The 117,365-nt window shown below is 40.7% G+C and overlaps 1 protein-coding gene across 1 annotated transcript; it reads left to right on the top strand.

Moving 5' to 3' along the window:
* Positions 1-29,488: 29,488 nt before the first annotated feature.
* Positions 29,489-90,638, top strand: usp12a (ubiquitin specific peptidase 12a). Its single transcript, XM_043691997.2, has 9 exons — positions 29,489-29,619; positions 62,102-62,182; positions 64,408-64,621; positions 67,276-67,511; positions 67,987-68,063; positions 68,263-68,346; positions 74,308-74,505; positions 80,958-81,036; positions 87,687-90,638. The coding sequence occupies exons 1-9, from the start codon at positions 29,551-29,553 to the stop codon at positions 87,786-87,788; spliced, it is 1,140 nt and encodes a 379-aa protein (XP_043547932.1). The 5' UTR covers positions 29,489-29,550; the 3' UTR covers positions 87,789-90,638.
* Positions 90,639-117,365: the final 26,727 nt, after the last annotated feature.

Here is a 117,365-nt window from a genome sequence, read left to right as displayed (position 1 = left end):
TCAAAAGCTGATTGGAGGCAGATGTTCACAGGTAAAGGGACAGATGGAAAATAGTAAGCCTTCAGAAATGAGATAACAAGAATCCAGAGAAAGTAAATTCCTGTCAGGGTGAAAGGGAAAGCTGGTAGATATAGGGAATGCTGGACGACTAAAGAAATTGAGGGATTGGTTTAAGAAAAAGAAGGAAGCATAGACAGGATAGATCAAGTGAATCCTTAGAAGAGTGTAAAGAAAGTAGGAGTATACTTAAGAGGGAAATCAGGAGAGCAAAACTGGGACACGAGGTAATGTTGGCAAATACAATTAAGGAGAATCCAAAGGGTTTTTACAAATATATTAAGGACAAAATGGTAACTAGGGAGAGAATAGGGCCCCGCAAAGATCAGCAAGGCGGCCTTTGTGTGGAGCCACAGAAAATGGGGGAGATACTAAATGAATATTTTGCATCAGTATTTACTGTGGAAAAGGATATGGAAGATATAAACTGTAGGGAAATAGAAGGTTACATCTTGCAAAATGTCCAGATTGCAGAGGAGGAAGTGCTGAATGCCTTGAAACGGTTAAAAGTGGATAAATCTCCAGGACCTGATCAGGTGTACCCGAGAACTCTGTGGGAAGGTAGAGAAGTGATTGCTGGGCCTCTTGCTGTGATATTTGTATCATCGATAGTCACAGGTGAGGTGCCGGAAGACTGGAGGTTGGCTAACCATAAGACCATAAGACCATAAGACATAGGAGTGGAAGTAAGGCCATTCGGCCCATCGAGTCCACTCCGCCATTCAATCATGGCTGATGCGCATTTCAGCTCCACTTACCAGCGTTCTCCCCGTAGCCCTTAATTCCTCTAGACAACAAGAATCTATCAATCTCGGCCTTGAAGACATTTAGCGTCCCGGCTTCCACTGCACTCCGTGGCAATGAATTCCACAGGCCCACCACTCTCTGGCTGAAGAGATGTCTCCGCATTTCTGTTCTGAAATGACCCCCTCTAATTCTAAGGCTGTGTCCACGGGTCCTATTCTCCTCGTCTAACGGAAACAATTTCCTAGCATCCACCTTTTCCAAGCCATGTATTATTTTGTACGTCTCTATTAAGTCTCCCCTTAATCTTCTAAACTCCAACGAATACAATCCCAGTATCCTCAGCCGTTCCTCATATGTTAGACCTGTCATTCCAGGGATCATCCGTGTGAATCTCCACTGGACACGTTCCAGTGCCAGTATGTCCTTCCTGAGGTGTGGGGACCAAAACTGGACACAGTACTCCAAATGGGGCCTAACCAGAGCTTTATAAAGTCTGAGTAGTACATCTCTGCTTTTATATTCCAACCCTCTTGAGATAAGAGACAACATTGCATTTGTTTTCTTAATCACGGACTCAACCTGCATGTTTACCTTTAGAGAATCCTCGACTAGCACTCCCAGATCCCTTTGTGCTTTGGCTTTATTAATTTTCTCACCATTTAGAAAGTAGTCTATGCTTTTATTCTTTTTGCCAAAGTGCAAGACCTCGCACTTGCTCACGTTAAATTCCATCAGCCATTTCCTGGACCACTCTCCCAACCTGTCTAGATCCTTCTGTAGCCTCCCCACTTCCTCAGTACTACCTGCCTGTCCACCTAACTTCGTATCATCGGCAAACTTCGCTAGAATGCCCCCGGTTCCCTCATCCAAATCATTAATATATAATGCGAACAGCTGTGGCCCCAGCACCGAACCCTGCGGGACACCGCTCGTCACCGGCTGCCATTCTGAAAAAGAACCTTTTATCCCAACTCTCTGCCTTCTGTTAGACAGCCAATCCTCAATCCATCCCAGCAGCTCACCTCGAACACCATGGGCCCTCACCTTGCTCAGCAGCCTCCCGTGTGGCACCTTATCAAAGGCCTTTTGAAAGTCTAGATAGACCACATCCACTGGGTTTCCCTGGTCTAACCTACTTGTTACCTCTTCAAAAAATTCCAACAGGTTTGTCAGGCATGACCTCCCTTTACTAAATCCATGTTGACTTGTTCTAATCAGACTCTGCTCTTCCAAGAATTTAGAAACCTCATCCTTAATGATGGATTCTAGAATTTTACCAACAACCGAGGTTAAGCTGATTGGCCTATAATTTTCCATCTTTTGCCTTGATCCTTTCTTGAACAAGGGGGTTACAACAGCCATCTTCCAATCATCCGGGACCTTTCCTGACTCCAGTGACTCTTGAAAGATCTCAACCAATGCCTCTGCTATTTCCTCAGCCACCTGTCTCAGAACTCTAGGGTGTATCCCATCGGGGCCAGGAGATTTATCAATATTAAGACTTTTTAACTTTTCTAGCACTATCTCTTTCGTAATGGCAACCATACTCAACTCAGCCCCGTGACACCCTTTAATTTTTGGGATATTACTCATGTCTTCCACTGTGAAAACTGACGCAAAGTACTTGTTAAGTTCTCCTGCTATTTCCTTATCTCCCATCACTAGGCTTCCTGCATCAGTTTGAAGTGGCCCAATGTCTACTTTTGCCTGTCGTTTGTTTCTTATGTACTGAAAGAAACTTTTACTATTATTTCTAATATTACTGGCTAGCCTACCTTCATATTTGATCCTCTCATTTCTTATTACACTCTTTGTTATCCTCTGTTTGCTTTTGTATCCTTCCCAATCTCTGATTTCCCACTGTTCTTAGCCACTTTATAGGATCTCTCTTTTTCTTTAATACATTTCCTGACTTCCTTTGTCAGCCAAGGTTGTCTAATCCCTCCCCTAACGTGATGCTACTGATTAAGAAGGGCGGTAAAGACAAGCCAGGGAACTATAGACCGGTGAGCCTGACCTCGGTGGTGGGCAAGTTGTTGGAGGGAATCCTGAGGGACAGGCAAGGACTGATTCGGGATAGTCAACATGGCTTTGTGCGTGGGAAATCATGTCTCACAAACTTGATTGAGTTTTTTGAAGAAGTAACAAAGAAGATTAATGAGGGCAAAGCAATAGATGTGATCTATATGGACTTCAGTAAGGCGTTCGACAAGGTTCCCCATGGGAGACTGATTAGCAAGGTGAGATATCATGGAATACAGGGAGAACTAGCCATTTGGATACAGAACTGGCTCAAAGGTAGAAGACAGAGGGTGGTGGTGGAGGGTTGTTTTTCAGACTGGAGGCCTGTGACCAGTGGAGTGCCACAAGGATCGGTGCTGGGCCCTCTACTTTTTGTCATTTACATAAATGATTTGGATGCAAGCATAAGAGGTACAGTTAGTAAGTTTGCAGATGACACCAAAATTGGAGGTGTAGTGGACAGCGAAGAGGGTTACCTCAGATTACAACAGGATTTAGACCAGATGGGCCAATGGGCTGAGAAATGGCAGATGGAATTTAATTCAGATAAATGCGAGGTGCTGCATTTTGGGAAAGCAAATCTTAGCAGGACTTATACACTTAATGGTAAGGTCCTATGGATTGTTGCTGAACAAAGAGACCTTGGAGTGCAGGTTCATAGCTCCTTGAAAGTGGAGTCGCAGGTAGATAGGATAGTGAAGAAGGCGTTTGGTATGCTTTCCTTTATTGTTCAGAGTATTGAGTACAGGAGCTGGGAGGTCATGTTGCGGCTGTACAGGACATTGATTAGGCTACTGTTGGTATATTACTTGCATTTCTAGTCTCCTTCCTATCAAAAAGATGTTGTGAAACTTGAAAGGGTTCAGAAAAGATTTGAGGAGAAAGTGAGGTCTGCAGATGCTGGAGATCAGAGCTGAAAATGTGTTGTTGGAAAAGCGCAGCAGGTCAGGCAGCATCCAGGGAACAGGAGAATCGACATTTCGGGCATAAGCCCTTCTTCAGGAATGAGGAAAGTTTGTCCAGCAGGCTAAGATAAAAGGTAGGGAGGAGGGACTTGGGGGAGGGGCGTCGGAAATGTGATAGGTGGAAAGAGGTCAAGGTGAGGGTGATAGGTCAGACTGGGGTGGGGGCGGAGAGGTCAGGAAGAAGATTGCAGGTTAGGAAGGCGGTGCTGAAGGCGGAACCCTCCAACCATAAGGGATGAACTCGGAATTCACCAGTTTCCTCATTTCCCCTCCCCCCACCTTGTCTCAGTCAAATCCATCGAATTCAGCACCGCCTTCCTAACCTGCAATCTTCTTCCTGACCTCTCCGCCCCCACCCCAGTCTGACCTATCACCCTCACCTTGACCTCCTTCCACCTATCACATTTCCGACGCCCCTCCCCCAAGTCCCTCCTCCCTACCTTTTATCTTAGCCTGCTGGACAAACTTTCCTCATTCCTGAAGAAGGGCTTATGCCCGAAACGTCGATTCTCCTGTTCCCTGGATGCTGCCTGACCTGCTGCGCTTTTCCAGCAACACATTTTCAGCTCAGAAAAGATTTACAAGGATGTTGCCAGGGTTGGAGGATCTGAGCTATAGGGAGAGGCTGAACAGGCTGGTGCTGTTTTCCCTGGAGCGCAGAGGTTGAGGGGTGACCTTATAGAGGTTTACAAAATTATGAGGGGCATAGATAGGATAAATAGACAAAGTCTTTTCCCTGGGTTCAGGGAGTCCAGAACTAGAGGGCGTAGATTTAGGGTGAGAGGGGAAAGATATAAAAGAGACCTAAGGGGCAACGTTTTCACGCAGAGGGTGGTACGGGTCTGGAATGAGCTGCTAGAGGATGTCGTGGAGGCTGGTACAATTGCAACACTTAAGAGGCATTTGGATGTATATATGAATAGGAAGAGTTTGGAGGGATGTGGGCCGGGTGCTGGCAGGTGGGACTAGATTGGGTTGAGATATCTGGTTGGCATGGACGGGTTGGACCGAAGGGTCTGTTTCTGTGCTGTACATCTCTATGACTCTATGACTCTATGATTGAATTTGGGAAATACTTCTGCACACAAAGCATGTTAGAAGTTTGGAATCTTTCTGCCAAGAGCAGTTGATGTTCGGTGAATTATCAGATTTAAACCATGAAGCTGATAGATGGACCAGGAATATCAAGTAATATGGCGCAAAGAGGTTAGGTTGCAGATCAGCCATGATCTCATTTAATGCCAGAACAGATTTCAGGTGCTAAATTGTTTACACCTGTTCCTATGTTTACTGGCAACACAGAGACTGTAGCAATGCATTATGTCTGTTTTGCATGGATTATCTTTGTCTTTTTCTCCATCAACGCCTCTGCCCCAAAATTGAATTAAGTCATGCTTGATGACAAGAACTGACTGTTTTCAATTAACAATATCTGCAGTTTCACAGATTGGAGAATAGTTGAATTCAATTACTCCGACAACCAGCAATTTTATTGAAAATTATTTCCAGGACAGCAGACTCATAAACACCTCCCTCATAAGATGTGAATTATATTACTTTCTCAGCCTCTCCAAAGGCTTAAAAAAGGTATGATTATTTTTTTAAAATACTTGGTAGAGTAGGATTGAGGAGCTGAATGGCCTACCCCTGTGCCTATATTGTATGTCTGCATTGGTAGCATCTCCAATTATTCAGTATCAGTTCTACTTAGGATCAGATCTGTAAATTGAGGACAATTGGATCTTGTTTGTGCAATTTTGCATTGTTGAGATTTTAATAAGTCTGGTTCTTCCAAGAATCCTGTCACTTTGCAATCCATGCAAGATATCAATTCTAGAAATAATATTTTAACTCATTATGGGTTGGATTAATTACACTTTAAGTATTTTGCTGCACCTTTTATCTTCTTTGTACTGTATTCCCATGACACAGAAATGTGATTGTAAGTTTTTGTCTCAGTTATGTTTGATTGTAGGGCCTTTTCCCAATTTGATGAGTAAGAAGAGAAACATTCTGTATGATCTCTGCTGGCTGCTACATCAAAGAGTAATTGTTAATTCTGGGCATGCTATTTCAGGTATATCACGCATAAGACTTAGGAAACTATCCTTTTGCTGTGCTTGCCAGATATAAAAGTGGGAAGAGAGAATATCCAAGCTTTAATAAAACATCTGTCACACCTCGGTATTATATTTGAAAATTTTGTATGTGCAAAATTGCTGCTATATTTATATCTAATGAATATGAAATTAGAGCTGAACAGTAACAATACACAGCTGAACAAAGAGCCTATGAATAAATAAGATGCATATTTTAATAAGAAATCCTTGTACAGCCAACTAATAGTTCCAGATTTGTCCATTTGATGTGCCTCCCTGAAGAAATATTGTTTGGAATTCAAAGCTGTTACCCATGGTGAGTTTGGTGGGGCGGGGTGGATTTAATCAGCAGAACTAATGACAGGTAGGACTCGATTGTCCTTCCACCTCCACCCTGAGTACATCTATGGTGGAGAGGCCACTTATTTATAGCAATGCCATTAGTATTAACACAGCAATGGGTGGGTACGTGCAATGCAGAGAGTACAACAACCCCATGCGAGTTTGTTTTGCATGCTGCAGGAGGCATGATTAAGAGAACTAGCACTGGAAGGAGCACTGCAAGCTGCCCTGCCCTTGCTACAAACACTCCCTACCCCAGCAATCATGCCACTGTGGCCTGGGATCCAGTGCTACTTAATCTCAGTTCTGTGCAGGACCAGCAGCATTTATCCCCTCCTCAATAGCTTCTCAATGGCTGCAGCTCTTAGGTGGGAGGAATCTCACTTGGGGTCTTTGACCCGGGCGAAGGTGTACTGCTGTCCAGTTAAGTACTGAAGTGGCATCTAATTCTGCAGGCCTAACTTAAACTAAGTGATTTAGAACTCTCGTCTGCTCTCCAGCTGACAGACAGGACTCCATTATCCCCATGAAATACCACCTTAAGATACAGAAAATTTGATTCTAATGTGATCTCCAAAATAAAGAGAATTAAGTGTCTTTTAACTGAGAAGGTTTGCTATTGCCCTGCTAATTTGTGCTACTACCCCAAATAAGTTTCACTCTTTTGAGATCTTCATTACTAGCTGCAGTTTGGAACAGCCTCCAGGGGCAGCTGATTCTTCTCCTTACTCATCAAAATTGAGGGGTGGGTAACTCACCATGGGTAACAGCTTTGAATTCCAAACAATATTTCTTCAGGGAGGCACATCAAATGGACAAATCTGGAACTATTAGTTGGCTGGACAAGGATTTCTTATTAAAATATGCATCTTATTTATTCATAGGCTCTTTGTTCAGCTGTGTATTGTTACTGTTCAGCTCTAATTTCATATTCATTAGATATAAATATAGCAGCAATGAAATTGAAGTTACTGTTTCTTCTTTATTTCCCATTGTTATGTATGTACTAGGGTTTCTGTTGCTCTCTTGAAGAGGTGACCTAGAGGTGGGAGCTAAACGGGAGTTTAGGACCAGTTGTGGAGCTGATAGGAATCTACAATAAATTATTCCCTGCTCAAGCTTATCCTCTGTCTACCTCATATTCTATTTATGGTTCCAGTGAATCACCAACAGAATAACTGGAGATGAGGATGGGATCCAGCCTGCAAACTGTATGCGAACACCGGCTGTTTTTTTGCCAGGAGGATGGACGTTGACCGGACTTTGAAGATAGTGCTTAATTGTGGAGGGAACATTGAGGGAAGCTTAAGTGAGGGACTCAGGCTGCAGTTGACGTCAGGGAAGAATGGTATACGCCTGGATGCAGATCAGGTCTGGTGGTCATGAGGGGTCTCAGGCTGTGAGAGTGGCAGTGGGTTCACATTGATTTCATGGGACCAGTAGAGGGACGGATGCTACTAGCGGTTGTGGATGCCCACTCCAAGTGGCCCAAAGTGGTGGCCAAAAGGTCAGTAAAAGCCGAAGCAATGAAAGACTGATTGGATGAAATACTTGCCAGGTTCAGGAACCCTGACCAAGTTATGAGTGACAATTATCCACAGTTTGAGGTGCAAGAATTCAAGAAATACCTGGAAACTCACGGAGTCAGCATTTGAGATCAGCTCTAAGCATTTCTGTGATGAACAGCCTGATGGAGAGATTTGTACAAACCTGAAGTGGCCCTTAAAAGTCTTACAAGTGGAGGTTAGCACGAATAGAGACTCAGCAAGTTATTCAGCATGTACGGTACATGCCACATGTCAGCAGTGAGTCATAGAGTCATAGAGATGTACAGCATGGAAACAGACTCTTCGGTCCAACCCTTCCATGCCGACCAGATATCCCAACCCAATCTAGTCCCACCTGCCAGCACCCAGCTCGTATCCCTCCAAACCCTTCCTATTCATATACCCATCCAAATGCCTCTTAAATGTTGCAATTGTACCAGTCTCCACCACATCCTCTGGCAGCTCATTCCATACACTTACCACCCTCTGAAAAAGTTGCCCCTTAGGTCTCTTTTATTTCTTTCCCCTCTCACCCTAAACCTATGCCCTCTCGTTCTGGATTCCCCCACACCAGGGAAAAGACTTTGCCTATTTATCCTATCCATGCCCCTCATAATTTTGTAAACCTCTATAAGGTCACCCCTCAGCCTCTGACGCTCCAGGGAAAACAGCCCCAGCCTGTTCAGCCTCTCCCTTTAGCTCAGATCCTCCAACCCTGGCAACATCCTTGTAAATCTTTTCTGAACCCTTTCACGTTTCACAACATCTTTCCGATAGGAAGGAGACCAGAATTGCACGCAATATTCCAACAGTGGCCTAACCAATGTCCTGTACAGCCGCAACATGACCTCCCAACTCCTGTACTCAATACTCTGAACAATAAAAGGAAAGCATACCAAACGCCTTCTTCACTATCTTGTCTACCTGCGACTCCACTTTCAAGGAGCTATGAACCTGCACTCCAAGGTCTCTTTGTTCAGCAACACTCCCTAGGACCTTACCATTAAGTGTATGAGTCCTGCTAAGATTTGCTTTCCCAAAATGCAGTACTTCGCATTTATCTGAATTAAACTCCATTTGCCACTTCTTAGCCTATTGGCCCATCTGGTCAAGATCCTGTGTAATCTGAGGTAACCCTCTTCGCTGTCCACTACACCTCCAATTTTGGTGTCATTTGCAAACTTACTAACTGTACCTCTTATGCTCGCATCCAAATCATTTATGTAAATGACAAAAAGTAGAGGGCCCAGTACCGATTCTTGTGGCACTCCATTGGTCACAGGCCTCCAGTCTGAAAAACAACCCTCCACCACCACCCTCTGTCTTCTACCTTTGAGCCAGTTCTGTATCCAAATGGCAAGTTCGCCCTGTATTCCATGAGATCTAACCTTGCTAACCAGTCTCCCATGGGGAAAACCTTGTCGAACGCCTTACTGAAATCCATATAGATCACATCTACTGCTCTGCCCTCATTAATCTTCTTTGTTACTTCTTCAAAAAACTCAATCAAGTTTGTGAGACATGATTTCCCATGCACAAAGCTATGTTGACTATCCCTAATCAGTCCTTGCTTTTCCAAATACCTGTACATTCTGTCCCTCAGGATTCCCTCCAACTACTTGCCCACCACCGAGGTCAGGCTCACTTGTCCTTACCACCCTTCTTAAACAGTGGCACCACTTTGCCAACCTCCAGTCTTCCGGCACCTCACCTGTGACTATCAATGATACAAATATCTCAGCAAGAGGCCCAGCAATCACTTCTCTAGCTTCCCATAGAGTTCTCGGGTACACCTGATCAGGTCCTGGGGATTTATTCACCTTTAACCATTTCAAGACATCCAGCACTTCCTCCTCTGTAATCTGGACATTTTGCAAGATGTCACCATCTATTTCCCTACAGTCTATATCTTCCATATCCTTTCCCACAGTTAATACTGATGCAAAATATTCATTTAGTATCCCCCCCATTTTCTGTGGCTCCACACAAAGGCCGCCTTGCTGATCTTTGCGGGGCCCTATTCTCTCCCTAGTTACCCTTTTGTCCTTAATATATTTGTAAAAACCCTTTGGATTCTCCTTAATTGTATTTGCCAAAGCTATGTCATGTCCCCGTTTTGCCCTCCTGATTTCCCTCTTAAGTATACTCCTACTTTCTTTATACTCTTCTAAGGATTCATTCGTTCTATCCTGTCTGTACCTGACATATGCTTCCTTCTTTTTCTTAACCAAACCCTCAATTTCTTTAGTCATCCAGCATTCCCTATAGTTACCAGCCTTCTCTTTCACCCTGACAGGAATATACTTTCTCTGGATTCTTGTTATCTCATTTCTGAAGGCTTCCCATTTTCCAACCATCCCTTTACCTGCGAACATTTGCCTCCAATCAGCTTTTGAAAGTTCTTGCCTAATACCGTTAAATTGTTGGAGAGAATTCTGTGGGACAGGATTTACATGCATTTGGAAAAGCAAGGACTGATTGGGGTAGTCAGCAAGACTTTGTGGGAAATTGTGTCTCACAAACTTTAATGAGTTTTTTGAAGAGGTGATAAAGAAAATTGATGAAGGCAGAGCAGTAGACATTGTCTATATGGAGTTCAGAAAACCGTTCAAGAAGGTTCCACATGGTTGACTGTTTAGTAAGGTTAGATATCAGGAGATCCAGGGGAGTTAGCCAATTGACTACAAAATTGGCTTGAAGGTAGGAGACAGAGGGTGGTAGTGGAGGGTTGTTTTTCAGACTGGAGGCCTGTAACCAGTGTTGTTCTGCAGGGATCAGTGCGGGTCCACTGTTGTTTGTCAGTTATAAAAATGATTTTGATACTAATTTAGGAGGCCCAGTCAGTAAGTTTACAGATGACACCAAAATAGGTGGTGTAGTGGACAGTGAAGAACATTTTCTCCGAGTTCAACGGGATCTTGATCAGATGGACCAATGAGCCGAGGAGTTGCAGATGGAGTTTAATTTAGATAAATGCGAGGTGCTACATTTTGGAAAGGTAGGACTTACACACTTAATGGTCAGGCCCTAGGAAGTGTTAATAGACCGAGGTGTGCAGGTACATAGATAATTGAAAGTGGAGTCAGAGGCAGTTACGGTGGTGAAGAAGGTACTTGGCATGCCTTCATTGGTCAGAACATTGAGTATAAGAGGTGGGATGTCATGTTGTGGCTGTACAGGAGATTGATTAAGCCACTTTTAGAATACTGCGTTCAATTCTGGTCTCCCTGCTGTAGGAAAGATGTTGTTAAACTTGAAAGGGCTCAGAAAACATTTACAAGACTGTTGCTGGGATTGAAGAGTTTGAGCTATAGGGAGAGACTGAATAGACAGGAGCTTTTCTCCCTGGAGCATTGGAGGCATTGGATGTACAACCTCCCAGACTTTGTGTCGGTTAAGAATCAAATCTATGCTTCGCAAGGCAGCCTGTTGGAATTTTTCCATCTATTGTTGTGTATACCTGGACTGGACAACCTCATCTCATATAGTGAAAATTATAACAGACTGAGACTTCCATATTTAAGGATCCTTCCAAACCACCCAATGGGACAGTTTCAACATTTGGCAGTCTGTACATTTATCAAGAGCTTGACGAAAATTATGCTGGCAGAGCATTACAGCTTCATAACAATTTGTGTGCAAAGAAGACATGAGTTGGACACCCATGGAGCTTGACTGGTATCTGGTGCAAAATATCAAAGGTAGCAAACAAGGCTATTTACATTAACCTGTAACAAAGGATTTCTAGTCAGTTGATGGTCAGGTGGGGTCTGAGCATAGATAAATCATACTGTATGTATTACTCACAGTTATCCAACAAATATTTACTATGTTACAATTAATCTTTTCTGCAATTACCTGAGGAAGAAAGACAAAACGAGTGATAGTTATAGAGTCATAGAGTCATAGAGATGTGCATGTCCTGAAGAAGGGCTTATGCCCAAAACATCAATTCTCCTGCTACTTGGATGCTGCCTGATCTGCTGCCCTTTTCCAGCAACACATTTTTCAGCTCATAGAGATGTGCAGCATGGAAACAGACTCTTTGATCCAACCTGTCCATGCCGAGCAGATATCCCAACCCAATCTAGTCCCACCTGCCCGCACCCGGCCCTTATCCCTCCAAACCTTTCCTATTCATATACCCATCCAAATGCCTCTTAAATGTTGCAAGTGTACCAGCCTCCACCACATCCTCTGGCAGCTCATTCTATACACTTGCCACCCTCTGTGTGAAAACATTGCCCTTTAGGTCTTTTATATCTTTCCCCTCTCACCCGAAACCTATGCCCTCCAGTTCTGGACTTCCCGACCCCAGGGAAAAGACTTTGTCTAGTTATCCTATCCATGTCCCTCATAATTTTGTAAACCTCTATAAGGTCATCCCTCATCCTCCAACACTCCAGGGAAAACATCCCCAGCCTGTTCAGCCTCTCCCTTTAGCTCAAATCATCCAACCCTGGCAACATCCTTGTAAATCTTTTCTGAACCCTTTCAAGTTTCACAACATCTTTTCGATAGGAAGGAGACCAGAATTGCACACAATATTCCAACAGTGGCCAAACCAATGTCCTGTACAGCCGCAACATGACCTCTCAACCCCTGTACTCAATACTCTGACCAATAAAAGAAAGCATGCCAAATGCCTTCTTCACTATCCTATCTATCTGCGACTCCACTTTCAAGGAGCTATGAACCTGCACTCCAAGGTCTCTTTGTTCAGCAACACTCCCTAGGACCTTACCATTAAGTGTATAAGTCCTGCTAAGATTTGCTTTCCCAAATTGCAGCACCTCACATTTATCTGAATTAAACTCCATCGGCCACTTCCCAGCCCATTGGTCCATCTGATCAAGATCTTGTTGTAATCTGAGGTAACCCTCTTCGCTGTCCACTATGGTGGTGTCATCTGCAAACTTATTAACTGTACCTCTTCAGCTCGCATCCAAATCACTTATGTAAATGACAAAAAGTAGAGGACCCAGCACCGATCCTTGTGACACTCCACTGGTCACAGGCCTCCAGTCTGAAAAACAACCCTCCACCACCACCCTCTGTCTTCTACCTTTGAGCCAGTTCTGCATCCAAATGGCTAGTTCTCCCTGTATTCCATGAGATCTAACCTTGCTAACCAGTCTCCCATGGGGAACCTTGTTGAACGCCTTACTGAAGTCCATATAGATCACATCGACCTCTCTGCCCTCATCAATCCTCTTTGTTACTTTTTCAAGAACTCAATCAAGTTTGTGAGACATGATTTCCCATGCACAAAGCCAAGCCCTAAGCAGTCCTTGCCTTTCCAAATACATGTACATCCTGTCCCTCAGGATTCCCTCCAACAACTTGACCACCACCAACATCAGGCTCACTGGTCTATAGTTCCCTGGCTTGTCCTTACCACCCTTCTTAAACAGTGGCACCACATTAGGCAAACTCCAGTCTTCTGGCACCTCACCTGTGACTATTGATGATACAAATATCGCAGCAAGAGGCCCAGCCATCACATCTCTAGCTTCCCATAGAGTTCTAGGGTATGCCTGATCAGTTCCTGGGGATTTATCCACCTTTATGCGTTTCAAGACATCCAGCACTTCCTCCTCTGTAATCTGGACATTTTGCAAGATGTCACCATCTATTTCCCTACAGTCTATATCTTCCATATCCTTTTCCACAGTAAACACCGATGCAAAATACTTGTTTAGTATCTCCCCCATTTTCTGTGGCTCCATACAAAGGCTGCTTTGTTGATCTTTGAGGGGCCCTATTCTCTCCCTAGTTACCCTTTTGTCCTTAATGTATTTGTAAATTGCCAAAGCTATGTCATGTCCCCGTTTGGCCCTCCTGATTTGCCTCTTCAGTATACTCCTACTGCCTTTATACTCTTCTAAGGATTCACACGATCTATCCTGTCTATACCTTACATATGCTTCCTTCTTTTTCTTAACCAAACCCTCAATTTCTTTAGTCATCCAGCATTCCCTATAGTTACCAGCCTTTCCTTTCACCTAACAGGAATATACCTTCTCTGGATTCTCGTTATCTCATTTCTGAAGGCTTACCATTTTCTAGCTGTCCTTTTACCTGCGAACATCCTACACCCAATCAACTTTTGAATGTTCTTGCCTAATATCGTCAAAATTGGCCTTTCTCCAATTTAGAACTTCAACTTTTCCATCACTATTTTAAATCTAATAGAATTATGGTCGCTGGCCCCAAAGTGCTTCCCCACTGACACCTCAGTCACCTGCCCTGCCTTATTTCCCAAGAGTAGGTCAAGTTTTGCACCTTCTCTAGTAGGTACATCCACATACTGAATCAGAAAATTTTCTTCTGCACACTTAACAAATTCCTCTCCATCTAAACCTTTAATACTATGGCGGTCCCAGTCTACTTTTGGAAAGTTAAAATCCCCTACCATAACCACCCTATTCTTCTTATAGATGGCTGAGATCTCCTTACAAGTTTGTTTCTCAATTTTCCTCTGACTATTAGGGGGTCTATAATACAATCCCAATAAGTTGATCATCCGTTTCTTATTTCTCAGTTTCACCCAAATAACTCAAGGTAGCAGGGTTAATTGCATTAGGTTGGGGCTGTTTTCCCAGGAGAGTCAGAGGTTGAGGGGTGACCTTATAGAGGTTTAAAAATGATGGGGGCATGGTCAGGGTGAATAGCCAAGGTCTTTTTCAGGTTAGAGGAGTCCAAAACTAGACGGCATAGGTTTAAGGTAGATTTAAAAGGGACATAAGGGGCAACTTTTTCATGCAGACAGTGGTATATGTATGGAATGAATTACCAGAGGAAGCAGTGAAGGCGGGTACAATGACAACATTTAAAAGACACCTGATTGGGTATATGAATAGGAAGGGTTTAAAGTAATCTGGGCCGAATGCTGGTAATTGGGACTAATCAGATTGGGATGTCTGATTGGCACGGATGAGTTGGACCAAAAGGTTTGTTTCTGAGCTGTATGATTCTATGTTTCTATGTGTATCTTCCTGTTTTTGTAAAATTTGGATAGGCAGATGGCACGGGATAGAATACAAGAATCTAATTCTCACTTATTGACTTTTCTTTGCAAAAACACTCATTACGTGTTGTAGATCACCAACAAAAACCATCGCATACCCCTTTCCACATTCAGCTGCTCCTAGTATTCATAAGTTGTGCACATAAGTTTCAATTGATACCTACTATCTGAATAAAACTACTTTTCCACTTCTATGCAATGAACATTCTTGGTGATCTTTAAAAGTTGATATTATGTATTATTTAACTTGAGCTAACATTTAATTGATTGACAAAAAAGAAGAATGTGTATAAATATGAGCCTTAAAACATTTGTTTCCAGTTCACAACAAAATTAACTGATGTTGCCATAGTCAAACGGCTGTTGCTTTGAACTTTCTCCATAATCACGTGATTGTTTTTAAGTTTCAGCAGAGAATTCAACAATGGATTTAAGATTCCAACTGATCGCTCACAGTTAAATTCTCTGCTGAAGCATGAAGACAGTCACACTGAAAGAACAAGGCATACGAATGGCACATACCATTAATAATTGAAACAGGACCTGCAACTTCTGGCAAGTAAAAAACAGACTATGAATTGTGAATCGCCACAAACTGCTAGCCTATTTGTATCATTATCGTTGTATAAACAGCATCTTGTACATTAACTACCCTCTGATGTTTGTGAAATTGCTGCATTTATACATTAAGTATCCACTGAACACAAATTAAAAGTTAAGTCCAGAAATTAATGAGTAAGTACCCTTTCCATAATACCACAATAGCAGGTAATTTGGCCCCTCAAGCCTGCTATGATATTCACTGGGATCGTGGCTAATCTAACACTCCTCATGTCCAGTTTCCTATTCTTTCCCGGTAACCCTTGATTTACCTACTGATCAAGAATCTATCTAGTTCAGCTTTAAATATCAATATAAACTTCATCTATATGTCTCCTCTTATACCATTGGTATCTTCTTTGCCTTTTGGTTTGAGCAGCCTCACCATCTGCCTCAATTGCTTCTCCCTGCATCCTCCATTTGTCAACATCAGTATTCGGTGACACTGTAACTATGGATGAACCGCACATGTGCTCACTCTGAAACATGCATGGACCGGACTAGGGTGAGGGTGGAGAATGGATGGAACTGAGGGCTTTGATTCCTCTTACTCCCCTGCCCCCATTGCCCCCTGTTCCCCAACTCCATCGTCATCTCTGTTATAGAGTCATAGAGTCATAGAGATGTACAGCATGGAAACAGACTCTTCGGTCCAACCCTTCCATGCCGACCAGATATCCCAACCCAATCTAGTCCCACCTGCAAGCATCCAGCCCATATCCCCCCAAACCCTTCCTATTCATATACCCATTCAAACGCCTCTTAAATGTTGCAATTGTACCAGTCTCCACCACATCCTCTGGCAGCTCATTCCATACATGTACCACCCTCTGTGTGAAAAAGTTGCCCCTTAGGTCTCTTTTATATCTTTCTGCTCTCACCCTAAACCTATGCCCTCCAGTTCTGGACTCCCCAACCCCAGGGAAAAGACTTGTTCTATTTATCCTATCCATGCCCCTCATAATTTTGTAAACCTCTATAAGGTCACCTCTCAACCTCCGACGCTCCAGGGAAAACAGCCCCAGCCTGTTCAGCCTCTCCCTGTAGCTCAAATCCTCCAAACCTGGCAACATCCTTGCAAATATTTTCTGAACCCTTTCATGTTTCACAACATCTTTGGAGACCAGAATTGCACGCAAAATTCCAACAATGGCCTAACCAATATCCTGTACAGCCACAACGTGACCTCCCAACTCCTGTACTCAATACTCTGAACAATAAAGGAAAGCATACCAAACGCCTTCTTCACTATCCTATCTACCTGCGACTCCACTTTCAAGGAGCTATGAACCTGCACTCTAAGGTCTCTTTGTTCAGCAACACTTCCTAGGACCTTACCATTAAGTGTATAAGTCCTGCTAAGATTTGCTTTCCCAAAATGCAGCACCTCGCACTTATCTGAATTAAATTCCATCTGCTACTTCTCAGCCCACTGGCCCATCTGGTCCAGATCCTGTTGTAATCTGAGGTAACCCTCTTCGCTGTCCATTACACTTCCAATTTTGGTGTCATCTGCAAACTTACTAACTGTACCTCTTATGCTCGCATCCAAATCATTTATGTAAATGACAAAAAGTAGAGGGCCCAGCACCGATCCTTGTGGCACTCCACTGGTCACAGGCCTCCAGTCTGAAAAACAACCCTCCACCACCACCCTCTGTCTTCTACCTTTGAGCCAGTTCTGTATCCAAATGGCAAGTTCTCCCTGTATTCCATGATATCTAACCTTGCTAACCAGTCTCCCATGGGGTACCTTGTCGAATGCCTTACTGTTGATCCCAGTCTTTTCTGAACCCCATGATTGTTCCCAGTCTCTTCTGAACCCCATGATTGTTTGCGTTTTCCGTGCACCTCTGATTGTTCCTGTCTCCCCACCACACTCCCTGATTTCCCCCACCCATCCCCCATTGTTCTCCATTTTTCCCACCCCCATTTATAGCCTCATCCATTAATGCACATGTGCGTATTTGCTGGCATATCATGATTCCTGATGAAGAGCTTTTGCCCAAAACGTTGATTCTCCTGCTCCTCAGATTCTGCCTGACCTGCTGTGCTTTTCCAGCACCACACTCTCGCTAGCATTTGCAGTCCTCACTTTTGTCATAGCATGGTGCTACCAAACATAGCTTGTCAAAAGCTTGAAAACCATAATTTTTCAGGCCCCTCAGTTGCATAGTAGGATCTGTTTCTGCCTCCAAAGATGTTGCTGGATATGCCAGGTTTTACCAGCACTTTCTGTTTTTAGTTGGGATCTCAAACATCCACAGTACTTTGCTTTTTATCTCCTATTCTATCCTTCATTGCTTGCAATAGAGTTGTAACATCAATCCTGTGAATTTTTTTAAAAAAAATTGAATAAAGTGCTTCAAAGTTCCAAGTCTATAACACTTCTGTGAAGCACTTTGTTCTTCCCTCACTATAATGTTATCAGCTCAGACTATGAGCAATTTGTAAATCTAAATATGCAATTAACATCCTGTGAGAAAGTGAACATTAGTTTCAGAAAACCCTGTCAAAATATGCCCTTGCAGTTCCTCAACAGATATGCACTTTTTAGAAGTAATTTTTCACATTCGTCACATGGGTAGCATTTTGATCACTCCCTGTTCTAGTTGAGAAGGATGTGGTGAGTCACTTGCTTGAACCATGGAAATGTGTGATGAACAAATAGCAATACATGTCAAAGTCACGATGTTAAGACTTAGAGGGGAACTGTCAGGTCATTGTTTTCCATCAACTGATTCACTGCCAGCCTGAATCCAAAAATTAATTCTTTCAGAGTGATATTACTTAGTTTTTAAAAAAGTACAGTCTTGGGATGTGGGCTTCACTGGCTAGGCCAAAATTTATTGCCAATCCTTAGATGTCCTTGTGAAGGTGGTGATATCTACCCTCTTGAACCACTGCAGGTGTAGGTACACCTCAGATGCCAGTAGGAAGAAAGCTCCAGGATTTTGACCCAGTGACATTGAAGAAATTGTGATATATTTCCAATACAGGATGCTGAGTAGCTTGGAAGGGGACTTGCAGGTGGTTGTGTTCCCATATAGCTGCTGTCCTTGTCCATCCAGATAGTAGCGGTCTTGGTTTTGGAAGGTGATGTATTAGGAACCTTGGTGAATTTTTGTAGTTCATCTTGTAGATGGTGAACACTGCTCTTACTGAGCAGCAATGGTGGAGGGACTGAAAGTTTGTGGTTGTGGTGCCAATCAAGTGAGAATTTTTGTTCTGGATGGTGTCAAGTTTCTTGAGTGTTGTTGGAGCTGCACCCACCAAGGCAAGTTATATTCCTGCTTTGTGCTTTTTAGAACATAGAACATAGAACATAGAACAATACAGCACAGAACAGGCCCTTCGGCCCACGATGTTGTGCCGAACTTCTAACCTAGATTAAGTACCCATCCATGTACCTATCCAAATGCCGCTTAAAGGTCGCCAATGATTCCGACTCTACCACTCCCACGGGCAGCGCATTCCATGCCCCCACCACTCTCTGGGTAAAGAACCCACCCCTGACATCTCCCCTATACCTTCCACCCTTCACCTTAAATGGTGGACAGGCTTTGGAGACTCATGAGGTGAGTTACTCACTGTAAGATGCCTGACATTTGAGCTATTTTGGTTGTCACAGTACTTATATGGCATGTCCAGATCAGTTTCTGGTCAAGATAACGCCAGGATGTTGATTGTGGAGGATTCATTAATGGTGAAACCATTGAATCTCAAGGGACAAAGGTTAGATTCTCTCCTTTTGGAAATGGTTATTACCAGGCATTTGTATAGTGAAAATGTTACTTGCCACTTGGTAGCCCAAGCCTGGATTTTGTCTGGATCTTGTCACATGTGGGAATGAACAGCTTCAATAACTGAAGAAATTGCAAATGGAGCTGAACATTGTGTAGTCACTAGCAAACATCTCCATGTTATGATGAAAGGTAGGTCATTGATTAAATAGGCCTCGGACATTAGAACTCCTCTAGTGATGTCCTGGAGCTGAGAAGACTGACCTCCAACCATAACAACTGTCTTCCTTTGTGCCAGATATAATTCCAAATAATGAAGAGTTTTGCTCCAATTCCAGGTGACTTCAGTTTTGCTCGAGCTCCCTGATGCCACACTCATTAAAATGCAGCCTTGATGTCAAGGGCGCACAATCTTACCTCACCTCTGAAATACAACTCTTTTCTTCCATGTTTGGATCAAAGCTGTCATGGGATCATGGGCTAAATGGCCCTTGAGGAACCTGAACTGAGCAAGTTATTGTTAAGAAAGTGCTGCTTGATAGCACTATTAATGACACTTTCCATCAGTTTACTGATGGGGCAGTAATACATTGGGTTGATTTGTTCTGCTTTTCATGTACAGGACATAACTGGGTAATTTTCCACACAGTTGCATAGATGCCAGTGTTGTTGCTGTACTGGATCAGCTTGGTTAGGGGCATAGCAAGTACTGTTGTCAGAATGCTTTCAGTATCCTTTGCAGTATCCAATGTCTCCAAACATTTCTTGATATCATTCAGAGTGAATAGAATTGGCTGAAGACTGGCATTTGCGCTGAGGACTACTGGAGAGGGCTAAGTTGGACATCCACCTGGCACTTCTGGCTGAAGATTGTTGTAAATGTTTCAGCCTTCATTTTTGCACTAATGGAAATGATTGTGGAGCCTCTTCCTCCAGTGCGTTGTTTAATTGTCCGCCACCTATCACTAAGAGATGTGGTAGCCTTACAGACCTTAGATCTGAACTGTTGGTTGTGGAATTGCTTGGTTCTGTCTATTGCTTGCTGCTTATGATGTTTGGCATGCAATTTTTCATGTTTTGTAACTTCATCTCATTGATATCTCATTTTTATGGTTATCTACTGCTGCCCCTTACATTATCTCCTTCACTCTCCATTGAACCAGGGTTGTTCAACTAGCTTGACAGTAAAGGTGGTCTGGAGATGTGCCAGACTATGAGGTTGCAGATTATTGCAGGGTACAATTCTGCAGCTGCTTATGGCCCATAGCACCTCATGGATGTCCAGTCTTGAGCTGCTCACTCTATTCAACGTCTATCCTACTTAGCATAATGATGGTGCCACAGAACATGATGAAGGGTATTCTCAATGTGGAGACAATATTTCATCTCCACAAGACATTTTTAGTTGACATTCTTACTGATTTTGTCATGTACAGATGCGTTGTGGCAGGCAGATTGTGAGGATAATGTCAAATATGTTTTTCTTTTGTTGGTTTCTTCACCACTGGTCGCAGGCCCAGTCTAGTCTTTTAAGACTAATGTCCTTTAAGACTCAACCAGCTTGGTCAGTGTTGTTTCCAAGGCTTTTTTGATGGTAGACATTGAAATACATTCTGCAATCTTGCCATCTTCAATGTTTCTTCCACATGCTGTTCAGCATAGTGGAGGAATTTATTCAGCAGCTGAGAGGAGAGAGTGCATGGGGGGACCTCAGTATTTATTAACTCAAGCAGAAAATGCTTGAAACAAATCGAGGCTGCAAGACTGGAGAGTGAGGACAAGGGCAACCTCTTTTGGCTTTAGGGGGAGAGGGATCAGAGTGTGAGTGTGGGAACTGAGGTGGATATAGTTAAGGGGATTATCAATCCAATGGAGGGGAATTCCCAATTGAGGAAAAAGAATGTATTGGAAGCAATACAGTAGGATGGAATCTGGCATCATCGGTAGGTTCCAGGTTCAGCAGATTATCTGTTGCCATTTCTGATTTCTCCAGCATGGTGCAACCACCACCCAATCCCTTTTCACGACTCTGAAGGCAACCTTTCCTCTGCAACACTGGTCTGTTCCTCAATTGCTGTCTAAGACTCCTTACAGGTGAAGCAGTAATTTACCGTATTGCTTTCAATTTGGAATATATATTTATTGATCATATATTTTTCACACTAGAGAATCAAAATGTAGATTGTGTGATTACTTTGCACAACACATCCATTCAGAGTGTGGGCTTGATCCCAAGCTTCCATAGCTTGTCACTTCAATCAAATGTATATCACATTCTACCATTAGCCAGCTACATTGTTCAAATGAGAAACTCATGAAAAAACTCCTCATTTTGGAATTAGGTACTTAGGTCTTCCAGATTCAACTTTGAGTTCAGCAAGTTCAGAAATAACAACTGGCCCAATTTCTTTGGACTGTAGTAATTGGTAATGAATCTACTGTTATAACTGTTTTGAAAACAGGCTGAGTAGGGTGGGCTTGTAATTAGCTGAAAATGTGTTGCTGGAAAAGCGCAGCAGGTCAGGCAGCATCCAAGGAACAGGAGAATCGACGTTCGGGCATAAGCCCTTCTTCAGGAAGAAGGGCTTTCCTGAAGAAGGGCTTATGCCCGAAACGTCGATTCTCCTGTTCCTTGGATACTGCCCGACCTGCTGTGCTTTTCCAGCAACACATTTTCAGCTCTGATCTCCAGCATCTGCAGTCTTCACTTTCTCCTGGGCTTGTAATTATTAGAGTTTGGAAGAATAGGAGGAGACATTATTGAAACATATAAGATTATTAAGTGGCTTGACAAGATAGGCATGAAAAGGCTTTTTTCCCTTTATAGGATCAAAGGATGTAATCTTAAAATAAGAAATTGACCATTTAAGACAGAGGAGGAGGATATATTTTTCTCTCAGAAGATAGTCCATCTATGGAATTCTTTACCACATAAGACTGTCAAGGTTGGATTGTTAAATATTTTCAAGGCTGAGATAGACAGTTTTTTTTTCAATCAGTAATGGAATCAAGGGTTATGGGGATAAGGGAAGGAAGTGGAATTGAGGATCATCATATCAGCCACGATCTCATCAAATAGCAGAACAGGTTTGATGGACCTGTTCATCAATGGACTACTTCTGCTCTTATTATGTCCTCTAGACTGATCAATTACTTACTTGTTCTACTATGATCTGTTTTTGCTTTGCAACAGCATCCCTTTTTGTAATTTATTTTCTCCTGCTCATCACACTTGTTTTTTTCATTCTCTTTATTCCTTTCTTTTTAGTGTCTATGCATTTCCTTGAAGCATGATATGTTCTAATTGCTTCCACTTCTGAGGAAAGGTTATCAACCTAGAACATTAGGTTTTCTCTTCACAGATGCTGCCTGACCTGTTGAGTACACTCCATTTTAAAAAAAATTCAGACATTTTGCATTCACAGTATTTGCTTTAGTATCAGCTTATTATAAGCTGTGTCATGCCAGATAATTGAGTTTAATAAGTTCTTTTGACATCCATTTTTTCAGCTTTTCCTTTTGAGTTGTTTCTCTTTCTGTGCTATACACCTTGAGCATATGTTGACACGTATATTCAAATATGTGCTTAAAGATCATGTTGATATCTATCTTTGAACTAATGTGTCACTAGTCCCTTTAAGTATTTAAAAATGCATATGTAAGCCTTATGTTTGAAAATATATTTGTACAATTTAAACATATGTACAAATTCTAGTCTATATATATGCTCCTGCTTGCAGTTACTCTTACCAGAAAATCTGTTACCATGATTTGCCATGCTTGTCTGTCTTCTCTATTCTCACATACCCAACAAAACTCATTGACAATTGTGACATCTGTCATCCAGCAATGTCTGAGTATATCCGTCTCTCCGCTGTCCTTTGTCTTGCCCTCAAGAAATGATATCTGTAGCTTTTCAGTTCTGATTAAAAAGCCGAATTACTGACATTTTCTTTCCTGGGTTTCACTTTTTAGTGCTCTTTTTGCCTTTGCAATTTCTATACATTTAATTTGTCACATGGTCTGTGTATGGAACATTTTAGTATACAATTAGCATCTACATTTCAAACGCCTCAATTTTCTTCCAGAAAACTTTTGTCCAGGCTTCCAGATCATACAGTAAAGTTAAAAGTCACACAACACCAGGTTATCGTCCAACAAGTTTATTTGGAAGTACTAGCTACCTGACGAAGGAGCAGCGCTCCAAAAGCTAGTGCTTCCAAATAAACCTGTTGGACTGTAACCTGGTGTTGTGTGATTTTTAACTTTGTCCACCCAGTTTAACACTGGCACCTCCTCATACAGTCAAATAGATAGAAAATAGCAGCTTATGAGATTTTCCCTTACTACATGCTCGTGTTTCTTCTTGTTAACAGTACCTTTCACAAATGACATCTATCTCAAACCATATTCTAACATCTGCATCACATCTGCCTTATTATCATTTGTTTGAAGTAGACAAATTTGCACAAGTATAGCACAATGCACTTCAATCATCACTATCGTTTCTTCTAATGTATTTGTGTTGACTATCATTGCTTTCTTATCTTGGTGTTCATACTCCATCCATATTCTAAACTTCCAGATTTTGCACAACTACAATTTTTTTGGGATCTCTTCTGATTCTACAAGTAGTGCTGTGTTGTTAAAATATCGTGCGATTAGGTTTGTGTCTCTAATTTTTATATCTGGAAGTGAATTCAATTCTCTGAAGTTTTAATCTGTGTACAGATTGAATAGGTTTGGTGACAGTACACAGCTATTCTGTGCTCCTCTTTATTCACTTGAAACATGTCTGACTGATGGTAACTCTTTGGTATAGACACTGGATAAATCCCACATGTATAGTGTCAATGTCATATTTCAGCAATATTTATCATCTTTTTTTGTGATAAACATGATCATATGCTGTTCTGTTTAAAGTTAATTTTATGGGATGTGGGCATCACTGGCTAGCTAGCATTTATTGCCTATACCTAATTGCCCTTGAGAAGGTGGTGGTGAGCTGCCTTCTTGAACTGCTGCAGTCCACCCACAATGCCATTAGTGAAGAAATTGCAGGAATTTGACTCAGTGATAGTGAAGGAATGGCAATATATTTCAGGGTGAGTGGCTTGGAGGGAAACACTAAAGTGGTGGTGTTCCCACATTTCTGCTGCCCTTGTTCTTCTAGATGGAAGTAGTCGTGGGTTTGGAAGGTGCTGTCTGAGGATCTTTGATGAATTGCTGCAGTGCATCTTGTAGATAGTACACGCTATTGCTACAGAATATCAGTGGTGAAGTGAGTGGATGTTTGTGGATACAATGCCAATCAAGTGGGCTGCTTTGTCCTGGATGGTGTCAAACTTCTTGAATGTTGTTGAAGCTGCACTCATCCAGGCAAGTGAGGAGTATTCCATCACAGTCCTGACATATGCCTTGTTTGGTGGATAGGCTTTGGGGAATCAGGAGGTGAGTTACTCACCGCAGTATTCCTAGCGTCTGACCAGCTCTTCTCGCTATTGCATTTATGTGGTGAGTTCAGTTGAGTTTCTGATCATTGATAACACCCAGGATGCTGATAGTGGGGAATTCAGATGGTAAAACCATTGAATATCAAGTGATGGTGGTTAGATTGTTTCCTGTTGATGATGGTCATAGCCTGGCATTTGTGTGGCGCGAAAGTAACTTGACACTTGTCAGCCCAAGCTTGGATATTGTCCAGATCTTGTTGCATTTGAACACACTTCAGTGTCTGAGGAGTTGTGAATACTGCTGAACATTGTGCAATCATTGGCAAACATCCCCACTTCTGACCTTATGATTGAGGGAAGGTCATTGATGAAGCAGCTGAAGATGGTTGGGCCTAGAAAAGTACCCTGAGGAACTCCTGCAGAGGTGTCTTGGAGCTGAGATGACTGACCTCCAAAAAGAATGACCGTCTTCCTATGTGTCGGATATAAGTCTAACCACCAAAGAGTTTCCCACCGATACGCGTTGATGCAGGTTTTGCTAGAGCTTTTTGATGCCACATTCAGTCAAATGCAGCCTTGATGTCAAGGAAGTCTTTGGAATTCAGCTGTTTTGTTCATGTTTGAACCAAGACTGTAATGAGATCAGGAGCTGAGTGGCCCTGGCACAACATTCATTGCTGAGCAAGTGCTGCTTGATAGCACCGTTGATGACACTTTCCATCAATTTACTGATGATTGACAGTAAATGATGGGGTGGTGATGGCCAGGTTGGATTTATCCTGCTTTTTATGTACAGAATATACTTGGGCAATTTTCCACATTGTCAGATAGATGCCAGTATTGTAACAGTACTGGAGGAGCTTGGCTAGGGGAGCATTAAGTTCTGGAGCACAAGTTTTTAGTACAATTGCCGAAATGTTATCAGGGCCTGTAGCCTTTGCAGTATCCAGTTCTTCCAACCATTTCTTGATACTATGTGGAGTGATTCGAATTGGCTGAAGACTGAATTTGTAATGCTGGGGACCACTGGAGGAGGCCGAGATGAATAATCTATTCTGCATTTCTGGCGGAAGATCGCTGCGAATGTTTCAGCCTTATCTTTTGCACTGATGTGTTGGGCTCTTCCATCATTGAGGATGGGGATAAATGTGGCACTTCCTCCTCCAGTGAGTTGTTTAGTTGTCCACCATCATTCATGACTGGATGTGACAGAACTGCAGATCTTAGATCTGATCTGTTGCTTGTGGGTTCACTTAGCTCTGTCTTTCACTTGCTGCTTATGTTGTTTGGAATGCTAATCCTGTTTGGCAGCTTTACCAGATTGACATCTCATCTTCAGGTATGAAGCTCCTGGCATACCCTCCTGCACTCTCCATTGAACCAGGGTTGATCCCCTGGATTGATGGTAATGGTTGAGTGGGGGATATGTCAAGCCATGAGGTTACAGGTTGTGCTGGAATACAATTCTGCTGCTGTTGATGGCCCACATCACCTCATGGATGCCCAGTCTTGAGTTGCTAGATCAGTTCAAAGTCAGTCCCATTTTGGACAGTGATAGCGCCACTAAACATGATCAAGGTTATTCTCAATGTGAAGGCAGGACTTCATCTCCCCAAGGACTGTGCAGTGGTCACTCTTACCAGTACTGTCATGGACAGATGCATCTGCAGCTGGCAGATTGATAAGGATGAAGTCAAGTATGTTTTTCTCCTCTTGTTTTTCTCCTGCTGCAGACCCAGTCTAGCAGATATGTCTTTTAGGACCTAACCAGCTCAATCTGTAGTACTGCTGCAGAGCCACTCATTGTGGTGGACATTGAAATCCTCCACCCTGAGTACATTTTGTGCCCTTGCCATCCTCAGTGCGTCCTCCAAGTGTTGTTTAACATGGAGGAGTACCGATTGATCAGCTGAGGGACAGTGGTACATGGTAATTAGCAGGAGGTTTCCTTGCCCAGGTTTAATCTGAGGACTCCCAGAGAAACTCTCTCCCGACTATATACCACTGTGCCGCCACCTCTGCTTGGTCTGTTCTTCCAGTGCGACAGGACATATCCAGGGATGGTGATGGTGGTGTCTGCAACATTGTGTATAAGTTATGATTCTGTGAGTATGATTATGTCAGGCTGTTGCTTAGCTAGTCTGTGAGGCAGCTCTCCCAGTCTTGTCACAGTTGTTAGTAAGGACAACTTTGCAGATATGACAGGGCTGTTACTGCCATTGTCTTTTCCAGTGCCTGGTTATCTGTCCGATTTCATTTCTTTGAGTCTTTGTAGCAACTGGTACAATTTAATGGCTTGCTAGTCCATTTAGAGGGCAATTGAGAGTCATAGAGTCATAGAGATGTACAGCATGGAAACAGACCCTTCGATCCAACCCGTCCATGCCGATCAGATATCCCAACGCAATCTAGTCCCACCTGCCAGCACCCGGCCCATATCCCTCCAAACCCTTCCTATTCATATACCCATTCAAATGCCTCTTAAATGTTGCAATTGTACCAGCCTCCACCACATCCTCTGGCAGCTCATTCCATACACGTACCACCCTCTGCGTGAAAAAGTTGCCCCTTAGGTCTCTTTTATATCTTTCCCCTCTCAGCCTAAACATATGCCCTCTAGTTCTGGACTCCCCAACCCCAGAGAAAAGACTTTGCCTATTTATCCTATCCATGGGTCTGGAGTCACATGTAGGCCAGACCAGGTGAGGATGGCAGATTTCCCTCCCAGAAGAGCATTAGTGAACCAGATGGGCTTTTCCGGCAATCAACAATGGTTTCATGACTCATCAGTAGATTTTTAATTCCAGATTTTAAAAAATTGAATTCAAATTCCACCATCTGCTGTGGTGAGATTTTAACCTGGGTTCCCAAAACATTATCTGGGTCTCGGATTAATAGTCCAGCAATGATACCACTAGACCTTCGCCTTCCCATTGTCAATGTAAGCATATGTTCTTGATTACTTCTGGATATTTATTGATTTTTCCTACTTTGAGTCCAAAACCAAACAAAAAACAAAGAACTCCAGATCCTGGAAATCTGAAGCAATAACAGAAATTGCTGAGAAAAGCAGCAGGTCTATCAGCATCATTTGAGAGAAAGCACTAATCTCTGCTTCAAATGTATTGTTGTTTCTTAACATTGTGATTTTCAAGGTCACTTTAATGAGATGACTCATCCAAGCCTATCTTCTATAAATAATGTCCTTCTATTGCGTTACATTCCTTAGATAAGAGCAAATAATGAATGTCTCAATTTATTTAGAATGTACCTTTTGTTATATTTTATCACAAATTTATGACAAATTCTGTTTTTCTCTTGTTACTTCATCAATAACTAGAGCTTTTCCTGTAGTCATCAAAATCAAAGTATTCTTTTCCTCAGATTTCAGAATGCTTGGTCCATTATTTGTATCTATATCTTGAGGACTTCCTTAATTTGGATTGCCATACAATTCACTTCTATATTGTCTGTCTTTTTACTACTGCATTCTCTTAAACAATGTTTTACCATTTTTGGCTTTTAAGTATCTATTACTCCTTTTTTAAAATCTGTATAACACTTTGTATTTTGCTGCATAACTCTCATTTTGTGATTTATTTCCGGATTCAATACTCTACCTCATTATACCATTCTCATTTACCTGCCTACCCACATTCTTTATTTAATTTCAATCTCATCATCCTCTGGTCTGTTCCTTTACTTTCCCCTTTCTATTGTCATTGCTGATATGTCATCTGCCATCTTTCATTTTTTCATTAAGAGTAACAGGCTTAGACTCTGATCTGTCTTGTGAGTTAGGCTAATTTCATTAGAGATTTATGTAATTGGGCAAGGTCTTCTCCTCCCTGTCACTACTTACACAGAACGAGTTACAGGAGCCCAAACTCTTCTATACTTCAACAATGACACTCCCTGACTGACAATGACGTGAATAAAGTGTGAAGATCCAGTTTTTTGTTCACAGGTGACTGGCCTCATTGACTTCATGACTGTGTACTTGGATCTGTCACATGCCTTGAAGGTTGGTCTCTAACTGCTGAACCATTGTACCACTGACTTATGCCCGTATGCCTCTTCTGCTGTTCCTAGATTTAGTGCAGGTTAAAAGGGCTGACATCCCCAAATCATAGCAACGGAAGCTAATGGGCTTTCATTTATTTTTGCATGATTGCTGTGTTGAGATTCGATGTTATCCAGTTATTTGGAGTCATAAATCAGTTATGTAACATAAGCCTTCTCTACCCACATCCTTTATGGCATGGCTTGGCAATGGTTTTATGGTACCAGGATATTAGTCTTCACAAATGTCCCCCTTTTAATTATTGTAAATATTAAGTATACATACATAAATACACATCTGATTTGTTACTTTATGTTGATTCATTACAGTCTATTTGAAAATGTACATCTGTACATAATATTAGTAAGTATATATATCTCATACATATTTGTCCACATGACGTATTTCAATACCGATTATATAGAATTGTTAAAAATCATCTTAGCGGAGACTAGCCAACTCATTATACTTGAATTGCTTTTCTCCAGAGTGAAGATATGCAGTTTTTGTTTACTTTCCTCACACGTCTTAATACTTTTAATATGTGTCCATACCTTTTGTTCGCATTCTGATAATAAAACTAAAAATCACACAACACCAGGTTATAGTCCAACAGGTTTAATTGGAAGCACACTAGCTTTCGGAGCGACGCTCCTTCATCAGGTGATTGTCATGATAATAAAACAGTCGCCGTTTACAGATGGCAATAATCGTGTTCTGATGTTTACTTAAAAAGACATGTTCTCCTTTCCTCTGTATACAGTAATTACGTGTGTGAATGTACGTATAGGAGTGACTCGCTCACGATAGCCATCGCCGGGCGCTAGGACCCCACGGCCTGCGTGTCCTACACTCCGCCCCCGGTCGGTGCTGAATGAGCGGATGAAACATGGCGGTGGACGGATGGAAATACTAATGACAGTCGGGAAACTCGCTTCCATTTGTACCATGGTATGTGACCGGGGAGAGAGGGTGTGTGTGGTCTCCGCAGTGCCGCTAGTCACTCGCTTCGCCTTTCCCAGCCCTGCCCGGAGTGTAGAGGGGTGGGAGGAGGAGGAGGAGGAGGAGGAGGAGGCTCCTGGTCTGCCCCTCGCTCGCTGGGCCACGGTTTTACTCCCAGTTCCGGGCTTCCCCTCCGGCCTCCTCCTCCTGCTGCTGCTGCTACTAACCGGCCCGGGGGCTGGGGAAACCAGCTGAAATAATCTATTCACATTGAGGAAGGAGCTGGGCTCCTCCTGCCCACTCGGTGCCGTACCGCTGGCCGAGCGGGACCTTCCTGGTGTGGGGCGGCGGCTGCAGCGTTTCCCGAGTCCGGGAGCCCGGTGAAGGGGAAAGGGGTGTGGAGAGCTCAGTGGCGCGCTGTAACCAGCCGTGACTCGCTTTCTCTTCTGGTGACTCCACTGTGCAGTGATTAGCCTTAGTTCATTCAAGAGATCTTTAAAAGGACATTTTAAAAACCGCACGGTATTCCTCTCCGGGATTAATAAGCGCACTGTGTGTCACTTTGATCGAGCATCAACAACAGTCAAGCCCCACCTGAAGTCCTGATTTGCATTGAGTCTAATAAATCCCTGAAATTTAATTGGAAATCTGTTGTGTTAGTTTTTGTTTTCACATTAGATGAAACTATCGTAGCATGATATTCCTTGGGAATTGAATTCAATGTTTACTTTGGCAGATGACCTAAAGATCATCGGAATAGAAGCAGTCATTCGGTCCACTAATGTTAATAATATCATTTTGGCAAGATTGGTTTTCATCTGTGATGGTGCTCCTCTAATCAAATTTTGATGTGAAAATTCACTGTGACAAATGTTTATAAAACAGAATAGCTTCATTTGTGTTTTTAATCAATCGCAAGAGCAAGTTATTTGATTTATTATTGTCATATGTACTGAGGTACAGTGAAAAGTGTTGTTTTGCATGCTGTACAGGCAGATCGTACCATACAAAGTGCATCAGATAGCAGAACAGAGTGCAGAATAGTGTTACAGCTGCAGAAAGGGAGGGATCAAGAGTAACATTTGAGAGGTCTGTTCAAAAGTCTGATAAGTGTGGAAGAAGGTTTTCTTTAAACTGATCGTATGTGTATTCAAACTTTTATATCTGCCCAGTGGAAGAGAGTGTAACTGGGAAGGATGGGTCTCTGATTATGCTGATTGGTTTCCTGAGCTAGCGTGAAGTATAAATGGAGTCAGTGGATGGAAGGCTGGTTTGTATGATGGACTGGGCTGTGTTCATGACTGACTATAGTTTCTTACAGTCTGCGGAAAAGCAGTTCCCACGCTATGATGCATCCAGATAGGATGCTTTCTGTGGTGCATCCTGAAAAATCGGTAAGTGTCTTTGGCCATGCTGAATTTCCTTAGCCTCCTGAGGAAGGAGAGACATTGTTCTGATTTCTTGACCATGGAACTGCTTCATTTGTCAGCGTCAAGGTTGTATGTTCAATGATATAAGTGGGATGTTTTACCAATGTATTATCATGAGTAGGACAAATGAATTGCTGTCGCTTGACATTCAGGAAGCATCCTGAGAATTTCCCACTACAGTGTTGCTTTATAAAATTAATTTTTCTATTCACTGACACTTTAGTTTTAATCAACTGTGTGTTTCAAAGTATCAACTCATCTGAAAGTAAAGCCATTTTCAGTTGGTTACTATTTTAGCAGCTTGTATACCTGGCACATGCTTCTCACACTGGCACTATAATTCAAACTTTGATATTTAAAGAATTTGTGAGCTGGGTCCAAAAAACTGAACAAGGAGCTCTTAAAACAACCAGCTAGAAACCTGCTGCTCTGAGAGCAATAGAAAATCTATGCTTTCAGTTGTGATGCTGATTAAAATACAATACAAAGGGGAAGAGGTGAAATTGCAAAAACAGTATTGGATACTGATTTTAATTGGCAACTTTTAAAAAATGTGATGCTTTTATATTTTGTCAAAATCTCTTCCTTGGCTACATATGAGGATCTTGTGATTGGTTTCCTACTTGGTTTTAATTCTTTCATGTGATCTGAATGTCTCTGGCAAGGCTAACATTTGCCTGCTAACCATATTTACTCTTGGGGGAAAAAACTGCAGCCAAGTTTGTGGATGACCCTAAACTAGGTGAAAAGGCAGATTGTGAGGTGGATGCAACCGTTTAGAAAGTTATTGATGGGTTAAATAATTAAGCAAAAAAGTTGGCAAATGGAATATAATGTAGGAACATATGAAGTTCATTTTGGGAGGGAGAATAAAATTTCAGAATCTTATTTAAATGAAGAGAAACTGTGGAAAGCTGCAACATAAGGGGACTTGAGGGTACTTGCGCACAAAATGCAAAGCGAGCACACATGCACCAGGTAAGCACGAAGGCTAATGGAATATTGGCCTTTATTTCAAGGGGTATGGAGTATACGATTAGGAAATCTTAGTTCACTAAGTGCAAGGTGCTGGGGAGATTGTATCTGGAGTACTATGAGCAGTTTTGGTCCCCTTATTTAAGAAAAGATGTTATTTCATTGGAGGCAGTTCAGAGTAGGCTCACTAGGATGATCCCCAATATGGACGGATTGTCTTATGAGTAAAGATTAAACAGGTTGGGACTCTACTCATTGGAGTTCAGAAGCATAAGAGGTGATCTCATTGAAACATATTGGATTGTTAAGGGGCTTAATACGGTACATTCAGAGGATGTTCCCCCTCAAGGGAGAGTCTAGGACCACAGGGCTTAGTCTCAGAATAAAGGGATGCCAGTTTAAGTCTGTGATGAGGAGGAATTTCTTCTCTGAGCTGAGTCTTTGCAACATCTTGCCACAGAGATCTATGGGGGCACAGTCCTTTTGTATAGATTCTTGATTAGAAGGGGAGTTAAAGGTTCTGGGGAAAGGGCAGGAAAGCAGATGTGAGGAATGTCAGATCAGTCAGGACCCTGTTGAATGGTGGAGAAAGCTTGAGCTGAACAAACTACTACAAATTACTCCTGTTCTGGTTTTTTTTAATAGTATTGTGGGAAGTTGGTGGTGCGATGCCTTTTAACTATTGCAGTCCATCTGGTGTAGGACACTCTGTGCTGTTTGTGTTTTAGATGTTTGGCCCAACACTAAACAATCATACCAGTTGTCACCATCTGATGTTTACATTTCCTAGTAGATGAGTATGAATTGGTTAAAAAGTTAGTAACTACTTGGTTTTAACTCATTTAGCCATAAAAAAATTTGAAATCTAATTATAGACTCAGACAGTTACAATGCAGAAGACAGCTTGTACCTGCACTGATCAACAAAGATCTGACTACATCAATTTAAATTTCAGCTTTTGGCTCATATCCCTTCAGACTATGGGAAAATGTCATAATTGGTAATATAGGGATGGTTAGTGTTGGTTTGGGAAAATGGAAGATAAATTTGATCAAGTTGTTACTCCTAAAGTCACATCAATTATTTTTAAAGCACTTTTATATGTTTTCAATTCAGTACTCTTTTATATCTGTATATTACTGAAGAACAAATTTCTATTTATGTACCACTTTTACCTATAATTTGTAATCCTGAGGCATCTTGAGCAGGTAGATGTGCAGAAGATGTGCGTGTCCTGCAATAGGAATCTCAAGAATTAGGGGTGACTGTTCTTAAACCAGGAGTCCTCCATTTAAAACCGATGAGGCAATTTTTTTTCCCCCTTTTGAGACTTTGGAACTTTCTTCCTGAAAATATGGTGAAAGTAAAGTCCTTGAAGCAGAGATAGGTAGATTCTTGTGAAGCAAGGGGTTGAAAGGTTATTTGAGATAAATAGGACTGCAGACTTTAGGTGATGATTGGGTCAGTCATAATCTCTTTGGCTGAGCTAGCTCAAGGGGCTGATTGGTCCACTCCAGCTCCTTGATTATATAAAACAGTATTTACTCTTCAGAGCAAGGCACTTGTTTTCATAATTGCAAGATCCTACAGAAAGCAAATAAAATAAAAATCCAGTGAATTCATTCTAATTATATTGGTTGAGAAATAAATAATCGCCAGGACACATTGAGAACTCCCTGTTCTGTATGAATTCTCTTTCACATTAACTTGAACTGACCTAAGGTATTGGGTTAAATGTTTTGACAGGCAGTACCTCTGAAAATGTAATACATAATACTATACTAAAGTACTATCACCCTAGATTGCCTGACCCTTATAGGTGATGCGACCACACCAAATTGACATTTGTATTTAACTTTTTTTTTGCAGTTATTGGGTTTTCTGCTGTTTATCCCTGTCACACTTGTCAACCTTTACTATCCTGATTAAACTCACCTATTTATTTTACTTGTCTTTTAATCTTCAGGTGACATTGTTGCTTGGCTTGTGAAGTTCCTGTTTGTGTGTCCAAGTTAATTAGTATTGCTTTTATAGGCCAGCGTTCTGACAATATCCCTCTTGTTTTTTTTTGGCCTTGTTTCCTCTTTCATACTCCCACTTTCCATGAAGCCCATCTGCCCAGTTGGGCCCACAACTCCATCCATCCTAAAGCTGCTTTCCGGTCGTTATTGGAACTAGTTTGAAGTTTTTGAACCACATCAACGTATGTATGTGTGTATGCACCATTTTATAGTATGTGTTGAGGAAACTCTTCGAAAACTGGCTTCTGAAATTTTGGGGACACACTTTTTGTTACTGCTTGTGGAATTTGAATGAGAGCATAGTGACGGCAGTAAGAGGAGGCATTGTTAAGGTCAAGGGTGTGAAATTTGAGGATACTTACGTTGCATTTAAAATAATTAAGAATTGCTCAAATTCAAATTATACAGCTTTTATTAGGTCATTTGAAGAGTGGTTAAGAATGTTCACCAGCACAGTGCTCAAACCACACCTGTCTGTCACTTCCTATCTATCCTACCCCTATGCAGATGACCAATTTTTTTTCCCTGCTGCCCATATGCTCTTATTAATAATCCCCTGCAGGTCCCTTTTCAGTATTCACATGTCCTGCTATTTCCCCTTATTGTGATCCTACAAAGTCTTATTATCATTTCAGTTCTGCACCATATCCAAGCCCCTTTCCACTGTTACATCCAGCATTCTCTGATCTTTTCTTTCTTCTAATGGAACCTTTTTTTTCCACTGTTGTTTCAAAATTCCACTATTACCTTGAGAATATTTTTGTACTTTGCAAATTCTTCACGTCCTATTTTATCACATGTATTTGAACATCTTGTAATCTTAAATCTTAGCCCGCTTCCTATGTTATGGGCCCACATAGCTGTAGTTGTTGCCATTCAAGCACGGGCAAATAAACAAAAATACAATGAATTGCAATAAAACTATTGCAATTTTAAATGAATAAAGAACATTTACATTGTAATGCAGTTGACTGTTAAAAACACAACTTTTATGATGTAATTTCTTTATAATAATACTTTCCAAGCAGAATTGTCAAGCAAAAATAACTTTTTTAGGTAATGTCTTCTGTAAGAAATGGAGCTGTTTTATCATTGCATTGGTTCCTAGTTTTGAAAATAATTTACATTTTAATGAACTTAAAATTTTAAATCTTTTCAGTAACTTGGCAGATATGGTAGTACCAGACTAATTGTGTGATTAAAATACATGCAGTATCTGCAGTGCAAATATTTGTTGATGCTCAGTTGCATTTTACTTTGCAATTATATTGTTATCAGTGGCTTTGTTTTGCTTATAGATATTTCTACAATATTTCATTGCAGTAGTTGTATTGCTGTATGGCTCAAGGTTGGTGTTGTCATTTCTATAGTAAGTGAATATCTTGGGTATATTGTGAAAGAATAGCAATGTATTTATACTGATTAACGGAAAGGGAAATCTGGACAGCACATGAGCTGTTACACTTCCAGTTTATTTGTGGCAAAGTTGAATGTTCTTTAGTTTTTCATGTATTACGTTCACAGAAACAGGAATATAGGAAGAGGAGTAGGCATTCAGCCTATTGAGCAGAGAGTACCCGCTGTATAACAGAATGGCCACTTGCTCTGTTGAGTGAATGTGATCCAAGGATGGAATCAATTTCATCTAGGAACAGAGTGGATGGAGCTACAGCTTGAGCTTGCTGAAAAGCCTGAGCCAAAGTCTTTTCAGGATCACCTACAGATGGTGAGAAGAGATGTGCCCCACTGGTTAGTAGGAAAGAACACCGACAGCTGGAGGCTGCAGCCTTCACCAGTGTGGCCTTTGCACATATCGGGGTTCCATACAGTAGAGGGTCATCACCATCCCCTCAAACGCCTGTGTGTACAACATTGGCCACTCAGTACTCTCAGTTTCAATTTGACTTGATCCAAACCACCAGTTTGATCCCAATGATCAGGTTTGAAGTAAGTCAGTCAGATGCTGCTTCTCAGACGGGAAAGCTGCAGAGTCTTCATTGCTTCACAGAAGTCTGAAAAGGTGAAGTCTTTCTTCACTGTTCTCCCATTGAGCCTTCCCAGCCATCAATGTGATCATGGCTGTTTGAACATTTCAATGTATTTTACCTATCCCATCCGTATAAACATGTTTGCCAATGGTAATCAAACCTGTCAATTGCTACCTTAATCATACTCAAAGTCAGAGCTTCCACAATTCCCTGTAGTAGAAAATTCCAAGAGTTCACATCCCTCGAATAAGAAAATAAATCTTAATCTAGGACCTAAATGGCATCTGCCTTCCTTTTTAAATTTTGCCGTCTGGTTCCAGATTCCCCAGTGAATCGTGCCTGCATCTATCATACCTATACCCTTAAGTATTTTGTAAATGTCAATGAGAGCACTTCTTGTTTTTTCAAAACTATACAGAATACAGGCCCAGTTTGCCAATTTCCCTTTTCCATAGGACAGTTCTGCCATTTCATGATAAAGCCTGGTGAACCTCCAGTTCAATCCCTGTATGGCAATAATATCTTTCCTGAGATAAGGAAACCAAAATTGTACACAGTACTCCAGGTGTGATCTAACCAAGCTCCTACACAACTGAAGCAAGACCTTTTTAGTACTCTTGTACTCGAATCCTCTTTCAACAAAGATTAACCATCCTAATAGATTGCTGCACCTGCATTGTTCGCCTTCAGTGACTTATTGATTAGAATGCCTAGGTCCCTTTGTACTTCTACATTGTCCAACTTCCTACTATTTTCAAAAACAAACATTGCACACCTTTTTCTCCTACAAAAGTGGATGACTTCACATTTTTTCCATTTTCTATTCCATCTGCCATATTCTAGTCCGTTTACCGAATCTGTCTAAATCCTCTTGAAGTTGCTTTACATGTTGATGATAATCAAGGTTTGTGTAAAGATTTGTAGCTTGGGTGCTGGTTACAGTTGTTGTGGGTATATTCGCTGAGCTGTGAATTTGGTTTGCAGACGTTTCGTCCCCTTTCTTGGTGACATCCTCAGTGCTGTGGAGCCTCATGTGAAGTGCTGCTGTACTGTTGGTTGGAATTTATTTGGCTTCATTCCGCTGTTCCCTGTTCCGGTTGTTTGTTGCGGTGGTCGGTATATTGAGTCTAGGTTGATGTGTTTCTTGATGGAATCTGTGGATGAGTGCCAAGCTTCTAGGAATTCTCTGGCTGTCCTCTGTTTGGCTTGTCCTATTATTGTTCTTGTCCCAGTCAATTTTTGGTCCTTATTGTCTGTGTGTATAGATATTAAGGATATCTGGTTGTAGCATTTAGTGGCTAGTTGATGTTCATGGATGCGGATCGCCACGACCAACTGTCCTTAGTATCTATACAAACAGATGACAAGGACCACAAATTTGTCTGGGACAATGCAACAATAATAGGACAAGACAAACACAGGACAGTCAGAATTCCTAGAGGCTTGGCAGTTATGCATGGATTCCATCAAACACACATTGACCTCGACCCAATATACTGACCACTCCAATGAAGAACCGGAAACAAGTGGGAATGAAACCAAATAAATTCCAACCTACACAGTACAGCAGCGCTTTACAGGAGGCTCCACAGTACTGAGGATGTCACTTAGAAAGGGTGTGAAATGTCTGCAAACCAAATTCCCAGCTTGGTGAACCATACTCCACAATATTTTCATTTATTTAGCTCTGTATCATCTGCAGAGTGACTATAGATAAATCATTGATATTCTAAAAGAAGGGGTCCAACAACTGATCCCCCTAATACCCCACTAGTCACAGCCTGCCAATGTGAGAATGACCAATTTATTCCTACTCTCTAGCTAACACACACAAAACCAGTATGTTACCTCCTGTCTCTCATGCTTCAATTTTTATAACTGGACATTAGATTAGATTAGATTAGATTACAGTGTGGAAACAGGCCCTTCGGCCCAACAAGTCCACACCGACCCGCCGAAGCGAAACCCACCCATACCCCTACATTTACCCCTTACCTAACACTACGGGCAATTTAGTATGGCCAATTCACCTGACCCTGCACATCTTTGGACTGTGGGAGGAAACCGGAGCACCCGGAGGAAACCCACGCAGACACGGGGAGAATGTGCAAACTCCACACAGTCAGTCGCCTGAGGCGGGAATTGAACCCGGGTCTCTGGCGCTGTGATGCAGCAGTGCTAACCACTGTGCCACCGTGCCGCCGTAAAGGACTTGTGAGGAACTTCATCAAAAGCCTTCTGAAAATTCAAGCATATTGCAACAATTGGTGTTCCTTTAATCAATTTTATTAATAACATCTTCAAATAATTCAATTTAACTTTCCATGTGCGAGTCCATGCTGACTGTGCAAAATCAGTTCTAAGAAGGGTTACACTCGAAACATTGACTTCTCCTCCTCCTGAGGCTGCCTGGCATGCTGTGTTCTTCCAGCCTCCTAAGAAACTGCAACTGGCAGCAGACATTGGTTTGAGTTATTTATAGGCCAAATGTTAGTGTAGGGCATGGCATTAATCAGGAGATGAGCAAAGCATGTAGCATGGACACTACAGTTATCACGAGTGACTTCAATCTGCATATCAATCGGGTACACAAATCAAGAGTAAAGCTGTGGAGAATTAAGTCTCAGGAGTATATTAGAGATGGTTTTCTGGAGCAGTATGTTGAAAGGCGATGAGGACATGATATTTTCGGTCTACTATATAATCTGATTAACAATCTTTTGAGTTTTTACATCATGGAGGGATGTATAATTAGTATAAGTATTGTAGAAGGAAATGGATAGTTCTTTAAAAAAATAACTAATAACAGTTAATGCATTTATAGATTTTCTTCATCTGCCTCAGCCAATGTGTGTCTCATGCATTATGATTTCTCTTATTAGAGTCATAGAGATGTACATCATGGAAACAGACCCTTTGATCCAACCCGTCCATGCCAGCCAGACATCCCAACCCGCCTGCCAGCACCCGGCCCATATCCCTCCAAACCCTTCCTATTCCTATACCCATCCAAATGCCTCTTAATTGTTGCAATTGTACCAGCCTCCACCACTTTCTCTGGCAGCTCATTTCATACACTCTGTGTGAAAAGGTTGCCCCTTAGGTCTCTTTTATATCTTTCCCCTCTCACCCTAAACCTATGCCCTCTAGTTCTGGACTCCCTAACCCCAGGGAAAAGTCTTTGTCTATTTATCCTATCTATGCCCCTCATAATTTTGTAAACCTCTGTAAGGTCACCCCTCAGCCTCCGACGCTCCAGGGAAAACAGCACCAGCCTGTACACCTCTTGCTGTAGCTCAGATCCTCCAACCCTGGCAACATCCTTGTAAATCTTTTCTGAACCGTTTCACGTTTCACAACATCTTTCCGATAGGAAGGAGAGCAGAATTGCACGCAGTATTCCAACAGTAGCCTAACCAATATCCTGTACAGCCGCAACATGACCTCCCAACTCCTGTACTCAATACTCTGAACAATAAAGGAAAGCATACCAAAACGCCGCCTTCACTATCCTATCTACCTGCGACTCCACTTTCAAGGAGCTATGAACATGCACTCCAAGGTCTCTTGTTCAGCAACACTCCCTAGGACCTTACCATTAAGTGTATAAGTCCTGCTAAAATTTGCTTTCCCAAAATGCAGCACCTCGCATTTATCTGAATTAAACTCCATCTGCCACTTCTCAGCCCATCTGGTCCAGATCCTGTTGTAATCTGAGGTAACCCTCTTCGCTGTCTCCAATATTCAAGTTTAAGAATTAATTACTTCATTTTCAAACATCATTTTCAAACTTCATGTCAAATTCTATCATATTGTGGTCAACAAGATTGTTAATCAGATTATATAGTAGACCGAAAATATCATGTCCTCATCGCCTTTCAACATACTGCTCCAGAAAACCATCTCTAATATACTCCTGAGACTTAATTCTCCACAGCTTTACTCTTGATTTGTGTACCCGATTGATATGCAGATTGAAGTCACTTGTGATAACTGTAGTGTCCATGCTACATATTTTGCTCATCTCCTGATTAATGCCATGCCCTACACTAACATTTGGCCTATAAATAACTCCAACCAATGTCTGTTGCCACTTGCAGTTTCTTAGTTCAGTCCTAACCGATTGCACGTTGTTCTTCTAATATGAGATCCTCTCTTACAAATGTACTGATCCCACCTCTTATTACCAACTCAATTCTGTCTTTTTCTTCCTTGTCTGTCCTTCCTAAACATCAAATATCCTTGAATATTCAGCTCCTAGTCCTGGTTACCAAGCAACCATGTTTATATAATGGCAATTAGATCATACCTGTCTCTATACATATCTCTATTAGTGCCTTTAGATAGTCTACCTTGTTACAAATGCTTTGTGCATTCAGAGACCTTCCCCCTAACTTTGGCTTCATTACATCAGTTGGTTTTCAAAGCATATGCAATGCCTGGCTTTGTTTCTCCTGTCTCCATAGAGTCTTTTAGACCTCCTGTTACTAACCTTACTTTCCAATTTGGGTTAACCTTGGGTTCTTATCCCCTTCATAAACTAGCTTAAACCTAAACCAACAGCACTAGCAAATATTCCTTTGAGGATGTCAATTTCAGTCCAATTAAGGTGTAACCCATCCTGCATCAAAACCTACCCCAATTCCTCAACTCTGTTGCCCCTTCTACACAGTTCTCCAGTCTTTTATTTAATTCTCTTGGTTTTATGCATATTAGCATGTAGCACTGGAAGTAATTCTGAGATTTCTGCTCAAGGTCCTGCTTTCTCATTTCCTTTCTAACTCCCTGAAATCTACCTTCCTACCTATGACATATCACCAATGTCGATCATGACATCAGGCTAATCCCCCTCCCCAGAACAATGTCCAGTAGGGCTCCCATACATCCTTGATCCAGGCATCAACAGACCATCCTGAAGTCATGTTTGCTTCCACAAACCCCTGTCTTATACTTTGACCAAGGAATCTCTTACAACTATTGCATTTCTATTCCTCCTCCTCCCTTGAAAAGCTGAGTTTCCTGTGATGTCATAGTCTGGCAGTTGCTGCATTTCCCTGAAGAACTATTTGCCTTCACGAGTTTCCAAGCATGATCGACTGAGACTCAGGAATTGCAAAACCTGTGCCCGCACCTCCATTCAAGGCCCCAAAGGAGCCTTCCACATCCATCAAAGTTTCAACTGAACTTCCACAAATGTTATTTATTGCATCCATTGCTCCCGATGCGGTCGTCTTTAATTGGGGAGACTGGATGCCTTCTCGCAGAGCGCTTCTGGGAGTATCTCCGGGACACCCGCACCAATCAACCCCACCGCCCTGTGGCCAAACATTTCAACTCTCTCTCCCCACTCTGCCGAGGACATGCAAGTCCTGGGCCTCCTCCATTGCCACTCCCTCACCACCTGACTCCTGGAGGAAGAATGCCTCATCTTCTGCCTCAGAACCCTCCAACCCCAGGGCATCAATGTTGACTTCAGCAGTTTCCTCATTTCCCCTGCCTCCACCTTATCCCAGTACCAAACTTCCAACTCAGCACAGTCCTCATGACCTGTCCCACCTGTCAATCTTCCTTTCCACCTATCTGCTCCACCCTCCTCTCCAACCTATCACCTTTACTCCTTCCTCCATCCACCTATTGCACTCCCAGCTACCTTCTCCCCAGCCCACCCCCTCCCATTTATCTTTCCACTCCTGGAGCTTCCAGCCTCCTCCCTGATGAAGGGCTCTTGCCCGAAACATTGATTTTCCTGCTCCTTGGATGCTGCCTGACCTGCTGTGCTTTTCCAGCACCAGTCTAATCTTGACTGTAATCTCCAGCATCTGCAGTCTTCACTTTCACCTAATTGAGACTCAGAGGACTCCAGCATTTCAACTGAATTCTTCATTTCAGTTTTCAAGGAGGGAATCAGAATTGCTGAATCAACAACGAGAGTTAAGAGTTCTGCATGACTTTTAAACAAAAGTCAAAATGAAATTTAATCCCTACTGACTTGCAAAGCTAATATCTTGGACTTTAAAACTTATATTTTAATAGATTCTGGACATTCTATGAACTCAGATGGAAGTATTTTTTGCTTTCTATAAATTGATTATTATGTGGCAGGAAGTTGAGGTAGGTGATGTTCTGGCTGAAATTATATTTTTCGCATATGAAGAAAAGGGGTAAAAATATGTTACAGAGTGACACTGTTCGAGCTGCACCATATGTCAACCCTGTATGGGCATCTCACACGCCTTTATTTTGTGCTAAAGCAACAATAAAATTGATTGCTTCTGTATCATCTGTGTATTGGGTACAGCCAATAAAGTGATGGAGGTCCATTTATACTGTTTAAGCAAAATAGTATGTTACGTTACTATTTTACAAAATAACTCCCAACAGTTTCCTTTTATATAATGCACTGTTTTTGAAATTATTATTTAAAATACCAAAATTTGCAGCTGTATCCTTACCTCCAAGTTAAGATGACATTTGTCACAGGCTAAGTCTTCACATTTGCAGTTTAAGTTTTTCTTTCCTCCTTTGGGGTTACTGTAGTTACTTCCTTACTGTAGTTTTGCATGATTGGGTCTAAAAATGCAACACTGAGTGCTGCATATAGAAGTTAAAATTGTAATCCCTTGATTTTATATACTCCCTGTATCTATTTTAATGCAAGTATAGATAGCATCAACCATGCCCACATCATTATCTTTGCCCTATTTGACTTTAAAAATGATCATTAATACTGTGAAAATTATACATGGAATGCTTAAAATATATAAACATTGTATTTCTGAAGAATATGTTCACTAATGTTAGGAAATCTTAACTTGCTTCTATATTGGCTAATCATGAAACTGATTAAGTAGTTTGGGGATTTTTGGTTTTGCATAAATTCAGACTTTTTTTCCAGTAAGTACTACTGTTTGATGTGACTTTGAGCCTTGAACTGAATGCCTTCAGTTTCTTTGATAAGATAGGAATTGTTCACTTTTAGGCTGACTTGACCTACTAAAGTGCAGGCTGATTATTGTTTTGCAATGTTTTATTAGCTCATAGTCTTTGTCTATTTACTTTGGAATAAAAATTGATTGGAATTATTTCTATTAGATAAAAGGTGTGTGCTAAGATTCTGTGTGGCAAAATAGCAAAATTTGCCTTTGGAATTCTATGTACATTATATTTTTCCTCCCCAGTTGTTAATTAAAATAATTGTCTTGTAAAAGGTTCCATTTTATTTTGAAAGATGGATTGCATCAGTACATGTAATTGGCATCTAAACTGTTCATTGCATAAACTGCAAAAATAGCTCAGCTGTTGTTCTAAACTAAGGTGCGGATACAATGAGCTTTTGTTATTTTAAAAATAAACAATATTTCTAAAACTGCAACATTCACAATGCATCTACTACTGATTGTGAGGCATACAAGATGTCATTTCTGAGTATATTATAAACTCTACATATTTAATACTGGTAATCATATTTCCTTTATGTACAGTTAGAATGTTACTACTTCCTATGGGTTCCTTACCTAGTTAAATGGCGCACTGTGCCATTCGTATCTCGGTATGAGACAGGTAACGTTTCAACTTTTTAAAATGAAACCTATTTTGTTATCCTCTCCGCTTCATGCTATTTAATGAACAGAGCTCTTTGCATTCATTGATATAAACTTTGATTGCTGGCTGATGTGAATTTGCTAATTACCTTGCCTAATGCTCAAGAAGACTTGTGTATATAAGTACCATATGGAGCATATTTAATATATCTGTACAGAATCATTGAATGGTTACAGCAAAGGATGAAGCCTCTCAGAACGTTGAGCCTTTTTTGGCACTCTAAGAGCTATTTAGTTAATGCAATTACTAATTCGCCTTACCCTATAGGCTTGTAATTTTTATTCCTTCAGGTGCTTATCAAATTCCCTTTGCAAAGTTGAACTTGTGTCCACTATTTTTTCAGGCATTGCATTCTACTTTGCAGTCATTTGCTTCGTTTAAAAAGATACTTTTTTTAATTTCACTTTTTTTGGTTCCTTTTGCTTTGTCCTCTAGCTGTCAACATTTCCATAAATGAGAACACTTTTTTTTTTCTGTGGATTCCTACCTTCTAGTGTTTTGATAGTACAAACCTTGAGTGTTGCTCATAAGATCTATTTTGTTGAAGCTTTTCATCTTGTATTCTTCAGGACAATTTGTAAGGATACAATTACATAAGAGGAGAGTGCTGATTGGTTAGCTAATGAAGTCTGATTGGTAGAGGCATTGCCATGTTCCCCCAAAAATTCCTCACTGGGCAATGTCCCAGAAAATTAGAGCCAACCTGCCTAGTTTAAAATTTAAAGCCTGGCAGCAAGGCAATGCCTCTACTAAGACACATATGATCCTTGCTCAGCATTTTCTCCCCTTTGTAATCATCAGAAAATCTGATACTTGTAATCAAAGTTTCACAGAAGGACAGAAAAGTTCTTCAGTTCAGCATCTGTATTGAACAAACAGAAACAAGATGTCAGAGTAGCACTTTTCACTTAGTCTGACTAAGTAATATTACATTGTTTTTGAGGAGATAGGTAAGTGTAAATCCAAATCTGGAAGTAAAAGTTAGTACCTGTAAAAGTGACTATTTAAACTATTGCCATTTTTTAAAAAAAACTGATTTTCTAATCAGTTTTAGGGAAACCTACAGCCTTTACCTGATCTGCCCTAACGGAGGCTTTAATTCCACGCCAACACATGCCACTACAGTGTAGTTGTTCAAGAAGACAAACATCACTTCAAAAATGGAGAAAGTGAGGACTGCAGATGCTGGAGATCAGAGCTGAAAAATGTGTTGCTGGAAAAGCGCAGCAGGTCAGGCAGCAATTTCCCCTCAGACGTGATCGACTTTGCTCGCCACTGCATGTCCTCCACTTCCTGCTCCTCCGCCCTTGAACCCCGCCCCTCCAATCGCTACCAGGACAGAACCCCACTGGTCCTCACCTACCACCCCACCAACCTCCAGATACATCGTATCATCCTACGTCATTTCCGCCACCTCCAAACAGACCCCACCACCAAGGATATATTTCCCTTCCCTCCCCTATCAGCGTTCTGGAAAGACCACTTCCTCCGCGACTCCCTCGTCAGGTCCACACCCCCCAAAACCCAACCTCCACTCCCAGCACCTTCCCCTGCAACCGCAAGAAATGCAAAACTTGCACCCACACCTCCCCCCTCACTTCCCTCCAAGGCCCCAAAGGATCCTTCCATAAACGCCACAAATTCACCTGCACCTCCACACACATCATTTACTGCATCCGCTGCACCCAATGTGGCCTCCTGTACATTGGGGAGACAGGCTGCCTACTTGCGGAACGTTTCAGAGAACACCTCTGGGACACCTGCACCAACCAACCAACCCAACCGCCCTGTGGCTGAACACTTGAACTCCCCCTCCCACTCCGCCAAGGACATGCAGGTCCTTGGCCTCCTCCATCGCCAGACCATGGCAACACGACGTCTGGAGGAAGAGCACCTCATCTTCCGCCTAGGAACCCTCCAACCACAAGGGATGAATGCAGATTTCTCCAGCTTCCTCATTTCCCCTCCCCCCCCCCCCACCTTATCTCAGTCCCAATCCTCGGACTCAGCACCGCCTTCTTGACCTCTCCGCCCCCACCCCCACTCCGGCCTATCACCCTCGCCTTAACCTCCTTCTACTTATCGCATTCCCAACACCCCTCCCCCAAGTCCCTCCTCCTTACCTTTTATCTTAACCTGCTTGGCACACCCTCCTCATTCCTGAAGAAGGGCTTATGTCCGAAACGTCGATTCTCCTGCTCCTTGGATGCTGCCTGACCTGCTGCGGTTTTCCAGCGACACATTTTTAACCACTTCAAAAATGCTCATATCCTAAGCATGAACGAAAACAATTGTAATTAGAATAAATTGAAATGATTTATTTCCACATGTGCTGCTCTAATGTTGTGAAATAGTGAGGTAGCTCTTCACCAGATGAGAGGAAACACAGTTGTGGTGTGGCAGTATCATGATTAATAATCTGGGGACACTGGTTCAGATCTTAACATGGCAATTGGTGGAATCCAAAATTCAATTAATGAAACCTAGAATTAAACCTGGATTTTACGTTAAAAAATCTGGTTCACAGATAGCCCTTGGGGAAAGTAGTCACCTGGCCGAGATGTGATTCCACATCCACAGCAATGTAGTTGACTCCTAACTCCTGAAGATGGGTTACACCCGAAATGTTGACTTCTCCATCTCCTGATGCTGCCTGGCTTACTGTGTTCTTCTAGCCTCCTGCTTGTCTACCTCAAATGACCTAGCAAGTTACTCATTTCAAAGGCAGGTATGGATGGAAATAACTAATGCCAGTGACACCCACTCTCCATGAAAGAATAAAAAACCCAATAAAATTGTGAAAATACTGTGAAGAAAAGAGATGTTGACATTTTGAGACAGCCTTTCTCAGAACTGGAAACAAAATTGAATAATTTACAATGAAACGCAACAAAGAAAGGAAGTGAATGGAAATCTGAGCAAAGCAAACAAATGAACTCTAAAGTGATTAGCTGGAGAACATGGGATGGTTAACTGAGAGAACTGAAAGATGAGAGAAATTTGAGAAATAAGAAACCTATGAGATCCAGAGAATGTGAATAGTTAAAGTTGGAAACAAAACCTGGTGCAAAGGAGAAGGCTAGGGAGAAGAGTGGAAAAGCAAGTTAAATTGAAACATGGATGTGTCAATTACAACAATGGGATTTCTCATCCCAAGCATCAAATTGTTCCCACCTCCAACCTCTCAGCAGAAGAGCACCCACCCCATGTTAGCAGGTCCTATTATCAAAACAAATTGGAGCTTTGGTTTGGAGTTGTTGAAGTCAATTTTAAGACCCGATGACTGTAAACTGTCTGAGAAGTGAGGTTGTATTCCGCTCAGGGAAGATTTGAATGAATTATGTCCTTGTCATGCACCTGTTAATAACAGGTTAAAGTAGTATTGTCGTAAACCAAATGGAAAGTGAACTGTCCGTTGTGGAATGATATGTGCAGCACGTGTCCTGAAGGAGCATGAATAAATAAGTGCGGTAAGCCTATTTACTACTTCACACCAAACATCATGATGAAGGATCACGACAATATCCTACCTCTGGTGGTAACTACTTCTGGTGCACGTTGAGAATGTTTTGTGTTTCTTATGCATAACAATATTTCTGTGTACGGTCAGGATCAATGTTCTTGTTTCTCTGTGTTGTAATTAACTCCTTATTTGAGTTTAAACTTTCACCTGTTTTATTAATGGAGCAGCTGGCTTAAAGGCAATTCTACTGTCGCTGAGCAATTCAAATATCAGCAGATTGCTTTGTCAGTTGACTGCATTGTTCAGTTTATTCTATTGATTCAAATTTTCCAGAGCTTGTGCTATAAATATCCAAAGTAGATGTTGGGTATGAAGGCATAAGTTGTTTAAAAACAGACTTTAATTCTGTGCAAATTAAATTGCTGGAACAAAGAATTCAAAATGGATGAAGAATCTTGCTTGAGATCATGGGGAAACAGTAGTGAATTTATTTTTACTTAGTATTTATTTATTTACATATCTGCTACTTAACTATGTGCTCTGCCTGTATTGCTCGCGAGACAAAGCTTTTCACTGTGTCTTGGTATACGTGGCAATGAATTCAATTCAGTTCAAAACAGGAAGACCATTTGTAATATTCTGGTGAGGGATGTGGCTGACTGGCTGGCCAGTATTTATTGATCATCCATAGTTACCCCTGAGAAGGTGGTAGTGAGCTGTTGCCTTGAACCACTGCAGTCCATGTGCTGTAGGTAGACCCAAAATGCCATTAAGGACAGGATTCCAGGATTTTGACACAGCCACAGTAAAACACCAGTGATATATTTCCAAGCCAGAATGGTTTGAGCTGAACTTGCAAGTGGCGGTGTTCTGACATAACTGCTGTCCTTGTCCTTTTAGATGGAAATGGTTGTGGGTTTGGAAAGTGCTTTCTAAGGATTTCTGGGGAATTTCTGAAATGCATCTTGTAAATTGTACACACTGCTGCAACTATCAAGTTTCTTAAGTGTTGTTGAAGCTGCACCCTTCTAGACAAGTGGAGAGTATTCCATCACACTCATGATTTGTGCCTTTAAGATGGTGGACAGGCTTTGGGGAGTCAGACAGTGAATTACCCATTGCAGAATTCCAGCTTCTGACCTGCTTTTGTAGCTACTTTATTCACATGGTGAGTCCGTTTCAGATTCTGGTCAATGACAACCTCCAGGATTTTGATAGCGGGGGATTTAGTGATGGCAATACCATTGAATGTCAAGACATGAGGGCTAAATTGTCTCTTATGAGGTGATCATTGCTGGGTGTTCGTGTGGTTCAAATATTACTTACTACTTGTCAGGCAGATCTTGTTGCATTTAAATATGGACTGCTTCAGTATGTGAGGAGTCGCAAATGGTGCTGAACATTGTGCAGTCATTGGCGAACATCCCTATTTCTGACCATATGATGGGGGAGGATCATAGATGAAGATGGTTGGCGTTAGGACACTACCCTGAGGAAGTCTTGCAAAGATGTCCTGGCGCTGAGATGACTGACCTTCAACAACCACAGCTAGGTATGGCTCCAACCAGCAGAGTATGTCCCCTGATCTTCATTGATTCGGGTTTTGCGAGCACTCCTTGATGTGAAATTCTGTCAAATGCAATTTTGATGTTAAGGGCAGTAATTGTCACCACAGATCTTTTATCCATGCTTGAACGAAGGCTATAATGAGGTCAAGAGTTAAGTGGCCCACGTGGAACTCAAACTGGGCATCGCTGTGCAGGTGCTGCTTGATAGAACTATCCATCACATCACTGATGATCAAGAATATACTGGTGGGGCATTAATTGGACAAGTTGGATTTGTCCTGCTTTTTTGTAAAGGACAGATGTGGGCAGTTTTCCGTATTGTTGGGTAGATGCCAATTTTATAGCTGCACTGGAAGAGCTTGGTTAGGGGAGCAGCAAGTTCTAAAGCACAAATCTTTAGTATTATTGCCAGAATGTCAGGGCCCCCATAGCCTTTGTAGTTTGCAGTGCCCTCAACAGTTTCTTGATATCATATGGAGTAAATCAAATTTGCTGAAGACTAGCATCTGACATTGAGGAGATCATTAGAGGAGGCCAAGAGGGATGATCCACTGGGCACTTCTGGTTGCAGGTTTCTGTGAATGATTCAGCCTCATATGTTTTGTTTTGCACAATGGTGCAATGGTTCCTAGAGAGTTTCAGATACCCACCACCACATTGGTGCAAACAATTCTTCATTAAATCCCCTCTAAATCACATGCCCTTTAGCTTAAATCTATGCACCCTGATTGTTTGATCTCTCCACTAAGGAGAAAAAAATTCTTTCTATCTAACCTATCTGGTTCCCTCATAATTATGATCCCTTTGACCTTCTCTGCTTGAAGAAAAGCCACCCCTGCCTATCTGGTCTCTCTTCATAACTGAAATGCTTTAGCTCAGGCTATTATCCTGGTGAATCTACCCTCTCTCGTGCAATCACATCCTTCCTATACTGTGGTCACCGGAACTGGACACTGTACTGTACCTAACTAATGAATTATGCATCTCTATCATAACTTCCCTGTTCTTGTATTTGGTGCCACGACTAATAAATGCAAGTATCCTATATGCCTTAACTGCCTTATCCGCCTGTGCTATTTCTTTCAAAGATATGTGGACTGTGTGGAGTTTGCACGTTCTCCCCGTGTCTGCGTGGGTTTCCTCCGGGTGCTCCGGTTTCCTCCCACAGTCCAAAAGATGTGCAGGGTCAGGTGAATTGGCCATGCTAAATTGCCCGTAGTGTTAGGTAAGGGGTAAATGTAGGGGTATGGGTGGGTTTCGCTTCGGCGGGTCGGTGTGGACTTGTTGGGCCGAAGGGCCTGTTTCCACACTGTAATGTAATGTAATCTAATCTAATCTACGTAACATCTTAGTTTTAGGGATTAAATCCATTTGCTATTGTTCTGATCATCGGAGCAGCCTATCTATATCATCTTGGAAGGCTTTCCTCATTGCTATTTACCACACCACAAATTTTCCTTGATATCTATGAACCCTTTGAAACCTTCTATGTTCATGTCTAGATCAATAATGTACACTACCAATAGCAAGGTAACCAGCACTAAACCCTGAGAAATAATGCTGAGCATAGGCTGTAAATGTGACTGGATGCCTTTGGCCATCACACATTTGTCACTAAGTGAATTTGGATCCAGTTTGCCAAATTTTGCTGTATCCCATGGTTTCTTACCTTGTTGACCAGTCTCCCATGCACGACTTTGTCAAAAGCCTTACTGAAGTCCACATAGACTTCATTCGCTGTGTACCCTCATCCACATCCTCATGGCCTTCTCATAAAAGTCAATCTGTCAGACATGACCACCCCTAGCAAAGCCATCTTTGCCTCTCCAAGTGGAGATTAACTCATCCCCTCTGAACGTTTTCCAATAGTTTCACCACAAGTAATGTTAGACTAAATGGCTTCCCTACCACCTTTTTTGAATAATGGTGCCATATTAGCTGTCCTCTCGCTGTGTGTGGCCCGAGTGGATATGAAATGACATAGCACTGTGCAGCCACTATCTCTAATAGCACCTCTAAGGGAGGCATCTGTGAATTCTGGGGCTTTCCTTCTCTGCTTGGCTTGCTGCTGGCTCTCTCCTTCGTTCCTAAGTAATCACTGGTCACAGTTACCTTTGCTCCAGCCCCATTCATTGCATTCTCTGTCCTTAATTGGTTGATGAACTTGCCATCAGACCACATAATTGTTTTGAAAATGGCTTCTCCTGATGAATGAAAATTGAAGTACACCTGGAAATGGTCCCAGGATTGGTGTTTTGACCTGATAGGCAAATTCAGCCCATTGAATGCTAAAGCACAAACGTGATGCTTAATTTATATACATAATTAGAATATTATGTCTAATTTTGGGTCTCCTACTTTACAACAAAGGCTAGAAGGGTCTTCCAACAGGTACAAAAGAGATTCATTACAGTCCTGCCAAAATAAGAATTTCAGTTGAGGTGAATTTATATAAACTGAAGCAGTTTTTATTAGAACAAAACAATTGATTTTTATCAGGTTCGTCATGTTCAAAATTTGAGTTTTAAGAAGCTAAATGCTTTAGTCTAAAATGATTTCCAGTGGTCAGTGACTTGTGAACTGGGGAACTAATAAATGTAATATTATTACCAATAAGTAGAATGAACATTTTAGAATTTTGTTTTGCAGAAGGCTAGTAGATCAAGGGATGCCCCATCTGAACCAGTGGTTGAAGCAAATATCCAGGAATTTTGTGGGAGATGAAAATGAATTGGCTGAGGAATTCTTGATTCTATGTGATGACAGAAAATTGCATCAATAAAAGAGGAGACAGAAAGGGATGTCATTTGAACAAGAGGGATCTCTGAACAGATAAAGTACTGTAGTAATTTAAAAATGGTTAATAATTGAACACGTGCAAGTTAGAACCAGTCATATGAGATTAAGGAATTTGGACAGCATTGCAAGATAGAAGGATCAAAAACCTATGTAGAGCAGATCATGTGCCTTGACTGCTGTTTGTTTATTATGAATATACAAATATGGAATAGTAGTGAACCACTCGGCCCTTCGAGCCTGCTCTGCCATTCAATAAGATCTGGCTGAAATTGTTAATTTCCAAGTCACTCAACCCTCAGAATTTTTTTCACATCTTTAAAAAGATGGGACACTCATTTATAACAAACAGTGGGCCCTCATTCTAGATTCAGGAAGAAACATCCTTTCAATATTCACCTGGTCAAGTCTCCTCGGGATCTTGTATGCTTCAATTAAGTCACCCTGATTCTTCTAAGCTTCAGAAGAAACAGTTCTAACCTTTCCTCATAAGACAATCTACTCATTCCAGGTAATAGTCCAGTAAACCTTTTCTGAGTGGCTTCCAATGCACTAGTATCCTTCCATAAGAATGGTGATCAGTACTGTATATAGTACTCCAGGCGCAGTCTCACCAATGCCCTGTATAACCAAACCACAACCTCCCTGCTTTTACATTCAATTCCTCTTGCAATAAACCATATCGTTTTATGAGCTTATCTGATTTACTTGCTGTACCTGCATACTAGTCTTTTATGGGAAGAAAGTGAGGACTGGAGATGCTGAAGCTCAGAGTAGAAGAGTGTGGTGCTGGAAAAGCACAACCGGTCAGGCAGCATCCGAGGAGCAGGAGAGTCCACATTTTGAGCATAAGCCCTTCAGCAGGCATCCTGATGAAGGGCTTATGCTCGAAACATTGACTGTCCTGCTCCTCGGATGCTGCCTGACCGACTGTGCTTTTCCAGCACCACACTCATCAACAACTAATATTTTGATTCACGCACTAGTGCACACATCACTCTCTGCAGCTCAGAACTCTTCAACCTCTCACCATGTCATAAATTCCTACATTATACTCCATTTGCCAGATCTTTGTCCATTCATTTAACCTATTTATATTTCTTTGTAGGCTTCTTATGTATTTTTAACGTCCCACCTTCCAACTTATCTTTGTCAGCAAATTTAGCTACTATACCTTCATCCAAGTTATTTGTATAAGTTAGAGTTGAGGCCCCAGCATTAACCCTGTGGCACATCACTTGTGACATCCTGTGAGCCTGTAAAACACCCACTTATTCTTACTCTACACTTCCTGTTAGCCAGTCATTTACTGCCCAGACAATATGTTACTTCCTACACCATGAGCTTTTATTTCCCACAGTAACCTTGATATGGCACCTTATCAGATGCCTTTTGGAAATCTAACTACATTATGTCCACGGGTTCCCATTTATCTAGAGCATAAGCTCCCTGTTCAGAGAAATCCATAAATTATTTCAACGTAATTTTCATTTGACAAAATCATATTGGTTCCTCCTGAACACCTGAACTTATCCAACTTCCAAGTTATAACATCTTCAATAATAGTTTCTAACATTTTCCCTATGACAGATGTTAAACGAGCTGGCCTGTAGAGTCCGACAGATGTACAGCACGGAAATACACCCTTTGGTCCAACCTGTCCAACTATCCCAACCCAATCTAGTCCCACTTGTCAGCACCTGCCCCATATCCCTCCAAACCCTTCCTATTCATATACCCATCCAGATGCCTTTGAAATGTTGCAATTGTACTAGCGTCCACCACTTCCTCTGGCAGCTCATTCCACACATGTACCACCCTCTGCCTGAAAAGGTTGCCCCTTAGGTCTGACTTATATTGTTCCCCTCTCACCTAAACCTATGCCCTCTAGTTCTTGACTTGCCCACCCCTGGCAAGAGACTTTGTCTATTTATCCTATCCATGCCCCTCATGATTTTATAAACCTCTATAAGGTCACCCCTCAGCCTCCAACGCTCCACGGAAAACAGCCTCAGCCTATTCAATCTCTCCCTATACCTCAAATCCTCCAACCTTAGCAACATCCTGGTAAATCTTTTCTGAACCCTTTCAAGTTTCGTAACGTTTTTCGGATAGGAAGGAAACCAGAATTGCAAGTAATATTCCAAAAGTGGCCTAACCAATTTCCTGTACAGCCGCAACATGACCTCCCGACTCCTGTATTCAATACTTGGACCAATAAAGGAAAGCATACCAAACGCCGCCTTCACTATCCTATCTACCTGCAACTCCACTTTCATGGAGCTATGAACCTGCACTCCAAGGTCTCTTTGTTCAGCAACACATCCTAGGCCCTTACCATTAAGTGTATGCGTCCTGCTAAGATTTGCTTTTCCCAAAATTCAGCACCTTGCATTTATCTGAATTAAACTCCATCTGCCACTTCTCAGCCATTAGCCCATCTGATCAAGATCCTGTTGTAATCTGAGGTAACCTTTTTCACTGCCCACTACACCTCCAATTTTGGTGTCATCTGCAAACTTACTAACTATTCCTTTTATACTCTCATTCAAATAATTTATATAAATGACGAAACGTAGTGGACCCAGCACCGATCTTTGTGGCACTCCACTGGTCACAGGCCTCCAGTCTGAAAAACAACCCTCCACCACCACCCTCTGTCTTCTACCTTTGAGCCAGTTCTGTATCCAAATGGCTAGTTCTCCCTATATTCCATGAGATCTAACCTTGTTAACCAGTCTCCCATGGGGAACCTTGTCGAACGCCTTACTGGAGGCCGTAGAGATCACATCTATCGCTCTGCCCTCATCAATCCCCTTTGTTACTTCTTCAAGAACTCGATCAAGTTCGTGAGATATGATTTCCCATGTACAAAGCCATGCAGACTATCCCTAATCAGTCGTTTCCTTTCCAAAGATGGAAATGTGTTGCTGGAAAAGCGCAGCAGGTCAGGCAGCATCTAATGCACAGGAGAATCGACGTTTCGGGCATTAGCCCTTCTTCAGCCCTTTTCCAGCAACACATTTCCATCTCTGATCTCCAGCATCTGCAGACCTCACTTTCTCCTCAAAGGTTTCCTTTCCAAATACATGTACATTCTGTTAATTGAATAACTTTTGGAAGGATATGCAGAAAATAATGGGAGGATTCCAGAACATGAGGCAGAGAACTCAGCATAGTGTCATGAGTAGCATCAATAGAAATACTAAATGTATAATTTATGGTAGGCTTTTGAAGAAAACGTAAGTAAGGAAGAATGATCGTAAAATTTGGAAACTAACTCAAAAACTGCTGACAGTACTTGTATCTTTACTCCCTTTTGGGAAATAAGTATTGCTTCATTTTAAATAACATATTGTTTTGAACAGTTAGTGTTGAACAAAATTTATGCAGCTGGTAGTATAATCCCCAAAGAAAGGATTTTCACTGAAAATTTCTTCCAGAATAGTTTGCATGAAAAGTGGTTGAAAACAGATCAGTAACTTATATTTATGCTTTCCATTCATATAGCAGCCACTGTAGGAGTTTTATCAAGCTGAATTTGACACCAGGAGGTCCACATGAGCAGATAATGAAAACTTTAAGCACTGAAGGAGAATTTATGGAATCTCTTAAAGGAAGAGAGAAAGGTGGAGAGGCTTTTGGAAGGGAATTCCAGATCCAAGGATCCAGGCAGTTAAAGTCGCTGACATTGTCAGAGAGATAAAATTGGGATTTTGCAGGAGGCCAAAGGTGGAATGCTGAGTTCTCGGTGGGTTGGAGAAAGTTGTTACATTAAGTGTGGTCAAGGGCCTGAAAGGGTTTGAAAATGAGAATGAAAATTTAAATTTGAAGTATTGCTGGACTCCAGTGGAAGCCACTGGAGTCAGTGAACACAGGGGATGTGTGAATGAGATTCCATAGGTTGTGAACTCATACATATTGAGTGCAAGATGGTTGGTCAGCCAGGAGATCCTTCTAATTGTCAGTTTAAGAGGTAACAAACACATGGATGAAGTATTCTGTATTTGAAAATGTAATTAATGGTATTAGAGAGAATGTACAAATTTGACAATATATTCTATTTAGATTTGTCCCAACTATAAAGTCCATGTTGGCTATTGTTTTGGCAGATACTACTTAGTAGTAGTTTGATTATTCATTTGAAGTCTTTCCAAGACTGAGTTTGGTGTTTTATGTAAATAACTAGCTTGTTTATTGTCCTTGTTAACTCTACGTAGCTCCATCACACACTTCGGTCTTAGTAAAGTCTGTGCAGTAATGACTTTTTTTAATGTTCACAAGAACATGTACCTGTTAGCAGTTTGATAAATGAACATGAACAGTACAGCAGGAACCTAAAGATTCTACTCCAATTTAATACTTAATTAGTGGAGGGCATCAGCAAGCTCAGAGGAACAGAACGAGAGGTGTGCAACACAGAAGCAGACCCTTAGGTCCAACTTGTCCTTACCAACCAGATATCCTAAATTTAATCTAGTCCCATTTGCCAGCATGTGTCCCATATCCCTCTAAACCCTTCCTATTCATATACCCATCCAGATGGCTTTTAAATGTTGTAACTGTACCAGCCGCCTCCACCTCTGGCAGCTCATTCCATACATGCACCGTCCTCCGTCAAAAAGTTAGCCCTTAAGTCTCTTTTGAATCTTTCCCTTCTCACCTTCAACCTATAGACTTTAATTTTGGGCACCTGTACACTAGGGGAAAAAAAAAGACCTTGGCTATTCACTCTATCCATGCCCTTCATGATTTTATAAACCTCTATAAGATCACCCTTCAGCCTCCAACCTCCAGTGAAAATAGCCCCAGCCTATTCAGCCTCTCCCTATAGCTCAAACCCTCCAACCCTGGAAACGTCCTTCTAAATCTTTTCTGAACCCTTTCAAGTATCACATCATCTTTCCTGTGGTAGGGTGACCTGAACTGAATGCAGTATTCCAAAGGTGGCCTAACCAATGTCCTGTACGGCTGCAACATGACCTCCCAACTCCTATACCCACTACACTAACCAGAAAAGGCAAGCGTACCAAATGCTGCCTTCACTGTCCTGTCTACCTGCGACTCCAATTACAAGGAACTATGAACCTGCACCCCAAGGTCTCTAGTTTAGCAATGCTCCTCAGGACCTTGTCATTAAGAGTACAAGCCCTGCCCTGATTTGCCTTCTGAAAATGCAGCACCTCACATTTATCGAAGTTAAACCCCATCTGCCATTTCTTGGGGTGTTTGACCATAGATCCCTGAAGGTGACAGGGCAGGTTAATTGGGAGGTTAAGAAGGCATATCGGACATTTGGCCTTATTAGTCCAGGTATAGATTACAAGCGCAGGAAGATTATGTTGGAGCTGTACAGGACTTTGTTTAGGCCACAGCTGGAGTACTGTGTGCAGTTCTGGTCACTATTATAGGAAGGATATGATTGTATTGGAGGGGATGCAGAGGAGATTCACTAGAATATTGCCTTGAATGGTGTAGCTTTGCTACGAAAAGAGGCTGGATAAGCTTGGGCAGTTTTCTTTCGAGCAGGGAAACTCGAGGGGAGACCAGATAGAGGTTTATAAGATTATGAAGGGCATGGGCATTGTTATAGGGGACTGTTCTGTCAGGAGCACAGATAGGAGATTCTGTGGCCATGACCATGAATCCATGATAGTATGCTGAACTTCCTGGTGCCAGGGTAAAGGATACCTCAAAACAGTTGAAGCATGTTGTCAAAGGGGAGAATGAGAAGCCAGAAATTGTTATACACGTGTAAGAATGACACAGTTAAGGAAATGGATAAGGCTTTGCAGACGGAATATAGGAAGTTAGGTAGAACGCTTAAAAAAACAGAAGACCAAAAGTACTAATCTCTGGTTTAATCCCAGTGCAATGTTTTAATGACAGTAGAAATAAAAATGTAGGGAAGATAAGCCTGAATAGATGGCTGAATAGATGGTGTACTGAAGGATTCAGTTTCTTGTATCATTGAGATCTGTTCTGGGACAAAAGACCTGTTCAGAAGGGATGGGTTTTATCTTTACTAGAAAGAAACCAGTATTCTGTTGGGGAGACTTGCTAGTTCTGTTTTGGGAGTCTGAAAACTAGTGGGATGGGAGTTCCTAAGTAGCAGTGAAAATGGCAAGACAGACAAGAGCAAGTCAAAGAACAAAGTAACTCTGAAGAATTAAACTGCATTTATTTCAATACAAGGTGCCTTACAGGCAAGTCTGATTAAGTCGGCATGTTTGGGAATATTGGCCTGCGATGAGATAGCTATTACAGAAACTTGGCTGAGGAAGGACGAGGCTGGCAGCTCAGTGTATCGGCTTTTCTTTGCTACAAGAAGGATAGAAAGGGAGGCAAGAGGGAAGAGGTGTTTTTGACTAAGGAAAGCATTACAACAGTACTTGGGATATATCTAAAGGATCATCCAGTGAAGCTTTATAAGTAGAACTCAGAAATAAGAAAGGGATGATCACCTTGATGGAATTGTACTATAAGCCCCCCCAGAGTGAGTGTGAAATTGAGTGGCAATTATGTAGAGAGATCTCAGTTGTATGTAAGAATAATAGGGTTGTAATAGGGGATTTTAATTTTCCAAACATTGACTGGCACTGCCATAATATTATGAACTTTGGATGGTGAGCACTTTGTGACGTGTTCAAGGAAATATTCTTTATTAATATGTAAATGTACCTATTCAGAGAGCAAAACTTGACCTTCTCTTGGGAAATAAGGTGAGGCAAGTGACTGTGTTAGTAGGGAAACACTTGGGGTGAGTGATCTTAAAACTAATAAAATTATGGGAAAGGATAGGTCTTCCATACATTAAAGTTCTTAGTTGGGGTAAGGCAAATGTTAATGGTATGAGACTTCCAGAAGTTGATTGGAGTAGACTGTTCGCAGGTAAAAGTACGACTGACAAGTGGGAGGCTTTCAAAAGTGTGATAACGAGGGTTCAGAGATATTGTTGCTGTTAGAGTGAAGGATAAGGCTGGTAGTGAACAATGGATGGATAAAGATATTGAGGTTCCGGTCAAGAATAAGGAATATATTTGATATAGACAACAGGGATCAAATGAATATCCTGAAGTTTATAAAGGGTGTAGGGGCATTCTTAAAACGGTAATCAGAAGGACAAAAAGGAGATATGAGAGAGCCTTGGCAGATAAGGTTAATGATAATCCAAGGAGATTTTATAAGTAAATTAAGAGCAACTAGACAGAGAATTGGGACTCTGAAAGATCAATGAGGCTATCTAGAAGGCATGGTTAGTAAGTGTGCGGACAACACCAAAATTGGTTACATTAGTTACAGTGAAGAAGGTTTTCTGACATTATGAAAGAATCAAATGGGTCAATGGATTGAAAAATGGCAAATAGAATTCAATCGGGATAAATACGAGATATTGCATTTTGCTACATCAAGTAAGGGTACGGCTCTCACAATTAATGGTTGGGCCTTGAAGGACAGTGCAGAACAGTGTTGTAGATCAGAGGAACCTAGGGATACAGGTACAAAATTCTTCAAAGTTTACATTGCATATAGACAGGGTGGTTAAAATGAGTTTGGCATGCTTGCCTTCATTTCTTGGTCTTTTGAGCATAGGAATTAGGAAGTCATGTTCTGGTTGCACAGGACATTGGTGAGGTCTCTTCTAGAATACTGTGTCCAGTTCAGGTCGCCCAGTTGAAGGATATTATCAAGGTGGAGAGAGTTCAGAAGAGATTTAATAGGTTGTTACCAGGTATGGAAGGGTTGAGTTATAAAGTAAGGCTGGGCTGTTTTTCACTGGAACGTAGGAGATCGAAAGGCGATCTGGTAGAAGTTTATAAAATAACGAGAGATATAGATGTAATTAATGGTAGTTGCCTTTTCCCTCAAATGGGCGATTTCAACACTAAGGGACACATTTTTAAGGTGAGAGGAGACAAATTTTAAAAAAGACATGAAGCAGACTTTTTATATAGAAGGTGGTTCGTGTGTGGAATGAACTTCCTGAGAAAGTGGTGGATGTGGATACAGTTACAATGTTTAAAAGACATTTGGATAGATACATGAATAGGAAAGATTTGGATGGATGTGGGCCAGGAGCAGGCAAGTGGGACTAGTTTAGTTTTGGACTGGTTTGACCAAAGGTTCTGTTTCCGTGCTGTATGACTCTGATTTGAGCCCCAGGAGATGGGAGAGATGCTAAATGAATATTTTACGTCAGTTTTTTACTGTGGAGAAAGAAGTGGAGGCTAGAGAACTCAGGGAAATAAATATTGATGTTTTGAAACAGTTGCCATTACAGAAGAGGAGGTGCTGGACATCTAAGAAAACATAAAGGTGAATAAATCTCTGGGACCTGATCAAGTATGTCCTGGATGTTGTGGGAAGTTAGGGAAAAAATTAGAGGGCCCCTAGCGGAGAGATTTGTATCAGCTATAACCACAAATGAGGTGCCTGAGGACTGGAGGGTGGCTAATGTTTTGCTTTTATTTAAGAAAGACTATAAGGAAAAGTCTGGGAACTGTAGACCTGAGACTCTAACATCAGTGGTGGGTAAGTTATTGGAGGTGATTCTGAAAGATAGGATTTACGTGCATTTGCAGAGGCAAGGACTGATTAAGGATAGTCAGCATGGCAATGGTGTCTCATAAACTTGGTTGAGTTGTTTGAGGAAGTAATCAAAAAGATTGAGAGCAGAGCCGTAGACATTCTTGACATGAACTTTTAGTAAAACCTTTGATACGGTTCTGCCTGGTAGACTAATTAGTAAAGTTAGCTCACATGGGATTCAGGGAGAACTTGCCAATTGGATACAAAATTGGCCTTAGGGTGGTGGTGGAGTGTTGTGTTTTTGGACTGGGGGCCTGTGACCAGTGGTGTTCCACAGAGATCGGTTCCGGGTCCACTTTTATATCAACAATTTGGATGAGAATTTAGGAGGCATGGTTAGTAAGTTTGACGCCAAAATCTGTGGTATAGATGACCTTTTTCAATGGGCACTAAGATTACAAAGAGATCTTGATCAATTGACTCAATGGGCTGAGGAATGATAGATGGCGTTTGTAGAAGAGAATAGAATCCCTACAGCGTGAAAACAGGCGCTTCGGCCCAGCAGCTCCACACCAACCCTCTCAAGAGCAACCTACCCAGACCCATTTCCCCGACCCTATTATTTGACATTTTACTGCTGACTAATGCACCTCATCTACACACCCCTGATTACTGTGGGCAATTTAACATGGCCAGTTCACCTCACCTGCACATCTTTGTGATTGTGGAAGGAAACCAGAGGACATGGAGGAAACCGACACAGATATAGGGAGAATTGTGCAAACTCCACATAGTCAGTGGCCCAAGAACCTGGGTCCCTGGCTCTGTGAGGCAGCAGTGCTAACCAATGAGCCATCTTGCCGCCCTAATTTAATTTGGATAAATGCGAGGTATTGTATTTTGGTAAAACAAACAAGGGCAAGACTTTTAGAATTAACGGTAGTGTCCTGGGTAGTGTTGTAGAACAGAGAGACGTGAGAGTTCAGGTCCATAATTCTTTGAAATTTACATCACAAGAAGACAGGGTGGTTAAGAAGGCATTTAGCACACTTGCCTTCATTGCTCACTCCTTTTTAGTGTAGGGGTTGGGATCATGTTGAGGTTGTACAGATGTTGGTGAGGCTTATTCTAGAGTACTGTGTGCAGGTCTGGTCACAGTACTAGATGAAGGATATGATTAAATCGGAGAGGATTCTGAAAAGATTTACTGGGATGTTGCCGGGAATGGAGGGTTTGAGCTATAAAGATAGGCAGGATGCGCTGGAACATTTTTCACTAGAGCATAGAATGTTGAGTGGTGACCTTTTATAGAGGTTTATAAAATCATGAGGGGCATAGATACAGTAAAAAAACAAAAGTCTTTTCCCTAGGGTGGGGTAGTTATATTTTTAAGGTGAGAGGGGAAAGATTTTTAAAAGGACATGAAGGGCAACATTTTTAAAAAAATGGTTTGTATGTGGAATAAACTGCCAAAGAAAATGACGGATGGAGGTACCGTTGCAACATTTAGCAGATATTTGGATAAGAACGTGAATATGAAAGGTTTGGAGGGATATGGGCCACACATTGGCAAGTGGAGTTAGTCTGGTATGGGAACATGGTTGGCGTGAACTAATTAGGTCAAAGGGTCTGTTTTCATGCTGTATGACTCTATGGACAGGCTAGATTCTCCTTAATTGAAAGGTCAGTAACAAGGGAGCATAATTTAGAAGGTTTAGGGGAACTTGAGGAAACATTTTCTCACCCAGTGGGCAGTAGGAGTCTGGTGTGCACTGCTTGGGACGATAGTTGAGGTGAGTAACCTCACAACCTTCAAAAAGTACTTGGAATGTCATAGCATTCAAAGCTCTGGGCCAAATGCTAGAAAGTGTGATTAGTACCACTTTAATGTAGTTGTGGCAGTACAAATTTGATAAGTTGAGTGGCTTCTATACTGTATGAGTCTGTGACCCCTGGACTTCAGATACAATAATGTTACCAACAGAGATTTATGAATTGTGTTTAATTATTCAACTTCGTATGTGAAAGATATTTTGTCCACTCTTTTTGTTCAGCTTCACTGTTGATGAGTACAGATGAGTATGAGTCATTTAATGGTTTTCCCTGTTCTTTCCACTAGGGCATCAATGCCTCTGCTTTGGAGAAAGAAATTGGACCAGAACAGTTTCCAGTCAATGAGCATTATTTTGGCTTAGTCAATGTAAGTGGAGAGTGATTTTATAAATATCCCTAAAAGTTATTGACCTATTAAAGAATTTTGTTGTGTATTTGTATATTTAGTTCTGAGAGTTAATGGTGTTGGGATGAAGTGTTAACTATAGAGGAACTTCGATTATCTGGCATTTAATTATCCAAATATCGGATTATCCGGCAAGATTGCAAGATCCCGATGCTCGACTAAACTGTTACGACATTCAATTATCCTGAATTTGATTAACCGAGCGAAATACTTCTTGCCCATATCCTTCATGTATTTGCCTCTTGTCAAACTGTGACAATATTTAGTGTATTCAGGTTATTTGAAATACAAAAAACGTAGAACTCCATTAGCTTTTGACCATTTTTTCTGAACAAAAGTATGGCTATTTCCTGGAACAAAAAAGTATCAATGCAACTAATATATTTCTTATCTTTTCCATCATTGTAGTTCGAGTATCATAGCCCTATTAATATAATTATCTATTTTCATGCACTCTTTTAGTGCAATGAACTGACTTGAGTCTTAGATGTTCAAATATAAGAGCCTCCAAGGCCACCTAAAAGATTTTCACCAGCTATTTTTGGTGGGTGAATCAATGCTTTTGACTGTTCCTTTCTCTGATTCTAAGGCTGTTGTCTTTCTGGATTTTTAAAAAATTGCAGTCATTGTTTGTTTGTTTGTTTGTTCGTTAACATAATGCAATATTATGGACTCTAGGAAGAGTGTAAATGGAAAGATAGAATATAATTGTCAGTGTCTAAATTAATTAGTTTAATTGATCAATGCTGAGAAATGATAAGACCTTAAGAAATAGAAATGGAAGTAGGCTGCTGGGTCCCTTGAGCCTCTTCTGCCATTCAGCAAAATCATGGCTAATTCAACATTCCTCATATTGACCTTCCTGTATTTCCCCTTAAACCCTTGATGCCCCAATACATCTCTCCATCTCTGTCAATCACACAAAGGTGCTGTCCACAGCTGTCTGTGGTAAGAAGTTTCAAAGACATTCAACCCTTTGAGAGAAAATTCCTCCTCATCTCAGTCTTAATTTGGTGCCTCTTTACTCAGAGACAATGTCCTCTGGTCCTAGGCTCTCCCATGAGAAAAAATATCCGCTCAGCATTTATCCTGTCAAGCCCCTTAAGAATCCTATGTGTTTCAATGACATCACCTCTCATTCTTCTTAACTTCAGTGAGTAGAGTCCCAACCTATTTAGCCTTTCATGATAACACAATCCCTCTACACCAGGGATCATTGCAAGTAACACTAGAAAAGGTTGTCATTGGTTTAGGTTACTGATGTAATTCCATAATGCAATCAAATAAATGGAAATTAATTGAGCATTCAAGATCATATTTTTCCAAAAACCTACCACGTAGTTTATAATTTTTAATACTTCCCTGTAGAATTAATTTTAATTGGTTAAAATTGAAAAAGTGATGGTTGCATACATTGAGCAGGAAATTCTCTATAACTATGGTGAGTGAAGTTGTGCTATTTGTTAGGACATTTGCATATAATTGACTTACATCAGTTTAATGCTGAAATAAACTATGTGCAAATGTCTACAATCATTTATGCTGTCTCCAAGATCCAACAAACGAAAGCCTCTGCTTCCATTTACATGGCTGCACTCCCATGTGAAGCATAACTTGTGCAAGGTTCCTGGTTTTACACAAATTGTGTTGGTATAGACTTCCATGCAAGTATTTGGGTACAGAGTGGCTTGAGGTCACATGATGTCAGCATTATTGTGATTGCTTGAGTTTTATAGCAACTTTCTGTGCAGTTTTTATTTTTTTTAAATGGTTTCAACTGAGTCATGCACTATAATTGATTTTGGTATGTCTATTCAAAAACAAAAGTATGGCCCAGTCTCTTAGTATTTGAAAATCATTCTGAAGCTTCCAGAGTTGAAGAACAATTGGATTTATTTTTGCATGAATTCATGTAATTACTTTTTTTCCTCCCCCACAATATTTATAAAATAAAAACAACTTTTGTCTCGTAATGCTACCTGAGTTGGAAAATACAAATAAAGCTGCAAGGTAACATTTTGGTTGCCAAAAGATAAAAGGAAATCTTAAAATTGGCATCACCTCAATGAATAGGAGGTTTTTAAATCATTTATTCTTACAACTATATCATGAGCTTTACTTTTTTTGAACTGTTCTTACTTTACTTTGGCTTATTTCAGCTTGTTTGTTCTTTTCTGTGCTATTAGTTTGGGAACACCTGCTACTGTAACTCAGTCCTTCAGGCACTTTATTTTTGCCGTCCATTTCGAGAAAAAGTTCTAGCCTACAAAAATCAGCCCAGGAGAAAGGAAAATCTACTCACGTGCTTGGCAGATCTCTTCCACAATATAGCTACACAGAAGAAAAAAGTCGGTGTAATACCTCCTAAAAAGTTTATAACAAGATTACGGAAAGAAAATGGTAAGATTTTTATTCAAGGGAGGTAAGATGGTCTTATCGTGTGAACAAATGTCAAGGATAATCGCACTGAGCGAAATACTCATTTGGAGAACTCGTGTAGATACGATAGGCCAAATGCTCCTCTTCTACGCTATAAGAATGTGGGCGGCACGGTGGCACAGTGGTTAGCACTGCTGCCTCGCAGCGCCAGAGACCCGGGTTCAATTCCCGCCTCAGGCGACTGACTGTGTGGAGTTTGCACGTTCTCCCCGTGTCTGCGTGGGTTTCCTCCGGGTGCTCCGGTTTCCTCCCACAATCCAAAAGATGTGCAGGTCAGGTGAATTGGCCATGCTAAATTGCCTGTAGTGTTAGGTAAGGGGTGAATGGGTGGGTTGCGCTTCGGCGGGTCGGTGTGGACCTGTTGGGCCGAAGGGCCTGTTTCCACACTGTAATGTAATCAAAAGAATTCTTTGCATCTGTGATACGGTTCATCTGACAACACCACCTTGATTTTAAATTCTTGAAGTTATTCACCAAATAAAAGGTGATGATTGGTCAGTGTTAGATAGGTAAATCATCATAGTGAAAGCCAACAATTTAAGTATTTCTGTTTTACTCTAGTACCCTAGCCAGATTTTATTATTTTAATGACACTGTAAATGGAAAATTGACCACAATATGTTGAGAGTATCTAAATATTGAAAAATACTAGTGCTCCATTGGGAAAACATTTCGACTATCTTTGTATGATGCTGGCACCAGGAGGTGCAGAGGAGGTAAGGCTACTGAAAGAGGGAGTGGGGAGGAACACTTTCTACAGGAAATCATATTTGTGCAGGGCGTTGAGGAGCCTTTCTCCAAATAGCTTTCTCCAAGTTGGAGCAGGTAATTCTTGAGGATTTGTCACAGTGTGTCACATGAGAGGTCACTGAAACTCTAAAAGAACGACAGAAGTTTCATTCTCTCTTACCTGAGAGAGATGGTTAGGTGAGCATGTGGTTTAATAAAGATTTCAGACTAACCCAGAGTGCATGTAAATTAATGTAACCAATATTCCTTCGGAATGTCAGGGTGATTTGCATAAGTGTGAATCCCCTATGTTTTTTGATTTCTCAAAGATGATGGCTTCTTGTGGGCATCAGAAAGGAGAAAAACATAAAGGGCTTGGGTTTGGGAGCAGACACTGAGATGCATACTTACAAGCTAACAACTTACAGATCAGAAATTATTTTAGGATAATGGGAATTGGGATGAGAGAAGAAGGATTAGGCATGAGCAAAATACCATCCTTGATATTATAAACCCTGCTATTGTCTGTGGCATCAGTAATGGTTCCAAAGATGGAGTGCATTGTTTAACACGAGGAAAGAATGTTTCACAGTGCCTACCCCTTGCTGATAGACAGCTGCTGCCTTCAGTCATGTGTGAGCATGTCCTGCAAGAGAGTGAAGTGCATTATTGAATGTGCATACTTGCATGGGTAATGTGTCTGTTATGTTTGAATAGATACACATGCTGTGGTTGTCAAGCATGTAAGGGTAAGGTGAAGCTCCCAATTGGAAGGTGAGAGTCATGGTTGATAGACATTATTGATAGTTTAGTGAGCATTGAAACACTAGCTTCACATAGTTATGAGGATATGGTATTTGAAGATACGTTACTGACTTTGACTACTTATGTGAGACCATTCTTAGGGCGCTGCACTGAGGTCCTTGGAGCTATGCTGTTTGCATTAACCGCAGTGACTTCTGTTTCAGTTGCCTTCTCTGAGCTTGTCAAAACATTTCTTCTCCCACAGCTAAGCATCTGAAATCTTTGGAATGCGCTTTCTTCCCTGTTGTTATATCTGTCTTTTCACAGATCAGATTGTTTTTCACTTCCAGCAGCTGCTCTAAACCAGAGTTAAAACATATTTCAAGCAATAGTTGTGTGATTGACAGTGAAGAGGAAAGCATCAGATAGTCGGAAGATTGTCTAATCAGTTTGGTAGAAAACAGGAAAATGGGATTCAGTCAAAGAACTGTGATATAAGTTGATAGAACACACAAATTAGAGGTTGAGTATTGTGGAGAAACAGGGTACTCTGAGCATATGCCCCTAGATTCTTAAATAAGTCAGGTTGATGAGGTGGCGAAGAAAACATATGGCTTCCTATGTTAGGCAAATCATAGAAAGTAAGAACCAAGGGTTTACGCTGGAACTGTGAACGACACTAGTTCATCACATCTGAACCCATTCCACACATTCCCAGATCATCGTTTGTTGTTTTCATCCCTGGAACTGATGGGTATCTTGGATACGTAAGCTAAGTTTTGATTGTTACTAGGGTTAAGATCACAATTAAGGTCATAAATTGAGAAAAATAAAACAAAAGACTGTGAATGCTGGAAATCGAAACAAAGACAGAAAGTACTGGAGAAACTCAACAGATCCGGCAGTATCTGTGGAGACAAAAACAGTAAACATTTCAAGTCAAGTCAGATCACTGGACCGAAAACATTAACCCTGTTTTTTTTTCTCCATAAATACTGCCAGACTTGCTAAGTTTCTCTGGCACTTCCCATTTTTAACTTAAATTCAATACTACTTCAATTAGAAATATGTTGCATCACTTATTTTGCTCCCTACCGATACAGACAGAATTATTCACCTCTCAACTGATATTTTTTTTTCAGAACTTTTTGATAATTACATGCAACAAGATGCTCATGAGTTTCTGAATTACCTGCTAAACACCATTGCTGATATCCTGCAGGAAGAGAAAAAGCAGGAAAAACAGAATGGGCAGCTACATAATGGCTGTATCAATGATGACAATGGCAATGGTAATGACGTACCAGAACCAACTTGGGTGCATGAAATGTTTCAAGGAACTTTGACTAATGAAACCCGATGTCTTAACTGTGAAACTGTAAGTTTAGCATTTGTTAAACTTCATGAATCAAAATTTGTCTGTTATTATTTGTAAGTCTTATGTTTTGAGAAAGCTCATAATTACAACACAGGATGAGATGTCAACAATATGTTACAGCTAATTTGCTGGATAGCGGTAATCTTTTACTTTCCACTCCTTTTCATTGTCTGTGGTGGCTGGACCTGCAGTGGGTATGTGCAGTTCCAAAGCAGGACATCTACTTTAATTCTGTTTATCCTCTCTTTCTCCGCATACTTTTAATTTTTGAAGTTTGTTGGTAAATGTGCAGTTGACTCAAATTGAATGGTCACTTTCAGGTTTTGATTTTTGCTTTAAAAGTACAACTGTTTCCAATCATTAAACTATCCACCGCAGCCCCGGAAAGAATGTTGTATTTCAGGAAAAAATGCTTTCAGAGTATTGTGTTACTGCTTCCTGCTGTTAGTAATTTTAAATTGCCCCTACTTCACAGGTAAGTAGCAAAGATGAAGACTTTTTGGACCTTTCTGTTGATGTGGAGCAGAACACTTCAATTACACATTGTTTGAGGTATGCTAAGTAAAATGTTTTAAATAAAATTAGCTTTTAGTTTTAGAGCTCAATGTAGTGAAAAAATTCTAACGTATCATGTTAAATAATTGGACTCATAGGTGTCCTGTTTAAAATATGTAGCCAATTATCATCACTTTAAAATTCAATTTGTTGATAAGTATTGGGGATTAATGCAAAATCTGTCTTTTTTGCACAGGGGCTTTAGTAATACAGAGACACTATGTAGTGAATATAAATATTACTGTGAAGTATGCTGCAGTAAACAAGAAGCTCAGAAAAGGTAAGAATTTATAATAACCAATTTTGATTAAAAAAGATTTTTTAATCCATTATATAATGGATGCAATAACTATTGGAGTTCATAAGTTCAGAATTCTCTGAAAAACAATAGCTTGAAATTGCCGGTCCCTTTCCTCATCAAGAAAGGAAATATATAGTTATGGTATTGGCAACTTTCTGAGAATATTTTATATTAATCATTACCTGATTTTTTTTTACTAATTTGGAGTAATGTGAAAGCAAAGATGGGTGTTTTCTGCAGTGGAATGACTCTAAAGGGAATTGTGCTTTACATTTAATCATGGAACACTATTATTAAGCTCATTTTAGACTGTGTTGTGGATTGTTTTCCTTAACTAGTGAGGCAACGGTTTATCTAATTGGATGCTTAACTTGAATATGTGTTGTATATCCTCTGCTTGTGGTACTCAAACATTTTGCTTTATCTTTCTTGGTGAGATCAATGTTCTGTTTGACGGGGTCGTCGGACAAAACCACTGTTAGTTTTGCCTGCCAGAAATAACCCCAAATTTTACTGTCTCATAGATAAGTGCTTCCCATCTTTATCCTAATGTGACCCATCTCAAGGTTTGAAAATTGTTATGGCCCCCTTAGTGACAACGTATGAGAATGGAGTAGGGGGGTGGTGAAGGAGTAGCTCATAGGGTTGTAATGCCACTTTGGGAAGTCTTGTCTTAGTAACTCAAATCTGTAAAATGTTGGTGAGGAATTGTGACTGCTTAATGGTGCAGCAGGTTTTCATTCCATTAATTGCTAATGTTTGGTTTTGTGCATTTGCTATTAAGTACTTTCACTCCTCCATTTAACCATTTGTTTCTATAATGATTGTGTTGACCACTGCAGACTATTTGTCCTTTGTCATCAGATATTGGTGATGAGGAATAGATATTCTGCAAACTGTGACAGACAAAGCTGCTGAATTGTATTAAATATTCATAAATTCTGACATTGGAAGCAAGTAATGTAGTAGTTCTATTGTAAGATGTTTCTGGAAATGCTGCAAGAATAATAGTGATTTATCTGGTTGCAATTTTGGTCATTTTATGTTGCTTTAAAAGAGCTAACAATACTACAGTAATTCATTTATTTTGTCCACCTTCAGTTATTGAAACATATGTTGCATTTTCCTCTTAATACAAAGTGACTTCAGGAATCTAATTTAAAATGACTGAATTATCAGGAACAAACCATACATGAAATACTGTATTAGACTGTTCAAAGGATATTGCAGTCTTCTGTATGGGTTACTTTTGTTAATTTGTCTTCACTGACATTAACCATATATCATTTAAATATTTTGTGAGAAACCTTTAAACGGTCTTTCCCTTTTAGCCACGTTACCAATTTTCTCTATTTTTATTGATTTGGCCTTTCTATCCATTTATCTTATCTGGTCAGATCTATTTCATAACTTTTTTAAAAATTCTAAGTATGAATTACACATCAACTTCTCACCACTTATCAATACACAGTTTGAGAACTGCTGTAAAAGATAAGCTTTTTGCAAAAATACTTATTCAAATTGAAAACACATGATTATGCTGCTGGAGAATAAATGCACCAGTTGATGATGATTGACAATTAACTGGCAGGTTTTGTTTAAATTTCAAACCAAATAGGTTCATTCTGATTGCTAAGGACATTACCTTGTGAAATGACCCAACAAAAGGTTTTCATCTATTTTTTGAGTTGAAGCTGCACAATATGTGAATATATCTTTTCTGTCTGTGGAGAATGGAACCCAGTATATTAATATGTGTACATTCCAGTACACGTAAGTGTACAACACCATGAGCAATCAGTCACAGTTCTTTTACGCAGTGTAAATATTCAAGATTTCCTCTTGAATTGGTACTTATGCGAATTATGTTGATAAATAAGTAACAAAGTTCAGCCCAAATTTTATTTTTATTAGTTCTGCTGTCCTTTTGCTATTCAAGACTGAACTGTGATAAAAATTGACAGACAAAAAGCTCATTCTGAACCATTTCAAAGTTGTTTTTCTGTGATCATACCTCTTTGAACTCCAGGGATCATGTTCGTGTTAACCTTCAGATGTATTTTTCCGAGCTACCATCAGTTCTGAGGAAAGGTCACGACCTGAAATATTAATTTGATTGCTCTTCACAGATGCTGCCAGACCTGCTGAGCTTTTCTAGCAACTTCTGTTTTTGTTTCAGATTCACAGCATCCACAGTTCTTTTGGTTTTTATTCAGACATATTTTGTTTGATTGAGTTATCTCTTATTACCAATTCCTTCTCCTCTGTCTCCGCCGCATCTGCTCCCAGGAGGACCATAGAGTCGTAGAGATGTACAGCATGGAAACCTGTGTCCGTTGCTCCAGATGTAGTCTCCTATACATTGGGGAGACAGGATGCCAACTTGCAGAACATTTCTGAGAACATCTCTGGGACACCCACATTAAACAACCCCACCGCCCTGTGGCTGAACACTTTAACACCCCCTTCCACTCTGCCAAGGATATGCAAGTCCTGGGCCGCCTCCACCGCCAAACTTGAGCCACCTGATGCCTGGAGGAAGAGTGCCTCATCTTCTGCCTTGGGACCCTTCAATCACATTGAATCGATGTGGATTTCACCAGTTTCCCCATTTCCCCTCTCCCCACCTTTATCCCAGATCCAACCTTCCTACTTGGCACCTCTTGAACTATCCTACCATCTTCCTTCCCACCTATCCGCTGCACCCTCCTCTCTGTCTTATCACCTTCACCCCCATTTCCCCCATCAGGAACAGGGGGGTTCCTGATGAAGAGCCTATGCTCGAAATGTCGACTCTCCTGTTCCTCAGATGCTGCCTGACTGGCTGTGCTTTTCCAGCACCACACTCTTCAGCTCTGATCTCCAGCATCTGCAGTCCTCACTTTCTCCTGATTGAGTTATCTTGTCTGCCTTGAGTGTTCTTATCATCAGAATTAGTTTTCCCTTTTAAGGTGCACTATAACAACCTGTGCATAATTAGGCATGTTAACAATAGAAATTGCTAGAAAAAACCCAGGTCTGGTAGCATCTGTAGAGAGAAAGCAGAATCAATGTTTCAGTTCCAGTGACCCTTCTTCAGAACTGATTATAGCTATATGCAAATGATGGCATGGGGGAGGGGGAAGAAATAAACAATAGGTGAAAATGGAGCCCAGAGAGAGAGAGAGAAACATTTGAGCAGAAGAAGTGGATAAAGGTCAGCCTTGGAGAATGAATAGCTGCTAATGGGGACCATTGTGACTGACAATGAGTTGTTTGTGGTAGCAGCCTGTGTGATAGTGGAATTTAAATTCAATTTTAAAAATCTGGAACTACGAGTCTAATAATTACTATGAAGCTATTGTCAGTTGTTGGGAAAAACCCATTTGGTTCACTAATGTACTTTAGGGGAGGAAACTGCCATCCTTGCCTACATGAGACTCCAGACCTACAGCAATGTGTTGCATCTTAACTCTCTTCTGGGCAATGAGGGCTAATAAATGCCCATGTCCCATGAATAAACTAAAAAAAATTTTTGTTTCTGATTTTCAACATCTGCAGTTTTTTTATTATTTATGTTAAAATTTAATGCCGTTTGGAAAAATAGATTGATTGAAGAATTATTTCACCTCTACTTTACCTTTTTAGTGTAATATTTTGCTCTATGTTAACTGTCCTCCTCAATGGACATTTCAAAGCTGGAGGCTCTTTCAGCTAGCGACATATGCTGAAGGAGCTAAGCAGCTAAGGGCAGGTGCTGCAAATTCAGATATTAGGAAGTTCGCATTATTTTCTCTGAATCCTCTGAGGTTCATTGATTGCAAGAAGTAGTTACCTGAAGATTTGCATGTCTGACCCCCCCCCCCCCCCCCCCAAGGAAGGTACAACGAATCTCTATTATCCGGCATTCGATTAACCTAACTTTGGATCATCAGAGCGAGATCGTTAGGTCCCGATGCATGGCTACCCATGTTATCCGTTATCGATTAACCGAACGAAATACTCCCCACCGTGTCCTCTGGATAATCGAGGTTCCTCTGTAGTTACTCATAGTTGCAGAGATGAGATCATGGACTTCAAAGTGAAGGATGAAGTGAAATCTTCCCTGTTAGAGCATAAGATAGAGGAGCAGAATTTGGCAATCAAGTCTGCTCCACAGTTTGTTCACTGCTGATATGTTTCTCAAATCTACTCTCCTGTCTTATCCTTGCAATCTCTTGATCACCTTATAAATCCAGAAGGAGATCATTCTGGCTGAAGAAATTCCTCATCATCTCTCCATTCTAAAGGGCTGTCTTTTCACTCAGGGGATCTTGTGTCCTAGTCTCCTCCTCCTAGTGGAGTCGTCTTCTCCACGTCCACTCTCTCCAGGCCTCTCCATATTCTAAGTTTCAATCCGATCCCCTTCATCCTTAAATTCCATCAAGTACAGACCCAGAGTCTTCAGCTGACAGGACAAGCCCTTCCATCCCTGAATCATTCCTGTAAACCTCCTCTGGCCCTCATCAGATGCCAGCACATCCATCCTTGGATACGGTGCCCAAAACTGCTCACAATATTCCAAATGCGGTCTGACCAGGACCTTCTACAGCCTTTGCAGTATATCCCTGTTCATGTATTCTAGCCCACTCAAAATAAATGCATTGTATTAGCCTTGCTGACTGCTAACTGAACCTGTATTTTGACCTTAAGACAATCCTGAAGTAGGACTCCTAAGTCCCTTTGTGCTTCAGATTTCTGAAGCCTTTTCCCATGTAGAAAATTGTCTATGCCTCTATCCTTCCTACCAAGGTGCATAACCTCACACTTTATCATATTGTTGTAATAATAATAATACAATTCAGCACAGCTACAGGTCCTTCAGCCCACCAAGCCTGTGCTGATTCCTCGTCCTTATTTAGGCCTGCTACACTGTTTCTATCCCTCCGTTTGTCTCCCATTCAAGTCCCTGTTAAGATATGATTTAACCATTGCTAACATGCCTCCTTTTCCACTCTCCTCACCTGTCCAAGTCCTTCTGCAGCTCCCCCACTTCCTCAACACTATCTGTCCCTCCACCTTTATTTATGTCATCTGCAAACTGAGCAACACTGCCTCAGTTCCATTGTCCAGACCATTAATGTATAACATGAATATTTGGTGGTCCCAACACGAACCCCTGCAGAACTCCACTAGTCACTGGCTGCCGTCCTGGAACACAGCCTTTTATCCATACTGTCTGCCAGTGAGCAAATCCTCTATCCATGCCAATACCTTGCCCCTAACGCCACAGGCTCTTATCTTAGCCTCCTGTGCGGCACCTTGTCAAAGGTCTTCTGAAAATTATCCTGTTGTGTTCCTAACGCTGTCAACGTGGATAAGTTGACTTGTTCTTTCTCTTTTCTGCCCAGTGCAAATACAATGCTTATTTTTCAGAGCTCTAAGTGTTTCTGATTGAAGCTGCATCACAATTTACACTTTTATCAAAAAGATTTTATGCTGCAGTAGATGTTATGCAGTATTATGCACAAGAAACGTAAGTCATTGTTAAGAAATTATTTACTTTAAAGTCCAATGTACAAAACTGTTCTTAAGCCAGAAGTAGCTCTCCTGGCTCAAGGTTAATTGATTCCAAAAATGTTTATCTGATAGATGTGGAAAGTAGTATATGAGAATAGTTTTCATTTGTTCAAAAGGAGGTTTGCAGCCACAGACGTAGATTAGTAGCATACGGACTTGAACAAACACATTAAGCGAACAGATGTCACCTCAATGAATTAAGATTTGGAGAGGATGAGGGTGGGGACTTTGGGGAAAAATTTAAATGCATTAATTTCGTCATATAATCAAGAGGTGAAAGACTTAACTTCTATAAATAAAATAAAGAAATGATAAACTCTAATCTGAAAGTTCTAAACCATATTGTCAAAATGGAGTTGTATTATAACATTTGTTTCATGTCCTTTTGGTATAATTTTGCAGGATGAAAGTAAAGAAACTGCCTATGATTTTAGCTCTTCACCTGAAGAGATTCAAATATATGGATCAATTGCATCGATACACAAAGTTATCCTACAGAGTAGTCTTTCCACTAGAACTCCGCCTATTCAACACATCAGGAGATGCCACCAATCCAGATAGAATGTATGACCTGGTTGCTGTGGTGGTACACTGTGGAAGGTAAGCAATAACCATTCCACTTGTACTTAAGACTTACCCAATTGTCCTTTTGAAGGCTGTGATTGAATCCACATCCATTAAGCACTCTGAAGTGTATTCCAGATCCTAACCACTTGCTATGTAAAATTTATTTTACTGCATGCTCCATTAATGTGATTTCTGCCCAGTTTTCCTCTATGGATTCCATCAAGGCACTTGAGTATGTAGGATCATATGAGGATTATTGCTGGTTGCTCTTCACCAAGAGAGTTAAGATGAGCATTCATATACTTGCCTTATTGCACTACGTTGCAGATATATTTATATCTGGAATAATATTGGTGAATAATTGTGAATGAACACAAGATGCAAGCATTTGGTCAGTCTCCTATCATAGGTTGAAAGACCAAGAGTAAGTGGAATGGTCAGATCAAGTAGAGTTCAAGAACAATTAGGCAGAATTTAGAAAATTCCTTCTGGAGGAAACCCACACACCTGGCAGAAACCTACACAGACACGGGGCGAATGTACAAACTCCACATAGACAGTCACTGACACAGTCACGCACCTAGCACAGTGACTCCATGTCTGGCACTGCTGCCTAATGGTGCCAGGAGCTTGGGTTTGACTCCAGCCTTGGATAACTGTCAATGTGGAGTTTGCATGTTCTCCCATTTGCTAGAAATCCGCTGGGTGCTGCGGTTTCCTCCCACAATCCAAAGATGTGCAGATTAGGTGGACTGGCCATGCTAAATTGCCCTGTAGTGTGCATGGATGTGCAGGCTAGCTGGATTAATGGCCTCTTTCTGCACTGTAGAGAATCTATGAATACAATCCTAACCGACTCAATCTCTCTTCTTATGTCAGTGCTGCTGACCCAGGAGTCACTACACTGCCTCCAATGCAACAACATCCTTCTGCAAATAAGATGATCAAAACTGTACACAATATTCCAAGTTTGGCCTCACCAGTGCCCTGTATAACTGTTGCAATCCTGTACTCAAAGCCTCTCGCTGTAAAGACCAACATGCAGTTTGCCTTCTTTACTGTCTATTGCAACTGCATTTTTACTTTCAGCAGGTGCATGAAAATACCCAAGTTTTGTTGAACATTCCCCACTCAAGTTACAGCTATTTGAGTAATCTGATGTTGTTTCTGTTATCAAAGTAGATAACTTCACATTTATCCACCTTGTACAGCATCTGCCATGCATTGTTTCTTCACTCAGCCTGTCCAAATCACGCTGCAACATCTCTGCATCCTCCTCAGTCACCCTTTCCCCAGCTTTGGGTTAGCTGCAAATTTTAAGGTGTTACATTTAATTTCCTCATTTAAATTATTTAACACAAAGCATGAATAGCTGTGGTACCCAACTAGTCGCTGCCTGCCATTCAGAAAAAATACGCATTTATTTCTATTTTGTTTCCTAACAAATTTTCTATCCATTCCAACATACTACACCAATCTCCTATGTGGGACTCTGTGAAAGACCATCTGGAAGTCCAAATGAACCACTTGCGTTAATTCCCCTGATCAACTTTACTAGTTACATCCTCGCACAAATCCAGTAGTTTTGTCAAGCATGATTTCCCTTTTGTAAATTCATGCTGTCTGTGTCTGATTCTACCATTGTTTTCTAAGTGGATCACTATAAAATCTCTTCATAATAGAGTCTCGCATTTTTCCCCACTACCAATGCCAGACTGTTTTTTTTATCTATCTCCCTTTTTAAATAGTATGACTACATTAGCTACCCTCCATTCTGTAAAAAAAAAAACTGTTTGAGTCTAAAAATCTTGGGAAAAAAACCCACTAATGCATCCATTAATGCGAGAAATACAAAACTATTGGTACAATCAAGATACCAGAGGGTTGGAGGTCTGCAAACCATAAAATGTAGTTATAGAAGTAGATCATTCAGCCCATTGAGTTTGCTACACCATTCAATCAGCTCATGGCTTATCTGAACTGTCAACTTCACTTTCTTGACTTTTCTCTATGACCCTTGATTCCTTTACTGATTAAAAATTTGTCTGTCTCAACCCTGAATATACCTGATGACCCAGTCTTGACAACATTCTGCCATAAATGTTTCCACAGATTCACTACCCTCTGCGAGAAGAAATTTCTCCTTCTCTCTATCTTAAATATGTGATCTCTTATTCTCAGATTATTTCCTCTGGTGTTAGAATCTCCAACAAGATAGCTTTTTGCATCTATTGTGTCAATCTTCTAAACACCTTGTATGTTTCAATAAGGTAATTCTCATTCTTCTAAATTTCAACAAGTACAGACTTGACCACCTCAACCCCTCACAAGACACTGCACCCAGTTCAGCCTGGGGACCCTTCTCTGGACTGTCTCTAATGCCTGTTTATCTTTCCTCAAATAAGGGGCCCAAAACTGTTCAGTGTTTCAGCTGTGGTCTGACTAGTGTCCTGTGTAGTTTTTGTAAAACCTCTTTACTTTTGTACTCGACTCCCTTTGAAACAAAGGCCAACATTCCATTTGCCTTTATTATTACTTGCTGAACTTAGATTTAAGCTCTTTGTGATTCACAAGGACTACCAAATCCCTCTTCTGGAGTTTTCTGCAGTCTTCCTCCATGTAAATAATATTCAATTTGTCGATACTTTCTGCCAAAGTGCATAACTTCTATTTTCCTGCCTTATATCTGCCCACTTGCTTAATGTGTCTATATCCCTCTGCAGACTTTTTGCATCATCCTCACTACTTACCTTACCATCTATTTTTGTGTTACCCACAACTTGGCTACAGTACATTCACTTCCCTCATTCAAGTTAGTAATTCAAATTGTAAGTAATTGTGGCCCCAGAAGTGATGTCTGTGACACTCCACTAATTATACATCGCCATCCTGAAGATATGCCACCCCCTTGCCCAACCAATCATATTCCAAATCTCTATTTCCTGTATCCTCTAACCATATTAATATATTACCTCTAACACCATGGGTTGTCATATTACGAAGTAACCCTAATGTGTGCTATCTTACGAAATGCCTTCTAAAAATCCTATTATATTGCATCCTCAGATTCCTTTTTATTTATTCTGCTTGTTATCACTTCAAGGTATTTCAGTAATTTTGCCAGGCATGATTTACCCCTTCATGAAACTGTTGGCTGTGTTTGATCAAATTATTTATTTCTAAATGCTTAGCTGTTATGACCTTTATCGTACATTGTAACATTTTCCCAATGATCGGCGTTAAGCTTACCAACCTATAGTTACCTGTGTTTTTATCTCTTTTTTGTTTTAAATAAAAGTGTTAGATTGGCAGTTTTCCAATCCTCTTGGACATTTCCAGAATCTAGGGATTTCTGGAAAATTACTTAAAACAATTTTGTAGTGCATCCTTTAATATCCTAAGGTGCATTCTATCAGGTCCTGTGGTCTTATTGATCTTTAGTCCAATTTTCCTAGCATTTTTTTTCTCTAGTGACAATGATTAGATTAGATTAGAGTACTTACAGTGTGGAAACAGGCCCTTTGGCCCAACAAGTCCACTGCGACCCTCCGAAGAGCAACCCACCCAGACCCCTTCCCCTACATTTACGCCTTCACCTAACATGGCCTGCACATTTTTGGATTGTGGGAGGAAACCAGAGCACCTGGAGGAAACCCACGCAGACATGGGGAGAATGTGCAAACTCCACACAGAGTTTGTGTGTGGAGGCGGGAATTGAACCCGGGTCTCTGGCGCTGTGAGGCAGCAGTGCTAACCACTGTGCCCCCAAAATATTTATTTCTCTCCTGTTGTCTCTTGATTATTTAGAATTTTTGGACTCTGATTAGTGTCTTCTGCAGTGAAGACTGTTGTAAAATATTTATTCAACTCCCTACCGTTTCCTGGTTCCCATTATTTCCCCAACTGTGTTCTTTAAGGAGCCAGTGTTCACTTTGGCGTTTCTTTCCTTTCTATATAATTGAGGTGTCCAAAATAATGAGAGGCTTGGATGTGTGGACAGGGAAGGCCCTTTTCCCTGAATGGTGGTGTCAGTTACTAGGGGACACAAATCTAAAGTGATTGTTGTAAGGATGAAAGGGGACATGAGGAAAACCGTTTTGATTGAGTGTAACTAGAAATTGTGGCCTAATTTTGTGGTGAAGGCAAAAGCCTCACTTGTACTCCTTTAAAAGGAAAAAAAAATACCTAAAATGCTATAAGCAAGCCTGTGGACTTGGTGCTGATAATGGGGTTGAAAATTGAAGAACTATAGAATTGGGAAAAAATTATCAATTTTGCTTCCATTTTCCATCCTTCTTTCACCTTCACATGGTCCATCTGACTCCTCTCTTCCCTCCTTGACATCTTGTTTCCATTTCTGGAGATAAGCTGGCCACTGATATCCATTATAAATCCACCAACCCCTATTGTTACCTCAGCCCCTTCTTCCTGTAAGGACTTCATTCCATTCTCCCAGTTTCTCCATCACATTTGTTCTGATGATTGGGGGGGAGGAGATTCAGACATGTACACCTTTATCCTCAGCTGAGGATTCCCTGCTGCCATGTTGATAGGGCTCTCAACCATGTCTGACCAATTTCCTCATTTCTCTCCTTGCCATTTCCCTTCCCTTCCACAACACGATAGGGTTCTCCTTGTCTTCACTTTGCACCCATTGGCCTCCACAACCAAAGGGTCGGGAATGGTCATTTCTGCCATGTTTAGTGAGAGGCTACCACCAGATACGCATTCCCCTCCCCCTCCTTGATGGCACTCTACGGCGATCATTCTTTCATGAGCAGCCTGATCTACTCCACTTTTATTCCCAACACACTTCCATGGCATCTTCCCATACAATCACAGAAGATGCAACACCTGCCTGTTTTCTTCCACCCTCCTCACTATCCAAGGCCCCTGACATTTTCCTGGTGAAGTATTGCTTTACCTGCATTTCACTCAATTTAATCTACTGTATTCAGTATTCACCTTGGTCTTCTCTACACTGGGGAAATAAAATGCAAATTGGGTGACCACTTTGTAGATCACCTTGACTATGTCTGTAAAAATGACCCTTTGCTTTCAGTTGACTGCACTTTGATGCTACCTTGTGCTCATGACAACATGCATCTTGGGCCTGCTTCAGTGCTCCAGCAAATTTCAACGTGAGCTGGAGGAATAACTTACTTTCCACCTTGGTGCCTTACAGCCCTCAGGGCTCAACATTGAGTTTAACAATTTCAGTGGCCCTGTTTGTTATCTTCCCTCTTCCCAACCCCTTCATATAGGTTCAACAATTTGCACTTCCTGATAGCACCCATTCAGCATTTATCTCTATCCCAGATTGTCATTTGCAATCCTCTTGTCTTTTTTTTACATTCTCTCACATCCTCTCCATCTACTTGACTCACTCATTCTCTTCCTTCCTCATCATCAGCATAAATAGCACCATTTCTCAGCTGTTTTCAATTCTGACAATGTGTCACAGGACTCAATGTTGGCTCTGTTTTTCTGTCCATAGATGGTACTAAATCTACAGCAATTGTTTTTGTGAAGCTTATTCAAAAGAAAATTAAGTGAATCCATATCACTTGTCAATTTCTTTCTCAATAAAAAAAACGAAAAGACATTATTAAAAACTGAAATTAACAACTGTTCTAGATCAGTTTAGTGGGTCTATTTTAAAAGAATAGTATTTGGGAAAGCATGTAAGGTCTTTTATTAAGTACTCAGTTAGAAGAACATGTATTGTTCTTAGGATTTCAGTGAATTTTTTTCTGTGGTATTACTGTAGATGAATCCTTGTACAACCTGCCACACTGCATGCCACTAATATGTTTGTGAGGTGCAATGATGGATGAGAAGTGTTTGTATGATAGTCATTTGATGATTGAAAAATAGTCAATAGTAGAGTTTTGGATAATATCCTTCCAGACCTGAGAGAGGTCTCAAGGAAACATTTTCAGCTACATAACACATAGTCAGTGAATCTTGTAGTGGTTCGAGTTCTTTTAACTGAATTAAGAATATTTCAAAGCATTTCAAACCACTTTAAATAGCTTGTGTTTTACAGAATGTTGGTACTGGTTTCCAAAATAAGTTTAGCAGTAATTTTGCTTTCTTAGTTCTTTATTATCTGAAAACTGAATAAAAACCTATTGGAACCTTCCTTTATCACTAACTCCAATCTAATATTTTCTTAAATTCACTGCATGTTGTCTAGTATAATACATAGTCAGAAGAGTCCTTTGAGAATTAAAACTTTCCTTCATTGCAATTTTTTTTGGTGCAGAACTGATTAAATCTTTAAAATATGGATTAGGCATCTGCCAGATTTTTTGGCAAAACGTAACATGAGCTGTGAAGAGAAAATGATAGGCAATATCATCTGCAATGGCTAAAATTGTACAGCAATTCTTTTTAATTTAATAGCATAAAATTTATATGATGTTGCAAAAACGTTGAACAAAGCTCTTCTGCTAATAATGCTAACCTTTTCTTTTATTTAGTGGCCCTAACCGAGGGCACTACATTGCAATAGTGAAAAGCCATGACTTCTGGTTGTTGTTTGATGATGATATAGTAGAGGTATGTTTATATGATATTACTAAATTTAAGATATTTATTACAAGTAGTATTTTAAAAAGAAATTTTTAAATCTAATTGTGTTAACACTATTTGATTTAAGACGAGTGTGTCAAATATTGCAGCTATTTAAATACATAGATGACTATGTTTAAATTTTGGTTGAGGAATATGGAGGCTTGTTTGATTCTCTAATACCATATCAGTGAGCATATTACCACATATTGCTATTGTTAACCAACATTATCTGGGATTATAACAAGTGACCTATAGCAGACCAGGTAACTTTTTTCCAGCTGTTGTGTGATCCATGAAAACCTGTCAAAATGGATTAGAAATATTTGGAAGTATGTACCTTCACAGAGGTGTTAAGTAGAGTTTCAAGGCACTAGATTAAAACAAAAATACTTAACTTAAAACTTCTCTGAACACAGACCATTTTACAGTTTCTGTTTCAGTTCAATTTAAAAAATAAAGACACTCAAAATTATTCTTGTAATGGAATTTCAATATTCAGCATAGGAAGATGTGTGATTATTCAGCACTGAGTTATGGAGTTGGGAATTTTGAATTTTTAGAATATCAGTGTTTTAATTTGAAAAATATACAAAGAATGTTGTGAAATTGAGCGGAGCTGTATTAACTCAATTAAAAGCAAAATACTGCCAATACTGGAAATCTGCAATAAAAAGGAGGTGCTGGAAAAACTCAGCAGATCTGATAGCATTTGTGGGAGAGAAAAACAGTTTTGAATTGGAAATGATTCCTCTTGGTGAGCAGCCATATCAGACTTGAAATATTAACTCTGTTATTATGTCAGGTACTGTCACGCTTGCTGACTTGACCCAGCATTTTGTTTTCTTGCTTTTGAGCACATTATTTTCAGAATGGTAATGCAATTGCTGTACAACTGAAAAATGTACACGTGTTGTTACCTTTGTTCTAGGAGGTCATTGTTTCATGAAGACTGAAATATTCAAAAGGATGGTGAAAGTAGATTTTATCGTAACATTTAAATTATTAAGAAGTCCAATGTTCAATACATATTGCTTTTACTATTGTCAATATACTTATCTTGAGTCTTAAAGAGTCACAGTATCTTGTAGTACAGAAGAGGCCTTTCGGCTGATTGAATCTGTACTGACAAAAACTTATCTACATTTACACAAGTCCCACTTCAAGCACTAGGGGCATAGCCTTAAGTGTTATGACATTTCAAGTGGTCATCCATATACTTTTAAAGGTTGTGAACGTTCCTGCCTCAACTACCTTCTCAGGCAGTGCATTTCGGATTCCTACTACCCCCTCGGTGAATTTTCTTTCCTCAAATTCCATCTAAACCTCTTTCCTTTCACCTTTTAAAATTATGCCATCTTGTTATTGACCTTTTAACTAAGGGGACCAGCTGCTTTCAGTCTACCTTGTCCATATCTCTCATGATCTTACACATCTCTATCAGGTTCCCTCTCATCTTTTCCTGCTTTGAAGAAAACAGCTTGTTCTTAACCAGCCTCTCCTCATAGCTGAACTCCTCCAATCCTAACAACGTCCTAGTAGATCTCCTCTGCACCCCCTTAAGGGCAATCACATCCTGTCTATGGTGTGGTGACCAGAACTGGACATAGTACTCTGTGGCTGAGTCAAAGTTTTGTATTCCAAAGCTCTGACGTAACCTCCCTACTCTTATAATCTATGCCATGATTAACAATGGCAAGTGTTTGATATGTTTTCTTAACTACCCTACTAACCCTGTCCTACTGAAAGTGAGGACTGCAGATGCTGGAGATCAGAGCTGAAAATGTGTTGCTGGAAAAGCGCAGCAGGTCAGGCAGCATCCAAGGAATAGGAGAATCGACGTTTCGGTCATAAGCCCGAAGAAGGGCTTATGCCCGAAACGTCGATTCTCCTGTTCCTTGGATGCTGCCTGACCTGCTGCGCTTTTCCAGCAACACATTTTCAGTTCAGGGATCTGTGGACAAAACACCTCAAGATCGCTGTGTTCTTCTGACTTTCCTGGTGTCCTGCCATTCATTGACACCTCCTTGTCTTGTTACTTCTTCCAAAGTGTAATACCCCTCACTGAAAAGAGTTAAATTCCATCTGCCACTCATTTGCCCATCTGACCAATCTATGTTCTCCTGTTAGCTTAAAAACTTCTACTTCTCTGTCAGCTACCTGGTTAATTTTCATGTCATCCACAAATGTATTTATCTCCATCCCCACTCATTTTCCTCTAATGTTTAGGTTTATCACAAACAATAAAGAACACACCACTGATCCATCACTGGACACATTGCCCCCAGCCAAACGAACAGAATCCTACCACTAAGCCAATTTTGGATTTGACTTGTCAAGTTACTCTGGATCCCATGTGCTTTTGCCATCATCTTCAGCCTTTCATGTGGGACCTTGTCAAAGAACTTGCTGAAATCCATATAAACTATACCAACTGCACTACCCTTGTCTACTTTATCTGGTCACATTGAAAGAATTCAAACAAATTTGTTTGCCATGACCTACCTCTGACAGAGCCATGCTGACCATTCCTGATCTTGCTTTGCCTCTCTGTGTGGAGGTTTAATTCTCTCTTTTAGAATTTTCTCTAACTGTTTACTTGCCACTGGTTTGAGACCCATTGGTCTGTGTAATTCCCTGGTTTGTCTCTATCACTCTTCTTAAGAAGTGGGACCACACTAGCATTTCCTCTGTGGTTCTCCCAGCCTTCAGCCAATAGTTCAGTGGAACTGTAAAGAAATATCTATAGTGTAGCTATCATACCCATGGGTGTACACTGTTGCAAAGTTTTGGTGAGTTAACACTCAAAGCCCCTAAACACAACAGCTAATTTGCTAACATTTGAAGAGTTTATTCAACAATACTAGAATTAAAAACGGCATAGCAAAATACTGTGCTCAATTTAAATGTAGCCGAGAAACATTTGGTATTAAATTCCTCTAGGGCAGTAAGGCAAATAGATGGTTTGTTTTACATTCTATTCAATCAATGTAAAATAGCTGCTGAAATGCTTTCACACTTGTGTTACTATTGAAGACAAATGTAACCTTCATTAACTTAAGTAGAGAGATGTCCACCTGACACTGCAGGTTAAAATTCATCTGGAGTGAGGGATTTTACATTAAACAGGACATATAAACAGGTAGTTCTTTGTTTACAAGCTCACAAGGAGCAAGAGTAAGCATTTGGCCCTTTGAGCCTGCTCCGCCACTTAGTAAGGTTGTGGTTGATTGGATTTCAAACTCATGCACATTCCTGGCTATTCTGATAACCTCTTACCCCCTTTAGCAGTGTCTACCCATCTCTGCCTTAAAGGTATTCAAGGACTTTGCTTTCACCACCTATTCAGGAGGCTTCTGAAGATGTTTGCCCCCCAGAGAAAAGGTTTCACCCTATTTTTGTTTTAAGTAAGAGACCCATTATTCTTGAGCAGTTCTTGATTCACCCATAGGAAGGTAGATCCTGTGAACAGCCCATCTTCCAGATCTTGTGAAAGATCTTATCCCCTCTTATCTTTCAAATTTTCAGCAGAGACAAGCCTCGCCTCGCTTGTCTATCTTTTCTTAATGCACCCATTTCCATGTATTTGTCTGGTAAACGTCTTTAGCACTTTCACCACCTTTTTAATCCTTGCTTAAATAGGGTGACCAGTGCTATACAAAACACTCCAGACATGGTCTCGTTTGTGCCCTGTATAAGTGAAACATAGCCTCCCTTCTTTTGTAGTCAACACTTCTCACAGTAATTGATAATATTCTATTAGCTTACCTAATTACTTGCTGTGTCTGCATAGTAACCTTTTGCAATTCATGCACCAGCTCTGTGTCTCAGAGCTCTAAATCTTTTTTCCATTCCATAACATACTTTAGTGTTCTTCCCTCTGAAATGCACAATTTTACATTTTCCCACATTATACTTCATTTGTCAGATCTTTGTCCACTGATTTAACCCACCTTTACCTTAATGTCGCTTCCTCCTGTCCTCTACATAACACAATAGGTTGGTAATTATGCTATCATTAAATTTAGCAACCATAATTGCCATCCCTTCATCAAAGTTAGTTATTACAAATTGTAAGCAGGTGAGGTCCCCGCACTGATCCCTTTGGTGTGCCACTCTTTGCCGCTTGTCAACCTGAAAATGACCCATTGTGCCTTCTCTTTACTTAGTGCTAGCCAGTTAATCTTTTGTCCATTTTCTACCTTTTCACCGTGAGCCTATATATAGGTTATTCTGCAGTAACCTTTGATGTGACACTTAAGCAAATGCTTCCTGCAGATGCACGTACAGTACATTCACTGGTTTCCCTTTATCTACAGCACAAGTAACTACTTCAGAGAGATTGGTTAAACAGTATTTTCCTTTCACAAAACCATGTTGACTCTTTCTATTTATCTTGAACCTATCCAACTGCCCTGCTATAACTTTCAAGATATTGGAACATTTTCCCCATGACAGATATTAAGCTAACTGATGTGTAGTTTTCTGTTTTCAGTCTCTCCCCTCTTTTGAATGTACTGTAATAAATTTGTAATAAATAACTTTGAAGGCATGGCAGTTATGGTTGCCAAATTTAACAATGACACAACAGGTAGGCGATAGAAAAAGCCTACAGGAAGGCACAAGTGGGTTAAATCAGTGGGAAAAGAGCTGACAAAGTATAATGTGATAAAATGTGAAATTGTGCATTTCAGAAGGAAGAATTTTTTAAAAATTATTTAATGATGAGAAACTTTGAATAAATGAACCACAATGTTATTTTCCAACCTAATAGAAACTTTCCTTAATCAAGAAAGCTTTGGAAAAATGAAACAAATGTATCCACTATCTCATCAGCCACTCCTTTTAAGATGCTAGAATGAAGTCAGTCAGGAACTAGGCCCCTTGTCAGCATCAAAGAGAAACAATTTATGTAGCACCATTTTCTCTGGGGATTGTAATTTTTGAGTTCTTACCTGTCTTCTATTTCTTGATTTACTTCTCCTTTGGGGATGTTATTTACATCCTCTGTGTTGAAGGTTGGTGCAAAATTCCTGTTCAATTTGTCTGGCATCTTCATATTTTCCTGTTTGGCCCAAAGAATAGCATGGCAGTCTCAATGAGATGATGGCAAATCTGATAATCCTCAACTCCATGTTCCTGCCTTTTCTCCATAACCCCCTTACTGATTTGGAAAAAAAAATCTGTATCTCAGCCATGAATATTCTTAATGATCCAGCCTTGACAGCTTTCTGCAATAAATAATTCCACAGAATCACTACCCTCTGAGGGAAGCACTTCCTCTTCATCCCTGCCTTAAATTGGCGACCCCTTACTTTGGGGTACAGGTGGCCCCTGCTATCCGAAACTTGAGCGTTCCCAGGAAACCTTTCACAAACCAAAAATGGCGTAAAGCGAAGGTGCATGATTTATATGGGAAAAAGTATTACCGCCTTTCATAAAAGTGAAAATTCTCTTTGGATTGATGAAAACAGGTTCTAATGTAGCTCTTTTGTAAAAGCGGAATTGCATAAAGTGAATGTTCAAAAAGCAGAAGCCTATAATGGCTTCTGGTCCTGGACTCTCCCACAAGGGGAAATAATCTCCTTGCAAGTACCCCATCAAGTCCCTCAAGTCATTTATATTCCAGTAAGGTAACCTGTCATTTTTCTATACTCCAATGAGTACAGGCCCATACTTCTCAATCTCACCTCAAAAGAAAGTCCCTCTAGATCCAAGATCAACCTAGTGAACCTTCTCTGCACTAAGCTCAATGTCAGTATATCTTCCCTTAGAAAAGTGGACCAAAACTGTTCACAGTATCCTAGGTGAGTTCTAATTAATGCCTTGTGCCGTTTTAGCAAAATTTCCCTATTTTCATACTCCGTTCTATTTTTTAAAAAAAGCATTATTTGCTTTCCAAATCATTGCTGAATTTGTTTGCTAGCTTTTTGTGATTCATGCAGGAGGACTCCCAAATACCTCTGTACTGCAGCTTTCTGCTGTCCTTTGCTTCTTTAAAAAAATACAATTTGTCCATTCTTCCTGCCTCACATTTTCCCACAGTATATTCCAGTTGCTAGGTTTTTAGCCTGTCCGTATCTTTCAGTTGCCTCTTTGAGTCATCCTCACTATATACATTCCCATGTATTTCTGTCATCTGAAAATTTGATGGTATTCACTTTTTTTCATCCAAGTCATTAATATATTGTAAGAAATTGTGATCCCTGTGGAACTTCAGAAGTTACAGGTTGTCATCCTGAAAATGCACCCCCTTGTCTTCTTTTAGTTAGCCAATCATCTTTCCATGTCAACATGCTACTCCCAGTACTATGGGCTCTTGTCCAAAGACCAGTCACCTGCATATTTCTCTGTGTATTTGTGATCTTTCTTGAAATTTGCTACCATCTTTAGCTCTTCTAATTAGTAGACTGTTACAATTCTGTGTATTGTCAAATATCTCCTTAAATATTTGCCATTGTCTATCTTTTATGACTTCTTTAACCAAGTGTACAGTTTACTATTTGGGCTAAGCTTTGACTTTCCTATAACACATAATTGCATTACATCTTTTTTGTAGATAGCTATCAGGGTTGAACAGTACTCTGTATTACTATACATCTCCATTGCTAACAATCCTTATGTTGTCTATTGTACAGAAAATAGATGCACAAGCCATCGAAGAGTTCTATGGATTGACATCTGATATTTCAAAGAACTCTGAGTCTGGTTATATCCTCTTTTACCAGTCCAGGGATTAAATGAATGTGGAGTGCAGGAGAACAGTTCCAACTCATTCACTTCCCAATGCTCACCCTTGCAGAAACAAGGCACTGAGATCATGCAAAAGAGAGCGGATGGGAAAACTTTTCAGTCTTGTTACGAAGCTTGGGTCACTCTAGAGTAATACTGATGAAAATGGAAAACAGAATAACCATGTAAACAAAACAGTTTTACTCATTGTGAAAGCACATTGAAATAAAGCTGTAGCAGGTATGTACAAGGGATGCTGAGTAAGTGGCACTGAACTGACACACACAATTCAGTTCCAGAGCTAAAATTAACATGGGAGAAAGTGATGCATGCTACATGCGTATGCATGAAACCAAAGTGAACTGATGTTCAATCAGATTGATCTCTCCCTAGCAGCATCCTGTTGGCTTTTTAATTTGTATAATTTTTACATTCTCAAGTTTGGGATCTACTCTGATTAGTCTTTTTTCCTTTAAATGACCAAAAACAATTAGAGTTGGCATTAACAAATTAGAGCAACATTTCCCACCAAAGATGAAAATTACATTGAGGATTATGTAAGGTGGCTACACCACTTAAAAACATACTTGACTGACATCTAGCCTTGCAGTTGGGTCAACTTTCAAATTCCACAAGATAAGTACATAATATTCCAGCAGACATAGGGTCAATTTATGTTGAGTTCAAGCATTTTTTTTTCCCGTCTATTCACGCATTGGCACTCCATTTACACACCATCTATTGCTGATTGCTGGATAGTTATCTAATGAGCAAGATGCATCAACTTAAATACTAAGGGCAGGAGCAAAGGCAAGCAGAGTTGTAGAGCCTTGTAAATACAACAGTGAAACAATTTGTTAATGTTAAATAATTAAATACATTTTGTAAAATATTTTTGTTATCCCAGAGAAAGTATAAAATCGCAATGTTATAACAGTAATTCCAATTTTATTGACTCAATGCCTATAGAATATCATGAAAAAGTAAATAGACCATATTTTAAATGTATCACTAAAATGAAATGCTTAACTGTCTTGCCATATTGGAGTCTGCACTAATTATTTTCTGTTGTATATAGTATGCAGATAATCTGATTACATGTTTAAAATTCATTATTTTCTTTAAACCATTTCAATTTCTATAAATCTTTGGTCACTTATGTACAGCATAATTATTTTCACTATAGCATCTTGGAATTTTTCTGTATTAGTTGTCTGCATTGTCAGTTTTATCCAGCGCACTTCAATATAGTCATTGAAGTGACCAATTATTTGCCTGAAAAATATGGTCTGTTTTCCCATGCACTTAGATGAGCTCTCTGTCACCTATTGAATGTAATATCTTGAGCCCCTATTTCAAAACCAAACGTATGTTCAGATTTAGTTTGCATTTCTCTTTATGGAAATGAAAGTACACAGTTCATATGGTAGCCATAAATTTGTAGTTTTATGTAAAAATTCCTCTCACCCCATATTAGTTTAAAATCTGGTCATGAATTTGAATCAGACTGATTATAATTTTATGAATCCTTGCTTGCCTCCTTCTTATGGTGCACACCAGTCCATGCCTTTGATATATGGTTTGACAGTCTGAATGATTGTCCTGGTTCAAAACAGCGCTGAGGTGTAAATGGGAGGTAGACTGATTTCAGTTCAAATTCAGTAGAGTCTGAGCCACCATGCTTGCTGGTGAAGGACATAGTAGACTGGCAAAATTAATTTTTAAGTGGCCTGCCTAAACTTTAAAGTAGGATTTAAGACCAGAATCACTGTTCTGCATAAACCAGGTGGAGAGCTTTACCACCTTTCTCTTGTACAGTACTTAATATCAATACTTTGAAATCCTGTGAAGAATGTCTTTCTGCTGCTAAACTGAAAATTAATTCATCTGAGAACATTCTGTAGCTTTTAGAATAATGCTTTTTGACTTGTTGGCTCAGGAAATGCTGTGGTCTTAACATTTGATGCCATTTAATACTTAGCACTCACCTCTAGGTTTTTTGGAAAAAGAATATTATCATGTTATTAGGGCAAGGTGGAAACTCTTGGGGAAAGTAGTTCAGACGATTGCTTCTCAGTAGGTAGAAGTGCCCAAATTATTTTTTAAAAATAGTTTTTTTTTTAATTGATTCCCCTTGGGTTTTTCCTCAATTGCTTTAATCAATTCATATATATTTCCGACATTGCAACTTACTTTGGGATTCAAGAATAGAGAAACCATGTATGTTCAGTTTAATTTTTTGCCTTCCTTCACCTCCCCATTTTCATATTAGAGGGTTATCTGCTTAACAGTTGCAATATATAGTTTAAAAAATGCTCAAATCATATTTTAAAATCAATGGTCAATCAAGGTATTGTTAGAATATTGCAGCATTATGCATTTGTTCCTGTGTTATGCTTGGATTGTAAAAAAAAAAAGTTTCTGGGTGTGGTTATTAGTGAATATTAAGAATTGGTTTGGCTATTGTGCAGCAAAAATGGTGCATAGTTTGATAACTTTTGGGCATTTTAAGTGCTATAAAATTGCATTTTAGCCATCAGAAATCAGTGATTGGGGGAGTGGTGGGGAAGTAACCGGTAAATAATTAAATAATGGGTCTGATTTATGTCTTTGACAAGAAGTTTCTTGGGACACAGCAGCTGAATATTTTGTATATTGGGTCAGAAATTTCTACTGAAAAAAGTATGTTCTTTGATAGCATCATATTGTATGTATATATATATTGAAAATTACTCTAAATTATAAATTGCACTTTTGATACTGATTTTTAGGTGTATTTAAGGGGTTACTTGAGACAGCCTGTTGTTTAATTATGTTTTTGTCTTACAGAAATAAAAAATATAATTTACAGGCCTAAAGAGTGCATGAATTTCATATTTAACTTGCTGTGGTAATTAGCATAATATTGAAGGAAATATTTTTAAACACAAATTGCATTACTTTTGACAAGGAGATGTTTTGTAAGTTATGTTTGATTAACCCCTGTTTTAGATCTGCCCAATACTAACCTTACTTTTACATTTTAGTATGGTTATCAATGACTTGGTGTTGGACTAAGGCATATATTTCAAAGATCTATGTGACTTTACATTCAGAGGGAAAATCAATCTGGAATTGCATTCAGTGTCAGTAGTATACATAACTTAATGCTTAAATCTATTATTGCTTTAGCATATGCTAGCAGATTTCATTGGTGTTGCTTTCAGTGAGTCATAGTGTGTAACATAATATGTATAAAGTAAATATAAAAACATATTCCATATACCACACACTTACTGTGCACACATATCATTGGTTCTAATACTTATTGTGAACTAGTTAATCTCCTCTGTTATTGTACCAGGAAGTGGAGGCCAAGTACAGCCTTTAGGTACAAGTATTAAACGACAGAAGCTAACTAACTCAAAGTAAATAGTTCATTTGCAATCTTAAATTCGTTTTTTTAACCTCCTACTATTGTAAATCCCAATGCACATACAATGGAAGTATTAATCTAAACTTGTGCTGTAATTGCACGCTTACTAATTGTGTTTTTAAAAATTCATTTCATTTGATGAGGCACACTAACTAGACCAGCATTTGTTGCCTAGCCTAATTGCTTGGAGGGCAGTTAAGAATCAACCACATTGTTGAGAGTATGGAATCATATGTAAGCCAAACTAGGTATAAATAGCAAGTTTTCTTCCCAAAAGCAACTAAATAACCAGATTTTCTTTTTAATGACAATCAACAGTGGTTATGTGGTCGCTATTAGTCCAACTGTTATTCCAGATTTTTATTCATTTCAAGTTTGATTGTCCGACCTGGTGGAATTTGAACCCATGTCACTGAAGTTTAGCCCAAGCTTCTGGATTCTACTCCAGTGATATAACACTAGAGACTGCCTCAACCTCACCCTAATTTACATGTACAGTTCTGGCAGAATAAGCAGTATTATGTTTTGCAGGCAACATGGCACAGTGGTTAGCACTGCTGCCTCAGTACTAGGGTTCAATTCCAGCCTCGGGTGACTGAGTGAAGTTTGCAAGTTCTCTCCATGTCTGCGTGGGTTAGTGTCCAGTGCTCTGGTTTCCTCCCACAGTCCAAAGATGTGCAGGTTAGGTGGATTGGCCATGGTAAATGTGAGTTTACCGGGGAGATGTTCTTCAGACGGCCAATGCAGACTTGATGAGCCGTGAGGCGCCTCAGCACTATAGGGATTCTATAATTCTGGTGGAGATATGAATCCAAATTTGTGCTGTAATTGCACCTTTCTGCCAGTGGTATGCCTTGTGGGATATGATAGAGATGAGGGGTTGATTATTTGACAATGTGAAACTTGTATTGGCAATTTTTATTATAAATGTGAAAATTAGAATTTATAGAAAATATCAAGGCTTTTAATATGTTACATGTTGATGTTGTTTATAGACTGTTTGTTTGGTAAATGTGACCTTTCTAAAATTGGTTACGTGAAAATGTTGTCATTTTTCAAGCCATAGTCTATCCTTCCTTATAACATCCATTGTAACTCTGCCATTCCAACCAGTAATGGCATTACAATGTCTCTGGTGAGGGAGGATGTAATTAACTAAAAAATAATTTTAAATGTCAAATTTATACAGGCGCAGGATTTGAGAGGGGATGTGTAGACAAAAATTAAATGTAAATAGTTTGTATATCAATTTTAGCCATCATGGTATGTTATTAAACCAATTGAATAATTTTGTATGTCTTTAAGAGGAACACTATGTTAATAAGATTCAAACGTCAGTGCTAATCATGTCTCAATTATGATTAAATTTATTCATGTTTTTATTTTTAATTATGCCTTCTTCATTATCCTATCTACCTCAGACTCCACTTTCAAGGAACTATGAACCTGCACTCCAAGGTCTCTTTGTTTAGTAACACTCCCCAGGACATTACCATTAGGCGTAGAAGTCTTTCCTTGATTTGTCTTTTCCAAAATGTAGCACCTCCCATTTATCTAAATTAAATTCTATCTGCCACTCCTTGGCCCATTCGCCCATCTGATCAAGATCCTGTTGTATTCTGAGGTAATGTTCTTCGCTTCCACTACACCTCCAATTTTGGTGTCGTCTGCAAACTTACTATACCCTCCTATGTTTACATCCAAATCATTTGTATAATTGATGAAAAGCAGTGGACCCAGCACCAATCCTTGAGGTGCACCACTGGTCACAGGCCTCCAGTCGGAAAGGCAATCCTCCAACACCACCTTCTGTCGTCTATCTTTGAGCCAATTCTGTAAACTCTCCCTAATTTCCCACATCTGACAGGAAGAGTACATTCTACTAAAGGCCATCTTTGCACCTTAACAATTTACAGACCCAGAAAATAGCACCGTCTCATTGCTCCAGGCTAACTTTGTACTTATGTTTTATACTTTTAAAATTTAATCAACAGACAGATTTCAATAAAATATATGATCAAAAAAGAATCCACTCTACTCACTATTGTAGATTTATAGCAAGGTTACACTTTTTAAAAAAGAATTATGCACTTCGCTTCTCTCGTGCTGTGAGCTCTCCTACACCAGTTCCTCCAAGGTCAGCTGTGAATTTCACTGTTTGTTCATTTTTCTTAGACGCACTCTGTCCAGAGATACTTGAACTCAAACAGCAAAGGCAGTAGCTGTGCAGATTCACTGCTGTGTCAGACAATAGTTTGGGTTCCTTTCACTGATCACGTGGTCTCTGCCTTTGTCTGTTTCCCTCTTTTTTTTTTTTTAAAAAGTGCTGTTGTTTTGATTTTTTTCCCCTCAAAGTTCCAAAACATTGCAACAACTTCTAAACCAATAATTACTGCTCCTGGAATTTGAGGAAATCACCTCCAACACCTAAATTACCTCAAAAAAGGAACGGCTCTTGCAGCCACGATTTTTTCCAGTCCTGTATTGTGGATTACCCAGAATCCATTTAATATGCTTTCTTTTATTGGTGAGAGCATTGAGTATAGGAGTTGGGAGATCATGTTGCAGCTGTACCAGAAGTTGATTGTGCCACTTTTGGAATATTGTGTGCAATTCTGTTGTCCCTCCTATAGGAAGCATGTTGAAAGGGTTCAGAAAAGATTTACAAGGACGTTGCCAAGGTTGGAGGGTTTGATCCACAGGGAGAGTCTGAATAGCCTGGAGCTGTTTTCCCTGGAACATCGGAGGCTGAGGGGTGACCTTTTAGAGGTTTATAAAATCCAGAGGGGTATCAATTTGGTAAATAGACAAGGTCTTTTCCCTGGGGTGGGTGAGTCTAGAACTAGAATGCTTAGGTTTATGGTGTGAAGGGAAAATTTTAAAAGGGACTTGAGCAACTTTTTCCACACAGAGGGTGGTGAGTGTATGGAATGAGTTGCCAGAGGAAGTGGTGGAGGCTGGTACAGTTACAACATTTAAAAGGCATCTGGATGGGTATTTGAATAGGAAGTGTTTTAGAGGTATATGGGCTAAGTGCTGGCATATGGGACGAGATTAGGTTAGGCTATCTGGTCAGCATGGACGAGTTGAACCGAAGGGTCTGTTTCCATGCTCTACACCTCTAGACTCTTATCTTTTTAAAAGCTTTAATCACTTGACAGCCTCACTGAAAAGCCTTGCCTTCGACTTATGCCACCAGACTTGGTAAACATGGTATGTGGAACCTTGCAGTTTTTCCAAACTTGTGTTTGTCTTCCACAGACCAAAGGTTCTCCCTCACTCCATGCTTACACCACCTGCACACCCAACCAACACACAAACAGCATCCTAACCAATTTTTTTTAAAACACAAGAGCACTCAGCATTATTAGAAGCCTGGGACTGCCTTCAATGTTGCTAAATATTGAATATCTGACTGAAACATTTTAGCAAACAAAATTAAAAACTGCTCTTGTACAGTTTAGTGTGATGGAGAATTCAATTCCCAAGTGTCAGTAAGAATCTCAAAACAAAGTTTGCTTAAATTTGAGTTTTATAGATTTGGTCACTATAAATCAGTAAAATTCTCTACATTGTATAAATGCATCAGTGGTTACAAAACTACGTATCCTTAACTCATGGTGAACAATGCCATAGGAGTTCTGCTAGTAATGCACAATAACATGCAGTGTCTTTAGCAGTAGCATCAATTTGGCAACAATGGAAGTTATGCAATGTGCTGTTTGGTATTTTCATGTCTGACCCTCATTCTTCCATTGATGTATTTGTAAGGTCCTCCACCTCCACACTCCTGTATTTCTGTGTTTTATTGACTATCCATTTTGAATTTCAAGATAATACAGGTGCAGGCTAATTGAGAACTGGTTCACTCCATGCTTATCACAGAGAAACGTTTGTTTTTAATCAGGGAATGTGGATTATGCTGGCTGGAGAGCACTTATTGCTCATCCCTAATTGTCCTTTCTTGAACTTCTGCGGTCCATGCGGAGGGAATTCCAGAATTTTGACCCAGTGACTCTGAAGGAATGACAATATATTTCCAAGTCAGGACAGTGAGTGGCTTGGAGAGGAACTAGCAAGGAATAGCATTCCCATGTACTTGCTGTCCTTGTCCTTCTCTTGACTTTGGAAGCTACTGTTCAAGGAAGAGTTTCTGCATAAAATTTCTGAATTTCTTTTTTCAAAAAAATGCCTCCTTTTCTCTGAGAGCACCAGCTCTCAATTTGGACTAATATATTGCTTGCAAATCAAAGTTGCACTCAAGTTACTAAAGGAGCAAAAACAAAATCATACAGATAGACATGCAGGAAGTTGGAGGAGGAGGAGACATATCAACAGCACATAATGTAACATTAGCAACAATGGAAGTTGCATAAAATGGGCTGTGATGGGAGAGGCAAACTGGGACTGACTGTGGACTGGACCTTTCTTTTATTGTTGCATTTGTGTCTTAAATACGTTTTAAAAATTTGCTTGACCCTCGTCACTAAGACAAACTGTTTGGACCATACAATGGGCAGAATTTAACGGAGGTGACAACAGTCAAGTATCCCTGCTGGAATGCTAGAGAGAGTCCAATGTTTCCTTTCTCCTAGTATTGGCTTTTCTCTCCTTATCAAGGACTCTAATGACAGAGCTTCCACCTTAATTGGCCGACAGCTCCATTGAACTGAGCAAGGCAGGTGCAGTTTGAGTAACACCATAATTTCCTGCAATTCTGGTGATGAAGGATGGTCCATAATTTGGTACATTGAGCACAGTATACTGTGCCAAGTAAGGTCAGTTGCAGGTTTCCATACACCAATTTCTTTTAGCTTAGGTTTAATCTTTCTTCTATGAACAGAAATTAATAATTAGAAAAGTAGAATGAGTAAGATCTTTTAATTCTATGTACTCTTGTAAAATCTTACAGCACTACTTGTCAACTAATTATAAAAGAACATAGAACATGACAGTGCAGCACAGGCTCAGAAGTCCTTGATGTTGAGGCCTGGATATTTTAGTTTGTGGAAATCAAATAGTTCTGGATATCCACCACGCTTGCAGCTGTGCTCACAACAATCTCCATAGGCTTTTGCACAGCAACTCTAGATCTTTGGGAAGTCAGGAAATCTGAGATGGTGGTCACAGGACAAGTAAAAACATGGCTCTTTACCATCCAAATTGTTGAATCCTTACTGCGTCACAATTCTAAATCACAAAGTTAAATTTGAATATTTGATTAAATACAATCATACTAATCTTTTGCTTCAGTTATTTTCTGTATCTTGTGCAATAATTGAAAGCTGAAGAAATGAGACTCCACATTGAAGTACCATGAGAGTAGTTTGGCAGCAAATTAGAGACAAGATTAGAGTGGTGCTGGAAATGCAGAGCAGGTCAGGCAGCAACTGAAGAGTAGGAAAATCGACATTTCAGGCAGGAGCCCTTCATCAGGAATTCCTATTCCAGATTTTCCTGCTCCTCAGATGCTGCCTGCCCTGCTGTGCTTTTCCAGCACCACTCTAATCTTTACTCTAATCTCCAGCATCTGCAGTCCTCACTTTTTCCTAGCAAATTAGACTTACCAAGTTGTTAAAAATTCACTTGCGCTTGAATGCTTAATTCCAAACTTTTTTTGGCATGTTTAATGGGTCTCCAGTGAGTAAGTGTCATAACTTCATATCTTTCCTGTTTTTAAATGCTGTGTTTCTTGGCAAGATAAAATGTAGTGAAACCTCAGGAGTAGGATAACTCTGACAGTATCTTGATATCTACATTTAACTGCACTTGCATAGGTGTTTAATAAAAGCAATGTACTGCAGCTGCTGAAGATCTGAAATACTGGAGAAACTCTGCAGATCTGGCAGCATCTGCAGAGAGCGAGACAAGAATAAATGTTTTGACTCTGGTATGACTCTCCTTCGGAAGTGAGCTGAAAATGTGTTGCTGGAAAAGCGCAGCAGGTCAGGCAGCATCCAGGGAACAGGAGAATCAACGTTTTGGGCATAAACCCTTCTTCAGGAAGGGCTTATGCCCGAAACGTCAATTCTCCTGTTCCCTGGATGCTGCCTGACCTGCGCTTTTCCAGCAACACATTTTCAGCTCTGATCTCCAGCATCTGCAGTCCTCACTTTCTCCTCTCCTTCGGAAGTCCAAAGAAGCATCATGTTGGACTTGAAGCACTGAAGTAATTTCTCTCTCCACAGAAGCTGCCAGACCTGCTGAGTTCTTCCAGCACCTTCTGCAGGTATCTGATGTTGCTGTGAGTTATTTCTTAATATTCCAAAACACAGCCCAATCATATACTTTACAAATAAATAATTCTGCCTCAAATTACAGAAGTGGATTTACTGCCTTAACCTTTTATAATGTTCTGGCTTAACTAACGATCATGTTACACTTGTGTCATCACAAGCGATGTCTTTTGTCAAACAAGAGCATTTTATTGATTTTTTTTTTCTGCTAAGCTTTGATGAGATATTTGAAGAGTTTAATTAATCAGCAGTGTACATAATCTCTAATTGTTTCATGGCTGAAGATCATGGGTTTTTATTGTGGCAGTCTTAATGTAATCATGTGACTCTGCTTGGATTGCCCAGAAAAGGAATTGAAACTTCTGCAGCTCTCATCTTTCTGCCATGGATAGTGGTTAATGCAAAAACATTAACAACACAATCACAAGCTCCCATAATGAGCAAGTAGAAGCAGTTATTTACCATGATTGATTCATCAGTACCCTAAGCAGCCTTTCAGTCAGAGGTAAGTGCAACTCTGTTGAAAGAGGGAATATCCAAAGAAGTTCAATGTCACTGAAAAAACTCATCATTTGCTTTGAGATGTACCCCAAGTAGTTTCCTCATTATCAATTTATTCATAGACGTCCACTTAAAGGCTATCCATCGCTTTCCAAAGATCAATCAAAACTTTTATGGGTTACTAAACAATGACACAAAAGTTGGATTATGTCTAAATCGAGGCTTACCCGAACGAAGATAGCAATGTAAGTGTGAAATATTGGGTCCCTGGCCTCATTAGGGCTTATGGTCTACATATGTCATCATTGTGGCTCAGAGACTGAGATAGTGAAATTGTGTTTTGGTTAGTGGGACTCCAACCCCAATACTGGGGAAAGTGGGGTCTGTGCTGCTAGGATGGTCTACATCTGAACCACGCTGGCATCAATATTCTAGTAAGCCACATGAAAAGGGAAGTAGAGGGTGTTTAAAACTGAATAGTGGGGGCAAGGGATCAAATTTGTGAAGGTGTAAATAAAAGACTAGAGACATGAAAGGTATTGTGGATGTAGTGTATCTGGACTTTAAGGTCCCACATAGGAAATTAGTGAGCAAAATTAGGACACATGGTATTGGGGACAAGGTACTGACTTGGATTGAAAATTGGCTGGCTGACAGGAAAAAGAGTGGTGATAAACTGGTCCCTTTCGGAATGGCAGGCCTGCAATGGGATACCACAAGGTTCGGTGCTGGGCCTGCAGCTGTTTACAATATACATCAATGATATAGATGAAGGCATTAAAAGTAATATTAGCAAATTTGCTGATGACAGCTGGATGGCAGAGTGAAATGTGAGGAGGATGTTATGAGAATACAAGGTGACTTGGACAGGCTAGATGAGTGGACAGATGCATGACAGATGCAGTTTAATGTGGATAAATGTGTGGTTATCCACTTTGGTGGCAAGAAGAGGAAGGTAAATTACTATTTAAATGCAGGAGAAAGTGAGGTCTGCAGATGCTGGAGATCAGAGCTGGAAATGTGTTGCTGGAAAAGCGCAGCAGATCAGGCAGCATCCAGGGAACAGGAGAATCGACGTTTCGGGCATAAGCCCTTCTTCAGGAATGAGGAAAGTTTGTCCAGCAGGCTAAGATAAAAGGTAGGGAGGAGGGACTTGGGGGAGGGGCGTCGGAAATGTGATAGGTAACCTATCACATTTCCGACGCCCCTCCCCCAGGTCCCTCCTCCCTACCTTTATCTTAGCCTGCTGGACAAACTTTCCTCATTCCTGAAGAAGGGCTTATGCCCGAAACGTCGATTCTCCTGTTCCCTGGATGCTGCCTGACCTGCTGCGCTTTTCCAGCAACACATTTCCAGCTACTATTTAAATGCAGTCAAGTTAGGTAAAAGGGAAGTACAACGAGATCTAGGTGTTCTTGTATATCAGTCAATGAAGGCAAGCATACAGATACAACAGGCAGTGAAGAAAGCTAATGGCATGCTGGCCTTCATAATAAGAGGAATTGAGTATAGGAGCAAAGAGGTCCTTCAGCTGTACAGTGTCTTGGTGAGACCGCACCTGGAGTATTGTTTGCAGTTTTGGTCTCCAAATTTGAGGAAGGACATTCTGGCTATTGAGGCAGTGTAGCAGAAGTTCACAAGGTCAATTCCCAGAATGGCAGGACTATCATATGTTGAAAGATTGGAGTGACTGGGCTTGTATACGCTTGAAGTTTCCTGAAGAAGGGCTCATGCCCGAAACGTCGATTCTCCTGCTCCTTGGATGCTGCCTGACATGCTGCGCTTTTCCAGCAACACATTTTCAGCTTGTATACGCTTGAGTTTAGAAGGATGAGAGAGGATCTGATTGAGACATATAAAATTATTAATAGATTGGACACACTGGAAGCAAGAAGCATGTTTCTGCTGATGGGTGAGTCCAGAACCAGAGGACACAGTTTAAAAATAAGGGGTAGGCTATTTAGAACAGAGTTGAGAAGAAACTTCTTCACCCAGAGAGTAGTGGATATATGGAATGGTCTGCCCCAGAAGGCAGTGGAGGCCAAGTCTCTGGATACTTTCAAGAAAGTGATGGATAGAGTTCTTAGAGATAGTGGAACCAAGGGTTATGGGGATAAGGCAGGAACAGGATACTGATCATAATGAATGGTGGTGCTGGCTCGAAGGGCTGAATGGCCTACTCCTGCACCTGTTGTCTATGGTATTTGGTAAGTGATAAACAGGAAGGAATAGAAAGCACAGATCAGATAGAAAATCAACAGGAGAAAGTGAGGACTGCAGATGCTGGAGATCAGAGTCAGTGTGGCGCTGGCGAAGCACAGCGGAGCAGGAGAATTGACGTTTCAGGCATAAGACCTTCATTAAGAATGTGGAGGAGGGGAGGGGTGGGGGGGCAGAAGGGGGCTAAGAGATAAATGGGGGGGGGGGGTTTGGGCTAGGGAAGTAGGTAGCTGGGAAGGCGATAGGTACAGTTGGGTGTTGATGGTGATAGGTCAGAACAGACAGTGGAATGGATAGGTGGGAAGGAAGATGGAGAGGTAGGATAATTCAAGGGTGGTGCTGAGTTGGAGAAAATCAGACAAGATTAGAGGTTACAAAAATAATAGAACAAAACTGAAGAATCTGCATCTGAATAAGGCACCTGGACACTCTCAGGAGATGGTCGCACCCCTTAGATTAATTTAAGGATCAAGTTTAATCCATGGCCAACTCAGGCAGGGCATGTGTGAGAAGGACAGCTATTGGGATTCAAAATTTGGTTTTGGAGGAGCCTTCGTGAATGCGTTTGTCCAATAAGTCTGAGGTTCTTGCTCCGAGTGTGCACCAAGACACAAACAGTAGGGAGGGTGAATGATTGACTAAAGTACTATAGACAAGAGCGTGTTTCAAGTAGGGGGAGAAAAGAGAAATTTAGTACAGGTGCACAATCCTTTATCCGAAATGCTCGGGACCAACTGGTTTTCGGAATTCAGAATTTTTCGAATTTCAGAATAAATGGTAGTTTGATGGTGAAATTTAAAAACATCTTTCTGAAGAACAGATTTACTGTGAATAAAACAGACACTGAAACAGAATTGAGGCCTGCTAGTGCTGGGGCACACCCCCACATGTCACATCTGAGTGACATGTATCAAGTGGATGTGGAGTTGGGTTAACTGTTTGCATGCCAACCAACCTTGTTAAAGAGAAAAAAACTTTAAAAAAAAACTTTTGGATTTTGGAGCATTTCGGAGAAAGGGTTGTCTACCTGTAGTAATAAGAGCAGTTAGAGGATTAGACAATGTTCCCTGGGAAGGAGGTGGAGTCACAAACAAAATGATACAAGTGGTGCCAAACTCCAGGATACCTGGGTAGGAGAGGAGCTTGGGGTGAGAGGGCAGGATCCAGTTGTCATGGTTCACGTAGGTAAGAGTAGGAAAGGTGTTCTGTTAGGATTACACACCGCTCTGGGCTACTTCTAAGGCAGAACCATAAAGGTGGTAATCTCTGGAATACTGTCTGATCCACATAGAAATTGTTATGAAGTAAATAAGATGAAAGAGGTAAATGCATGGCTCAGATGTTGGTGTGGGAGAATTGCCCCGATTCATAGAACATAGAATAGTACAGCACAGTACAAGCCCTTTGGCCCTTGGTGGTGTGCTGACCCTCTATCCTACTCTAAGATGAACCTAACCTACGTACCCTTCGTTGTACATCTTCCATGTGCCTATCTAAGAGTTGCATAAATGTCTCTAATGTATCTGACCCTACTATCACCTCTGGCAGTGCATTCCACGCACCCACCTCTCTCTGGAAACAACCTACCTTTGACATCTCTCCTTAACCTTCCTCCAATCACCTTAAAGTTATGCCCCTCAGTGATAGCCATTTCCACCCTGGGAAAAAATCTCTGCCTGTCCACTCTATCTATGCCTCTCAACATCTTGTACACCTCTATGAAGTTACTTCTTATCCTTCTCTCCAATGAGAAAAGCCCTAGCTCCCTCAACCTTTCTTCATAAGCCATGCCCTTCAGTCCAGGCAGCATCCTGGTAAATCTCCTCTGCAACCTCTTTATAGCTTCCACATCCTTCCTATACTGAAGCGACCAGAACTGAACACAATATTCCAAGTGTGGACTAACCAGGGCTCTATAGGGTGGCAGCATAACTTTTGGCTCTTAATCTCAATCCCCCTGCTCATGAAAGCCAATACACCATACGCCTTAACAAAACTATCAATTTGGGTGGCAACTTTGAGGGATCTATGGACATGGACCCCAAGTTCCCTCTGTTCCTTCACACTGCCAAGAATTCTGCTTTTAACTCTGCATTCTGCATTCAATTTCAACCTTTCAAAATGAATGATTTCACACTTTTCTGGGTTGAAATCCAATAGCCACTTATGCATCCTGTCAATGTCCCATTGCAACCCACAACAGCCTTCCACACTATCCACAACTCTACCAACCTTTGTGTTATCGTTAAACTTACTAACCCACCCTTCCACATCCTCATCCAAGTCATTTTAAAAAAATCACAGAGCAGAGGTTCCAGAACCAATCCCTGCAGGGCACCACTGGTCACCAAGCTCCAGGCTGAATACTACTACTAATAATACATTTACTACTACCCTCTATCTCCTATGGGCCAGCCAATTCTGTATCGGGACAGTCAAATTTCCCTGTTTCCCATGGGGCACTGGCTCCAATACTTGGAAAAGAGAGAGCTTTTCTATTGGATAGGTTTCATTTGAGTCATGTTGGTACTAGTGTCCTTGCAAATTGTATAACTAGGCATTGTAGAAATAGCTTTAAACTCTTAAATTGGTGGGAGAAGGATTCAGTTATTAAGTCCTGAAAAGTTGCCTCTGTGGAGGTCAAAGTATAAATCCGGATATATGGAGGCACGTAAAGACATCATGGTCATGGGTAATTTTAAGCTGCATATTGATTAGACAAATCAAATGGGCAAGGGTAACATGAAGTCAAATTTGTATAGCACACCAAGGATTGTTTCTTAAAGCAGTATATTGCAGACTGACTCAACACAGACATCAACTTCAAACTCACCAACTCCCACAGCTACCTGGACTCCCCCCCCACCCACCCCCCCCCCCCCCCCCCCCCCCCCCACCACCCCCGCAGTAAAAACGCTATCCATTACTCCCAATTTCTCTGCCTCTGTCAAATCTGCTACTAGGATTTCCGAGGAGCAATTCCACTCCAGGACATCCCAGATGGCCTCCTCTTTCAAGGGCCATAATTTCCCCTTCCACATGGTCAACAGTGCCCTCCAGCGTATCTCCTGTACTTCCTGCACCTCCACCCTTGAACCCCACTCCTCCAACAGCAAGAAGCACAAAATCCCCCCCCCCCCCCGGGCCTCACCTTCCACCTAATCTCCAAATAGAGTCGTAGAAAACAGACCCTTTGGTCCAACCCAACCATTAGATTACTTAGTGTGGAAACAGGCCCTTCGGCCCAACAAGTCCACACCAACCCGCCGAAGCGCAACCCACCCATACCCCTACATTTACCCCTTACCTAACACTACGGGCAATTTAGCATAGCCAATTCACCTGACCAGCACATATTTGGACTGTGGGAGGAAACCGGAGCACCCAGAGGAAACCCACGCAGACACGGGGAGAAGGTGCAAACTCCACACAGTCAGTCGCCTGAGGCGGGAATTGAACCCGGGTCTCTGCCGCTATGAGGCAGCAGTGTTAACCACTGTGCCACCGTGCCGCCCAGATATCCCAACCCAATCTAATCTCACCTGCCAGCACTCGCCCCATATCCCTCCAAACCATTCCTATTCATATATCCATACAGATGCCTTTTAAATGTTGCAATTGTACCACCTTCACCACTTTCTCTGGCAGCACATTCCATACACGTACCGCCCTCTGCATGAAAAGGTTGCCCTTAGGTCTCTTTTCTATCTTTTCCCTCTCATCCTAAATCTATGCCCTCTAGTTCTGGACTCCCCCCATCCCAGGGGCACTCCATGCCCCTCATAATTTTATAAACCTCTAAAAGGTCACCCCTCAGCCTCCGACGCCCCAGCCTGTTCAGCCTCTCCCTATAGCTCAAATCATCCAACCCTGGTAACATCCTTGTGAATCTTTTCTGAACCTTTTCAGGTTTCACAACATCTTTCCGATAGGAAGGAGACCAGAATTGCAAGCAATATTCCAACAGTGGCCTAACCAATGTCCTGTACAGCCGCAAATTGACCTCTCAACTCCTGTACTCAATAATCTGACCAATAAAGGAAAGCATACCAAACGCCACCTTCACTATCCTATCCACCTGCGACTCCACTTTCAAGGAGCTATGAACCTGCACTCCAAGGTCCCTTTGTTCAGCAACACTCCCTAGGACCTTACCATTAAGTGTATAAGTCCTAAGATTTGCTTTCCCAAAATGCAGCACCTCGCATTTATCTGAATTAAATTCAATCTACAACTTCTCAGCCCTTTGGCCCATCTGGTCCAGATCCTGTTGTAATCTGAGGTAACCTTCTTCGCTGTCCACTGCACCTCCAGTTTTGGTGTCATCTGCAAACTTATTAACTATACCTCTTATGCTCACATCCAAATCATTTAGATAAATATAATGCATTATCTTCCACCATTTCTGCCACCTACAATCAGACCCCACCACAAGACATATTTCCCTCCCCACCCCTATTAGCATTCTGCAGAGACCACTCCCTCTGCAACTCCCTCATTGTCCATGCCCACAACTAACCGACCTTTCGCTCCTAGCACCTTCCCTTGCTGCCACTAGAGGTATAAAACCTGCACCTAGACCTCCCCCCTCACCTCCGTCCAAGGCCCTAAAGGGCCACATCTGGTAGAGATTTTCCTGCACATCCAAACAGCGATTGTGTCTGTTGCTCTCAATATGGTCTCTTCTGCATTGGGGAGACAGGATGCCAATTCGCGGAATGTTTCAGGGAACATCTCTGGAATGCACACACTAAACAACCCCACCGCCCTGTGGCCAACCACTTCAACTCCCCCTCCCACTCCACCAAAGACATGCAAGTCCTGGGCCGTCTCCACCACCAAACCCAAGCCATCCAACGCCTGGAGGAAGAGCACCTCACCTTCCGCCTTAGAACTCTTCAAGCACACAGCATCAACGTCAATTTTACCAGTTTCCTCATCTCTCCTGACCCCACCTTGTCCCAGACCCAACCCTTCAACTCAACACCATCCACTCAAGCTTTCCTACCTGTCCATCTTCCTTCCCACTTATCTGCTCCGCCCTCCCCTCCAATTTATCGCAATCACCCCCCACCTCCATCTATCACCTTCCCAGCTACCTTCTCCCCACCTCCATCCTCCTATTTATCTCTTAGCCTCCTTCCTCACCCCCCCCCCCCCCCCCATTCCTGATGAATGGCTTATGCCTGAAGTGTCGGATGCTGCCTGACCTACTATGCTTTTCCAGTACCACACTCTCGACCAATCTGCAGTCCTCACTTTCTCCTATTACATAACCTACTTGGCAACAGGTTACTTTTAATCTAGTAATGTGTAGTCAGGTAAGATTAATAAAAAATGCATAGTTAAGGCTGGTCTGGTGATAGCAATCACAAAATGGTAGAATTTCAAATTCAGTTTGAGGGAGAACAAATTGGCTTTCAAGCCAGTGTCCTCCACTTAAATAAGGGCAATTGCAGAAGCATGAAGAAAGAGTTGTCTGAAATGGACTGGGTAAATAGACTGAGGCACAGCTCAGTACCTGAGCAGTGGCAGATATTTCAACATATGTTTCATAACATTCAATAAAAATATAGTGACCTAAGGCAGCCAAGGTGAGTGTTTCATCAAAAACTAAGGTGCACAAAACTATGAAAACTAATAGATGTAGGGTGACGAAATGTCTGGAAATGAACCTTCCAGCTCAGCAAACAAACCTATATCCAGAACCTCAACCTGAGCTACAAATGTTCTCAACTTGCTAAGGTGAAAACTAATGGTAGGCCCACAGATTGGGAATATTTTAAGAAACAGCAGCAGACAACTAAAAATGCTAATAACTTCACATCAGTTTTCTCCTTTTTAAGTTGGCAAGATTTGTAAAAACCTAACCATAAAATCAAGAGCTTCTATGGCTGTATGAAAAGAAGGTGACGAAGTGGAGAGTGGAACCCTTGGAGGATGCGATTGTGGAATTGGTATTGAGAAGCAAGAAAATGGCAGAAAATTTAAACCAATATTTTGCATTGTCTTTCATGATGAAGGGCAGTGTAAATATCCCAAAGACTTCAAACAAGTGAGGTGCTAAGAAGAGACATGTTCTTGTAACAGTGTCTATCACTAGGACATAGTATCTGACAAGCTAATGGGCTGAAGTGAACCAAATTGCTAGGACCTGATAGCCTGCACCAAAGGATATTGACAGAATTGGCTGCGGAGATTGTAGAGACATTGGCCGAAATATTTCAGAAATCAGTGGATTCCAGGAGGGTTCCAGCTGATTGGAAAATAACTTGTGGTGAGCCTATTCAAGAAGGAACAGGAAACTTGACCTGTTGGCCTATTGGTCTAACGTCTGGAAAAATGTTGCTATTTTGGAAGATTTTAGCAGGACATTGAGCACAGTGCATGCAATTAAACAGTGTCAACCTGTTTTTGTAAAAGGGAAATCATATTTGACAAATTTGCTAGAGTTCTTTGAGGATGTAACATGCGGAGTTGATAAAGGGAACCAGAGGATGTAGTATTTTTAGATTTCCAGAAGGGATTCAATAAAATGCCCTAAAGAAAGGTTTTGAACGTGATAGAAGGTCATATTATTGGAGTAATTAGTGCAGGTAGTTCTTCTTTAATGTGATGGTTACATTCTTATGCATTATAGAAAAACTGTGCTTTAGAAACAGCGCTTAAAATATTGGTGATGTAATCCCGTTACAGCCAGCACACGTTTTAAAACTTCACACTTTAGAAACAGTATCCCCAATTCGTCAATCCCACTTCAGCGAATCTGCATTAACGAAACATGCATTATAGCAGAACAACCTGTATGGACTGAGGATTGTTTAACACAGTGAAAAGGGTTAGCATTGATCACTCTTTTTGCGGTTGGACAGACTCTTATGCCTCAAGGATCAGTCCTAGAGCCTCAATTATTTACTATCCAAATTAATAACTTGGTGATGGTTGCAGAACATAATGTATCCAAATTTGCTGATGGTGGGGCAGTACAGGGCTCAATGGTTAGCACTGCTGTCTCAAAGTGCCTGGGACCCAGGTTCAATTTCAGCCTCTGGCAACTATCTGGACTTTGCACATTCTCTCCATGTCTGCATGGGTTTCCTCTGGGTGCTGCAGTTTCCTCCCACGGTCCAAAGATGTGCAGGTTAGGTGGATTGGCTGTGCTAAATTGCCCATAGTGTACAGGGATGTGCAACCATGGGAAATATGAAGTTAAATGGTAGGGGGTGGGTCTGGGTTGGATGCTCTTCAAGGGGTCAGTGTGGACTCAATGGGCCAAATAGCCTGTTTGCACACTGTAGGGATTCTATACAATAATAGGTGGGAGGTCATTAGGAATCTACAAGAGGATATAGACAGATTGAATGAGTGGGCAAACACTTGGTAGATGGAGTTTAACGTAAAGTGTGATGGGAAGCATCAAAAGACAGGCTATTAATTAAATAGAGAGAGACTTTAGAAATGTGCAGCACAGAGGGATCTGAATGTTCTTGTACATGAAACAGAAAAGGTGAATGTGCAGGTAAAGCAAGTGATTAAGACAAATAGAATTTTAGCTTTTATTCCTAGTAGGTTTGAGTTTGAAAATGGAAAAGTCTTGTTACAACTCTACAAGATGCTGGTGTGACCACACCTGGAACACTGTGTACAGTTTTGGTCCCCATATTTAAGAAAAGATATCCTGATATTAGAGACTGTTCAAAAGAGTTTCATTAGGTTGATGCCTGGAATGAAAGGGTTGACTTATGAGGAACAGTTGAACAGGTTAAACCTTTATTGATTCAAATTTAGAAAAAAAATGGAAAGGTATCTTAGTGAAAATTCAATATTCTGAGGGGTAAGTGTTTCCACTACTGGGGTTTCTCAAACTAGGGGACATGGTTACAGAAAAAGAGAACACCCATTTAAAACTGAGATGCAAAGGAATTTTTTCCCCAAGAGGCCAATGAATGCATGGAATTCTTCACCCCAGGGTGTTGTGGAGGCATGAACAAGTCTTTAAAGATGAGGTAAAGAGTTCTCTGAAATATTAAGGAGTTGAGAGCTACGATAATTGGTGTAAAAGAATAATTTAGGTTTCAGACAGATCAGCCATGAGCTTTTAGAATGGCAGAACAAACCTGTTGGGCTCAATGGCCTACTCTTGATACTATTCATTACATTATGGCTTGATTCTTTTAATTTCTAGATTACTCTCAGTAGTGTATACAAATACGTAGAGAAATAATCTAGAGATGTGCGTGCAAGAGGTCTTCAAATTCTTGGGACATAGGGAACAGTTCTGGCACAAATGCAATTTTTAAATAAAATGATTACCCTATTTTCCTAATCAACATGTTCAGAGATGCTATTATACGCTCTGGAGCAAGTGGGATTTGAACTGGGTCTCTCAGTTTAGGGGTAGGAGCACTACCACTGTACTGTGACTCTTCTGAGGCAGATAAGACCTGTAGAAGCTAGCTGGGTTGCATCTGAACAAAGCCAAGACCAATTTCCTTGCAGAATCACTTGCTCCTGCTATTATAGAAGTTTTAAACTAGGAGCATCTAACTCTAGCAAGCAGGTACATTCAGCCAGCAGAGTATTTCATACAGCTTGTCAGCTGGACTCAGAGCTGTCACCTCCCAAAGGAGCACAATTAGATGGAGGCAATCTCAGACCCAGTGATGTTTAGGACATGCTTCCCTGGATTTACTGACTGAGTGCTTGCCTCCAGTACCACAGGAAGTAATTAGAGGTCATCGAGATATACAGCATGGAAACAGACCCTTCGGTCCAACGCGTCCATGCTGACCAGATATCCCAACCCAATGTAGTCCCATCTGCCAGCACCCAGCCCATATTCCTCCAAACACTTCCTCTTCGTATACCCATCCAAATACCTTTTAAATGTTGCAATTGTACCAGCCTCCACCACTTCCTCTGGCAACTCATTCCATTCATGTACCACCCTCTGAGTGAAAACGTTGCCCCTTAGGTCTCCTTTATATCTTTCCCCTCTCACCCTAAACCTATGCCCTCTAGTTCTGGACTCCCCCACCCCAGGGAAAAGACTTTGTCTATTTATCCTATCCATGCAATGCTGCAGCTGTTAGCTGAACTTTGACCTGAATGAGTACTTGGTCTCATTATTGACTGATGCATTGTTTTCCTATCATCATTCATCCAAAATGAAAAGACCTTCTATAAGTTCCTGACACATCGTTATATCCATAAATGGAATATTTTAATCATGCAATTTTTTCTACATTTTTTCACTTTGAAAATATACTTTACAAGAGATATAAGCATTAAACTTTATTCAAGAGATGGTTATATACGTAGGGAAAAAAGCATATGAGCATAAAACTGATTGAAAATTGATCAGCATTAATAACTAAATAACTATACAGCTCTTACAGTTCAATGCATTTTTCCAATGTGTGCTATTGTGGCCCTTGTAAGATTGTGCTTTGGTCTGTGTGGCCCATCAGTGCAAAATAGTTGGGTACCACCAGTTTAAACTATCTTGGCAGGGAACCAGGAGTTAATGTTAGAGAGGAATACTCAACCGCAAAGAGTATGAGGAGAATCGGAATGTGCGAAAGTTCAAAATAGGAAGTTATTAGGTTGGTTCTGATGAAGAGGGAAAAGAATAAGTTTGAAATTAGTGTTGTAGACCATGTATGTGAATGCAGAGAATGTGATCAATAAGACTGGTGAGTTGCAAACACAGGTAATTGTGTGAGACAGTAATGGAAACCAAGCTCAATAAGCATAACTTGGTATTCACTATTTCTGGATAAAGATCATTCAGGAAAATTGAGAAAGGAAGAAGGAGGCATTCCTGATTGTGGAGAACCCTGCAGTGCTGGAGAGAGAATAGGTTCCAGAGGATCAAGGACATGATCTGCTTAACTAGAACTAAAGAGCAAAGAAGGTAGGGAAAACTTACCAGAAACCAATTTACAAGGTGACTCTGAATATACACAAGGAAAGAGGGGTATAAAGGCCAGAAAGGGAAAACAATTCGATACAACCAAAACAGCTGGAAGAGCTTAGCAGGTTTGGCAGCAGATGTGGAAAGAGAAACAGAGTTAATATTTGAGTCTCTTCTTTTGAACCCTGTGTGTGTTCAGGAGAATTTTCTATAGTAGTTTTTTTCAGTTCAACAAGGTATGATGTGGGAAAGATTCTTGGGAAAGAGGTGAGCTGAGACCATCAAGTATCAATAGGAGAACATTTTTTTAAAAAGTGACCTTTGTATCACAGGATATAGATTGCCTAGAGAAAAAGACAAGGAGAAATCCAAATTATTAATACAGGGAAACCTTGATTATCTGAACGAGATGAGTAGGCACTATAATCGATTATTTGGTTAATCAATGAAATGCCTTTCCTCTGGGGCTTGGAGTTTTTTAAGTCTGCTCCCCATTCAGCAGATGAGGCAGCAGCACATTGCACACAAGCCCCTCCCCCCCCCCCCCCCCCCCATCCAACACCGTTGCCTCCCCACCCACCCCCCAAACTCGTCCAACACCGCCCCCCTACCTGACCCCAAACTCCATTTAACAGCGCCTCCTGCCCAACTCCCAACCCCGTCCAACACCACCTCCCCCGCCACCCCAGCTACCCCCGTCCCCTCTCTGGAGCAGCCAGACTGGACACCAACAACAAGACTGCTGCTGCTGCCGCCTTTGAGGGGTAAGTCTCCAAATAACACACACAGCCACAAGTTTTTACTGCAACGTTTTGACATGTTCCACCTCTGCCCTGTACAGGACAATGTTAGAGAGATTATCTGGGGAAGGGGGTTTAGGGTACACCCCTCTGTATAACTCCAGGGAAAGTGTGGGGAGAGAGAGAGAGGGCGGGAGGTCAATCATTTGGAGACAGTGCCTGCAAACAAAAGAGACAATCACTGTTGGAAACACTTCTTTGATGTAATGTTTCTATCGGGACCTCGAGATCTCCTTCGGATAATTCGATTTTCAGATAGTTGGTATTCAGATAAAGGAGGTTCCTCTGTAATTAACTTTGGGGGGGAAGCTAACCTCAGTAGTTTGAGAATGGATCTGAAGCAGATAACTTGGAATTAAAGATTACCGAGCTGAACTATAATTGAATTACGTGCTGCCTTTAAATATGAGGAAGCTCTGCAACACTTGAGGCATATTCCTAATGAATTACTTTGCATCTGTCTTCTGCTGCTCAGGTCATGATGAAAGAGGTGATAGTTTACACATTTCAAAATGATGAGGGGAGAGACTTGTTATTGAGTTCAACACCTTCAAATTGTGAACCTATTACTTCCCTTTCTTTTAACTTTGTTTGTTACATTGTCTGTCAACATGTCCTCACTTCCCTACCCCACCCCAGTGGGACTGTCTTTTCTTCCCAGTCTGGCAGTTAGACACACCATTGTACTGCCATTCTCATATTCCGATCACTTAATCTGAACTACCAACATCCTTTCTCCCTCAGCACTCCAAACCCCCACACCCTCTCCCCCAAACTACTGCATAAATGCTGCCCCTTCCACACTTCACTTCACCTCTGATGAAGAGTCATCTAGACTCAAAATGGTAGCTTGTTCTCTCTCTGTGGATGCTACCTGACCCGCTGTGATCTCTGGCATTTTTTGTTTTCAGTGTTAGGCTTTCTGTACTTAACATTTCTAAGGCACTGACCCATAATTTTCATAACTTCCTTTAGAGTCGAGGTGGTATCAGGTGACTGTACCTTTGTGTGGCACCTTCATTCGAAAAAGGGTATGAGGAAAAATCTGGCAATTTCTCCAACTTCTCTGCATGACTGAAATTCGTCATACCTGGAACCATTCTTGTGAATCTTTTTTTGTGTTCTTTCTAATGCCTTCATATCTATCTTACTGTTGTATGCAGAATTGTTCTAAGGCTAAACTAGTGTTTTATAAAGGTTTAACAAAATTTCTTTGTTTTTGACCTTCTGCCCTTATTGATAAAGCCTGTGTTGCTGTATGTTGCTTCCGTTAGGCAAGGAGATTATGACCAGTGGGCAGAGCCTTAAGATTAAAGGAGGTCAGTTTAGAACGGAAATGAGGAGACATTTCTTCAGCCACAGAGTGGTGGACCTGTGGAATTCATTGCCACGGAGTGCAGTGGAGGCTGGGATGTTGGGTGTCTTCAAGGCAGAGATTGATCATTCTTTGCCAGATTAAGAATTTAAGGGCTACGGGGAGAGTGCGAGTAAGTGGAAATGAAACACACATCAGCCTTGCTTAAATGGCGGAGTGGACTCGATGGGCTGAATGGCTTCCACTCCTATGTCTTATGGTTTTAAGGTGCTCCAAATGACCTCTTTCTGCAACCAATCTATGACTGTACATATGATATGTACATGAATGAAAAGATTTTATTTGAGAAAGGCAATCTACAATGTTCTCTGGCTTCAGCCCCTTATAACAGTGCTCCACAAAGGGAACTAAAGAATACCAAGCACTTTATAACTTCTTAAGCTTCTCTTTCATTTGATGTCAAGCTAATATAAAAGAAAAAATGGAAGATTAACTTCACAGTTAATCAAAATCACTAATCAAAGCAAAATTTCACAAAGCAGCAACTTGATCAGCATTTCACACATCATCAGGATAAAGCAAAATTGATAAAGTCATGCTCTTAGAATTCCTAATGCAAAAACTGCATGTTCTAGAAACTATAAATGTGGTCAGTGAATCCCCAGTGATCAATATTCATTAATTAATGATCAGGATTAAATTAGCATTTACGCCACTTTGTTGGACAGAATGAATATCTCTGTGCTAAGTAATATTATTATTCACAATTAAAACTCTGTTTCTAAAGAGGAGCTACATACATCTAGGAAGCTGACAAAAACAAATTTGATCACTTCATGTTGGGAGCTGCATTGTATTTCCATATTTTCCTCATGCTGAGAATACAAAAAGTCTTCCATTTTACAAAGCTACAAATTATTTGTACATGCATAAAAAATGCACCTACAACTTTATATCCATATAATCAACCAAAAAGTATCTGGATCTATTTCATAAACTCTTAATTTGTCACAGGTAGGAAATTTGGAAAGTATAACTTCTTCCATCTTGATGCTGCCCTGTTTGTTGCAAATTCCTTTCTGTTAACAATTAGTCTGCTATAATTTCTTACATTGCCTCTTGTGGTAAAATTTAGCATTGAACTAGTTTCTCTGTTGCAAGATCCCAGACTTTTAAAATATAATTTCTTGGCAGGAGGTAGGATTAATGATTTATATTGTTTGAATTATCTAGGCATGTTTAGATTCCAGGGCCTTTAAAGTATTTAAAAAGTATACCACAAGAGTTAGAATTAATTAGTTTATTACAACTGGCAAGGCTATTAGAAGCAAATACATTTGAGTTTGAGACATCAACATATTTTGTTAATACCATTGATGTGTTTTTAATGAATCATTATCCTGACCTAAAAGGAATTCACTAGATGACGTACAAAGGTTTAGAGTTCTTAATGACTTATTCTTAAATTGTCTGTTTCCGAGATTGCAGTTTCAATTGCTTTATATGTTAAAGATAATATTAATGTCATCTTCATATATATAGCTTGTCTAAGTAGAATTACTTATTGTGAGGTTGTAATTTATGAAAATATGTTCCTTTTTTTTCAATTTTCTCTTACTCTCAAATGTGCTGATCCCTGCTGCAAAGTAGTTTCACAAACACTACTAGCTTTCTGGTACATTGCTTAAATGGCTATTTTTCATGTACAAGCTTAGATAGTGAGCGCTGGCGGGTTACATTTGACTGAGGAGGGTGAAGTCGGACTCTATTTGCATCTAATACACCATGTAGAGGCATTCGCTTAATTACAACCAGGACTAGGCTTTCTGGCTGTGTTGCTTTTTCTGCCTTAGAAAATGATGCTGAGGCCAGTTGTAACAGTAAACTACTATCCTAGCTGAGTTTATTCAGCTAGTTCAGTGACTGCATTTAGAATTTGTAACCACTGTGGATCAAATCTAATGACAAGATAATTTTCAGTCATTTTGAATAAAGTTCCATGTAAGACATTTAATTTAAAAATTACAGCAATTTAAATAAAGCATTGACAGAAGTAGAAAGAAAGGATGAAAGGATTATTTTTTTAGATTGATATTTATATTGAGGTTGCTTTTCTGTCCCATTTAGGAAAATTATTTAGGCTTAGACACCAGAGGATCCAAATGTTTGTTGATGACAACAAATGAAAGGGCATGGCTAGCTGTGAGGAAGAAATTGCTAGAGGACCTATTTTAGCAGAATGGGAAAAAAAATGACAGAAGCAATTGAATATGGACAAATATATGAACAAAGCGCTATCATCATCTTAAATATTCACTTCAATCGCCACAATTGCATAATAGTAGCAGATAGAACCAGGTAAAGATGCACTGAACCCTCACAAAACCTCCTGCAATAGTGTCTTCCAAACCCATGATCACTCCCCAGAAGAATAAAGGCAGCCAACATATGAAGACCAACATTTCCCTCTAAGGTTTGTGGCTGCACAGTTTCTTCAAGATTCCGTGCATGCCATTAGCATTCCAACCCCATTTCCAGCATGACTCCCAGTTTTGGAAGTCATTGCCATGCACAGATCTGGGAGGTCCATTGAGAAGAGAAAAGAATTAGAGGGAACATAAATGAAAACATGACTATCTTATTGAGAAGAGCCCAGCTTCCATCTCTCTCCCTGGCAACTGTCTAGTGCTGATATAAATTTTCTGCAATATTTGACATGATTATAAACATATTATAAGCTGCCATCACAGATCATCTAATTCCACCCGTGTAATAGCACCCAGCTCACTCTTGTCTCAGCTCAGCTCCTCATACCCTCTTATATTCTCTGTGATCCTGACTATTCCACCACTGTCCCGACTGGTCATCTATATTGTACCTCTGTAAACTTGAGATAATCTGAAATGCTGCTGTCTATGTTTGAACTTATGCGAAGTTCTGTTGGCCCTTCACCCCTGTGTTCAGTGACTTGCATTGGTCCTGGTCAGCAGTCAAATAGATTTTATTTTTATTCTTGTTTTCAAACCCCTCCATTATGTCACTGCACCAATCTCCATAACTTTCTCCAGAAGTACAACTGACTGTGCTCCTCCAGTTTCAGCCTCTTGAAAAGCACTGATTTTAGTTCCTCCATTCCAGGTTGATATGTATGCTATGTTGCTTAGATCTTGTGGAATTTCTGGAATTTCTTTCCAAGTCTTTAATATTTTCTTGTAATTTGCTCTTAGCACATCTTTGGTCTTTGGCCTTAATATGTCCTTATATGGCTGGGAATTAAATTTTGTTTGATAACAGTCTTAATAAAGATCACAAAATGTTTTACGAAAGTGTTAAAGGTAATCAATAACTACAGTCTGTTGTCAAGATGCTTTTCTTAAATAGCTCCAACTTGAACTTTGTGAATACATGGTAGGCTTTGCACACTTCAGAGAAGTAATTTATTTCTGATGAAAGCTGAAAATGTGTTTATCAGAGACTGAGACCTGAAAAACAAATGATGAGCTATTTAAACTGTGCATCAATCAGATTTTAATTTGATCTTGAACAATCTGTGCATCATTTTCATCTTGTGATGCCTCAATCTCTCCATTCAGGAATGTACAGTTCCGGTTTTTCCACATGCCCACTTAGATGTTGTCACACCTTAATACTTCTCCAATTAGAAATAATTGTTTTACACCCCGATAAGAAATGTGAGGTGTTCTGCACTCAAAAGGCGTCTAAAGCAGTGAACAGAAGAATTGGCAATAGAAGTAATTGCTTCGGAAGGGGTTGAAGGGTTCTGTTCCAAACAGCACTTAAACAAACTACTACAAAACCCAAATATGCAAAATCTATTCAGATTTAAAATGATGGATAAAACATAATATAGAACTTGAAATGTTATCTCCTATATTCCAGCATCAAAAGCCTGGAGCAGCTGGAGAAATTATAGTAGTGCCTCCGAACAGAAAAATAAATAAGGTACTCAAAGCTGTTGAAATAGTTAAGGGTAATGTTGATAGACATCTAGGAGTCTAACACAATCATGGTTTGAAAAGACCAAGAAATATGGAGTCAACTGAATGCTATATGTAATGACTGAGCTGTATGTAATCTATACCTAAACATATGAATACAAATCCAGCAAAGTCATGACGATATGGTAAATGCTTTTGCCAGATAATAACTTGAATACAGTGTCTGAATACATTGTCTGTTTGTAGTCACTGAGATTAGAGGGAAACCTTCTTTGGAGGCAGTGCACAAACAAGCTAAACTATGATTCATACGGTCTTATACTGATCTGAGTTCTAATGAAAATTTGAGGCTTTCCAAAATTCAAAGGAGACCCCTGAGATTTGATCTTCTAGAAGTAAATTTGACCACATTTCCATGTAACATTTTGGGGGGAGTGGAAAAGCAAAATTAAGGACTTAAGTTAACCGACCAGATATCCCAATCTAGTGCCACCTGCCAGCACCCATAACCCTCCAAACCCTTCCTATTCATATACTCATCCAAATGCCTTTTAAATGTTTGCATTGTACCAGCCTCCACCACTTCCTCTGGCAGCTCATTTCATACATGTACCTCCCTCTGCATGGAAAGGTTGCCCCTCGGATCTCTTTTATATCTTTCCCCTCTCACCCTAAACCTATGCTGGACTCACCCATTCTGGACTCACCCACCCCAGGGAAAAGACTTTGTCTATTTATCCTATCCATGCCCTTCACAATTTTGTAAACTTCTATAAGGTCACCCCTCAGCCTCCGACGCTCCAGGGAGAACAGCCCCAGCCTGTTCAGCCGCTCCCTATAGCTCAAATCCTCCACCCTGGCAACGTCCTTGTAAATCTTTTCTGAACCCTTTCAAGTTTCACAACATCTTTCCAATAGGAAGGAGACCAGAATTGCACGCAACTATCCAACAGTGGCCTAACCAATGTCCTGTACAGCCTCAACATGACCTCCCAATTCCTATACTGAATACTCTAACCGATTTTAAAAAAAAAAAGGCATACCAAGCCCCTTCTTCACTGTCCTATCTACCTACGACTCCACTTCCAAGGTCTCTTTGTTCAGCAACACTCCCCAGGACCTCAACATTAAGTGTATAAGTCCTGCTAAGATCTGTTTTCCTAAAATTCAGCACCTCTCATTTATCTGAATTAAACACCATCTGCCACTTCTCAGCCCATTGG

The sequence above is a fragment of the Chiloscyllium plagiosum genome, unplaced genomic scaffold (genome assembly GCF_037043375.1).
Source record: "Chiloscyllium plagiosum isolate Xiang-an unplaced genomic scaffold, Cpla_swu_hap1 HiC_scaffold_6, whole genome shotgun sequence".
NCBI lineage: Eukaryota > Metazoa > Chordata > Chondrichthyes > Orectolobiformes > Hemiscylliidae > Chiloscyllium > Chiloscyllium plagiosum.
The sequence above is the reverse complement of the archived record's forward strand: the minus strand, read 5'-3'. Positions and strand labels throughout refer to the sequence as shown.

Coding starts and splice junctions, on each gene's coding strand:
- usp12a (XM_043691997.2), top strand. CDS start 29,551: ATGAAACATGGCGGTGGACGGATGGAAATACTAATGACAGTCGGGAAA. Junction 67,512..67,986: donor GATGTCTTAACTGTGAAACT/GTAAGTTTAGCA, acceptor CCTACTTCACAG/GTAAGTAGCAAAGATGAAGA. Junction 81,037..87,686: donor TTGATGATGATATAGTAGAG/GTATGTTTATAT, acceptor TCTATTGTACAG/AAAATAGATGCACAAGCCAT.